Here is a 133,365-nt window from a genome sequence, read left to right on the forward strand (position 1 = left end):
CGCTTTGTGAATCAAGCCCCATGTGGTCAGATGGACCCTTGACCCAACGCTGTGTGCCAGAGATAACACCACTTGCCTTTCAACATCACGGTACAGTTTGGGTATCACCTTTTTTGAGAAATAATTGCGGCCTGGTATCTTACACTGCGGTGTGTGGCTTTGCTTTTGTGTGCTGCTTTTCCTCAGGTGGTCCTCAGGTGGTCATCCCATTGCAGTTTGTGCTTTGTTATCATGTGCCTTCGTAAGGAAGTTGTCCCTATGCGGGTCTTTCCACGGCTCAATATTTGGTGGCAGAGAGTACAGATGGCATTGCTCTCATCTGAGGTAGATGCACAAAAACATTTCCACACCGCTGAGCCCTGGGGTTATGGCACTTTGTTGGTGGTGGCCGACTGAGTGTTAAGTGGGGTGCCAGAATCAGAGCAGGAGGAGGAAGATATGTCACGCTTCCATGCGGAAGCTGAGGAAGATGAGGTGTTCGGTGGTAAATAGTCAACTACGTCCTGACAATCTTGGGGGTTGATGGCACGTGCCTTCTGAACACTGTACTTTGGTCCACAAAATTACGACAGCATGACCTCGAACAGACCTGCCGGGTGGCCTGCCTCTGCCTGTTTTGCCCATATTGGGGTAGATGAAGTGAAAGGTATGCACTGACTTGACTAATACAATGTGCAGTCACACAGGTGCAGTGAACAGGTATGCAGTGACTGGTATCAATACAATGTGCAGCTGTCACACACACAGGTACCATGAACAGGTGCAGTGACTGGTGGTATATAACACTGCGTGCGCTCACCTAGGTAGGTAGGTGCACTAAACAGGTGGGTATGCAGTAATTGGTATTACAAATGTGCAGCTGTCACACACACAGGTAGTCACTGAATATACTGGGCCTGGCAGTGAAACATTAGGATTTACCAAGGGGCCAAGGTCCAGCAGCTGCGACTGACTGACAGGGGTGTATATGCAACACAAGTGTCTGTGGGACACACACACAAAAAAATAGATCACAAGAGCAACATTAGCTCTCAAAAGAGCTGTTGAGGATGAGGAGTGCTTTTTAGCAATAAGTATCAGCAAGAAGGAGCAACCTAACAAGCCTAACACAAGAGCCTAACTAAGCTTTCCCTATGTCAGCAGGTTCTCTCTTTTCTCTAATTACTGCAGGCCACACGAGTGAGAGACGCAGAGACACCACAGACACGCAGAGACGGACTGTAATTACCGGTATGTTGATGCGGACTGTAATTATAATATGTCAGCAGGTAACCTATGTGTAATTTGTCATGTGGGCTGCGGCTAATGCTAGGTCTTATTTTCGGAGGATGCCTCATATTCGCAGCATAAGTGATTTTACAGTTAGGGCTTACTTTCAGGGGATGGCTTAGGGGAAAGACGGTAGCTCATTTTACTCTGGAAGAAAATACTTCTTACTTGTATATGTTTACACGTATTTCAAATTTTACAATTGTTCGCTATAGTGGACCTTTAAGATCCCCGACAACTCTGCACAATGTATGCTTACTTTCTGTTCGTGCCCATCACATGAAGTTAGGAGCAGGAAGAGGTGTCGCTTAACGACCGTCGTCAAGGGGACGTACTGAACCCGTTGGATGGTGAGTACGTGGCTTAACACCACCTATCAGGCGGAATTTAGGTTTAGGCAAACAATAAAGAGACACATGCAGCAGCCACCAATGAAAGCAGCACTGCAGCCATGAAAAATTAAGCCATCCACCACCATGTAGCCAAAATACAGATATAGGTACCAAGTTCACAGGAGGCACAGAATCCAAGCAAGTTTTCACATGACTAATCATGCTGCTGTTTCTCACTGTAATTGACTCGTTCTCAATCAGCACATCAGCACATCAGTTAATACATCTTTCCAGTGGTATACCAAAGGGGAGGGTACAGGGGAGGGCTGCTATGGGTGTCACCATGGTGGGGTGGGGGGGGGGGTGACACCTGGCAAGACATACAGTGCCAGTAGGGTGATGCGGTAAGGAGTTTGAAGACATGGGGCTTGATTCACAAAGCGGTGCTAACTATTAGCACGCCTGTGAAAACCCCCTTAGCACGTCTAAACCAGCTTTTCGCGCGTAAAACTTTATGCGGATAAAACGTTATGCGCATAAAACTTTATGCGCGCACTGCACAGAGCGCAGGGCGCTCGCGCAAAGTGACCTTTAAAGCCTATGGGACTTAGCGCGCATAGGACTTAGCGCGCGCAAAACTTTGCACGCGATCTGATTGAGAAATCCAGTGCTAACCTACTTAGCACCCTGGTTAGCACGTCTAAAGACTTTAGACGTGCTAGGTAGGTTAGCACTGCTTTGTGAATCAAGCTCATGGGGAGGAGGACTACTTCATTCCTCCCTCTCCTATGTCTCTCCCAGTTGCAGAGGGAATAAGTCACAAATATGTAAAATAGCACCATTCTGGAACTCCTAGAGCCTAGAAAACGTGGATGAGGAAGTAAACAGATTTCAAAAAACCAAAATGTGTATTTGTCTCTCCTTTTTTGAAAAAACAAGCAATGAAAAATCTACTAGGGTTAGTATAGCTTTAACCAGCCGGGCGGTATGGACGAGCTCAGCTCGTCCATCACCGCCGGAGGCTGCCGCTCAGGCCCTGCTGGGCCGAATTTCATCAAAAAAAAAGCAGCACACACAGCCGGCACTTTTCCAGCCGCGTGTGCTGCCTGATCGCCGCCGCTGAAAGAGGGTCCCCCCAGCCGCCTGAGCCCAGCGTAGCCGGAACAAAAAGTTCCGGCCAGCGCTAAGGGCTGGATCGGAGGCGGCTGACGTCAGGACGTCGGCTGACGTCCATGACGTCACTCCGCTCGTCGCCATGGCGACGAGGTAAGCGAAACACGGAAGGCCGCTCATTGCGGCCTTCCGTGTTACTTCTGGCCGCCGGAGGCGATCAGAAGAACGCCTCCGGAGCGCCCTCTAGTGGGCTTTCATGCAGCCAACTTTCAGTTGGCTGCATGAAATAGTTTTTTTTTTTTATTAAAAAAAACCCCTCCCGCAGCCGCCCTGGCGATCTTAATAGAACGCCAGGGTGGTTAAAAGTACAGTAAACTTAAATGTCGAATTTTTGAGTAAACAACATCTGGTTGAACCAGTAGGGGACAGTAGAGCATCTTGTAGTGCGTGGAAACCTGGAAATAATAATATTACTCTGTGCCAATAACCGAGTGGGAAATGGTCATGTGACAAAATAAATAAAATACCTACTCTTGTGCTTCAGTGCGAACATAAATTATTACCCAAGACAGGTGAACAAAATAATCATGTTTTTTGGAAACATATCAATGCTCACAGTATTCAGCTGGGGATGACAGGGGATTGTAAAAGCAAACAACTAAATAAGCAGATGAAGCTTGTACAAGAACATTGGACCTGACAGAAATATCAGCACTTACTCTAGTGAAACATCTGCACTTTTTGTCCAATATAGCTGCAAAGCATAAAAGAGGTTATCTTTAAAGGACACCTGAGGTGAGAGCATACTAATGAAATAAGCGATTGTATCTATCTTCCTTTTCCTAAAAATGACTTTTTAAGATATTCCACAGTTTTATTTTTTGTTTAAATCTACTTTTTAAGTTTTAACTGTTTTATTATTTTTGCTCAATGACACATTTATTGAAGTATGCCAGAGTTAAAACCTGTGAACTATTGACCCTTTTATCTCTTTCCTGCTCTCAGAAGCCATTTTCTGCTACGAAAGTGTGTTACAGTTGGAATTTCTTATCAGTGAGGGTCACACTGTAGTCACTTCCTGTCAGGACTGAGTCAGCCACTTACATACCTGATATTTAACTCTTTCAGGCAGAGAAAGAAAAAAAGGAACACAGCATAGTTACTTGTGTGCTAGGCACTGTACATACACATGTCTATCTCATCATGTCACACGTCACTTCAGGTATCCTTTAAGGCTGGTTGCACACTTGGTGTGGGGCCATTTGCATAAGGTATTGCACCATTGCATGCATATTTGTCCCATTGGCAGGTATCATTGTCAGGGAATCTGCACGCCCCTGCCCCCCGAACATGTACGCAAGTGACGTCAGACATCACTTGCGTCTAACCTCCCAGGCCACTGCACACTTCCAGACAGACACTTCCAGACAGGACCGTAACAATCTATAAAAATTGTAGTGATGCCATTGACTCAAATGCAATTGTGCACCAAGCGGTACCGCTCATACCACCCAGCAAAGCACTGCAGAGTCTGCTTCACCCCTGCGTCGATCGACGTACTTCCATTGCAACGCGTCGCATTGTGGGTACTGTGGCCAGTCTCACAGAAACTAATGACCACTGTGACGAGCTGCGGCAGGGAAGAGTACCACAATGACATGCCCCACTGTTCAGTGATTAACCCCTTCACTATCACTACACTACAGTTAAATCGTTAATTACCTTGATTGATGTCATAGTGTGACAGGGCTCGATTCACAAAGAGGTGCTAATCCAGTTAGCACGCCTAAAGGACTTTAGGCGTGATAACCATTGCACCACGCTGGTGGAAAGCCAGTTTAGGCGTGATAAGTTTAGGCGTGATAAGTTTAGATAAGTTTAGATCGCGCGCAAAGTCCCGCGCGCAAAGCAGCGCCATTAAACTCTATGCGACGTGCACCAGACTTTGCTAGCACAAAACTTTTGATCTGCTGTGCACCGCGGTGCTAACCCAGTTGGTGCTTAAACTTATCACACCTAAACTTATCGTGCATAAACTTATCACGCCTAAACTGAGTTTAGGCATGATAAGGGGCTTTTCACCAGGGTGCTAACTGTTAGCACCGCTTTGTGAATCAAGCCTTTAGCGTGTGTGCTGCAGTGCTGCTGCGGCTGCTATGTGTCTGTGTGTGTGCTGTGCACACACCAGGCCAGCTGCTGCCTGCCACGTGCAAACACGTGCAAAAACGTGCAAAGTGCCACATGCAAACATGTACAAAGTGCAAAGTGCCACGTGCAAAGTGCCACTTGCAAACACGTGCAAAGTGCAAAGTGCCACGTGCAAACATGTGCAAAGTGCAAAGTGCCACGTGCAAAGTGCCAAGTGCCACGTGCAAACACGTGCAAAGTGCCAAGTGCAAAGTGCCACGTGCAAACACGTGCAAAGTGCCACGTGCAAAGTGCCACGTGCAATGTGCCACGTGCAAACACGTGCAAAGTGCAAAGTGCCACGTGCAAAGTGCCACGTGCAATTGCGTTCAAAGTGCAAAGTGCCACGTGCAAACACGTGCAAAGTGCAAAGTGCCACGTGCAAACACGTGCAAAGTGCAAAGTGCCACGTACAAACACATGCAAAGGGCCACGTGCAAACACGTGCAAAGTGCAAAGGGCCACGTGCAAACACGAGCAAAAGTGCCACGTGCAAACACGTGCAAACTGCCAAGTGCACAGTGCCACGTGCAAACACGTGCAAAGTGCAAACATGTGCAAAGTGCCACGTGCAAACACGTGCAAAGTTCCACTTTGCACGTGGCACGTGTTTGCACGTGGCACTTGGCACTTTGCACATGGCACTTTGCACGTATTTGCATGTGCCACTTTGCACTCTGCACTTGCCACTTTGCACGTGTTTGCACGCGGCACTTTGCACTTTGCACATGGTACTTTGTATGTGGCACTTTGCAGGTGTTTGCACGTGGCACTTTGCCCGTGTTTGCACGTGGCAATTTGCACTTGGCACTGTGCACGTGGCACTTTGCATGTGTTTACACGTGGCACTTTGCACGTGTTTGCACGCGGCACTTTGCACTTGGCACTTTGCACGTGTTTGCACGTGTTTGCACTTCGCACTTCGCACTTTGCACGTATTTGCACTCGGCACTTTGAACTTTGCACTTTGCACGTTGGACTTTGGACTGCATGACCGCTGTCTGGAACCTAGGCCTGATGTTAATTGACAGCCATTTTTTTGTTTGTTTTTTGGGGATTTTAAGTCCCCACATCATCACTTATTGTTTCCCTTTAAAAAATAATGATGCTACAGGCCTCATTTACCCTAAAAAAAGTTCTTAAAGCAATTTAAAGGGCCACTTCCGGGTTTTCTACCCGGATATCTTAATTTGTACGGATAACCGGATAGTAAGGTCGGATACCCGATTCTGGATCCGTGTCAACTCGGATTTTGAAAAGGGGTATCCGAGCACCCCTGGTCGGCTACCTGCTGGTCCAGGCATTGGTGGAGGGTGGATCCGGAAGGGCTAAGGCGAGGCGTTGGACTAAAGAATGTCCGCATGTCCGACATCACCATGAGATCGCTGGAGCGTCCTGTCCTTGCCTGTGTGGACATGGGAGAAGGATTACTGGCTACTGCATCCTTTCTGCCTTCAGGTGAGTTGGTAACATGTCCGCCACTTTGTGCCTATCCCGAGGGTCTAGTAGCGTTGCCACCCAGTACAAGTCATTTCTCTTGAGTTTTTTTATACGGGGGTCCCTCAACAGGCTGGACAGCATGAAAGACGCCATCTGCACAAAGTTGGATCCAGACGTACTATCCATCTCCTCTTGCTCTTCCTCAGTGACTTCAGGGAAGTCTTCCTCCTCCCCCCAACCACAAACAATACCACGGGATGGTTGAGCAGTACAAGCCCCCTGCGACGCCTGCTGCGGTTGTTCTTCTGCCGCCGCCTCCTCTTCCTCCAAAGAAACACCTTCCTCATCATCCGAGTCTGACTCCTCTTCCCCACACGACTCTTCCTCCTTCCCCCTCTTTGCTGTGACAGGTCTTGAGGAAACATCTGGTTCTGATGAAAATTGCTCCCACAACTGTTCCTGCCATAACTGTTCTTCTTCACACTCCTCCACAGCTTGATCCACCACTCTACGCATGGCACGCTCCAGGAAGTAAGCGTACGGGATCAAGTAGCTGATGGTGCCTTCACGGCGACTCACCAGGTTGGTCACCTCCTCAAACAGCCGCATGAGCCTGCTTGCATTTCGCATCAGTGTCCAGTAGTTGGGCCACAACATCCCCATCTCCCCAGATTGTTTCCTTTTACGGTAATTGCACACGTACTGGGTTATGGCTTTCTCCTATTCTAGCAGGCGAGAGAACATTCAAGTGAGCCGGGCATATCAAGCGCCTCATCAGCAAGTTGTTTCTTCGCTGAATGTCCACAAAGCGTGCCATGGCCGTGTAAGACCGCCTGAAATGCCCACACAATTTCAGGCCTGCTTCAGGATGTCCTCTACTTTGACACAAATCTTTGAATGACTAGATTGAGCGCATGTGCCATGCAGGGTACATGTGTCAGCTTCCCCAAATTCAAAGCAGAAAGGAGATTGCTGCCGTTGTCACACACCACGTTGCCGATCTCCAGCTGGTGCGGGGTCAGCCACTGATCTACTTGTTTGTTAAGAGCAGCCAGGTGAGCTGCTCCAGTGTGACTCTCCGTTTTGAGGCAAGACATCTAAGGTGGCGTGACAACATTGTACCTGGCATGCAGCATAGACCCTGGGGAGCTGGGGCTGTGTAGCTGGAGAGGAGATTGCGGCACCAGCCAAGGAGGAGGAGGAGGATGATGACAGCAAAGAGGATGTAGCAGGCGGAGAGGAGGTGGTAGGAGTCCTGCCTGCAAGCCGTAGAGGTGTGACAAGTCGGTCCACTGCACAGCCACGTACTCCCTGCTTGTCAGCGGTCACCAGGTTGACCCAATGGGCTGTGTACGTAATGTACTTGCCCTGACTGTGCTTGGCAGACCAGGCATCCGTGGTCAGATGGACCCTTGACCCAACGCTGTGTGCCAGAGATGACACCACTTGCCTCTCAACTTCACGGTACTGTTTGGGTATTGCCTTTTTAGAGAAATTATTGCGGCCTGGCATCTTCCACTGTGGTGTCCGAATGGCCACAAATTTACGAAAGGCCTCAGAGTCCACCAGCTTGTATGGTAACAGCTGGCGAGCTAACAGTTCCGCCACGCCAGTTGTCAGACGCTGGGCAAGGGGGTGACTGGCAGAAATTGGCTTCTTCCGCTCAAAGATTTCCTTCACGGACACCTGGCTGCTGTGGGCAGAGGAGCAGGAACCGCTCAAGGTCAGAGGCAGAGTAGGGGAGGGTGGCTGTAAAGGAGCAAGGGAGAAAGCGGCTGAAGATCCTGCACTTGAAGGAGAAGAGGAGAAGGAGGGCGACTTTTCTTTTGTTTGCTGCTTTTGCTCAGGTGCTCTTCCCATTGCAGTTTGTGCCTTTTCTCCATGTGCCTTCGTAAGGCAGTTGTCCCTACGTGAGTGTTGGCCTTTCCACGGCTCAATTTTTGGAGGCAGAGACAACAGATGGCATTGCTCCGATCTGAGGCAGACACATTAAAAAATTTCCAAACCATTGAGCCCCCCTGGGGTGATGGCACTATGGTGGCATCAGCAGCTGATGTTGAAGGTTATTTTGGCTGGCTGTACATAGGTGGCGATACATGGCGCTGGACACTGCCACCAGCTGTTTCTGACGCCGAATCATCGTAATCATCCTGACCAGCTTTGCTTGCCTCAGACACCTCCAAAACTGCACCAACAGCAGGTACTTCATCATCCTACTCCTCACACATTACGTCCATAGTGTCGCCTAACTCACACATATAAGGTGGTGTAACTTGCTTAGCGCTATCATCTTGTTGTATCAGTAGTGGCTGTGAATCAGTGATTTCACCACCAAATAACTCCTGCAAAGTGTCAAATGCAGCGCATGTGGTGCTTGTAGTAGCGCTGGTGGCTGTGGAAGATGAGGTGTTCTGTGTTAAATAGTCAACCACGTCCTGACAACCTTGGGAGCACGTGCCTTCTTCTGAACACTGTACTTCGGGCCCGGGCCGCACGAAATCACATCAACACGACCTCGCACAGACCTGCCGGGTGGCCTTCCTTTGGGTCTGCCTATACCTCTTCCTCTACCTGTTTTGTCTGTTTTGAAAGGAATGCACTGACTTGACTAATACAATGTGCAGTCACACAGGTGCAGTTAACAGGTATGCACGGAATAGTATATCACACTGCGTGCACTCACGTAAGTAGGTGGGTGCACTGAGCACAACAGGTAGGTATATGCAGTGATGAGGTGGATCCAATCAACCCAATAGGTAGGTATATGCATTGATGAGGTGGGTGCACTCAACACAACAGGTAGTTATATGCAGTGATGAGGTGGATGCACTCAACACAACAGGTAGGTATATGCAGTAATGGGTATTACAATGTGCACCTGTCACACACACAGGTAGTCACTGAATGTGCTGGGCCTAGCAGTGGCACACACACAGTATGGATTATCAAGGCTGTCTATGCAACACGAGTGATACATGTTTCTTTTCTGTAAACTCACTTTGTATTTTGTAAATTGGTAAGAAAAACTATTACATTTATATTTGTGAAAACATTTTTAATTTTTGGTATTTTGTTTCACACTTGCCTAAAACTTTTGCACAGTCCCGTATGTTCAACAAGAACATGTCATATTGATTTGCCTGCAGGGCCTCTGTGTTGCTTGATAACATTTGGCCTGTCACAAGAGAGACCGTAACATAATATTGCCTCACGATATGTTGACTTCAAGTTCAAGTACGTTATCGTCATTGTGTAACACAACAAAATTACCTAAATATTCAATTAAAAAATATCTCAGAGAAGTTTCAGTGTTTAGAAAAGTTATAGCAGATGAAAAAAAAAAGCTGTTTTCAGCCTGCATGTATCTTTTTCACCTTGGTGAGATTTAAAAAACTTCAAATTGCCTTCTAAGCCACCAGCGAGCAAAAAAATTGCTCAGAATAATTTTAATAGTACATTTTCACCTACATTTTGGTACTTTTCCCATTGGACAGTGCTGCACAGTTATTTTAAATTGAAGATGAAAAATGATCTCCTAGGAGAAAACTCAGATGAAAAGGTTAATTGCATATGGGCCAAAGGGTTTCCAGAGTGAGGCCCAGCAGTGGTGCTCAAATACCCCATTTTAAAATTCGAGTTTGGTCGAATTCGAATAGTAAATTATTCGAGGTCAGTCGAATATTCGAGTCGAATAATTTTTACTATTCGATTCGACCTCGGACTTCGAGCTCACTATTCGAGTCGGTATTCGAGCTCATTATTCGAGCTGACTATTCGAATTGGCCTTAAATAGCTTCCAACACTTGTTTTGAGGGTGAATGATGCAAGAAACATCTTTTTTTCCATGTAACAACAGCAAGTGATTATGTGGGGATGTTCCTTTAAAAAAAATGGTGGAAAGAGAAGTTGTGTCCAGAATTTTGTTCAGTACTGTATATACTTCTTCTTCTTCTTCTTCTTCTTCTTCTTTATCTTCTATATCTTCTTCTTCTTCTTCTATATCTTCTTCTATATCTTCTTCTTCTATATCTTCTTCTATATCTTCTTCTTCTTCTTCTTCTATATTGTCTTCTTCTTCTTCTTCTTCTTCTTCATCTTCTTCTTCTTCATCTTCTTCATCTTCTTCATCATCATCATCTTCTTCTTCATCTTCTTCTTCTTCATCTTCTTCATCTTCTTCTTCTTCTTCATCTTCTTCTTCTTCTTCTTCATCATCTTCTTCATCTTCTTCATCATCATCTTCTTCTTCTTCTTCTTCTTCTTCTTCTTCTTCATCTTCTTCTTCTTCATCTTCTTCATCTTCATCTTCTTCATCTTCTTCTTCTTCATCTTCTTCTTCATCTTCTTCATCTTCTTCTTCTTCATCTTCTTCTTCTTCTTCTTCTTCTTCTTCTTCTTCTTCTTCTTCTTCTTCTTCTTCTTCATCTTCTTCTTCTTCATCTTCTTCATCTTCATCTTTATCTTCTTCATCTTCTTCATCTTCTTCATCTTCTTCTTCTTCTTCTTCTTCTTCTTCTTCATCTTCTTCTTCTTCTTCTCCTTCTTCTTCATCTTCTTCTTCTTCTTCGTCTTCTCCTTCTTCTTCTTCTCCTTCTTTTTCTATATCGTCTTCTTCTTCTTCACTTATTTCTCTTTTCAAATTTTTTTTTTAAAGAAATGCAGCTATTTTTGAGCGTAACAAATAGCTGGTGGCGCACGCATGTTGGAAGCGCCATTGTATGTGCTCCCTGGCAGTGGAAACACACAGACAGCAGGAGGTAAATTCAGCAGCAGGAGGAGGAGGATGAGTGTGTGGCAGCAGGCAGTCAATGAGGCAGGCAGCGTGACATAATAGCCCTGGTACCTAGCGGTGATACCAGGGCTGTAAATAAACACAGCAGGCAGGAGGTCCCAGACAGCGGTCGTGCAGCCCACATCGTGTCCAATACACAACTGGGACAACACAGTTTTCAACCCGGGCACCTCTGAAAAATTAAACTTTTTTTTTTTAATGGTTTTGTAGTTTTGGTTTTACAACCAATTACACAGATATATAGCTATTGTTTGACGTAATAGCTGGTGGCAGAGTGGCAGCAGAATGTAATTCTGTGTACCCTGGCAGTGGGAAACACAGACCGACAGCAGCAGCAGCAGGAGGAATGGAGGAGTAATGTGAGCAGCTATTGTTTGACGTAATAGCTGGTGGCAGAGTGGCAGCAGAATGTAATTCTGTGTACCCTGGCAGTGGGAAACACAGACAGACAGCAGCAGCAGCAGGAGGAATGGAGGAGTAGTGTGAGTGTGGCAGCAGGCAGGCAGCGTGACATAATAGCCCTGGTACCTAGCGGGTGATACCAGGGCTGTAAATAAACACAACAGGAGGTCCCAGACAGCGGTCGTGCAGCCCACATCGTGTCCAATACACAACTGGGACAACACAGTTTTCAACCCGGGCACCTCAGAAAAATTAAACCTTTTTTTTTTTTTTAATGGTTTTGTAGTTTTGGTTTTACAACCAATTACACAGATATAGCTATTGTTTGACGTAATAGCTGGTGGCAGAGTGGCAGCAGAATGTAATTCTGTGTACCCTGGCAGTGGGAAACACAGACCGACAGCAGCAGCAGCAGCAGGAGGAATGGAGGAGTAATGTGAGCAGCTATTGTTTGACGTAATAGCTGGTGGCAGAGTGGCAGCAGAATGTAATTCTGTGTACCCTGGCAGTGGGAAACACAGACAGACTGCAGCAGCAGCAGGAGGAATGGAGGAGTAGTGTGAGTGTGGCAGCAGGCAGGCAGCGTGACATAATAGCCCTGGTCCAATACACAACTGGGACAACACAGTTTTCAACCCGGGCACCTCAGAAAAATTAAACCTTTTTTTTTTTTTAATGGTTTTGTAGTTTTGGTTTTACAACCAATTACACAGATATAGCTATTTTTTGACGTAATAGCTGGTGGCAGAGTGGCAGCAGAAGGTAAATCTGTGTACCCTGACAGTGGGAAACACAGACCGACAGCAGCAGCAGCAGGAGGAATGGAGGAGTAATGTGAGCAGCTATTGTTTGACGTAATAGCTGGTGGCAGAGTGGCAGCAGAAGGTAATTCTGTGTACCCTGGCAGTGGGAAACACAGACAGACAGTAGAAGGGCAGTACACAGCAGCCCACTGTAGTTGTAAAATGTGTGGCTGCAGGCGACGTAATAGTCAAAGTGAACCAGGCTGGCTTAGTGAGCAGGAGCCAGGAGGTGGTAAAGGGTGGTAAGGCACATTAACAATGGTTCTAAGTTCCGGCAGCCAGTTCATGTCCCCCTCTCGCCGACAACACGGGCCAGGAACTCGCCTTCCACCCACGCCTGGTTCATCTTGAGAAACGTCAGTCTGTCCACAGACTTGTGAGACAGACGTGAGCGTTTCTCGGTGACCACGCCACCAGCTGCACTGAAGCAGCGCTCGGACAGCACGCTGGAAGGGGGGCAGGACAGCACTTCCAGGGCGTACTGCGCCAGCTCCCTCCAGATCTCCAGGCGCTTGACCAAATACTCCATGGGATCAACAGGGGCATCGCTGTCAAGCCCGCTGTAGGACCCCATGTAGTCAGGCGCTGGCTGTGACCGGAGGAGGATGCTGCTGCATGCACCTCCTCTCTAGTCACTGCTGCCGGAGCCTCTACAGTCCTGTAGAGCTCGTGGCTGAGAGACAGCAGGTCTGTGGGGCGCTTGCTGCTGGATGCAGGCACCTGCTGCTGCCTCTGTGCTGGCTGGACAGTGGGGGTGGAAGGCTGGGGGAAGGCTTCCTCCAAGCGCTCAACAAGGGCCTGCTGCAAGCTCCTTATTTGTTGCGCTGGGTCTCCTCCTGCAGGCGGCAGGAACTGGCTCAACTTCCCCTTGAGGCGCGGGTCCAACATCATGCTGATCCAGATGTCCTCCCTCTGCTTCATCTGGATCACCCTGGGGTCCCTGCGCAGGCACGTCAGCATGTGCGCTGCCATTGGGAAGAGGCGGGCCACGTCTGCTGGCACATCGGCGGCAGTGCTGTCCTCATCCTCCTCCTCTGCCGCCTCATCCTCTCTCCACCCCCGCACCAACTCAGCTGCGCTGTGCTGCTCCCCCTCATCAGCAGCAAGGTCAGGGACCTCCACCAAGTCCTCCTCCTCCTCCCCCTCAGAGGTGGACTGTGCAGCTGCTTGCCGCTCCTGCTGGTCCAAGGCTGCCGCTCCCTGTTCCAGCAAAGCATCGAGGGCCCTGTTCAGCAGACAAACCAGGGGCACCCACTCGCAGACCATAGCATGGTCCCTGCTCACCATGTTAGTGGCCTGCAGAAAGGGAGCCAGCACTAAGCACACCTGCTGCATGTGCCTCCAGTCATCATCGGGGACGATGGACGGGATGTTGCTGGTCTTGTCCCTTCTCTGAGCGGCGGAAACAGTGGCCAGGGCAAGGTACTGGTTGAGAGCGTGCTTCTGTTCAACCAGACGCTCCAACATCGCCAGGGTGGAGTTCCAGCGAGTCGGAACGTCAAGGATCAGCTGATGGCGTGGCAGCTCCAGCTCCTTTTGCACATCTTCCAGGCTCGCACAGGCTGCAGCCGAGCGCCGGAAGTGACGCACAACGTTCCTTGCCGTTTCCAGCAGTTCGCCCATCCCCTGGTAGGTGCGCAAGAACTTCTGCACCACCAGGTTCAGCACGTGGGCAAGACAGGGGATGTGGGTCAGGTTTCCCCTGTCTATTGCGGCAACCAGATTGGCCCCATTGTCGGCCACCACCTCTCCGACTCTGAGGCCTCTGGGGGTCAGCCAAATCCTCTCCTGCTCCTGGAATTTGGCCAACACATGGGTTGCCGTCAGCTTGGTCTTCCCAAGGCTGACCAACTGCAGCAGCGCTTGGCAGTGGCGGGCCTTCACGCTGCTGCTGAGGCGGGGGGTTTGGCCAGGTGTGCCGGAGGATGGCAGAGGATCGGAGGAACCTGCTGCAGTTCCCCCGACCCTGCGGGGTGGCACCACCCACTGTGTTGCTGCTGTGCCCGCTGCTGCTCTCCCATCCTCACCCCCTTCCACCAAGCTGACCCAGTGGACAGTGAAGGACAGGTAGCGGCCTGTCCCGAAGCGGCTGCTCCAGGAGTCCATGGTGACGTGGACCCTTTCACCAACCGCGTGCTCCAGCCCTTGGCCATCACAAAGCGGTGCAGTGCAGGAATGGCCTTGCGGGCGAAGAAGTGTCTGCTGGGGAGCTGCCAGTCTGGGGCTGCACAAGCAAGCAGCGCACGCATGTCGCTCCCCTCCTGCACGAGCGTGTACGGCAGGAGTTGGGAGCACATGGCCCGTGCCAGCAAGCCGTTCAGCTGCCGCACGCGACGGCTGCTGGGAGGCAGAGCCCTAACCACCCCCTGGAAGGACTCGCTCAAAAGGCTCTGGCGTGGCCTTTTGCTGGCACGGGAATCAGCAGACACAGCAGAGGAGGCCACTGAGGACTGGCTGCCAGAACAGGCCTCAGTGTCGGCGGCAGGAGTTGCAGAGGGGGGAGGAGCAGTGCGTTTCCGCACTCCTGCTGGTGCTGCTGGAGGAGCAGGAGGGCGGGTGGCTGCTGTTGCTGCTGCTGCTGCTGCTGAAGGCTGTGCAGTGATGGGTGTGGTGCCCCTGCCAGCACCAGATGCCTTCAGCCTCTGGAACTCCTCATGCTGGTGAAAATGTTTCGCAGCAAAGTGGTTGATGAGCGAGCTGGTGCTGAACTTTAAGGGGTCTGCACCTCTGCTCAACTTCCGCTGACAGTGGTTGCAAGTGGCGTACTTGCTGTCCACAGTGGGCATGGTGAAAAAGCGCCAGATTGGTGACAAAAACAACCCCCTACGGCATGGAACCGCTGCTGCCTGTCTCCCTGTGGTGGTTGGGGGGGGGGGCTTGGGTGCGGCTGGTGGTGGTACTGGCAGATGCTGCTGCTGCTGCTGCTGCTGCTGAGCCTGAGACACCAGCAGGCTGGGGGACCTGCCTACTGCTGCCAATGCTTGCAATGATGCGCCTCCTTGCAAGGCCCACAAGCGCATCCTCCTCCACCTCCTCAGAGCTGCTGATGACGACATCCCCTGGAGCTGGTGGCACCCAGTCTCTGTCTGTCACCGTGTCATCATCATCCTCCCCCTCCTGAAACATGTCCTGCTGGGATGATGACCCCCCAAACTCCTCTCCTGATGCATGGATGGGCTGCTTGACTGTCGCCACAGTCTTGCTGTCCAATCCCTCATCCCCCAAAGTGCCCATCAGCATCTCCTCCTCCAAATCGCCAACAACAGCAGACAATACCCTGATGGTGCCTGGGGTAAAAATACTGCTGAGTGACAGGTCGCCAACTTGTGACAGTGAACTGGCCTCCTCCCCAGGCCCTGCTGGGTGGCTGCTGCTAACAGGGGTGGTGGTGGTGGTGGTGAGGGTGGAGGCCTCGGATGCAGAGCTGATGGCGGGCTGCTCATCCTCCGTCATCAGTTGCACCACAGTGTCTGCATCCGTTTCCTCAATGGGACGTTTCCGACCCGGCTGGAGGAAAATCGGAGCAGGTGCTACACGCTGCTGCTGCTGTGTCTCTGCAGCGTGAGTTGCAGATGCTCCTGCTGGGCGGCGCCCAAGGCGTCCACGGCCAGTGGCTATAGGAGGAATGTTAGCCACTGACGCTGCTGCTGCGGAACTGTGCATGGTGGCGCGGCCGCGCCCGCGGCTTGCCACAATGCTGCTCCCTCTCCTCCTGATTCCGTTGCTGCCCTTCCCCTTGCCCAAACCGCGCTGGCTGCCACTTCCAGACATCTTCGATGTTTTGGGCGTAAACACAAAAGTTTTTTAAAAGGGCGGGTGAAAAGTGGGGTACTTTAATGGAGTGGGTTGGTGGGCGAGGTGACTGAGTGAGTGTCTAGTACAGTAAGTAAGTAGTAACAGTCAGGAAGTACAACTAGAAGTTACAATAATCAGTAGTAATAATCACAAGGAAATAGAGTGTGTGTACACTACAGACAGTGCATGCACGCACGCGCAAACACGCGCAGGAGCTAGCCTATGAACAGTGACTGAGTGAGTGTCCCTACTATAGTAAGTAAGTAGTAACAGTCAGGAAGTACAACTAGCAGTTACAATAATCAGTAGTAATCACAAGGAAATAGAGTGTGTGTACACTACAGACAGTGAGTGCACGCACGCGCAAACATGCGCAGGAGCAAGCCTATGAACAGTGACTGAGTGAGTGTCTAGTACAGTAAGTAAGTAGTAACAGTCAGGAAGTACAATTAGAAGCTACAATAATCAGTAGTAATAATCACAAGGAAATAGAGTGTGTGTACACAGACAGTGAGTGAGTGCACGCACACGCAGGAGCTAGCCTATGAACAGTGACTGAGTGTCCCTACTAGTACAGTAAGTAGTAACAGTAAGTACAACTAGAAATTACAATAATCAATCAGTAATCAGAAGGAAATAGAGTGTGTGTACAGTACACAGACAGTGAGTGCACGCACACGCAGGAGCTAGCCTATGAACAGTGACAGTGAGTGTCCTAGTACAGTTACAGTATATAACTATTCAGAAGGAAATAGAGTGTGTGTACAGTACACAGACAGTGAGTGCACGCACACGCAGGAGCTAGCCTATGAACAGTGACAGTGAGTGTCCTAGTACAGTTACAGTATATAACTATTCAGAAGGAAATAGAGTGTGTGTACAGTACACAGACAGTGAGTGCACGCACACGCAGGAGCTAGTAGCCTATGAACAGTGACAGTGAGTGTCCTAGTACAGTTACAGTATATAACTATTCAGAAGGAAATAGAGTGTGTGTACAGTACACAGACAGTGAGTGCACGCACACGCAGGAGCTAGCCTATGAACAGTGACAGTGAGTGTCCTAGTACAGTTACAGTATATAACTATTCAGAAGGAAATAGAGTGTGTGTACAGTACACAGACAGTGAGTGCACGCACACGCAGGAGCTAGTAGCCTATGAACAGTGACAGTGAGTGTCCTAGTACAGTTACAGTATATAACTATTCAGAAGGAAATAGAGTGTGTGTACACTACAGTACACAGACAGTGAGTGCACGCACACGCAGGAGCTAGTAGCCTATGAACAGTGACAGTGAGTGTCCTAGTACAGTTACAGTATATAACTATTCAGAAGGAAATAGAGTGTGTGTACAGTACACAGACAGTGAGTGCACGCACACGCAGGCAGTACACAGACAGTGAGTGCACGCACACGCAGGAGCTAGCCTATGAACAGTGACAGTGAGTGTCCTAGTACAGTTACAGTATATAACTACAATACAAAATACAATTAATCAGTAGTAAAGGACAGCAGAAATAATGGTATAGATGAGAAATAAACAGAGGACAGGAGAGAACAGCTGCCCACACAGGCAGGCCCTGAGGCCTAAAGCTGTAAGCCTGCAGCAGCTGTCTCTCTCTATGTAACACAAAAGCTACTAACTAAAATACAATGTCTATCTAACTAACAACAATATAGGTGTATATAGGAGGTGTATGTGAGCAAAAACGCTAGGTAAATGACCACAATAAAGCTCTTGCTAAGCCAACGCACAAAGGAGTAGATCTCTCTCTGTGCAAAGTCAGGCAAGGATGGAGAAACGGAACATGGCGGCCGCTATTTATAGGGTAGGGGCTGGCCAGGGTCCCCCTCTGTGATTGGCTGCTGTCAGAGGGCCTGGGAGCCCTCTGATTGGCTCTAAGGACATCAATCTGGGCTATGACGCTATTCGAGCTCGGTATTCGAGCTCGAATAGCGCTGTTAGCTCGAATAGCGCGAATAGTGAATGGGCTATTCGAGTTCACTCGAATAGCCCATTCGAATAGCTCCAGCTATTCGGAGCTCGAATACCGAGCTCGAATAGCTGAAAAAGAGCTCGAATATTCGAGCTACTCGAATATTCGAGCTCTGCTGAGCACCACTGAGGCCCAGTGCATACCGAGCGGTTTTAGCAGCGATCCGCCAGCTGCATCTGCATCTGCCTGTGAAACTGCTTGGCTAATGTATTTCAATGGGTTGGTGCAAACCAGCGGTTTGAGGTTTTTAGCAAACTGCAAACGTGCCTCCTGCTGCACATTTGCAGTTTGCAGAAGCATTTCTGCCTCAATGTAAAGTGTAGGAAAAAGGCTACCTGCTCTGGAAAACGCTAGATCAGAGAGATCAGAGCGGTTTTCCAGGCGTTTTTGTTACAGAAGCTGTTCAGTAACAGCTTTTACTGTAACAATATTTGTAATCTGCTACACAAAAACGCTCCCAAAAATGCTAGGCATGTTTAGAAAACGTCTCTAAACATGCCTAGAATCGCTCTGAAATCAGCTCCAAAAACCGCTAGCGTTTTGGCGATCTGCTAGCGGTTTTGGTGTGCACTGAGCCTTTGAGCTATCCTTGATAATGTTTTGGCCTTTCTCATACGTTGAGTCTCATACAAGAGTTTGAGCAATGGTAGTTCAGTGCGGATAATGACCTGCCCTGTTCTTGACCTGCAGCAGTGAACATTAAAAAAGCGTACATTTAAAAAAAATATAGCTATTCGAGAACTGACAAAGGCTTTTCCCACATACCTGCAGTGACAAAGACCAGCATAGGCAGTTTCACATTTTCAGACCTTGCCCCAGTTCTGTTCAGGGTTGCTCAGCATGACCTCGAATGCGAAGTTTACCCGAAAATTCGGGTGATTTTTCAGGTTTGTCGAATGCAAACCCGAACCTGAATTTTTCAAATCATGCCGAATGCAAAGTTTCCCAAATGTGCGCACTCGAATTCGGACGGATGGCGCGGTGGGTTCGGGTTCAGCTTCGTGATTCGGGGATGACGTCATTGGGCCAATCAGAAGTCCTCCAGCCGAGGACCTGGCAACCCTAGCAACCAATCAGAGGAGGGGAGATGGCCCTCCCCTCCTTTATATAAGTCAGCGGCCATCTTGTGGAGCCACGTACTTGTGTGACTGTGCTGGTACTGAGAGATTCTCCAGTGCTGTGCTGCGTCTGAGCAAGTGCATACCACTGCTAAACCTAGCGTTTGGCTTCCTAAACATCTCCTAAAATTGATTGTAGTCTTAAAAAGTTAGCTAGTAATTTGATTGTTTGTGGTCAGGCTAGTGTTGGTCTGTGTGCAGGCTAGGCCTGCTAGCCTAGGGCAGCCTTAGCCTACTACTAGCTTAGGTAGGTTAGGGATTCTAGTTAGTTGTGTACTTAGTTAGTGTACAAGTGTAGTTAATTATTTAGTACTGCTGTAGTCTGTTAGTTTATTAGCTTCAGTACTGTGTTAGCTAGTTACTGACTGTGTACACTGTACAGGCCAACAAACCTGTTGTGATCTGTGTGACAGTCATCAGCCCGACCCTATTGATTGATTGCGTCTGACCGTGTGTGACCGACTGTATTTGTCACCAACTGTCTGCACCGCACAACTTAGTTATTTGAAGTACGCAAGGGATTTATTAGTTACCTGCGTGCGACTACTAGTACACGTTCAGTTAATTTTTTGTACTGTTAGTGTGCGTTTTTATTAGCTTCTTCACTGTATGTAATAAATAATAGTTAGTCACATCACAGACCGGCATCCGTTGAATGACCTGTGACTGTCACCTGCCTAACCGAATTGATTAATCGCGTGCGTCTGACCATGTGTGACCGACTTTAATTGTATTTGTCACCAACTGTCTGCGCTGCATACAAGGATATCACCCAGTGATACCCTTGACTTACGTTGTACTGTGCTCACTGCTCACTGGTATTAATCATCTCATTACCCAGTGATATCCTTCACTTACGTTGTACTGTGCTCACTGCTCACTGGTATTATTCAGCTCGTTAGCCAGTGATTCGCTTCAGTTACTATTTTCAGACAGTCAGACTGCCACTGCAGTTCGTTCACCACGTTTCGTGAGCCCATCATGAGTTTCTCACAGACCTCCGCTGTGAGCAGCACTCCCAACAGCAGCAACAGCCAATTCCCCACGCAAGTTATGACATCCACCCCAGCAGCCAGTGGTCAGCAGACCTCCCTGGACTAGAGCGTTGTGTCTCTCGGTCCGGCATATGGGCAATTGAGGGCTGCCGTTGAGGAGATGATGGGGCCTGATTTGGAGGAGGAGGAGGTTGGGCTCGGGCCAGCATCCCAAGTTTATGTAGAGGATGATGAGGGGCCTGTGTCTGGGAATGTTAGGGTGGCAGAGGTGGTGGGGGGGTCAGGATAAGAGTTCTATGATGATCATGATGATGATCGGGACCATCTGTATGTGCCTCAGACCCCGGAAAACCAGTTGTATCTTGTGTTTAGGTACTAAAGTCTGCCTTCACATTGCCTTGGTCCACGGATGCATATAATTTTTTGGGTCCACACAATACATTGCCTGCTGCCAGTGCCACTCCTCCTCCTCCTCCTCCTGCTGCTGTATTTATCCTCCTGCTGTCAGTGGTCCCACCGCCAAGGTCCACACAATACATTGCCTGCTGTCAATGCCACACGTCACTCCTTCTCCTCCTCCTACTGCTGCTGTATTTATCCTCCTGCTGTCAGTGGTCCCACTGCCAGGGTCCACACAATACATTGCCTGCTGCCAGTGCCACTCGTCACTCCTCCTCCTGCTGCTGCTGTATTTATCCCTGCTGCTGTCAGTGGTCCCACCGCCAGAACCATACAATACATTGCCTGCTGCCAGTGCCACACGTCCCTCCTCCTTCTGCTGCTGCTGTATTTATCCTCCTGCTGTCAGTGGTCCCACCGCCAGGGTTTACACAATACATTGCTTGCTGCCAGTGCCACACGTCACTCCTCCTCCTACTGCTGCTGTATTTATCCTCCTGCTGTCAGTGGCCCCACCGCCAGGGTCCACACAATACATTGCCTGATGCCAATGCCATACGTCACTTTTTTGTTTTGTTTTTTTAATTACACCTATTTCAATGTGATTTCCCTTTAAAAAAAAACAAAAACGCATCCGAATTCCCGAACACTAATTTTTTACCGAATTTTGTTACCGACACCCGAACCAAATCCGAATGCGAACCGAATTTCGTGGTCGAAGGCGAATTCGAATCCGAATGTCATGCGGACCCGAATTCGAATGTACCCGAACCGAATTTTGGTACATCTGAGCAAGCCTGGTTCTGTTAACAATAAAACTACACCATAAGAATATTCAGAATTAGGATCGATCATGCCGAGTAGTTACAAGTAAAAATCGAAATGAGGTTGGGCTACCCACAGCCAATGGGGTGTTAACTTAGCCATTGTGTCCACCTTACACAATGTGCTTCATTCAAATCCTAGGTCGCGTTCCGCGTCAACCCAAAAGAAGTAAGCATGGGAGTGACATGGAACTCAACGTGGGATTAAAATGGAGCACACCGTCTAAGGCGGATGCATTGGGTAAGTTAACCCCCTCGGCCGCGTGCAGCCTGACCTTAAAATTTGATTCCAAGTAGCTACCTACTTGTAACTACTCAGCATGATCAACCCTATTCAAGGCAAATGATGGAGACTTGATACAAGATTACTAGAAGATGAGGAAGTCAGAAAACAGGTTAGAGAAATTAAAAGAGAATACATAGAGATACATACTATCTCAGAGCACTCCGTGGTAACTTTCTGGGACACAATGAAATGTGTAATCAGAGGAGTACTAATTGATGTTAAAAAGGAAAAATAAGAAAACAATAAAATAATGACAAACTTATAGAAAGAATTGCAGAAAACCGAGAAGGTTAATAAAAAAAAAAAAGAGCTGACAGGTTGCATAAACCAAAAAAAGAACGGAATTAAACCAGCTATTAGACGATTGTGGAAAGGAACACGTTAGAAAACAATTTTACAAAGAGAAAAACAAACCAGGGAAAGTATTAGCAGATCTATAAAAAAAGGCTCCATCAAGATTCATAGCAAAAAAAAAATAATAATAATAATAAGGGTAATATTATATGTGATCAGGAAGGAATCGGAACGACTTTTACAGAATTGTATACAAATTTATCTAAACTGAATACTCCAGATCTAAGAGCACCTAAGGTTTTCTTGGATGAGGTTAAACTTCCTAGAATAAATTAAGACAACAGGAACTGGACACAAATCAAATCAAAAAAAGCTTTATTGGCATGACCAAGAGTCATGCAAGGATTGCCAAAGCAGGGGGGGAATGGGTTAGCGGTTCATGGAAATATTTAGGTTTACAGTTTATTTATGCTCCTCTCACTCTGTGGCATGCTGTGACTATGGATTCCTCTTCTCCTAGCAGAATGTAGAGTTTTCTCTCATCCTCTGATGTGTGAAAGTCTGGAAATAGTTCATAGACACCCTCATCTCAGAAGCAGAGTTCATGGTAGCAGTAGAAAAAAAGCCCTAAAGAAAACAGTCCAGGTCCAGAGAGCTTCAGTGCAGAATTTTGTAGAAATTTTTTTCTATGAGCTGGCACCTCTTTTCTGTAAGATTGTCAAAGACATAGGGAAAGACAGCTTTTTCAGAAAACTCAAATAATGCCTTTATTACACTAATCCCAAAAGAGAGCGAATGAGCCCACAGCTGTGCGAATTTTAGATCCATATTACTGATATAATTTGTTATATTAAATTCCCAATGTACTTTCGCATTCTGGCAAATAGACTAGTGAAACTCACAGATCAAAAACAGCAAACAGGTTTTAGAAAAAAGCAGGCATTTAGAAGAAAACATCCACTCAGCAATTAATAATATTAATAAATGCAAACATTGAAAAAAGGAGGCAGTCAAAATAGAAATATAAATAGCATTACAGTATTGATTAGAAAGTAGAATTGTCCATTAAAGCAGTAGGTTAAATATGTCATTGTGGTTATTCCGTTATTCTGAATAGGCCCCTAACTACAAATAACAGCAAACTTTGGAAGATTATCCCATACAAGGGTTGAGTCCAATTTGGATTTGCCTATCATTGTATGATAGGAGGCTTGATGGAACTCTAGTCATTGTTTGGACTCCCTGTGATATACAGATTTACCTGAAGCCAATGGGCAACCTTCTTGCAAAGATATTTGATCTGGTGCTAAATTAATATCATGCACATAGACCATGCGCAATTAAGATCAGGGATGGTCGTAGTCACCCAACTTCGCTACGCTGGAACTACGCAAAGTTTTACGCAATTACGCTTTGCCAAACTATGGCTTCGAAATCAAATATTCGCATCGTATGCATTTCGTACACTACGCTTTCAAATACGCAATTACGCGTAGTGTGAAGCGTAGTATATGTGGATGCTTATACCCGTAGGCAGAAAATTTTACGCATAAATTGCTCTTTAAATGCTTACAACGGGAACTCTGCGTACATTCCCCTTTCCAATACGTAAATTTGTAAGCATACAATTGCACACGGAAAATTAGACGCGAGTAACGCATTCGTAGTTCACTACGCAATACACATGTTAACTACAATAGTGGGCGTAAGCTACGCGTAGCGGTACTTTGCTATGCGTAAATTCGTAAGTGTAGTTTTGAAACTTCACCTACGAACTACATTGCGTAGATGCAAACTACGATGCGTAAATTCGCACTGGCGTAGTTTCTGCTCATCCCTGATTAAGATACTATATCAGTGACCAAAACCAACATTCCATGTATTATCGTAGATAAGCCGACCTTTTTATACCAACATTTTAGGCTACTTATTGGAAGCATAGCCATAACCATTAGCTACCTCTCCTTACTCCGAGTTGAGTCCTCTTATCTCTCTGGCAGCTTTGCAACCTACAGCTAGTGTTTCAGGTTCACAGTGGTCACATGACAACCTACATGGATATCTTTTATGGACACCATGTGTGTTTTTACTAGCAATTAACTAGCTGCTAAAACAAACATGTAGCTGGTCTTGGTAGTAAAAATGCCCATGATCTGTATCGCACAAAAAAGATTGTGTTTTTTCGCACATCTCAAGTGTGCTCATAGCCTAAGCACAAAATATAATGCAAATTCTGTGTATTGTCACAAATTATAAATACACCTTACTAGGGATAATTTGCACTCACAATCTGCATAATATTGCTTCTATTTGGAATCATCTGCATCTAATCAACCATCCCTACCCTCTCCAGCGAAAAAAGAAAGTAGTTAAAATCTGACAGAACATTTTTTCAAAAGCATTTCCTGAACGGCAGTTTAACTGCCAAAATACGGTAGTAAGATACCAGCCAGCCTCCCTACTACTTGCACACTGTTTTGGCAGTTAGGGTGGTGGCCACAAACCATGCAATTAAAAGATCCAATTTTATGCCAATTCAATAGAGATGTTGCAAACATCAGATTTTGGGTTTCTTAAACGAGACAAACATCTTGGAAAAGTTCAGATTTGCGCGAACCGGGTCAACCTCCATAGACTTGAATGAACAGGCGAATTTTACAAACTACAAAGACTGTTTCTGGTCACAAAAGTTATGGAAAACTAATTTCAAAGGCTCTAATACCTGGACAGGGGCATGGCGGAGGGGGATCCATGCCAAAAGTCCCACCAAAAATTACGAAGTTGACGCAGAGTCAGGTTTTAATCCCTAAAGGGCAGAAATCACAGTACATTCCCACATTTGAGGAAAAGGGCTGCTTTAAAATGTCCAGAGTGGTAATGTAAGGGTTATGCCTGCTTCACACTGGCAGACGAAATGCCCCGTTTACCAAGATTGAGCACTAACAGGTCTGTAAGGCCCTTAGGTGTGTGGGCGCTGTATGCGCGCTCAACTGAGGTAGACTGGCTCTGTGTGCAGGTGGAATTTTATTTTTTTCTTGGGCCTATTTGTGAAAATTATTGAGAAAAAATTATTTTGTATAGTTATTTATGTATAGCTTTGTTATTTATAACAAATTAAAAAAATACAATTTTATTTGTAAAAAATACAAAATGTCAAGGTAATATTTATATACTGTAATTTGAGTCAGCAGGTGTCAGGCTGGCAGCATCAGGCCCCCTTCCATTCGTGGTGGGGGTGATGTGGTGGTGTCACCCAACTCCAATGCAGAGTCACACAGTGGAGGCTTGCCGCCAGTTGCCACTGGTGTTCAGTGGGTGGCAGACTGGCAGCAGGCCTGCCTAACATTCGTGATGGTGGTGGTGCCACCAATTCGACTGCAGTGCAGAGCCATGCAGTGGAGGCTTGGAAGCAATGAAATGCAGGCTACCTGAAAGTCCATCATGGTGTCTGAAGAACCAAGAATGAGAAGGGAGGGTGGAAGGTGGTGTGTGGGAACTGGCAGCATCTTTTTTTAGTTTACCTTGTTTGACAAAGTTATTTTTGAAAAATACATACATATTATCACGCTGATACGTGAAGAGACCTAGCGTAACTAGTGTAAATCTCATTTCTAGTGAGAAAGGCATAGTCAGGGTCAAGCCGAAGTCGTTAACAAGTGCAGATGAGTGGAGTACAATGGAGTTAGGCAAAATTGTAGTCAATTAACAGGTAGAGTTATACACATAAGTCAGATGTCAGTTGTATTGGAAGGATTAAACAGTAGCAAAGTCAGGGACAGGCCGAGTCATACACATATATCAGATGGCAGTGGTACAGAGGGGCTAGGCAAGAGCGAGGTCAAGAGGCAGGCAAAAGGTCGGTACACAGATAATATACAATATTACGATATGATAATATTACAAATATATAATACTATAAATTAATAAGACTGACTGACTAGAGTACATATATATCACACTGATGCGCAATATATGAAATGTCAATTTCCCACTAACTAGGGCCAAGAACAAGCAAACTGATTAATATCAAGGCCAACGAGCAAGTGAATACTCAGGCCTTAAGTACCCAGGAGGCAGAGCAAAAGCCCAGCCCCCAGAATTGACAGCACCTCCTGCAAAAAGGTGTCAGCTGATGACAGCACAGCCGATACCGCTTCAGACATGCCTCCTCAGCCTATAAAGGCAGCTCTGAGCTGCGCGCGTCCTGCCAGAAACAACACGCCGACCCACATCTACAGGGGAGCCAGGGATGCCATCATGCTGATTCAACGTCTACAGGGGAGCCGGGATGCGTTTGACCAAAGACAAAGAGGAAGCTTCCTCCAGCTGCTCCACACTAACAGCCTCCAGAGACCATACCAGATTTGTTTGTTACACATATATAACATATTTGTGTTTTTGACATAATCCATTTTAATCCATTTTGAAAATTGAAAAAAAAACTTCTAATAAAATAAAATTCTACAATGTTTTTTTCTGAAATGTTAAGAGAGCAGGTGTCAGCTAGGCTGGCAGCAGGCCTGCCTAACATTCCTGGTGGTGATGCCACCAATTCCACTGCAGACTAAGCCACGCAGTGGGGAGACTTGCAAGCAATGGAATCCCTTCTCGGCCTTTTGGTTAAGACCAAGTGTAGTATCTCTTTCTAGCAGTTTCAGGGGACGTTAGCTCTGACACCCCGGAGTGATGAACCGGGGGGGGGGGGGGGGGGGCAGCACCTTGAACGAGTGCAACGAGTGCAAATATGCCCACAAGCTGGCTTTCCTGTCCGGGCAATTCCTTCACCATGAGCCTTCCAGTCTGCCGTGGGATAAGCTTATCTTTCTTTAGGAACAAGGGGCATTGTTTTTTGCCCATCGCCCACAAAATTACCTTGCTTTAAATAGCCTTCCCTTTTGCTTTTATTGTTCTGCCGGGGATCATGCTCTACATCTCTTCCAAAACTGATTTAAATAATCTGTTATTTTAGGATTTTTTTTGGGGGGGGGATAACAAAACAAAATAAACCAAACAATGATTAATGTGTTAAACAGGGGTTAGGCATCCCCGTATGCTTACTAAGAGTTGCATAGAAACATCAAGAGGAGCTAAGGGTTTAAAAGTGGTGAGAGCTCCGCTAACAGTTCTGCCACTTTGTGCTTACAGCAAGGGTCCAGTAGCATTGCCACCCAGTACAGGTCATTCTCCTTTAACCATTTTTATACGGGGTCCCTCCTTCAACAGGCAGGACGGCATAAAAAGACCCCATTTGAACAAGGATGGATGCCGAGATAGCCAGCTCCTCTTCCTCATTGAGATCACAAAAGGTCTCCTCCTCCCCCCAACCCCTCACTGACAGTGTTCTGTCTGTGGAGTATCACAGAAACACAGAGCTATGCTAACACAATACCATGATAACAGAGGCCTTTGAGCTCCACCATGCTAACAAGTTATGCAGCCATGCCAGCCACGCGAGATTGGGCGGTAACAGGTCTGTAAGGCCCTTAGCTGTGCAGGTGCTGCATGCGCGCTCAACTGAATGGACCAGCTTGGGTGTTGTTATTTATATATATTTATATTTATATATATATTTATATATATTTAAAACAATGTCAATGTCATTTACAAAAAAAAAAGAATTAAGTTAGTGCGTTATGCTCAAGTAAACAAACCAGCGTGGTGCCGCGTCATGATGTCACATGTACCAGAGGCCTGGATGGGATGGGAAGTTAATTATAACACTTTATGATGGTAGCAGACTGGCTCACTGTACAACCTATTTTCTTTTGTTTTTCTTAAATTATGTTTGCCAAATTTATCAAAAATTGTTTCTAACGTTATTATATTTGTGTGCTGCTTTTATTAATGTGTGCATACCATTGGTGTTTGTGTTTTGTGATCAGGTGCCTTCACAAAACAGTTGACCCTAGTTGGGTGTTGGGCTTCCCATGACTCACGGCATTGCTGGTATCAGAGGCACACAAAAAAAATACCACACTGGTGAGCTTTGGAATGTCGGCATTTGGGTGGTGGCAACAGCAGGCGTTGAGGGGAGTGTTGGCTGGATGACCCCCTGAGGGGTAGGTGATCAAGACTAAGCTATAGCTAGAGTTGGGCCGAACGGTTCGCCTTTCGAACGGTTCCAGGCGAACTTTGGGGGTTCGCGTTCGCCTGCATCAGGCGAACTTTTGCGGAAGTTCGATTCGCCCCATAATGCTGTATTGAGCAAAATTTTTAGCCTCCATTTCACTGTCAGCAGACATGTTATTGTCAAACACACTGCTTTCAGTGTTAGAGAACCTGCCCACCCTCCCTTCAAGCTAGGTCCTTTATACCATTTGACTCAGTTGTCTGCCTACACTAATTAATTATGGGACAGCTGCTACACACTCTGCTAGGGAGATTTTAATTCCTCCCACCTCCCTTTCCACCCTTCTACCTATTCCCTCCTCCCTCCTACCGGAGGGAGGAGGTTCTCTTCTGCCAGGGAATCATACTATTTTAAAAACCAGTATACATCATACCATAGCTGGTACATCATACCATAGCTGGGAATACATACATAAGTATACATCATACCATAGCTGGGAATCAAACCCAGATCTCACTGTGTGGTGGACACGTCACCCTAAGCACTGTACCACTACAGAAGTAAGCGAAGCTAGCCTAAAATTTAACATTTATGCTCAATGCAATAGAACCATTAGGTTGCTTAAAGGAGAACTGTAGTGAGAGGTATATGGAGGCTGCCATATTGATTTCCTTTTAAGCTATACCAGTTGCCTGGCAGCCCTGCTGATCTATTTGGCTGCCGTAGTGTGAATCACACCAGAAACAAGCATACAGCTAATCTTGTCAGATCTTACAAAAATGTCAAACACCAGATCTGCTGCATGCTTGTTCAGGGTCTAGGGCTAAAAGTATTGGAGGCAGAGGATCTGCAGGATAGCCAGGTAACTGTTATTGCTTAAAAGGAAATCAATATGGTAGCCTCCATATACCTTTCACTACAGTTCTCCTTTAAAGGGAACCTTAACTGAGAGTGATATGGCTGTTTCCTGTAAACAATACCAGTTGCCTGGCAGTCCAGCTGATCTTTGTGACTGCAATAGTGGCTGAATCACACCCTGAAACAAGCATGCAGCTAATCCAGTCTGACTTCAGTCAGAGCACCTGATCTGCATGCTTGTTCAGGGGCTGTGGCTAAAAGTATTAGAGACACAGGATCATCAGGCAATTCAGGCAACTGGTATTATTTTAAAAGGAAAAATTAGCTGCATGCTTGTTTCTGGTGTGATTCACACTACTGCAGCCAAATAGATCAGCAGGGCTGCCAGGCAACTGGTATAGCTTAAAAGGAAATCAATATGGCAGCCTCCATATACCTCTCACTACAGTTCTCCTTTAAGCAACCTAATGGTTCTATTGCATTGAGCATAAATGTTAAATTTTAGGCTAGCTTCACTTACTTCTGTAGTGGTACAGTGCTTAGGGTGATGTGCCCACCACACAGTGAGATCTGGGTTCGATTCCCAGCTATGGTATGATCTGGTGTTTGACATTTTTGTAAGATCTGACAAGATTAGCTGCATGCTTGTTTCTGGTGTGATTCACACTACTGCAGCCAAATAGATCAGCAGGGCTGCCAGGCAACTGGTATAGCTTAAAAGGAAATCAATATGGCAGCCTCCATATACCTCTCACTACAGTTCTCCTTTAAGCAACCTAATGGTTCTATTGCATTGAGCATAAATGTTAAATTTTAGGCTAGCTTCACTTACTTCTGTAGTGGTACAGTGCTTAGGGTGACATGCCCACCACACAGTGAGATCTGGGTTTGATTCCCAGCTATGGTATGATCTGGTGTTTGACATTTTTGTAAGATCTGACAAGATTAGCTGCATGCTTGTTTCTGGTGTGATTCACACTACTGCAGCCAAATAGATCAGCAGGGCTGCCAGGCAACTGGTATAGCTTAAAAGGAAATCAATATGGCAGCCTCCATATACCTCTCACTACAGTTCTCCTTTAAGCAACCTAATGGTTCTATTGCATTGAGCATAAATGTTAAATTTTAGGCTAGTTTCACTTACTTCTGTAGTGGTACAGTGCTTAGGGTGACGTGTCCACCACACAGTGAGATCTGGGTTCGATTCCCAGCTATGGTATGATGTATACTCATGTATGTATTCCCAGTTATGGTATGATGTACCAGCTATGGTATGATGTATACTGGTTTTTAAAATAGTATAATTTCCTGGCAGAAGAGACCCTCCTCCCTCCGGTAGGAGGTGGGAGGTATTAAAATCTCCCTAGCAGAGAGTGTAGCAGCTGTCCCATAACTAATTAGTGTAGGTAGGCAAATGGTATAAAGGACCTTGCTTGGAGGAGGGAGGGTGGGCGAGTCCTCCAGCAGTGATGTGTATTTCACTCAATTAGGTGTGGCTCCAGGTATTAGAGCTTTTGAAACATGTTTTCTATCATTTTTCCAGTTGATAGAATTTTTTAAAACTTTGAAAGTTCGCCTCCCCATTGAAGTCTATGGCGGTTCGCGAACTTTTTCGCGAACCGAACCTTTCGCGGAAGTTCGCGAACGGGGTTCGCGAACCTAAAATCGGAGGTTCGGCCCAACTCTATAGCCTGGGATCCCCTGAGGAGCAGGGAATACAGATTGTACTGCAGCCAAGAATTCCCTGAGGGGCAGGGAATTCAGATAATACTGCAGCCAGTGGACACCTGGGGAGCAGGGACCACTGACTGTGCTGCAAGGGTGGTCACAGGTGGAATGAGTGATTATGACTGTACTACAGCCAAGGATTCCTTGAGGAGCAGGAAATCAGACTGTACTGCAGCCAGTGGACCCCTGAGGAGCAGGGACCACTGACTGTGCTGCAAGATGATCTCCTGAGGAGCAGGTGATCAACAGAAACTGCTTGCAGCTAATTGACACCTGAGGAAAAAGTGTCACAGACAGTACAGCAAGGCTGATTACCTAAGGGTTAGGTGACAGCTCTAAAGATTTCCCTCACTAGTGGCAAGACCCACTACTGAGGACAGAAAGGTCAGACAAGCAAGGTCAGCAACGAACGGACAGATACAGTACAGAGGCAGAAGACTGATTCGGTATCAAGGTACAGTTAGTGTCGACAACAGTTATCAGATAGGCAGAAGTACCGAATCAGTAAGGAAGAGAGTAGTCAGGAAAGCGAGAGATCATAACAGATAAACAATAGTAATATAGCAATGTCCTAGTCTGGGTGTGAAGTCCTTGGTTTCAACACCTGGGAACTAGACTAAACAATGATACACAAGTCTTGCAATACAATAGTACTTAGAGCTATCAACGGACTTTGACTGGTTCTCCGGCTGGTTCTAACACACAGTAAGATCTGACTAGGGTCTGAGTGCTCACACGTAAGCATTCGCAACAGCAGACAACTTGCAACTGACAGGCAAGTCCTATAAATACCCAGAGCGCTCCACAGCGCCGCCCCAGTCACTCAGCCAATCCGGAGCATAGCTGGAGTCAGCTGACCGGCTTGATCAGCGGACTCCCCCTTTTACTTGCGTAAAGGTCCTGTCGCCTGGTGCGCGCGCGTGTAGCTCTTAATCTGTGTGCACTAGAAGGACCAGGCGAACCAGCAGCATGTAGCTGCGCGGCAGAAGCCGCCGGATGGAACGCGGAGATTGCCGCCGTGACGCTTGCCCATGCGGCGGCATCTCCGCTGTTCTTTACAGTAATGCAGTGGAGGCAGGGCCGGGCCGAGGCATAGGCTGGAGAGGCTCCAGCCTCAGGGCGCAGTGTAGGAGGGGGAGCACAATTCATTCAGCTGTCATTCCTAATTGTGTTTGGAACAGAAAGAAATAAGAAAAGGGGATACATAGCAGTGACTGCAAGCCAGATAACTAGATGTTAAGGTGTTGGAGAGGTTGTGGGCCCTGTGGCGCCTCTTAGTCTAATAGCAATCAGTGTGTGACAGCTGGGGTGGCAGGGATGGAGGGGCGCATTTTGGTGTCTCAGCCTTGGGTGCTGGAGGGCCTTGTCCCACCTCTGAGTGGAGGTGCCTGCAACTGAATATGGCAGCAACAATAGCACTAGTGTACACGGCTCTGGTTGTCACACTGAGGTACGCAACTGTTCAAACACAATACAGTGATAATAACAGAGGCCCTTGAGCACTAGTGGTAAAACTGTGCTTGTGTTTTTTTTATGTGGCACACAGTTTGATATTACTGTAAGTGGGCACGTGTGCGGCTCTGTGCCAGTGTGCTGTCTGTGCACTAACACACAGACACTGAGAATATGCACCAACACTTCAAACGCGTGCATCAAAAAAGGGCGCCTGGAAAAAAGGGCGCAGGATATAGCCGAAATTAAAGTTCTAATGTAAAACAATATTTTTCGTTTATAGCATATAAACTAAAATCTAGTGCTAAATAGGTTGAATAAACGGAAATGAAATGGCAAAATACATTGTATAACAAAAAACAAAATTGGAAATGAAATGTCAAATAGTGTCTATAACAAAAAACGATATTTACACTTGTATTAAGCATAGTAGATGGTAGATTTTACAGGTATTTTACTGCAATTATACCTAACTATAGGCTCACACAGATCTCTCCCTATCCCTAACCTATCCCTAACACCCCTGGTGGTGCCTTGCCCTAAAGCCCCCCTGGTGGTGCCTAACCCTAACCACCCCCTAGTGGTGCCTAACCCTAACCACTCCCCTGGAGGTACCTAACCCTAACCACCCCCTTGTGGTGCCTATCCCTAAGATCTCCCTTGGGGTGCCTAATTCTAAAGGTAGCCATACACTGGTCGATTTGCCATCAGATTCGACCAACAGATGGATCCCTCGTATGGCTGCCTTTACTGCAAACAGATTGTGAATCGATTTCAGCCTGAAACCGATCACAATCTGCTGAGCTGCCGCTGTCGCCCCCCGGGCCCCCGCATACATTACCTGAAGCTGGCTCCCGGCATCTTCTCCACATCGGCTCCCGGCTGGAATCTTCTCCGCATCGACTTCCGCATCCCGGCATCCGCGTATAACTTTCTGTCACTCCAGTGACAGCAGAAGTTCAAATAGAGCGCCCTCTATTTGTACTTCCGCTGTCACTGCAGTGACACAGGAAGTTATGCTGGATGCCGGATGCGGAAGCTGATGCGGAGAAGATGCCAGCCGGGAGGTGATGCGGAGAAGATGCCGGGAGCCAGCTTCAGGTAATGTATACCTGCATCGGTCGTACGCCGCTAGTGATGTGCTCCTTACCCACGGCGATCAACGGTAATTTCCCGCACGGTGCGATGGACGGGACCGATCTATTTCGGCCGAAATAGACTGAAAATTAGCGTGTTGCGTGAACGATTTGACAGCAGATTTGATCCCAATGATCGAATCTGCTGTCGATCGGCGAGTAATCAGCCTAGTGTATGGCCAGCTTAAATCTCCCCTGGTTGTGCCTAACCCTAAGACCCCCCTGGTGGTGCCTAACCCTAAGACCTTCCTGGTGGTGCCTAACCCTAAATCTCCCCTGGTGGTGCCTAACCCTAACCATCCCCCTGGTGTTGCCTAACCCTAACCATCCCCACTGCACAAATACCCTTAGACACATATAAAGAATAATATATTTAATCCTTAAAATACTTCACTATAAATAACATGATTAGAATAATTTATATATTTGTAATAGAATAAATAGCCTTAAAATCACGTACACATTAATAATATTATAAATAGAACAAGATATGATATTTAAGCATTATACGTATGAAAACAAATTTTAAAGTGATAAAATAAGTGTAAATGAAAATTTACTTATTACACTCCTGAAAGCGAAATTTAAAAACGAAAAAATACGTAAAACCTCCTGTAAGCGAAATATAAAAATGAAAAAATAAGTAAAACACAAAGTCAAAACGAATTTGTAAACAATCTTTATAATAAACTTTATTCTGTAAACGAAAACTTTTGTTAACATGATACCTGCAACCGCTATTTCTCGGGTGCCCAAATTTCCTGTCGGGGCGGCAATAGCCGAAATTCTGCATTATAGTCTATGGTGGCGCCCTTTTTGTCCATTAGCCATATGCGCCCTTTTTTACCGCTTACCTTCAAACACAATTTAGTGATAATAATAACACAGGCCCTGCTGCAGTTGTGGAACAAATAGGTGCTTTTATATGGCACGCAATTTGATATCAGAGTAAGAGGGCACGTGTGTGGCTCTGTGCTGTCTGTGCACTAACACACACAGACACTGAAAATGCTGCAACAGTAGTTCAAACACAATACAGTGATAATAATACAGGCCTTGGATCACTATTGTGCTTGTAGTGGGCTCTGGGTGGGCACAATGGTGGGTGTCTGTGGGCTGTAGAGTGTCACACACAAAAAAAAAAAAAAAAACAGCAGAAGGATGAATTAGCCCTCAGAAGAACTGTTTGGTATGATTAAACTGCTATCAGCCAGCAAGGATCAAAATAAACAAGCCTAACTAATGCTTTCCTTATTTCCAGCAATGTTTCTCCCTTCCTCTAGCTATTCCAGCCGGAGACAGACTGGAACATGGCGGGCACTGTAGTGTTTTTATAGGGGGCGGGGGTCCGTGAGGGAGTGCAGGCTGATTGGCTGATATGTGCCTGCTGACTGTGATGTAAGGGGTCAACGTTTAGCCCAATGATGTTTTATGGGGGCGAGTCGAATAGCGCCACAAATACCTGATCTTCGCAGAATACTGCTTGCTGGTGAACTATTCGGGCCATCTCTACAATTCAATAAATACAATCCGTTGTCCCGAAATATATAAAGCTTTTATTTGTTTTTGATTGAGAAATCCATCAATTATTTTTTTTTTTGATTGTTTAAGATTGGAGTGGGCATGTTGGAAAATTCAGACCAATTTTATCAAGAATTGTATGGTGTGTGATGGATTGTAAAATTGTATTCAACCAGAAAAAAAGTATGTAACTATTCAGTACATCCCAAACTTTATTTATTTACTTTACTCTTGGTTTTTCTAACCAACACATTTTTTCGGAGTTTACAATCTTTTATCCTGAAATTGCGGCAATCTCAAAAATATGTATGTAGTACATCAAAGATTCTGATCAATTGGAAAACTGGATTGGAATGCTTGAACAAAAAAAAATGTAAAAAAATTGTATGGTGTGTGGCCACCTTTAGACTTAGCCGTACAGGAAATGCTTTTGAGGACAAAGAAAACCTTAATGCTGGGAACACACTTAGGCCCCGTTCACATCACAAACCCGGATGGCCATGCGTGCGGAACGCAATGCACGCGAACGCACGCCATCCGCGTTTGTGTGCGTTGCGTGGCTGATCCCATCACTGAAAAGTGAATGTGACAGCCACGCGTTTTTACAAAAAATGCGTGCAGCATGCGTTCCCGGACCGCATGCAGTGTGAACATCAGACAGTGCACTCTATGCACTGTCTGATGTCGTGCGTGTCTGCCTCCTGCACGCGTTTCCAAAACGCGTCTGGAAACGCGTGCAGTGTGAACGGGGCCTAAGCAGAAACACTAGTGTTGCGGAAAACGCAGCGAAAATGCACATAATGCAAGTCAATGGGCCGGATGTAAAAATGCATATACTTGCGTTTTGCAATGGGCATTTTTAAAAACGCTGGTTTTGTTGCATATTTTTCAGAAACGCACCAAAAAAGCACATAATTCATAAGTCGATGGTGACGCAGAAGTATTGCACATAAGTGTGTTTTGTGTACGTCTTTATATGCATTTTTCTAAAAAAAAAACCGACCCGTGTTTAAGCCGCTGTACCCACTTCTTCCTCAGAAACCAGGAAAAAGGGATTTACTTGCTTATAAGCCCCTCCCCATAGCCAGATGTGCCCCAGGATCATACAGCTGTGTCTCAAGAAGCCACTAGATGGCGTCATAGATATAAGACACAGAGATTGCCACACAGGAAGAATCCCATATCATTGCACCGCTGACATGCTGCATGCATGCTCCGCTCCACAAGCCAGGGGACACAGGTAGTCTTGAGCAGCGCACTCTGCACACCATGTTGAAGGAGATGGAGGACCATGGACACAGCAGGGTGCAAGCTGGTAAGACCAGGATCACTAGTGCACAATCTTTACGCTCCTCTGCCATTAAAAAAACCTGCTTCACCATCCGTTCTGCTCCACTGACTCCCATATAGGCCGAGGGGGTAACTATTCAGCACATTTTTTATGCTGAAAAATTTGGCTTATACGCCAGTATATACGGTATGCATTTCCGCTTCCTAAATACCAACCCTACCTTATGTGTCCCTACCCCAACCTTTAGATTGTAAGCCTTTGGCAGGGCCCCCCCTCCCTTAGTGTGTCCTTCTTAATTTTGCTACCCCAGCAATGACACCCTTCTCATGGACTAACTCAGACTTGATTTGCTGGGTCTCTGTAAAACTCTCTGTATGTATTACTATTTATTGTCCAGCGCTGCGTAATATGTTGGCGCTTTATAAATACAATAAATAATAATAACGCACTGCTTGCAGTGCATTGCTTCTAAACACACACGTTACCAGGTACAGAAAAGCATACTTTTCATTGCCTATATGCTTTATTGTACTTACTGTATGCGATAGTAACGTATCGTTAATGTGCATTACCACCTTTTTGTGCATTGAGTTGAAATGCTGCATTGTGACTTTAACGTCGCATTACAATGCAACGTATCACTGTGAATGCAGCCTGAGTGTGTGTCTTTGTGTCTCTGCCCCCACAGTACATCCCTTTTGTCATGCATGCCTTTCCTCATTTCCTCCTTCCTTCTATGACAGGTGTATTTTGGATGTCACACCTGCTGCTGCAGAAGTGTAAGTTTCCACTCAGTAGAGGCAGCCACCGTCTTTGAAGCTGTGCACTTAGAGCTCTGTAAATAATTCTACACAGATTACAGCTTCCTCCTCCCATTCACTTTACATACATTGTTTTTTTGGTTCTTTTCACATATTTCACATATTTCAAGGAGGTGAGGTGGTTGGCGGACTACAGAGCTTCTGGAGGAAACATTTTCTGCAGCCCAGGTAAGTACTTCAAATCATTTTTATCTCCTGCTGTGCATTTTTATCTTTAATTGTATCTTTTTCAAGTTCCAGTTCACTATGCTCTTTTAAATGTTCCTCACCTCCAGTTTGGGGATAGTCGGAAGTGCCGATTACCGATTCAGCTAATTTCCGATTTCCAAGGAGTCCTTTTTTGGTCATTTTTTTGCATACTTTGATTGTCCGAATACTTCCAAGTTGACTTTGATTTCTCTGATTGGTCCAATGCTTCTGAGTCCTGTGACTGGGCTGAAATCACAGACTTGTTGTAATAAGGTATTTCCGCAGAAATACGATTTCTGATTTCCGTTTTCTGATTTCCGAGTTCTTTAATCCCGTGTATTTATGTTACTGTTATTTTTTTATTTTTTTTTACATCTCTGCTTCTAATCTGGGCACTTATTTTCTTCTTTTTTTTCATAAAAAATGTGAATTATCACATGGTTTGTGTCAATATTATCCAATAAATTGTTCAAATGACAGCTCCTCTTCAACATCTCTATTTTATCACCTGTAGAATTTAAATGAGACTCAACATAGTGCATTACTGTTGGACTGAAACTAAGGCTGCTTTCACAGTGAGACGTTACAGGCGCACGCTAGTGCAGCCTGTAACGCAGCCCACCGCACAGCAATGAAAAGTCAATGGGCTGTTCACAGTGCCCATGTTGCGTTACATAGTAACGCAGCACGTTCTAAAAAAGTGCTGCATTCTGTGCGTTATACGCGGCTAAGCCGCGTTAGACTGTTTGCACATGCTCAGTGATGTTGGAGGAGGAGGTCTCACCTCCTCCTCCGCGGCCAGCCACATGGCTAATTAATATTCACTGCACTCAGTGACGTGCATTGTTAACTTCCTGGAGCGGCCGCTCTGTGTGGCGATTGGCTGGCGGGACCACGTGATGTGGATCGCATGGTCTCCGCATCACATTGCACAAAAAAGGCGCACCAAGAGCTGCATAACGCAGCTCTAGGAAGCGTCCTCGTCCAGCACCACCAGGCGTTGCGTTAGGGGCACGTTATGCGACCTATAACGTCCCCTAAAACGCAACGTCCTGGTGGGAAAGAATCCTTGATATGCAAGCAGCCCAAGTGATTAGTGATGCAACGTGCTCCACTCAGTGCAAATATCCATACACAGCCCCTTTAAAATAGCAGCTCACCAGACAACCACCTCAGATCCAGGTGGGTCTAGCGTTCAATTGAGCCAAAATTCCACGATCCAATTCTAAAATCCAAAAGTTTAATCCAGCAGTCCCACGTAAAATACAATAAAAAAATAAAATCCAATAAAACCAATCATAGCGTAACAAGTTTTCATAAACTGGCACTTTGCCCTGCGCAATACAGCGCACTCACGTGGTATATGATGTTTTCAAGCCTATCAGGCTGCATATTGTGTCAGCATTATGCCAGCAAAGATTATATTACCTAATAAAATCACAGGTGTCTGCGCCGCCTGGGTTAGCGAAACTGTGGTTGCGAATGGGGGTGGTGGAGCTCCGTTCCTGTGCAAGCGGTTGCGCATGCACAGTATTGTGGGAGGCCTCCTATCAACCTTCAGGCTAGGTGCACACTTAGCAGAAACACTAGCGTTGTGAAAAATGCTGCGTTTTTGCTGCTAATGGAAGATTATGGGCCGAAGGAAAAAATGCATATCAAAAACAGATATGCGTTTTCAATGCGTGTTTTTTCAAAAATGCTGGTTTTGTTGCTTAATATACAAAAAATGCATAAAAAACGCACATAATGAAAGTCAATGGAAACGCAATGGTATGCGTTTTTTCATGCGTTTTCCATGTGTTTTTCTATGAGTTTTTGTTTAAAAGAGTTGTTTTGTGATGTATTTCCGCTTCCAATTGTGTTCCTATTAATTTGCAAAAAAAGCAACTGTAAAATGTATTAAAAAAAACATATGTGTTTTTGTATATGCGAACCGCAAACACATTAAACCGCACACAAAACGCTTGAAAAAGCATCTGCGTTAAAAAAAAAAAAACACTAACGCAAATACACCAAAAATGCACAAAAAATGCACACACAAAAAAATATGCACATGACATAAAACGCAGCCTTTCATGTTATGTTATGTGTGCACCTACCCTTAATGGAAAGGGCTAAAATACTAGTCCTCACACAAAGAGCCAGCAGTAGTGCACACTAGTGTTGGGCGAACATCTAGATGTTCGGGTTCGGGCCGAACAGGCCGAACATGGCCGCGATGTTCGGGTGTTCGACCCGAACTCCGAACATAATGGAAGTCAATGGGGACCCGAACTTTTGTGGTTTGTAAAGCCTCCTTACATGCTACATACCCCAAATTTACAGGGTATGTGCACCTTGGGAGTGGGTACAAGAGGAAAAAAAATTTAGCAAAAAGAGCTTATAGTTTTTGAGAAAATCGATTTTAAAGTTTCAAAGGGAAAACTGTCTTTTAAATGCGGGAAATGTCTGTTTTCTTTGCACAGGTAACATGCTTTTTGTCGGCATGCAGTCATAAATGTAATACATATAAGAGGTTCCAGGAAAAGGGACCGGTAATGCTAACCCAGCAGCAGCACACGTGATGGAACAGGAGGAGGGTGGCGCAGGAGGAGAAGGCCACGCTTTGAGACACAACAACCCAGGCCTTGCATGAGGACAAGAAGCGTGCGGATAGCATGCTTTGTACCACCATGCAGTCATAAATGTAATAAAGATAAGTGGTTCAATAAACAGGGACCACGCGGCAACGCTAACCCAGCAGCAGCACACGTGATGGAACAGGAGGAGGCGCAGGAGGAGAAGGCCACGCTTTGTGAGACACAACAACCCAGGCCTTGCATGAGGACAAAAAGCGTGCGGATAGCATGCTTTGTACCGCCATGTAGTCATAAATGTAATAAAGATAAGAGGTTCAATAAACAGGGACCACGCGGCAACGCTAACCCAGCAGCAGCAGCAGCAGCAGCACACGTGATGGAACAGGAGGAGGCGCAGGAGGAGAAGGCCACGCTTTGTGAGACACAACAACCCAGGCCTTGCATGAGGACAAAAAGCGTGCGGATAGCATGCTTTGTACCGCCATGTAGTCATAAATGTAATAAAGATAAGAGGTTCCATAAACAGGGACCGGCAACGGTAACCCAGCAGCAGCAGCAGCAGCAGCAGCAGCACACGTGATGGAACAGGAGGAGGCGCAGGAGGAGAAGGCCACGCTTTGTGAGACACAACAACCCAGGCCTTGCATGAGGACAAAAAGCGTGCGGATAGCATGCTTTGTACCGCCATGTAGTCATAAATGTAATAAAGATAAGAGGTTCCATAAACAGGGACCGGCAACGGTAACCCAGCAGCAGCAGCAGCAGCAGCAGCACACGTGATGGAACAGGAGGAGGCGCAGGAGGAGAAGGCCACGCTTTGTGAGACACAACAACCCAGGCCTTGCATGAGGACAAAAAGCGTGCGGATATAGCAGCAATGCTTTTTGCCGCCATGCAGTCATAAATGTAATACAGATGAGAGGTTCAATAAACAGGGACCGGAAACGCTAAACCATCCCAGATGTTCATCGGTCATGTTACTTGGTTGGGGTCCAGGAGTGTTGCGTAGTCGTTTCCAATCCAGGATTGATTCATTTTAATTTGAGTCAGACGGTCTGCATTTTCTGTGGAGAGGCGGATACGCCGATCTGTGATGATGCCTCCGGCAGCACTGAAACAGCGTTCCGACATAACGCTGGCTGCCGGGCAAGCCAGCACCTCTATTGCGTACATTGCCAGTTCGTGCCAGGTGTCTAGCTTCATGCCCGGTTTCAGGTCCAGCGGTGCCAGCCACAAATCCGTCTGTTCCTTTATTCCCCTCCAAATTCCCTCCCCTGTGTGCTGCTTATCCCCAAGGCAGATCAGCTTCAGCAACGCTTGCTGACGCATGCCAACAGCTGTGCTGCACTGCTTCCACGATCCTACTGCTGCTGGTGCTGGGTTAGCATTTCCGGATGAGGTACAGCTTTGAGATGCGTTGGAGGAGAAGGAGTCAGAGAGGTAGGTGCTGCTGTTGTTATCCAGCTGTTTGCGGCGTGGGCAACACCCGCGCCGTAGCAGGTGAGGAATCGCTGCCAGGCTCCACAAGGTTCACCCAGTGCGCGGTAAGGGAGATGTATCGACCCTGGCCGAACGCACTCGTCCAGGTGTCAGTGGTGAGGTGAACCTTGCAGGCAACGGCATTCTTCAAGCTTCGGGTTATTTAGCTGACCACGTGCTCATGCAACTCAGGCACTGCAGAGCGCGCAAAGTGGTAGCGGCTGGGAACCACGTAACGTGGGATGGCCACTGACATCATGCCCTTGAAGCTGTTTGTCTCCACCACTCGATATGGCAGCATTTCGCAGGCCAGAAGCTTGGCTATGCTGGCTGGCTGTTACTGCCACGGCCCGGGGGTCATTTGCTGGCAATTTCCTCTTGTGCTCAAACATCTCAGAGACAGACAACTCAACCGTAGCGCTGCACACCGAAGGGCTGTTGGTTGTTGTGTTTGATGAACACTGGGAGACCTCAAGAGCACTAGTCCGGAAAGTGACAGTGTCAGCATCGTCTGATGTTTGTGAATGTTGTGAACCACGCAATGGCTGGGCTACTGCTGCTGCTGAGGCGGGTCTGGTGGTGAGTCTGGTGAACCCAAGGGAGGCAGTGTTGCTGGTGGTACCCTGTCCTGCCGCGTTTGCCCACAGAGTGGGATGTTTGGATAGAATGTGGCGGCTCATGCTGGTGGTGGAGAGGTTGTTAATACTTTTCCCCCTGCTCAGGCGGGTCTTGCACACCTTGCAAATCGCCATGGTAACATCCTCAGTGCAGTCTTCAAAGAAAGCCCAGACTTTAACTGGCTGAGGACTCGGACCTCGTGCGTGATGTGCTGGTGCTGCTTAACCCACTGCTGGACGCTTGAGAGGTCATCCAAGTAATTATCTGGTCCTGTTCTTTTGGATCTGTGAGGGTTGTTGTCCTGGACAACATGGGCAGTATTGAGTGGGTTTTCTTGGGTGCTCCCCTGTGGCCTGTACGTGAACCGTCAGGGGAAACACCTCTTCCCTTGCCCCTCCCTCTTTCACCGGATTTCTTCCTCATTTCACTTATCCTTAAAGTACACGCTGACTGGCAGCAGTACAGTGGCAGTACAGAAATGCTATACAGTGGTGGGTGAGCGGTGTACCACTATTGTCAGCAGTGACACAGAGCACAATGCTATACAGTGGCGGGTGAGCGGTGTACTACTGTTCCCAGCAGACACAGAGTGGAAGTAAACACAATGCTATATAGTGTGGCTGAGCCGTGTACACAGAGTGGCATTAAACACAATGCTATATAGTCTGCTATATAGTCACCCCGAACAGGGTGATGTTCTGCAGAACCCAAACAGTGGCAAACACTGTTCGCCCAACACTACTGGGAGGGAACGCAGATTTTAGTACCTAAACACACGATACAACATGTTTTCCGGGGTCGGACTCTGAGGCACATACAGATGGTCCCGATCATCATCCTCATCATACAACTCTTCTCCTGAGTCTGACCCACCCACCACCTCTGCCACCCCAACATCCCCAGACACAGACCCCTCATCGTCCTCAACATTAACTTGGGATGCTGGCCTGAGCCAGACCTCCTCCTCCACATCAGGCCCCATCATCTCCTCAATGGCAGCCCTCATTAATCGCTCTGGCGACGGACTGATGGACACAACGTTCTCCTCCGGGGAGGGCTGCTGCTGACCACTGGCTGCTGGGGTGGATGTTATAGCTTGCGTGGGGCGTTGGCTGTTGCTGTTGTTGGGAGTGCTGCTCACAGCGGAGGTCTCTGGGGAACTCATGTTGAGCTCATATAGTGGTTGACGGTGAGTGGAGTATTACTGATCCCAGCAATATACACACTGACTGGCAGAGTACGCAATGCTATATAGTGTGGCTGAGCGGTGTACACAGAGTGGCAGTAAACACAATGCTATATAGTCTGGCTGAGCGAGCGGTGTACTACTGTTCCCAGCAGAATCAGAGTGGCAGTAAACAATGGTATATAGTCTGGCTGAGCGGTGTACACAGAGTGTCAGTAAACAATGGTATATAGTCTGGCTGAGCGAGCGGTGTACTACTGTTCCCAGCAGAATCAGAGTGGCAGTAAACAATGGTATATAGTCTGGCTGAGCGAGCGGTGTACTACTGTTCCCAGCAGAATCAGAGTGGCAGTAAACAATGGTATATAGTCTGGCTGAGCGGTGTACACAGAGTGTCAGTAAACAATGGTATATAGTCTGGCTGAGCGAGCGGTGTACTACTGTTCCCAGCAGAATCAGAGTGGCAGTAAACAATGGTATATAGTCTGGCTGAGCGGTGTACACAGAGTGTCAGTAAACAATGGTATATAGTCTGGCTGAGCGGTGTACACACAATGCTATATAGTCTGCTATATAGTGTCAGTAAACAATGGTATATAGTCTGGCTGAGCGAGCGGTGTACTACTGTTCCCAGCAGAATCAGAGTGGCAGTAAACAATGGTATATAGTCTGGCTGAGCGGTGTACACAGAGTTTCAGTAAACAATGGTATATAGTCTGGCTGAGCGGTGTACACAGAGTGTCAGTAAACAATGGTATATAGTCTGGCTGAGCGGTGTACACAGAGTGGCAGTAAACACAATGCTATATAGTCTGGCTGAGCGAGCGGTGTACTACTGTTCCCAGCAGAATCAGAGTGGCAGTAAACAATGGTATATAGTCTGGCTGAGCGGTGTACACAGAGTGTCAGTAAACAATGGTATATAGTCTGGCTGAGCGGTGTACACAGAGTGTCAGTAAACAATGGTATATAGTCTGGCTGAGCGGTGTACACAGAGTGGCAGTAAACACAATGCTATATACTCTGGCTGAGCGAGCGGTGTACTACTGTTCCCAGCAGACACAGAACAGTAAACAGAATGCTATATAGTGTGGCTGAGCGAGCGGTGTACCACTATTCCCAGCAGACACAGAACAGTAAACAGAATGCTATATAGTGTGGCTGAGCGAGCGGTGTACCACTATTCCCAGCAGACACAGAACAGTAAACAGAATGCTATATAGTGTGGCTGAGCGAGCGGTGTACCACTATTCCAAACAGACACAGAACAGTGAACAGAATGCTATATAGTGTGGCTGAGCGAGCGGTGTACCACTATTCCCAGCAGACACAGAGTGGCAGTAAACAGAATGCTATATAGTGTGGCTGAGCGAGGTACACAGAGTGGCAGTAAACAGAATGCTATATAGTGTGGCTGAGCAAGCGGTGTACTACTATTCCCAGCAGACACAGAGTGGCAGTAAACAGAATGCTATATAGTGTGGCTGAGCGAGGTACACAGAGTGGCAGTAAACAGAATGCTATATAGTGTGGCTGAGCAAGCGGTGTACTACTGTTCCCAGCAGTGACACAATGACAGGGGGGACCCTGGCTAGCGTGGCTGGAGCGCGAACTACCCTGCCTGCCTACCCAAAGCTAAACCCACAGACAAATGGCGGAGATATGACGTGGTTCGGGTATTTATTTACCCGAACCACGTGACCGTTCGGCCAATCAGAGCGCGTTCGGGTCCGAACCACGTGACCCGTTCGGCCAATCACAGCGCTAGCCGAACGTTCGGGGAACGTTCGGCCATGCGCTCTTAGTTCGGCCATGTGGCCGAACGGTTTGGCCGAGCACCGTCAGGTGTTCGGCCGAACTCGAACATCACCCGAACAGGGTGATGTTCTGCAGAACCCGAACAGTGGCGAACACTGTTCGCCCAACACTAGTGCACACCTGTAAGAACCCTGTAACACTTAAAGGGAACCTTAACTGAGAGGGAAATTGATGTTTCCTTTTAAACAATACCAGTTACCTGGCAGCCCTGCTGATCTATTTGGCTGCAGTAGTGGCTGAATCACACACCTGAAACAAGCATGCAGCTAATCCAATCTGACTTCAGTCAGAGCACCTGATCCGCATGCTTGTTGAGGGGCTGTGGCTAAAAGTATTATAAACATAGGATAAGCAACAGAGTCAGGCAACAGGTATTATTTTAAAAGGGAAAATACATATCCTTCTAAGGTTCCCTTTAAGCCTAGTACACACTTTCACTTATGGTTGGCCAATCATTATCCAATGTTACCACCTCATGTAGTATCAGGATCAACAGATATTGAATACTTTGAGCAGAGTGTGTAGGTGATCTCTCATATTAGATCGAGGCAGTAAAATTGGCTAGTGTGTACCTATTTACTACAGTAAATTGGCGTTTTTCTCTGGGGAGAGAGGGGAGGCGGGGCCAGGCGCCAGAAGTCAGGTGATGCAGGGCCTTCGGGGCGGCATTGCAGGACAAGACTTCTCGGGTAAATATAACTTTCTTGCAGGCTGATGGATTTTCATTTCTACTCTGGAGTCCCTCTTTAAGGACCACAGGCTTACACCCCCCTAGTGACCAGGCTATTTTTTACAATTCAGTGCTCAGCCGCTTTAAAAGTTGCTGGGAAAAAAAGAGGAAATATGGCCTGTGCACCTGGAGAAATTGTAAGGATAGGATATAGGTGTATTAATAAAACCTGGAATTAGGAGTGGTGTGCATGGTAAAGGAGGAAAGGTATATAGCCCATAGGCATGTGATAACCCATGAGGGCATAATTTTCTATGATCTGTGCTGGGTGGGCTCTTCAGGCCCCCAGCACAGATCGTGTTGCAGGCAGGGCGATCAGACTTCCCCCGCCCTTTTTTTCTCCACTAGGCGGATGTCCTACTGGGGGGATCTAATCGCTGCCGGCTTGCTGTGCCTAGCGGGGGGGGGGGGGGGCTCCTCAAAGCCCCCCTCTGCAGCACTATTCCCCCCTCCCTCTCCTTCCCTTCCTCTCCTCCTCGCTACGTGCGGCACAGGACGGCGATCCCTCCTGTACCGCCTCTGATAGGATTCAGCCTATCAGACGGCGGCGTTCCCTGGCCAATCAGAGGCCGGGGATCGCCCATCTCCTTTACGGCGCTGCTGTCACAGCAGCGCCGTGCAACGTAAATACCGGGGATTTCTTCCCCGGGTGTTTACATTTCGCCTGCGAGCCGCGATGGGAGGCTCGCAGGCTGTTCACGGAGACTCCCTCCGTGAACTGACAGCCGTTTCCATGGAAATACCACTGCGACCAGCCTGGTCGGTTGAAGGTACAAGAGGGAAATAAGCGAAAAAACATATATGAAGAACCCACGGGGGAGTAACATATATAAACAGCTGTAGAGGAAAAGAGTAATTGAAGAAAGTTTACCAGCAATGGGTAGGAATAATGCCTAGCGCCTCTGTAAAGTGTCTTTGCCGCTCGGCGCTTTAAATATATTGTGAGATGGCCAATTATCCAATCAGGGTGGCCCCAGAGCTGTGGCATCATTAAAGAGTGTGGTGCGACTTAAACTTTGCACCTTTTAAGAGGCAGCGCATGCATGGTAGTGCACAAATGGCAGCGAAGGTCATGCGCATGCGTGGTTAGATTATAGCGGTCCCCTATGCCATGTTAATTATGGGCAGACACTGGCGTGGATTACGGCGCCATGGGCACCTTGTGTCTCATCAGGTGCAATAGTCTGCTATATGCGTGTTTATGTTGAGGAAGAGCAGGCAAATTAAAAACAGTGCCCCCATAAATAAAACAACATATTCAAATCACGTAGGTTCCAATTTGTGTATGGGTACATTTTAGTAATGTCAGATATGTGTGATGAAGTCTTTTTTGTTTCGCAAAACGTCAGGTTATAGTATTAAGAGTATACAGATGTATATAATGACATCTAGTGGACAAAGAGAAAATTGCGATCAAGTGAAAATTATTCAATATTGCCTTGATTATTATTATTATTTAGTATTTATATAGCGCCGACATCTTATGCAGCGCTGTACAGAGTATATTGTCTTGTCATTCAAGTTCAACTGTCCCTCAGAGGGGCTCACAATCTAAACCCTGTTATAGTCTTATCATGTCTATGTATGTATTGTGTAGTGTATGTATGGTAGTCTAGGGAAGCCAATTAACTTATCTGTATGTTTTTGGGAGGAAACTGGAGTGCCAGGAGGAAACCCACGCAGACACGGGGATAACATACAAACTCCTTGCAGATGTTGCCCTGGCTGGGATCTGAACCGGGGACCCTGCCTTACAAGGCGAGAGCGTTTACCACTACGCCACCTTGCTGCCCACACTATTTTATAGTGTGATAAACACTATAAAATAACAGTGGCTGGATGGAGGAAACAAGAAGTACAAAGCCGGCACTGCTGTAGGCTATATTTTATTCCACAGGTGGAGACAATTCCCATTGCGTGCAAAATAGAAGAGGTACACATACCATAAGGTGGAGGCTGTGAGCTGGTGGGGGTGTACCTCTTCTATTTTGTACCTCTTCTATTTTGCACGCAATGTGAATTGTCTCCACCTGTGGATTAAAATACAGCCTACAGCAGTGCCGTGTTTGTACTTCTTGTTTCCTCCTTCCAGCCACTGTTGTTTTCCAGTCTGAGCACGCTGACTGTGCCACAGGTTAGATCCACCGTAGCTCTGCTGGTCCCTCGCAATCATATGTAGATCCAGCTGCAGTGCCGACCTTTGCTTCCCTTTCTTGTGCCTCTTCAACACTATAAAATAAGCAAGGTACAAACAACAAGGTAATTGCATGTCCCGGGTGTTTGCATGTCCCAGGTGATTTTTAGATTATGTATTATATCCTAGATATGAAATAAAACTGAACAATATAAATTCTGATATTAACCACTTGACGACCAGCCCATTTTTCTATGATCTGTGCTGGGTGGGCTCTTCAGCCCCCAGCACAGATCAGGTGGCAGGCAGGGCGATCAGACTTCCCTCTTTTTTTTCCCACTAGAGGATGTCTTGTTGGGGGGGGGGTCTGATTGGCGCCGGCTATTTGTGCCTAGCGGGAGGGGGGCGTCTCAAAGCCCCCCTCCGCAGCGATATTCCTCCCTCCGTCCTGTACCATCTCAGATAGGCTTTAGCCTATCAGATGGCGGCGATCCCCGGCCAATCAGAGGATCTTCTTTACGGTGCTGCTGTGACAGCAGCGCCGTAAAATGTAAACACCGGGGATTACGTCCCCGGGTGTTTACATTTAGCCTGGGAGCCGCAATTGGAGGCTCGCAGGCTGTTCACGGAGCCCCCCTCTGTAAACTGACAGGAAACAGCCGCTCTAACGAGCGGCCATTTCCATAGTAACAAAGGTGCGACCAGCCGCTGCCGATAGGTGTTGGCTGGTCATTAAGTGGTTAAAGCTCATATGTAAAGAAAAATATAGATTAAAAGATTAAAATATGGAGACATAAATTAAATAAATGAATAAGAAGCATGCATGGATTAAATGCATATATACATGCATATACCTGGTGTGGTCTCTGCAAGCTGCACTGATAGTTTGGAGCAGCTGGAGGAAGGTTCCTCTTCTTCTTTGATCAAAGGCATCCCCGGCTTCCCTGTAGATGTGAATCAGAATGATGGCATCCCCGGCTCCCCTACAGATTTGGGTCGACGTGTTGTTTCTGGCAGGACGCGCACAGCTCAGAGCTGTCTTTATAAGCTGAGGAGGCGTGTCTGATGAGGTGTCAGCGGTGATGTCATCAGCTGACACCTTTTTGCAGGAGGTGCTGTCATTTCTGGGGGCTGGGTATTTAAGGCCAGAGTATTCACTTGCTCGCTGGCCTTGATATTAATCAGTATGCTGGTTCTAGGCCTAGATAGCTATCATTTGAGCTACATTTATATATTGTGTAGACGCACAATATATATGTACTCTAGTTAGTCAGTCTTTTATTTTGTAGTTTTATTATATTATCGTAATTTACTGAAGTTACATCTTATTGTATATTTATCTGTGTACCGACTTTTTGCCTGCCTCTTGACCTCGCTCTTGTCTTGTCCTTCTGTACCACTGCCATCTGATACACGTGTTCGACTTGGCATGTCCCTGACTTGCACAGTGGGAGAGATGGCAGCGCTTTCAAACTAACCTCATACCTGAATTGTTTAAATGCAATGGTGAGCAGAGCTCCAGAAACTGGACTAAATTACACACCCAGCATACACTGCAGGCAAAGAGAGGGAGGGGGAATTAGTGATTAATCTGCACCGGTGTGCAGAGCTCCAGAACCTGGACTATATTACACACCCTGCATCACTATAGACCAAGGGGGGGTGTTAGCTTCAGTGATAATTAGTGCACAAATTATGACCTAATAGACTTCCCCACGGCGGTGACGTACCCCCTTGGGGAAGACCTACCTCTAACCTAGCAATAAAAACATAATTCCTCGTGCTGCTATTCATAAATGGTATACACATTTCATAAGACAAGCAAAACAGACAAATGATAAGCGCTCAAGGATGCACCTGAATTGTAAGCCATCAGCGGCAATGCAGAGCCCCCTAGGGCTGAATACATGCCTCTAATGCAAAACAGATGCAACATTATGTGCTAAATACTAATCTAAAAATTTGAGAGTGAATTTAAAACAGTGAAGGCAGCTAGCCACTAGTATACTTACATTCAATTTTGCACAGTGGGAGACATGGCAGCGCTTTCAAACTAACCTCATACCTGGCAGATTAATCACTAATTCCCCCTCCCTCTCTTTGCCTGCAGTGTATGCTGGGTGTGTAATTTAGTCCAGTTTCTGGAGCTCTGCTCACCATTGCAGTTAAACCATTCAGGTATGAGGTTAGTTTGAAAGCGCTGCCATGTCTCCCACTGTGCAAAATTGAATGTAAGTATACTAGTGGCTAGCTGCCTTCACTGTTTTAAATTCACTCTCAAATTTTTAGATTAGTATTTAGCACATAATTTTGCATCTGTTTTGCATTAGAGGCATGTATTCAGCCCTAGGGGGCTCTGCATTGCCGCTGATGGCTTACAATTCAGGTGCATCCTTGAGCGCTTATCATTTGTCTGTTTTGCTTGTCTTATGAAATGTGTATACCATTTATGAATAGCAGCACGAGGAATTATGTTTTTATTGCTAGGTTAGAGGTAGGTCTTCCCCAAGGGGGTACGTCACCGCCGTGGGGAAGTCTATTAGGTCATAATTTGTGCACTAATTATCACTGAAGCTAACACCCCCCCTTGGTCTATAGTGATGCAGGGTGTGTAATATAGTCCAGGTTCTGGAGCTCTGCACACCGGTGCAGATTAATCACTAATTCCCCCTCCCTCTCTTTGCCTGCAGTGTATGCTGGGTGTGTAATTTAGTCCAGTTTCTGGAGCTCTGCTCACCATTGCAGTTAAACCATTCAGGTATGAGGTTAGTTTGAAAGCGCTGCCATGTCTCCCACTGTGCAAAATTGAATGTAAGTATACTGGTGGCTAGCTGCCTTCACTGTTTTAAATTCACTCTCAAATTTTTAGATTAGTATTTAGCACATAATTTTGCATCTGTTTTGCATTAGAGGCATGTATTCAGCCCTAGGGGGCTCTGCATTGCCGCTGATGGCTTACAATTCAGGTGCATCCTTGAGCGCTTATCATTTGTCTGTTTTGCATGTCCCTGACTTCATTATTGCCTGATCCTTACAATACGACTGACATCTGACTTATGTGTATGACCCTGCCTGCTTATTGACTACGATATTGCTTAGCTACTCTGTACCTTGAAATCTATGACTCTGTGTACGACTACGGGCTGATCCTCACCACGCTTTGCGCATTACTGTTTGTGTATACACTTATACGTTACCTAATCACGTATCAGCGTGATATTAACAAGGCCCGCAAAAAATATAATGGAGGAGTTGCGAGATCAGATTTTGACACTCGCAGGTGCTAATAACCACCTCACTGAGCAAGTTGCTACTTAGCAAACACAGTTGACCCAGCTGTCTAACACACTCGCTTAAATAAATTTGTCCGTTAATGTCAATAATCAGCAAACTCCTCCACTGACTCCTACTCCACCAATTATGGAGCCTAAAATGCCGTTACCAGAAAAGTTTACGGGTTCACATTCTGATTTCAGTAATTTCCGTAACAGATGTATGTCCTACTTTGAGGTCAGGTCTAGATCTTCGGGAACAGAGTCCCAGAAGATTACGCTGATTAAGACCTTACTGCAGGGTGACTCACAAAACTGGGCCTGTGGATTAAATCCAGATCATGTAGCTCTCACCTCGGTTGGAAGTTTGATGCCATGGCAACCATATATGCTGATCCTGATATCTCAGCCACAGCTGCTCGTAAATTACGAGACTTACGTCAGGGTAGGCATACTATTGAGGAGTATGCGGCTGAGTTTAGGAAATGGGCTGTATCTGTTAAATGGGATGGGGCAGCACTCTTAGACCAATTTCTTTTCCGCCTAGCCGATTCTGTAAACGATGTATTAGTGAGCCATCCTGAGCCTAGGAATCTAGAGGATGCTATTTCTCTGGCCATCAAGGTTGACAGACGGATTAGACACCAACATCAGGGAAAAGTCTATTCCGTCTCGGGGAACCTCAGGTCAGGTGAAGAACCCATGCAACTGGGCTTCTCCAGATTGTCACCTGCAAAGAAGCTTAGGAGAAGGCAGGACGGACTCTGTATGTGTACGACTATGGCCTGATCCTGACCACGCCTTGCGCATTACTGTTTGTGTATACACTTGTACATTACCTCATCACGTATCAGCGTGATAGTTATAGTGTGCAAATGTATAACAGTTTTTAGGGTTGTGAGTATATAGCTGGTCACAATACAATAGGTACTAGATATTATAGACTGACAACCTCAACTGGTGAGGTCATACATAGATTGGTGTGAAATTGAATCTTAAAATTAAAGTCCCATTGCGATATATGAAAATTCATAAGCGTACGGTATAAACAAACACATGAAAACAAACATAAAAAAATATATAAGACCAAATATGATAAGAGAGAGGACTGTGTAAAACCATGACTGTATAATTGGGATTAGTAGATTTTTTTCCAGTTGTTCATTTAGGCCATCTAGAATGAGGGTTTTCAGAATTTGTATCCAATACATTTCAAGCTTTTTTTAAATGTTCAAAAGCATCCGGTCAGGAATGGTGGATGGTTTCTATGAGTGATGTGAAAAAGTGTTGGGTCGCTGTTGTGATATGTGCAGAAGTGAGGTTAAACACTGTGTAGGTGGTAATTTTTGAGAATGTTTCTTTTATGCTGTCCAATTCTGCTACGGGCTGGTTGCATTGTTCTCCCCAAGTCCTGGAGCTGGCAGGGGCAGGAGGTTAGATAAATCACATAACAGGAATCACATGTAATTTGTTCTTTGATACAGTACTCTGTACGTGTAGTACTGGAAACAAAGGAATTGGTGAAATTGATAAATTTGCATGCTGTGCATCTGGAATGATGGCAGGGACTTGAGCCAGCTGTATGAACGGGTGGAGGTGTAATAGTGGGGGTTGGACATAGACAGCTAGGAGCTAAGATGTGGTGCAGGTTTGGAACTCTTCTGTATATTACGGCCGGTGTTGGGGGCAATAGTGGACGTAAAAAGGGGTCTTGGAGAAGAATTTCCCATCTGTTTTTCCAAATAGTACGAATTTGTTGGTGTTGTGCATTATATCTAGTAATGAACCAGGGGTAGTACTGTATTAGCGGAAGTGTCTGTGGGTGGGGGTCCTGAGGGGATGTGGGTGGTTCTAACCTTGTGGTTGGTGTCTCTGAGCAATTTTAGGGGGTAATTACAGGCCCGAAATTTATGAGTAAGGATATTGGATTGGATATGGAAGTCTTGTATGTCAGAACAATTTCTGAAAATTGTTTTGTATTCACTATATGGTGTGTTTTTTAATCCAAGGGTGGTGGTGTAAGCTATATAAGTGAATATAGTTGTTAGCATCTACAGGCTTGAAGTAGGTTTTGGTTTTTGTTTGATCTGTATCAATATAGAGTGTTAAGTCCAGAAATTCAATGGTGGTGGTAGGTGAATTGTAAGCCTGCAATGTTGGAATTTAAAAATTAAATGAATTGTGGAATAAGTGTAGCATCAGCTTTCCAGATAAAAATAAGATAATCAATATAACATTTATAAAAGACAATATTTTGGAGGAACGGGCTGTTGTGTGACATATTAAGATGTTCTATGTAGCCCACGAATAGATTTGCATAATATACCATCAAACAAGTGGGACCGCAATGGGCAGCTCTTTCGCGCGCCCATTGCGGTCCCACTTGTTTGATGGTATATTTTGTCCATACAGGTGAAGATATTGTTATTCAAAATAAATTCTGTGCATTGAGTCAGGAAAGTTTGCTGGGTGTTTGGCATGGAAGGGTTGTGGACAGGAAATGTTGAATAGCCTAAGACCAAAGGAGTGAGGGATGTTGGTGTATAGTGATGTAACATCGCATGTGAGCCATACATAATCAGATTGCCAGACAATGGTTTTTAAAAGTTGTGTTAAATGTTGTGAATCCTTCAAGAATGAATGTAAGGTCTGTACATGTGTTTGTAAGTGGTGGTCAACGAAACAGGATAATTTGCTGGTTAATGAGTCAATCCTTGAAATGATTGGTCTCCCTGGTGGTTTTTCAATATTTTTGTGTATTTGGGGTTGGTAGTAAAAGAATGGAGTTTTTGGATGAAGATTGACGATGAAGTTTTTTTTAATTTTTTGTTATGATGTTGTTTAGGAACGCATTGTTTATAAACGTTTTTAGGGTTTTATTTAATCCGCTAGTGGGATTTTCTTTATTCAGTAGTTTTTCTTATACTAATTGTAGTATTATCTACAACAGTTAACAATATATACAACCTACAACAAGTTAAAACGCATCATGTATTTCCTAAAGATACATCTGTTAAATAATAATCAAAATCTAACAACGTAACTACAGTAATTCAAGTCAATGCTTCTAGAGTCAAAACTATGTAAAACGTCATAACAGTATCTCCTTAAACCCATTATTATGCATATATTTATCTGTACATGTGCAAATAATATCCCAAAGATTTAATGTAGTTTTAGTAGGAGTTCATCCAACATGCAGAGCAGGATTATTTACCAGGCAAGCTAGGCAGGTGCTTGGGGCCTAATGGGTGTCAAGGGGTTAAATTGCCACCTTTTTGACTTCTCTTCACTTCAGTTTACTAAAAGTACCACATGGGCTGCCCAAATCTACTACCTTGCCTAGAGTTCAAGTACATCTTAATCCATCTCTGCCAACATGCATGCATCTGAAATGCTGCCTGGGGTAGTGCGCACATGCAGGACCGTGGCTGCATGTGGGGTGGGGGCGCCCCATGCCCATGCCATGGCCGTGCCTGCACAATATGGCGGGTGGCTGCTTGTGCCCATTAATGGGATGGGCTAAATTACTAGTCCTCACATAAACAACTTCACAAATCTCATTTTTGCCCCCTTGAGACACAGAGCACATATGAGTAAGGGCTCGTTCAGACTATACATGCTGCCGTGCGCATTTTTGCAGCGTGTATAGAGTGCAACACGCAAGAACGGTAGAAGGGCATAGACAGCCCTTCTACCATTCCTGTCGCGTGCTGCACGCATTTTTGGGAATCGCAACGAATGAATGAATGAATGGGATCTGCAGCGCAGCGCATAGTAGTGCAGATGGCGTACGATCGGACGCGTTGCGTTCCGATCGCACAACCATCTGCGCTGAATGATGTGAACGAGGCCTAATTCAGGAAGGTGGGCAGACCCATATAAATCATTCCTTTATTCCAGGGCTCCCAATTTGTACCGCAAAAGGGAATATGTGACATTATCTTTTGTTTGTAGAAGACAAAATTGAATTGTGGAGGGTTTTTAGAACAGGGCTTTAACCACTTCCCCTCCCCTAGGACGAGTAACTATGTCCCTGCAAAATCCCATATCTCCTTGCAGGGACGTAGCTACTACATCCCTTCCCACTCGCTTCCGCGCTCGTTACCCACACAGTACCCATTCATTGATCTAAGTCCCCGGGTGAAAGACCACGGCCGTCTATGAGACGGCATCTTCATTCACAAAAGCCGATACTTACACGTCCACGCATAACTTCTTATTTAAACTATGCATAGGGAAGTTATGCGCAAGGACATCTAGTAAAATTAGATCTAAAAACGTTTGTTTTTTAATTAAAAGATATATTTTTGCATTTAAAATTAACCCCTTACCTCCCACATTCCCCAATAGGTCCCCCCCCAAAAAAAAATAAAATTGTAAAACAATCAATAAAAAAAGAAATAAAAATATACACTTAAAAAATACATAAATAGTTACCTTAGGGACTGAACTTTTTTAATATGTATGTCAAGAGGGTTACTGTTACTTTTTGTGGGCTTGTAATAAGTGTTGGACACAAAACTGAAAAAAAATGCATCTTTATTTCCAAATAAAATATTGTCACCATACTTTGTACTAGGGAAACATTTTTAAAGGTTGCAATGACCGGGACAAATGAGCAAATAAAATGTGTGGGTTTTAATTACAGTAGCATGTAGTATTTTAAAACTATAATGTCTGAAAACTGAGAAATAATGAATTTTTCCAGTGTCTTCCTTATTTTTCCTGCTAAAACACATTTAGAATAAAATCACTCTTAGCAAACAGTACCCCCCCCCCCAAAAAAAAAAAAGCCTAAATGGTGGCAAAAAAAACAAGATATAGATTGTTTCGTTGTGATAAGTAGTAATAAAGTTAAAGGCAAATGAATGGAAGGAGTGCTGACAGGCGAAAATTGCTCTGGATTTTTTAAGGGGAAAACCACTTAGAGGTGAAGTGGTTAAAGTAACCCTGAAGAGAGATTTAAACAAAAAGTTGGATACCCACCTGTTTAGAAGAAAGGGTCTGGATCCGATAGAGTCTTCTTAATCCCACATGTACTTCTAGTCATAGCTGCAGTGGGGGGGGGGGCAGTTATTGGACCTCAATCACACACGTGAACAAGCATGCAGCTAATCTAGTCAGACTTCAGTCAGAGCACCTGATCTGCATAGTTCAGGGTCTATCGTTAAAAGCCAGGGACGTACCTAGAAATCCCCGGGCCTCCCTGCAAAAAAATAATCCCCCCAGGGCCCGCTCAGGGAGTTTTGGGGGGCAGGAGGGGTCGTAGCATAAGAGGAGAGTGTGGCAGATCGGTGGGGAGGAGTAAATTCCTCCCCCTCCCTCACCTCGGGCTCTCCTCTCAGCGCTCCCCCTCCTGCATTCATTGGTGGCAGCGGGCAGCAGCAGCGGTGGCGGCAGGATGACTCATTATCTCCTTCTCGCTGGAGGACTTCTCTAAGTGCTTCATGCAACTTCCTGTGTAAACAGGAAGTTTCACCTAGAGAACGGAAGACCTCCAGCGAGAAGGAGGTAATGAGTCATCCTGCCGCCAGGTTAGGGTTAGCCAACAGAAGAGGGTGGGCTTGTGTGGCAATAGGGCTAGGTTTAGTGTCATAGGTTGTAAAATATTGGTACAATTTAGATATTTTGCTTTCAGAATTGCCACCCAATAGTAGAATATCAGTAATGTTATCAATAATCTACTAGCGGCTATTTCCCATGCCCATATTTCCCCATAGCCCTTTTTGCATGTCTGCAAGCCAAGTAATCTGTATGCTTTTTCGGAGGCAAGGCAGAATACCAAACAGAAAAAAACAATACAAACATCATGTAGAAATTGGCGTGGATGAGATCTGGGTGGTGGGCGGCCGCTAGTCTACTCTTTAGGAGTCCAAGCAGAAAATCTCATAGGGAAATTCTGATAATTTTGACGTTTTAGGTTTCAGATCGGTTGTAGTATGCTAGTCTGAGAAGAGGCAGTTATCATCCAAACAAACCTGCTGATTTTACAGTCTTCCATTCTACCAGCCAGAAAGTTCAAATATAACTTTGCAGTGTATTTGTAAACATCAGTATTTTGAGTACCATTATCTGTCAAGCCTCTAAGCTAATGAAGTGTCGCTTTGTGCTCTTGGCAAAAATGTGGACTTCGTCTCCGATGCTCGCACTGTAATTGGATAAATAATTTGTCACTCTCTGGGATGTCAGCGAAATAAACAGTGCTGGTGCACTCAATAGCAACATTAGTGTTGAGGTGATGATCAGAAAGTCATTCTAGCACTACAGCAGCAGTATTGTAAGGCATAATTAAAAATCTGTCATTGTCCACCAGTGGAGGTCGACTTTGCTTAACCACTTAAGACCACAGGCTTCACCCAGCTCGGGTAACTGGCTTAGTCGCGTCAGTCCAGGTCTACTGCACATGTGCAGAAGACCCCCAACTGACAAAACTGAGCCAGATACTGGGGCTGATCGTAGCTGAACAGCAGATCGCAGGAGGACGGTGAGGGACTCATGTGCTTAAGGGGCTGGAGGAAGCCCCTGGTAAGTATTCAGTCTTTAGATGTGTTGATCTTTGGTACACTTTAAATAATTGTGCAATAAAGGTGTCAGTCTCATCCACTGTAGAACGTTGGTAGGAATGGTAACTGTATTAGAGCAATATATGTATTTTCTATCTGCAGCATACATGAAGCAGTGCTGTATGTGTGTGTTTGAACTCCTTTTACCTGTCATGCTGGACAGTGCCTGCAACACTAAATACATAAAACGCCTCCAGGATGAGCTGGGATCACGGCCAGCTATGGGACCTCCTGGATCACGGTCAGCTGAGTGACCTCTCGACCAGCTATGTGATCCCTCTCTTAAAGCGGACCTGAACTCGGAATGTCCTCTTTGCTCTAAAATACACACAACAGCTGTTAGGCTCTGTTCACATCTAAAATCGAAATGCAAAATCACTGACAGCAGCGATTTTCCATATTTTTCCCCCCTCCCAGCGCTCCACTGCGTGCTACGATTTTGGGCAAAGTACTTTTGTAAGCACTTTTGCAGAGCGATTCCATTTTGTCACTTCCTGACATCAGTCAGGAAGTGAACTCAATGTATTTATTCTTAAAAACGTGACGCAATCGCTGCGTAAAGTGATTTTGTGAGCATTTAGCGTTCTTCCTATACGTTACATTACATCAAAATTGCCCCAAAAATGGTACATGCAGAGCGCAAAGTGGACAAAATGCACTATATGAACCTTCCCATAGAATCATTGCACAAGCGTTTTGTGGGTGATTTTGAAAATCGGCTGCGCTTGAAAAAAGGCCGAAAATGCCCTTAGTGTGAACGAGGCCTTACAACTGATACAAATCTTTAACCTCCTTGGCGGCAACACCGAGCTAGGGTCGGGACGGAAAAGTGCAGCTCAGAGCGGTAATCCCGACCTCTGCTCGTGGTAGCCGCTGGAGGCTCTATGCAGAGCAATGCGTGCAGCGGGAGCTTTTCTACATACCTCCCAGGGATCCCGACGTTGGACGCCATTCTTCTTCCTCTCCTCCGGGGCTCTGCTTCCTCCTGGTGAGATCACCAGCTGTCGTCATGACGACAGCCGGCAATGTCACTTTAGAGTTGCAGCGCCACCTGGAGGATGGAGGCATAACTGCAGCGCTGGAGCCAGCGAGGTGAGTGATTGCTGGGGCTGTGCATATCTCCCTGGCAGCATGAGTTTTTCCAGGTTTTAGGGTCTGAAAGGGTGCTAAACATTGTACCGCTTTTAGACCCTAAAATCCGGAAAGAATCATACCGCCAAGAGGGTTAAATAAATAAGCACCGTTTCTACTTCCTGATTCATGGAAGTAGACATATTGATAGCATCCAGTGCTTTCAAATGCACTTTTAATGACTTCCAAACAGTAGGGTAGCTAAAGAGCCATGGGTCCCGATGCAAGTTTTACATTGGTGCCCCCCAAGCACTCTATACATAACAATTGACACAGCGCACCAAAACCTGCCAAGGACAACCACAGTGTCAGAGGTGCAAGCAGGAGATGGGGAACAGTTTGTTAATGATTACTAGCATTTAAAGCATCTATAGAAGTGATTATTACCAACACACGACCAATAGAGAGCTAATACTGCAGTTAGGGGAGGGTCCCTTGGGGCCCCTCTAGCCCAAGGGCCCCATGCGGTTGCAACCTCTGCAACCCCTATTGCTATGCCACTGCTTCCACAGAAGAAATCCAAGCTCGCTGATATACAAACACTGTTTACTAACCATGATAATTTAGATTCAGGAGAAGTTTGGCTGAACTCTAATGCACTGCACAGTGCTGTCAGCCTATGTTAGCTACCAGGTTATTAACTTATATATTTGGTTTTTTTATAGAAAATACTGAAAAAAAAACTCTGGAAATACAGTTTTTTACCAACTCCCTGTGGCAGCATTATTATAACTTGCAGTTGTGACCACAAAGTGGTAATGGTTACATGGCTATACTTTTTTTTTCATATATATATATATATATATATATATATATATATATATATATATATATATATATATATATATATATATATATATATATATATATATATACAGTGCTGGCCATAATTATTCATGCCACTGGAAAATTTTGACTTATGGTGGCCATACATGGTACAATAAAATCAGTCGATTATCCCGTTTATTCGATCTAAATGATCAAATCGAATGAAAGTTGAAAATATTTTTTTTTTTAATCAAAAAATTCGAACGATTATCCTGTTTTTTCGAGAAAAGTATGATCAGACATGCTGGAAAAATCTAATAATCGAACTAAATTATCTAATAAGAAAAAATAAAAAATTGTACCATGTATGGCCACCCTTAAAGTTACTTTTATTCAACTTGCAAGTCATTTTTTTTTTTTACAGGAAATGACATAGGTGTCCCAAAAGATAAGACAATGTACAAGAGGCATTATTGTGGAAAAGAAACATTTCTCAGCTTTTATTTACATTTGAACAAAAAGTGTCCAGTCCAAAACTATTCATACCCTTTTCAATAATCAATAGAACAGCCTTTATTGGCTATTACAGCAATCAAACACTTCCTATAATTGCAGACCAGCTTTTTGCATGTCTCCACAGGTATTTTTGCACATTCATCTTTAGCAATGAGCTTCAAATCTTTCAGGATGCAGGGTCTTCTTGCCATCACCCTGATCTTTAGCTCCCTCCACAGATTCTCAATTGGAATCAAGTCAAGACTCTGACTGGGACACTCCAAAACATTAATGTTGTCTGCTCTGCTAGCCATTTCTTCACTATTTTTGCTGTGCGTTTTGGGTCAATGTCATGCTGATATGTTCACTGGTGCCCAATGCCAACTTTCTTTGCAGACTGCCTGATGTTGTCGTTGAGAATGCTCATGTATTGCTCTTTTTTCATGGTGCCATTTACTGTGATTAGGTTCCCTGGTCTATTGACTGAAAAACACCCCCAAAGCATTAGGTTCCCACCACCATGTTTGACAATGGGGATGGTGTTCTTTGGGTTGAAGGCTTCTCTTTTTTAACGCCAAATGAAGGAAACATCATTGTGTGACCAAAAAATTCAATTTTTTGTTTCATCTGACCATAACACAGAAGACCAGAAGTCTTCTTCTTTGTCCAGATGAGCATTTGTAAAGCCCAAGCAAGCGTTTGTATGCCTTATCTGGAGAAGTGGCGTCCTCCCTGGTCTGCACCAGCAGTGTGCAGTGTCCGCTGGATTGTATGCCTTAAGATATTGCCACCAGTAGAGCCCAGATTCACCAGGATGGCCTTGGTGGTGATCCTTGGATCCTTTATCACCTCTCTCACTATCCTCCTGGCCAGCAAAGGTTTCACTTTTAGCTTCCGACCACATCTTCTGAGGTTTTCCACAGTGTGGAACAGCTTGTATTTTTTAATAATACTTTGCACTGTAGCCACTGGCAATTGAAAACATTTAGAAATGGCCTTGTAGCCCTTTCCTGACTTGTGAGCAGCTACAATGCACAACTGCAGGTCCTCACTGAGCTCCTTTGACTTAGCCAGGACTGTCCACAAACCAACTGTAGAGAGCTGCTGTTTTTCACCTGTTGAGTTGATTAAAACAGCTGTTCCCAATTAATTAGGGTAATTAGGATGCTTTAGAACAGCTTGGACTATTTGGAATGGTATAGAAATTTGGATTTTCCCACAGACTGTGACAGTTTGTGAAGGGTATGAATATTCTTGGACTGGACACTTTTTGCTCAAATGTAAATAAAATGCTTTTTTTCCACAATAATGCCTCTTGTACACTGTCTTATTTTCTTTTAAGAGACACCTATGCCATTTCAATAAAAAAAATGACTTGCTGGTTGAATAAAAGTAACTTTAAGTCAAAATTTGCCAGAGGTATGAATAATTATGGACAGCACTATATATATATATATATATATATATATATATATATATATATATATATATATATATATATATATATATATATATATATATATATATATATATATATATATATATATATATATATATATATATAAATATATATATATATATATATATATATATATATATATATATATAAAAAACGGGCAGCACGGTGGCGTAGTGGTTAGCTATCTCGCCTTGCAGCGCTGGGTCCCTGTTTCAAATCCCAGCCAGGGCACTATCTGCAAAGAGTTTGTATGTTCTCTCCGTGTCTGCGTGGGTTTCCTCCGGGCACTCCGGTTTCCTCCCACATTCCAAAAACATACAGATAAGTTAATTGGCTCCCCCTAAAAAAAAAAAATTGGCCCTAGACTACAGTACTTACACTACATAATATAGACATATGGCAATGGTAGGGATTAGATTGTGAGCTCCTTGAGGGACAGTTAGTGACAACTGACAAGATATATATATATATATATATATATATATACACTGTACAGCGCTGCGTAATATGTCGGCGCTATATAAATACTAAATATTAATAATAATAATAATAATATATATATATATATATATATATAAAATCTTATTTTATTTTTTTAAGGAAAAATAACCATGTAAGCATGAGATCTTAAGGTAGTGATTTTACATCAGGGAACTAAGCAATCGACTTTATTTAGCGTTTAACCTCCTGCCGCCCGCGTCACGCCAGTAGGCGTGGCCGCGGCGGCAGCCCCAGGACCGCCTAACGCCAATTGGCGTAAAGTCCTGGGGCTCTGTTTTGCATGAGATCGCGCGCATGGTGCGCGCGCATCTCATGCACGGAGGGCGGAGCTCCGCCCCGCCTTCAGTCTCCGCTCGGGAGACTGTTAGACGGCGATCACGCCGTCTATTTACCAGGTGCAGCGCTGCGATGAGCAGCAGCGCTGCACTGGGGACAGCCGTGTGACACGGCTGTCCCCATGGGGGACAAGAGAGCGATCGGCTCTCATAGGCAGAAGCCTATGACAGCCGATCGCCGTAATTGGCCGGCTGTGGGGTGGGAGGGAGGGAGGGAGGGAAGGGGTTTAAATCAACAGTTTGTTTTTTTTAAAAAAGCAGCAACACAAATGTTGATTAAAAAAAAAATAAACATGGGGGGAGCGATCAGACCCCACCAACAGAGAGCTCTGTTGGTGGGGAGAAAAGGGGGGGGATCACTTGTGTGCTGAGTTGTGCGGCCCTGCAGCTTGGCCTTAAAGCTGCAGTGGCCAATTTAGCTAAAAATTGCCTGGTCACTAGGGGGGTTTAGCCCTGCAGTCCTCAAGTGGTTAACAGTGTGGTTGGTCAAAAGTCATTCAACTAGTGGCCCACATTCTACAAGCGAGATCCTGTACGATTCTCCTTTACTAATACATTTAAATGATGTTGTGCCTCCATTCTCTGAAACCAAAAATTGAGTCTGTGTCAATCGAAATCATGTGAACAGTAACCTATTCCTGATATCTTCCATTCCGCTCGATCGATGCAAAAGGTAAAGATTTATTGTGGGGAAAGGGGGTAGCAGCTACTGATGGGAATGAAGTTCAATCCTTAGTTAAAGTTCCCTTTTAACCATTTCACCCTGCGGGTATTTTTCACCTTATGTACGAGATGAATTTTCACATTTTAGCACTCCTCCCTTTCATTCCCCAATAACTTTATCACTACTTATCACAACAAAATGATCTATACCTTGTTTATTCCGCCACCAATTAGGCTTTCTTTCGGTGGTAAATTATGCTAAGAATTATTTTATTCTAAATGCATTATAAGGAGAATAATAAGAAAAAAATGGAAAAAAAATCACTATTTCTCAGTTTTCAGCCATTATAGTTTTAATACATAATAATACATGCTACCATAATTAACCATTTCAGCCCAAGGGGATTTTTCATCTTATGCATCAGAGCAATTTTCACCTCCCATTCATTTGCTAATAACTTTATCACTACTTAACACAATTTATTGATCTATATCTTGTTTTTTCCGCCACTAATTAGGCTTTCTTTGGGTGGTACATTTTGCTAAGAATTATTTTTTTATAAATGCATTTTAACAGGATTAACAAGAAAAAAATTGAAAAACTTCATTATTTCTCAGTTTTTGTCCATTATACCTTTAAAATAATCCACGCTACCATAATTAAAACCTATGTATTTTATTTGTCCGTTTGTCTCAGTTATGACACCATTTAAATGTTGTCCCTATAACAATGTATGGCGCCAATATTTTATTTGGAAATAAAGGTGCATTTTTTCCGTTTTGCGTCCATCACTATTTACAAGCTTATAATTTAAAAAATGTTCGTAGTATACCCCCTTCAAATGCATATTTCAAAAGTTCAGACCCTTAGGTAACTATTTATGTGTTTTGTTTTTTTTATTGTAATTTTTTTTTTCATTAAAAATTGTATTTGGGTAATATTTTGGTGTGGGAAATAAACAGTTAATTTTTAATGTTATTATATGTGTAAATTGTATTGTAAAAAATATGTAGATGTAGTTTTACTATTTGGCCACAAGATGGCTACCTTGAGTTTATTTTTTTCTACTTGTGCTTCTTGATCACCGGAAGCACAAGGGGGACGGGGAATTTTTTTTTTTGCAGAAAGACTGAAGCCTCTAGTAAAAGCGCTTTGGCTTTTCTGCTGGGGACACGGATCGGTGATCGGGAACCATGTTCCCGTTCACTGATCCCAGGGCTACCGGGGGACTGCACTGGGGCGCGCCCTCAATCGCGTGCCGGAGCACGCCGAAGTGCGGCACCGCAGCAGAGCAGCCGCCCGGACATGAGGATCATGTGCGGGCGGCAGAAATGGTTAAAATCCACACATTTTATTTGGCTATTTGTCCCGGTTATTGCAACGTAAAAATTATATCCCTAGTATAATGCATGGTGACAATATTTTATTTGGAAATAAAGGTGCATTTTTTTCAGTTTTACATCCATCACTAATATTTAGTCCATTATTTAATAATAATATGCCATCTTGACATAGATATTATTTTTTTTTTTTTTTATTCCCTAAAGGTGTAGGTGTAATTTTACTATTTGGCCACAAGATGTCCCGGCTGAGCAAAATCTTATTAGCGTACAAAATATGCTACTTAGGAAACATTGTATTGCTACATTGTAACTAGGGAAATGATGCAGGCCTCCATTGGAAGCCTGCGATCACAGTGCCAGCGGGGACATTAATGAATGGGAACCTTTTTTTCATACGATTGGGCAGCGGAAATAAAACAGTGTTTATTCTCGGCGGACATGTATTTTACTTTTGTCCCCTGAAGCCCATCCCCCCCCCCCCTGCTCCTGGCAACAGCATGATCGCGGGCATCTGCCCACAGGATCGCCTTCACAGCACAGCAAACTGCAGGGACGTGACTAGCGCATCCCTGCAGCTGTAGCAGCTGCCACTGCAGACGTGAAGCTCACGTCTGTGCTGCATAAATAGTTAAAGTCCATTTGTCCATTAGTGTATGGAGACTTATTAATGTTTTTCATCAGACTTCAAGAACACTTATTGAACCTAATGTATTGAACATATTATTGAACATACTGCAGCATTTGTAAACACTCAAACAGAAATGAAAGAGAGGGAGAGAGAGATGTATATCTAAAACCAAAGGCAATAGACTTTGCTTTTTTTTTGTACTTACTTTTTTGCATTGTACATTATACAGGTGGCAGTATGGATTGGTCCAGCACAATTCTCCTTCTCTTCATCTTCATTGTGTCTTATATCATCCTGACGTTCCTAATGGTTTTAAAAGAGAGAGTCACACTTCCTCCTGGCCCAATGCCATTACCTTTCATTGGAAATCTCTTGCAGATAGACACAAAAGACATTGGTTGTGCACTGATGAAGGTAAGCATTGCTATAGGACTCATCATTATATGTTATGTGTCCTCTTAGATTGTAAGTTGGATTAGACAGGTTCCTCTTCTACTCACATCATAGTTTGTAATCATAATGTATAATTTCCCATGGGAATCTTGTATTTAACTGCATAATTTCCCTGCAGTTGGAAGAAAAATGTTAAATGAACTATCATAATTTATTTATAAACTCTTATCTACCCAGGTAATGGTATGTTTAATAAGAAACAGAAAGAGCAATGTGGATATTGCTTGGTATCTTGGGTACCAGCTCTACTACATTTAACCATACCCTATTGTATCCAAGTAAAAGGTGATACAAAGTTGGAGAAAAATATCTCACAAAACTGTATTAAGTTACAAAGCATTAACGATTTTTAAAAACAATCAGGAATAATGTACACAGTATTTTCATCATCAGATATATCTTTTGTTTGTACTTTATGTAGTTTTAGCAGACTGTTGAGGTCATGGCATCATTATTAATTGCCTGACGTATATTTTGTGGCCTACCAGTGCCTCTCTCAGGGGCCCAAGATGGACAGTTTTCAATAACTTCTTTCCTCCCCCAAAACAACTGTGGGTGATAAGGGAGATATAACTTCCCCTTCCAGCCCTCACTTAAAACATGTAAGGCCAATGTGTATATACAGTATATATATATATATATATGGAGGATGGATGGATGGATTTTGTGTGTATGTCAGGGCTGGATTTTGAGCTCAGGAGACTACAGGCACATAAGCTTTGGCACCCTAATCTTTGCCTCTTAACACAGACTACAGCCCTCAAGTCAGACTTCTTTTTCTTATTTTCATTTTCTTAATTAATAAAACCACACAAGGTAATGGAAATATTACCAAAGACAAGGTAGTCAGATGTGCCCCTCTTCCCTCCCCCATATAGGTAGCTGGATGTGCCGCCCTCCACCCATAGTCAGATGTGCCCCACTTCCCCATATAGCCATATGTGCCCCCCTTCTTCCCCATATAGATAGTCAGATGTGCCCCTTTCGCCCCACTATTGGTAGTCAGATGTGCCCTCTTTCTCCCCCTATAGACAGACAAATGTGCCCCCATCTCCCCCAGTAAATAGTCACATGTGCCTCCCTCTAGGTAATCAGATGTGCCCTCTTCTTCCCTATAGATAGTCACATGTGCCCCTTCCCTCTTCCCCGAATAGATAGCCAAATGTGCCCAACCCCACCCCCCATTCATATAGATAGCCAGATGTGCCCAACCCCACCCCCCATTCATATAGATAGCCAGATGTGCCCAGCCCAGTAAAGTAAGTTTTTCTTCTTGTTCCCTCTGCAGAGTGGCGAGTGGAGAATTAATGAGAGGAAACTCACTGCCTCCCGACATTCCAGTATGACATCTCTCCACAGCATCACTGCCCGCCAAGCTTCCTTTCCTTGGTAACAGCGGTGTCTCTTCATGCAATGCATGTAGGTGCTGGCATGTCACATGACGCTGCTGTTACCAAGGAGAAAATACTGGGGATGCTGTTGTGGTGACATATTATGCTGGAACATTGGGAGGTGGCGAGTTTCCTCTCATAACACTCTGCTCACCACTCTGCAGAATGATGGAGAGAAGCGGGGGCACATTGGGTGGCCATTGAGCCGCCTTTTACCCAGGGGCTGCCTATAGGCCCAAGCCTACAGTGCCTACTGGTATATCCAGCCCTGGTGTATGTGTCATGATTCCATTCACTTCTACTTCACAGTTGAAAGACCAGTATGGACCAATCTACTCTTTATACCTCGGGCCTAAACCTGGGATTGTCATATGTGGATACCGAGCTGTGAAAGAGGCCTTGATTGATCAACATGAACAATTTGGAGATAGAGGAGACTACCCTGTGTTCATGAACTTTATAGGTGGACATGGTGAGACAACCATAATTAATAGTATTAATAATTATTTGTATAGCACATTAGTCTACTAAGTAACTGTTCAATGTAACATGGTATGTAATGCAGTTAATACAAAGCCCATAATGTATGTGATGATTAGGGAATGTACAGGCAGGCATCACATTTGCTGGCCTAAATGATTGTGATTGTACACAGTAAAGGCTCATACACATGCTCAACAAAAGTCTTTTAAATGCACAATTATCAAACAACTTTTGATGTTAAAACAAACCCAAAAAGTTGTTTGCTATTGTTCACACAACTGATATGACGCAGCTCAAGTCAATCCAACACGCTTGGCTGATATTCAGCGGAGAAACAACTTGCCGGTTAGACGCTTGATTTGCGATAGCCGACTCGCTGGAATTCAACCCTCCTTATCAGTGGTGCTCAGCAAGATTTCGAATATCTGAACTACCCAGATAATCCGAACTTTTTCCACTATCCGTACTTTGAATAGCAATTCAGATATTTTTTGAGAGAGAGAGAGAGAGCACTGCTCTTTGTGCTTAACCACCTGCTACAACAGGAGAAAGCCGTCACCCAGTATCTCTACAACTACAGTAGAAGGACACATTCTGTGAAGATGGGGAAGTTCTGGCTGAAGTACTGGACACTAATGCGAAATGCCTGCAGGCTCATGCGGCCGTTTGAGGAGGTGACAAACCTGGTGAGTCACAGTGCAGGCACCATTAGTGACTTGATCCCATATGCTTTCTTCCTTGATGGATTCCATGAGGATTTGCATGTGTGTGCGGAAGTTCATTTTGAATTTGCTGTTTTGCTTGCCACACCCCTTGCAGCACCTCCCTATTACGTCTGCAGCAGTCGTTCAGCGGGTGGCAGGCTGGCAGCAGGCCTGCCTGCTATTCATGGTAGTGGTTTCACTAACTCCAATGCAGAGCCACCCAGTAGAGGCTTGCCAGCTGCTTTATAGTATGAGACACAGAGATATGCAATAGTTCAAACACAATCACCATAATTATGCATAATCTAGCTGAGTTCGACTAGTTAACGGACTTGAATCGGAAAGCCACTTCCATTGGAAATTCAACAATGTTCGAATCGGAATTGCAAAACTCATAATCGAAATAACCCATAATCCGAAACCAGCATCACTATTTGCCACCTAAAAACTGATCAATTTTAGGGAAAACAATGTTCGCCCTTGCTTTCCCTCATGAAATTGCTCCAAAAATGCTGCATGCAGAGCGATCAGAAATTTCGGCAAATCATTCAAATGGGATCGTGGCCATTCAGTTTCAGAAGTGAAGCACTTTTAGAATCGCCAGCGATTCCTAGAAAGCAAAAACAAAAAATGCTGTAGTGGGTCATAATGTTAATCTAAGTCTAGATTTGTATTTTAAGATAAAGGTGTTTCCATAAAGTACTAACACAGGAGTGGGTGACCCTTTTCAGTTTTCTTTATTTACCTTAAAGGAGTTATCAGGGAAATTACCTAAAATGAGGTTTACTCACCTGGGGCTCTCTCCAGCCCCTTGCAGCAGACTGTCCCACGCAGACCGCTCTCCCCCCCCCCCCCCCCCCGCTGCCGCGGCCCGCATGGCAATGATTGGCAGTGGCACTTCACGCAGCCGCAGTAAGGCTGAGCGGCGAGACCGGGGCAGCGGCGGGGAGCAGAGCGGTCAGCGTGGGACAGTTTGCTGCAAGGGGCTGGAGAAAGCCCCAGGTGAGTAAACCTCATTTTAGGTAATTTTCCTGATAACCCCTTTAGATGTTGCTATTATAGCTTGAAAAAATGATTTATTTATTTTTGTATATTTTTTTCAGGCTGCAAAATGTTGAAGGAGATTATTATTTTCTAATAATAATTCTACATAAAAAAATGCTATACAAAACAATTATAAAGTTATATAATAATTAGGTAATGTACAGATTAGAACTTTTTTCCTTTTTTTTAAACGAGGTTACAAGCAAAGTGAAACAAGGTATTTCAGAATTAACAGTATGAACTGATTTAACTTGGTGACTTCTTTTATGTACTGTATCCGTGTCTTTTTCTGTAAAACCATATATTGGACAGATTAGGTAATTTGAGCTTGAGCGGTGCCATCAGCAACACCACAAACTGCAATGTTAATTTGTGGCAATGGTGCGCTGAGGGTTTCCAAAAAGGTTATTTTGGGCGTGGCCCGATGGGCTGTTACATAGCGTGCATGGAACAGTAACATAGTGCATGGAATAGTAACGAGTTTGGCTACATAGCCGAACACACATCGTGGCAAGGACAGTATAATGAGTGGCAATGAGTTTGGTTACGCCATTGGTTTTATTGAGGGAATGGACAGTGGTGAGATGTTACTCATTTTATTTTATCTGCAGTGTTGCTCGCAAATTTTCACCAAAGTCATTTTCGCATCGAAAATTGTAATTTTCTTCACAAAAAACATGAAATCAATATTTATTGTGAAAACACGAAAAAGTTGGTATTTTAATGCAAAAACTTGAAAATTCATTTTATTTTTCATTTGTTTAATATTTTAATTTGCCAAAAATGTGAAAAATCACTTATTACAAAATTATTTTCAATAGCGATTTTGCACGAAAGTCGAATTTAACATTTTTTGCAAACATTTATACAAAAAGAATATTGCATTTTCGCTCATCACGGTTTATCAGTAATAGCTCATGCCCAAATTAAGACGCAACGGTACTAAACATACTCTATAGAGGATGATGGTATACGCCTGCTGTATACAGTACATATTTATGTTATGATCATCATAAGAAAACCTCACTGTAACAAAAGTTTGTGATTTTAGATATTTTTTACTTTTTAAGATCTCTGTTTTAACAATGGGGAGAAGCAAAAAGACCTGCGACGCTTTGCTCTCCTTACACTGAAGAACTTTGGGATGGGAAAGAGAAGTGTGGAAGAACGAATACTGGAGGAGTCTCGTTTCCTCGTCAAGGAGTTGAAGAACACAAAGGGTTTGACTTTTATGCAATCTAGGGGCAGTTTATAAAGACGGGTGATCACAAGGTCACTATCAGTGATGGGCTCAAATTCGGATTCGGGTGATCTGGATAGTTGCTATCCGGGTTTCACCCAGTAATGCTGGGCGGGCTGGGCGGGGAGGTCAAGCTTACCTGTCTGACGTCTTCTTTGGTTCGTCCCTCGGCGTCTCCCACGATGCGGTCCACACGCGTCACGTGATTACAAACACTTTCTCCTTCAACCCGGAAGGAGGAAGCATTTGTAATCACGTGACCTCCTGGTGGAGCGCATCGTGGGAGGCGCCGAGGGACCAACCGAAGAAGACAGGTAGCCTTGACCCCCAACCCCCCCCCTCCCCCCCCCCCCCCCCCCGAATTTGAGCACATGGCTGGTCACTATAACTTTTTTCTTTTTACAGTACTTTTGAAATCTTATTTGCCAGATTTTGTAATGCCACATTTATATAAGAGAGAATAGACACTTTTCTGGTGAATAAGGCTTAAAAACTGGAGAGAAACACCTAACTTGGAGAAAAGAATAGCAATGGGTGAACTTGTTGTGTTGCAGTTTCCCAGCTGAATAGACAACCCGTGAGCTAGCATTTGTGGACATGCAGGTTTGCAAACCCACAAATCCTGGTGTGAGACATGAGCACAATCTGTGTGGCAAGACACCCTCCTTAGAAAAGAAGCCTCATTGAACAAAAAATTGAAAAAAATGGTCAACAAGTAGTATACTGTAAATGTGTTGAACAGGCTTCCCACAGACTTGCACTGAAGTGATCAAACAGTGTCAAAAGTAGTACCAAAAAGGCATGCATGAAAGAAGGGAGCCAGGAAAACGGCCCGGCTGGATAACGAAATGGCACTGGTGGATAACGAAATCTTAATAACAATAGACATCGTTGTCAAATTGGTTAACTATAACTACCATTTTAAAAACAGACAGGAGATAACGAAAAGATATTAACATTAAAAATCATTACATAATTGAACAATACAGCTTAACCCAACCCTACGCTCAAACAGAACCCTCCCCTGGGGGTGCCTAAAACTAACCACTCTCCTGGTAGAGCCTAACCCTAACCACCCCTCCCCCCCTTCGGTGGTGCCTAACCCTAACCACCCCCCTGGTGATGCATAACCCTCACCCCCGTTGTTGCCTAAAACTAATTGGCCCATATGCAATTCAATTTTTCACCTGACTTTTCTCCTGGGTGATATTTTGAAACTTGTCAATAAAATGAATTTTAAACCATCTGCAAGCAAAAAATGTTCAAAATAATTTATTTTGATAGTACTTTTTTGCCTACTTTTTGATACTTTTTCCATTGCAAAGTGCTAAAATGTTATTTAAAATCGAAGATTAACATTTTTCTCGTAGGAGAAAACTCAGGTGAAAAAGTGAATTGCATATGGCCCCCTGCCACTAAAGCAAAAAGAGGAGGGAAGAGGAAAAAAAAAACACAATGACTATAAATTATAATACTGGAGAAAAAATTGGACCAAAAAGTGCATGTGAAGTAAATACATATATCTGTATTAAAGCCAACTACAAAGATTAAAAACAGTTAAAACAAAGGCAAGCCGTATCCAAGCCTAGACAGGCCTAGACAGGCCCCCAAATGATAATCAATAAAAATGGATGAGTCCCGCAATCAGTTTATATGCAACACTTATAAGGTTATACATACAGTGGCTTGCAAAAGTATTCGGCCCCCTTGAAGTATTCCACATTTTGTCACATTACTGCCACAAACATGAATCAATTTTATTGGAATTCCGCGTGAAAGACCAATACAAAGTGGTGTACATGTGAGAAGTGGATCGAAAATCATACATCATTCCAAACATTTTTTACAAATCAATAACTGCAAAGTGGGGCGTGCGTAATTATTCAGCCCCCTGAGTCAATACTTTGTAGAACCACCTTTTGCTGCAATTACAGCTGCCAGTCTTTTAGGGTATGTCTCTACCAGCTTTGCACATCTAGAGACTAAAACCCTTGCCCATTCTTCTATGCAAAACAGCTCCAGCTCCAGATTAGATGGACAGCGTTTGTGAACAGCAGTTTTCGGATCTTGCCACAGATTCTCAATTGGATTTAGATCTGAACTTGACTGAGCCATTCTAACACATGGATATGTTTTGTTTTAAACCATTCCATTGTTGCCCTGGCTTTATGCTTAGGGTCGTAGTCCTGCTGGAAGGTGAACCTCCGCCCCAGTCTCAAGTCTTTTGCCGACTCTAAGAAGTTTTCTTCCAAGATTGCCCTGTAGTTTGCTCTATCCATCTTCCCATCAACTCTGACCAGCTTCCCTGTCCCTGCTGAAGAGAAGCACCCCCAGAGCATGATGCTGCCACCACCATATTTGACAGTGGGGATGGTGTGTTCAGAATGATGTGCAGTGTTAGTTTTCCGCCACACATAGCGCTTTGCATTTTGGCCAAAAAGTTAAATTTTTTTGCTGTGTCCCCCACATGGCTTATGGCAAACTGCAAACGGGACTTCTTATGCATTTCTGTTAACAATGGCTTTCTTCTTGCCACTCTTCCATAAAGGCCAACTTTGGGCAGTGCACAACTAATAGTTGTCCTATCGACAGATTCCCCCACCTGAGCTGTAGATCTCTGCAGCTCGTCCAGAGTCATTATGGGCCTCTTGACTGCATTTCTGATCAGCGCTCTCCTCGTTCGGCCTGTGAGTTTAGGTGGATGGCCTTGTCTTGGTAGGTTTACAGTTGTGCCATACTCCCTCCATTTCTGAATGATCTCTTGAACAGTGCTTCGTGGGATGTTCAAGGCTTTGGAAAGCTTTTTGCAGCCTAAGCCTGTTTTAAATTTCTCAATAACTTTATCCCTGACCTGTCTGGTGTGTTCTTTGGACTTCATGGTGTTGTTGCTCCCAATATTCTCTTAGACAACCTCTGAGGCCGTCACAGAGCAGCTGTATTTGTACTGACATTATATTACACACAGGTGCACTCTATTTAGTCATTAGCACTCATCAGGCAATGTCTATGGGCAACTGACTGCACTCAGACCAAAGGGGTCTGAATAATTATGCACACTCCACTTTGCAGTTATTGATTTGTAAAAAATGTTTGGAATCATGTATGATTTTCGTTCCACTTCTCACGTGTACACCACTTTGTATTGGTCTTTCACGTGGAATTCCAATAAAATTGATTCACTTTTGTGGCAGTAATGAGACAAAATGTGGAAAACTTCAAGGGGGCCGAATACTTTTGCAAGCCATTGTAATTTCTCAAAGAGCCGCGGTCTGGGGTCAACAGTGTCACACATATATCAAATATTGTCTCTAATAGATTGACACTGGACCACAAGCAATTTAAGAAAATATATATATATATATGCAAATGCAAATAATGCTGTCCATCTCCTACAATATGCAACTAAATATAAAGTGCTAGTGCCATAAATGCGACTTCAATATAAAGAAATAAATCATGTGCAAAAATGCAAGTGAAAAAGGTACGTGTATCAGTATTGAACAAGACCAAACTCGTGCTGCAACAAAAACAATCAAAAAACAACCCTGAGAATCAAAGTTTATGAAGGCAGAGTGAATAGTGAAATGAGATAGAGGCAGGATATAGGAGATAGGTTGCGGGGCTCACCTAGATCAAGCAGTGGAAAGGCATGGGGACGGCTGCATGGGCGCTCCCGCGACAATCCGACTAGTTCCGCCAAAGCTGCAAAGGGACGATCTCTATATTTTTTCTTAAATTGCTTGTGGTCCAGTGGCAATCTATTAGAGACAATATTTGATATACGTGTGACACTGTTGACCCCAGACCGCGGCTCTTTGAGAAATGATGTATAACCTTATAATTGATAATGTGTTGCATATAAATTGATTGCGGGACTCATTCATTTTTATTGATTATCATTTTGGGGCCTGCCTAGGCTTGGATACGGCTCGCCTTTCTTTTAACTGTTTTTAATCTTTGTAGTTGGCTTTTTATAAAGATATATGTATTTACTTTATATGCGCTTTTTGGTCCAATTTTTGCTCCAGTATTATAATTTATAGTCATTGTAGGGGTTTTTTTTCCTCTTTCCTCCTCTTTTTGCTTTAGTGATTGTTTCAGATCTGTGACCTAACCCTCCTTATTTAAAATTTTTGTTTTTATTAGCAATATTATTTGCATATTTATGCATGCTCGCCTTTCTTTTGCTTAAAACTAACTGCCACTCGAGTGGTGCCTAACCCTATCCACTCCCCCTGGTGGTGCCTAACCCTAACCACTCGCTCTGCAGAAACACCCTTTTACACATAGAAACAATAATATATTTGATAGCATAAAATCTGTACATACAAACAAAATAATGACAAAAACTATAAAGTTGCAAGCTTCTAAAACGATAACATACTGGCATTTCAAATACTGTAATGTTCTAATGTTGTTAACAATATTTATCAGGGCCCCTTTTTGAGCTTTTTTTCGCCGTATTAATGATAAGTGCATTAGAGTCTTTGACGGCGCCCTTTTCATCCACTAGCCGCCAGCAGCCTTTTTTCCTGCTACCCAAAAAGGGTTGATTCACAAAGCTTTTTCACCTGTTTTCATCTGTTTTCACCTTATCCATGTTACACTCCCAAGGAGCAAAAAATATATATATATAATATAATTAAGTTAAGAAAAGTAATATTGAAATGAAGTGAATCGGGGCAACTTACTATGAGTGATTAGTTTGCTTGTAAATGTGCTGAAAGGTTATTTTTTACTAAAGGGTGATGAATAAGACTTAAGGAAAAGTTTTGTGAATTGACTCCAAAGTGTTTTAGACGTTTTTCTTCTATGGAAGTAGAAAAAATAGTTCCCTGTTTTTTGGAACAAACAGGTGGGTTTGCCTTTATATAAATACTGTATGTCTTTAAAGGGACACTTAAGCCTGGAAAAAATATATATTTTACTCATCTGTAACCTCTACCAGCCCCCTGCGGCCGTCCCGTGCCCTCGCAGTCACCCACGGATTCTCCAGTCTCCCGCCGCCAGCTAGTTTCGTTTCACCGACAGGCCTGGCCATGCGTCTCCTTCGCAATCCCGTCCTCAATATCATCCTGCACCTGTGCAGTTCACTATTGTGGATGGGAACGCGAAGAAGGAGACGCGTGGGCAGGCTTGCACAGGCGCAGTAAGCCTGTTGGCCGAAAATGGCGGCGGGGAACAGGAGGATCTGTAAGAGACTGCGAGGGTACAAGATGGCTGCCGGGGGCTGGTAGAAGCCCCAGGTGAGTAAAACTGTTTTTTTTATTCCAGGCTTAAGTATCCCTTTAATGCATCTGTGCAGTGGCATAGCTAAGGAGCTATGGGCCCCGTTGCAAGTTTTACATGCCCCCCCCCCCCCCAAGCACTCTATACATAAACAATTGATACGGCGCACCAAAACCTGCCAAGGACAACCACAGTGTCAGAGTTGCAATAAAAGTATGGGGAACAGTGTGTTAAGTTACTACGATTCAAAGCATCTATAGAAGTGATTACTACAAGCACGGCACAAATAAAGAGCTAATACTGTGATAGAGGGTGGATCCTTCAGGGCCCTCCCTGGCCCAAGGGCCCGATGCGGTCGCTACATCTGCACCCCCTATTGCTACGCCACTGCATCTGTGGCATGATGGTGTACGGCACTGGGAAGTACTATCCAATTTCATGGGAAGGGGATGTGTCTAGCACCAGATTTTTCAGCTGGGGAGGCAGAGCATTGATGTCAGGAGCTGAGCCAAGTGCAAAGAAAAGGTGAGCCTGCCACAGAAGGGGGCGTGACACAAAATATAGTCTAGGCAAGTAAGTGTGGCATTAGGGCTTCATCAGATGAACAGCCCTGGTATAGGGGATAGCACTCTCATCTTGAAGCACAAGGGTCCCCAGGTCAAATCTGGGCAACTTTTTATAAATGTGTTGATCTGCACAATACTTGCCATATATATTGGGTAATGTGCTCCATGAAGCTGGCCCTACTACGATCAGCCCATACTGTATAAAAAATTCCATCATGTGTGGTTAGTGCTACATTTGTACCCATTTGTTCTGCAAAAATTAGGATTTGTGCTGCTTTCCTTTTGAAGATAATAGCAATTTTTTTTAGAGTAAATAACATTTCCCAGGCCCCCTACAAATGTTTACAGATATGGAAGCAGGTTGATTCATGGCATGTATGTACAGCAAAAATCACTGTTCTATCTTTTAGTTTTGAAGCTATTAAAGATTACTAGTTCACCCCAACCCTGGGCAGATGTTTGATCTTTATAGAAATCTTTAATAGCGCAAAAATAGAAAGAGATAGAACAGTGATTTCTGCAGCACAAACTGGCACAAACGTGGCACTAACTAACCATACTCGTTGGTTGACAATAGTTTTCTTTTTGAATTTTGGGAAAATCTGATCACAAATTTTAAGTGGAAAACCATTTGGACTTTTCCCCAGTCATCCTATATAATAATATCCCTGAGTCGCTGCGTCCTCCGCCACCTGTGTCAGTTTCATTTGCTCTACGCATGCACAGCATGACATGACATGAAAATGGAGAAAGTGCACACCAGCTGACATAACCAACAGTGGCCGCTAGATAACACGGGAGCTGAGCTGAGAACGGAGCGCATGCGCACCAGCTGACATAACCAACAGTGTCTTCTAGAGGACCCGGGAGAGCTGAGCTGAGAGTAGAGAGTGTGCCCCAGCTGACATAACCAACAGTGGCCTCTAGATGACCCGCGAGATCTGAGCTGAGAGTAGAGAGCTGACATAACCAACAGTGGCCGCTAGATGACACTGAAGAGCTGAGCTGGGAATGGAGAGCATGCAGATCGGCTGACTTTACATAAAGTGAGCACTAGATGGTGCCAAAGCTTAGCTGGGAATGGAGACCGGAATGAACGCAAGGATTACGGGTGCCAAGAAACATGGATGCCACCACTCTGCCCCTCTTGTGTGAAGGAAAGGAGTTGATAGTCCATGTATTTATTGTATTCTGGGCATCCCAAGGTCTGGGTGCAGTGGCAGGTGAGGCAATGCATCACTGGAATCGCGTTTTCCCAGCCCTGCTAGGTTCTAGCGCTTGGTACTGTTACGGGCCTAATATCTAGTATAAAATAATGGGTATATACTTTGTAAGGTGTAACAATGATGAAGAAAAAAATTTACTGTAATGTGTGATTTCTTTCCTAGGGGCTCCAGTAGATCCCAGCCAATATCTTGCCCGCTCAGTCTCCAATGTCATCTGCTCTATTGTTTTTGGCAGCCGGTTCGACTATACAGACAAAAGACTGCTAGCAATAACTGCAAGCATCAATAATAACTTTATGGTCATGAGCAGCACCTGGGGGACGGTGAGTCTGAAGAGGAAGCGTCTAAAGGGGTTATAAAAAGAGAATATTCTTTACAGATATCTGATCAAACTGTGGAATGAAATTTCTCTTCCATGTATTGGGGCACAATTACTCCTTATTTATACTCAGCTATAGGTATTTATCCTGTCCTTGCCGCCGGTCTCCTCCTCCTCTTGCATAGACGTTTATACACACGCTGCTTCCTGTTTAGCAGGAAGCAGCATGTGTATCAGCGTCTATGCAAGAAGAGGAGACCGGCGGTGAGTGAGCGGTGATTGGAACGCAGGGAGGTGAGTTCTGACTATTTACATCGCTTCCCTGCACTAACTCTGCAGTCAGAGGGGGGAGCAAGGAGGGCGGCCAGGGGAGAGGAAGGGAGGGGGAGGTTGGGCTGCTCTCCTCATGGCTGACTCCCCCCTCCATTATGGGGGGGCACCTACCTACCTACCCTAACCTATACTGGGGGGCAGTTACCCATCTAACCTATACTAGGGGGCAGCTACCTAATCTAACCTATACTGGGGGCACCTACCTAATCTAACCTATACTGGGGGGCAGCTACCTATCTAACCTATACTGGGGGGCACCTACTTAATCTAACCTATACTGGGAGGCAGCTACCTATCTAACCTATACTGGGGGAGGGGCACCTACCTAATCTAACCTATACTGGGGGGCAGCTACCTATCTAACCTATACTGAGGGGCAGCTACCAATCTAACCTATGCTGGTGGACAGCTACCTATCAAACCTATATGGGGCACCTACCTAATCTGACCTATACTGGGGGGCAGCTACCTATCTAACCTATACTGTGGGGCACCTACCTAATCTAACCTATACTGGGGGGCAGCTGCCTATCTAACCTATACTGAAGGCACCTACCAATCTAACCTATACTGCGGGGCAGCTACCTATGTAATCTATACTGAGAGCACCTACCTATCTAACCTATACTGGGGGCACCTACTTATCTAACTTGTATTGGGGGCACCTACCTACTTAGCTAGCCTATACTGGTGGCAACTATACTGGCTACCTACTGTATATTGGAGGCACCTACCTAACTAACCTATACTGGGGGCACATATCTATCTAACCTATGCTGGGGCAACTATTTTGGCTACCTATATTAGCCCACTGCCTTACTGTTACACAGTTACATTACAGTTAGCCCCGCCCATGTGATGGGCGGGGGTTGTTGGTAAATTATCCGCACCTGGTGTCAAATACCCTAGCTACGCCACTGCAGCAGGGTGTACGTCACTGGGCGAGGGGCAGTGAGGGGTGTGCATAGGCAAATGCAGAGGGGGATAAAAGCTGCCCAGAATCCCCCCTCAGACCAGGGCCGGTGCAGTGTCTGGGGACAGGCACAAATTGGGGCACCAGAATATCTGCAGGTATCCTGCAGCTCACAGCACTGCCCTCTTTCTTTCCCTGCTACAGTTGACTTTGGATGTAGCATCAGCATGTGTACAAAGCATGGAGCAGCGCTGGGGAACTCAAAAGAGTCAGGTATGAGCACAGCCCTGTGCCCTGCTGTGTGAATGCTTCACTTTCCCCTTCATTAGCAATGTTGGCTGTCCTCATTATTATCTGTATCCAAACTGCCCCTGATCGATCCTGTTGTAGATCGGGAGCTGATTGGACATTTAGGAAATGATTGTCAGATCCAGTGAGTCAGACGGGAAATTGCATTTTGTGTCCTACTATATTATTATGCTGTATTGTGCGTGGCTCAGGGAGACCTTTCAGGAATTCCCCCCTTGAAAATCATGAGTTTGCACCTGGTGTGTGGGAAAAGGGGGGCAGCGGTATTATGCATATGACCCTGTCGGTGCACTCTCAGGATCACTGCGATGAGGGCATGGCATCACACCGCAAACGCTCAGGCCAGGTGTAAAACCACCCTAAAAAAGCCTTTTCTAATATTTGTTGATGCATGGTGGTATATGCGTTACTTCTGCATCTTGTTGTTTTTTATTTATTTTTTATTTTGTGTGTTTATTTTCTTTTCTTTTTTTTTTTTTTTTTTACACTATCCAGCTGTATAATATGTATCCCAATATTATGGAGTATTTACCAGGTCCACATAACAAGATGAAGACATACTTTAATATGATCTTTGATATCCTAACTGAAAGTATTCAGTACCATGAGGATACTCTGGATCTTGCTAATCCGCGTGACTACATTGACTGCTTCCTTATGAAGATGAGAGAGGTAAACATAACTTTGACCTACACTTAGGTCTGCTAGTAACTTATCTTTATGTTTTTGGAAGGCACGAGGAAATTTGAGTACTTGGGGGAAACCCATGTAAGCAGGAGGAGAACATACAAACTCCATCCAGATAGCATCCTGGTTTACTAGAAATTATCTTTCTTTTACTTCTTCTTTATTTTTTTTTGTTAATTGTTGATCATCATGAGTGTCTTTATAAAGACTAAAGGCCATGCTGAGAATCCCCCTTGTAGAGATGGACTGGTCCAAAACCTGCCCGTTATGTCAGATTTCTACTACCTATTGTAAGAGACAGCAACATAGGAAAAAAGTAATTTGTGCCTCATTTTACTCGGAAAGAAATGTAATTTGTATTTGTATGTAACATGTATTGAAATTTGACAAATTTTTCCCGATAGTGGTCCTTTAACCTTTTGGGGACTGGCACCTCCACCCCCCTTAAAGGAAAATAGAGACCAAATAAAAAAAAAAGTTTTTAGACATATCTGGGGCTTCCTCCAGCCCCATGCGCACGGATCGCTCCCACGCCGCCGTCCTCCGCTGCCCGCAGCTTCGGGAACTGGGTCCTGTTAGTTCTGCCAGTTGCTGCCAGTCTGCGCAAGAGAAATGCGCCCTCTACATATCTCTCCAGCTGCTAGGTATGGGTGTCCCCCGTATAGATAGGTGTCCCCTGTATAGCCAGCAGCCATTACCCACCTCCCAAGTTCCAGCGATGAGCAGCTCTACCCCCCTCCGCTCTGGCCGACATCCCTGCTCACATTGCCGCTAAGTTACGGGTCCCGGTTTAAAGATTTCAAGAGAGGAGGGGAGTGACGATCGCCAGGGGAAACATTAGGAAGGTGAGGTCCCGTCTTCTTCTTCCCCTCCTACCACCGCTGCCTTCCGTGATCACTATAATTGACCGGTGATAACTGACAGTTTATGATGTTAGAGGCTGCATGTATGGCGGACAATCAATAAGTAACATACAGAATGTAATTCTACTTTGGGTAAAGCACACAGTCACGCATGTGCAAGGAAAAAGAAATCATCTTAAACAAAGGGGTCGATGAATGCATACATATTAGTATGTCCCCGGTGAGCTGGGCACAGGGTAAGCCAAATGATGTTCCTCAAACCAATTTCAGATCGATCGAGCATGGTGGCAAAGGCTTACAACAGGTGCCTTTTCCCATTTTTCTATGATTCAGAGATGCTAGAACCAGCTCTTCTTGTACTGACAATCATCCTTTATTCAAAGCCACTTTAATCTTTTGTTGTACCCATTTTGACATTGACCTCCGTGATAATTACGTTGTCTGAAGTTGAGCATTCCTTATGTAAGCAACTCTGCATTGTTACATCACTCTACATCACTGTTGGACTAGTTTACTTTCAAAGAACATTTATGATACAGCATACAGAATACAAAATACAGAAGTGGTAATGATAGTGATAAAAGTAACATGATGAATAAAATGTATAATGATTTCCAAGACACAAAAGGGGGAGAGAGCCCTGCCCTTGCAAGCTTACAATCTAAAGGGAATGTGTGTGTGTGTATATACAGTATATATCACAGTAGATATCACTAATAATGTAAATGCAAAAGTTTGGATATTTGTTACTCAATCACGCAACAATGGCTGAACGGGTTTGAATGAAATTTGGCACACACATAGTACATTACCTGGAATAACATATAGGATACTTTTTATCCCTGTAACCAAAAAGTGGGCGGAGACAAATACAAATTTCACTGGGAAAATGTAAACAGTCAATCAGATTTGTTTAATTTCAATGCAAATTATTGATGCCAAAAATCACAAAGCTCACAAACTTAGTCATTGAGTAACAATAAGATAACAGAGGCGCCAAAAGGATAAAAGGGACTAAATGAGATTAAAAACCAATTTGGTAATAGAGGAGGCAGTGGTGGACTTACCCCCTTCAAGCAGAACACATGACTGTACATTTTCAGTCAAAAAACGTATATTGGGTACTCCAAAATAAAGTGCAATGCGTTTCGCAGGTTAAACCCGCTTCCTCAGGCAATACAGATAGGAGTAAAAAAGCTGTGAATCATAGAGACCATGGAATCAATGTAACTAGAATGCTTGCATAGGAATCAATATTGTTATGGCTAGTTCATAAAAATATCACAGAACAATGGTGACCTATAGAGATATACATATTGAAGATGTGACCATTTCACTACCTGTTCCTCTCCACCCAAATACACTATACTTGCTGTTTGCTTTTGTTTTTTTAAATATCCTGGATAAATATCCCTGCCATCCTTGTCTCCTCTTCTCACCTACTACTGATAGCCATTTTTTTTACACATTAATACTATTGTTACTTGTAATAATTTCACATGGGCTAATAATAATAGATAATCACTGCTGTGCAATTTACCATTATACATCACGCTCCTTATTTGGGATTATATTGTGTAATCATCTATGTGTGTGTTTAATACACAATATATATGTATATCTCTATATGTCACCATTGAATATATGACAGATATATGTAGATCTCTATAGGTCACCATTGTTCTCTGATATTTTTATGAACTAGCTATAACAATATTGAGTCCTATGCAAGCATTCTAGCTACATTGATTTCATGGTCTCTATGATTCACAGCTTTTTTACTCCTATCTGAATCGCCTGAGGAAGCGGGTTTAACCTGTGAAACGCGTTGCACTTTACTTTGGAGTACCCAATAAACATTTTTTGACTGAAAATCTACAGTCGTGTGTTCTGCTTGGATGGGGTAAGTCCACCACTGCCTCCTCTATTACCAAATTGTTTTTTAAGCTCATTTAGTCCCTTTTATCCTTTTGGCGCCTCTGTTATCTTATTGCTACATTGAGTCCAACCTAGGTGGAGTGTTGTACCCACTTCCTTCTTCTTCTACAGAGAGTGACTCCTTAATCCTAAATGGGGTCAGGACAATCTCCCCACCTGCCTCGACAGTGGTTGCCTAATAGTAACCCTGGTTTGTGAGTATTACATTTTGAATTACCCTATAAATCTTCCATTGCCAGTACAAACTACACTATCAGCTAGTATATATATGAATATATATATATATATGTGTGTATGTGTGTATATATATATCTATCTATATATCTATCTATCTATATATATATATATTAACAGTTACATTTTTATATATCAAGGAAAAGGATAATCCGGACACCGCCTTTTACAAGAAGTCTTTGTCCAACACATGTCAAAACTTGCTGTTTGGAGGAACAGAGACGGTGAGCACCAACCTCAGATTTGGGTTGCTGGTGCTCATGAAGCACCCAGATGTAGCAGGTAATTTCATCACTGCTTCCTCTTTAATGGATGAGTGTACTTAGAAATATTAAAATGTTGAAACATTTCTAAATTGTCCTTTGATCAGTTTTGAAGTTATATCAATTTTCTGATCTTGCTCCCTTGAAGATGTCTCAGTTCCTTTGGACCGCCCTATAGAACGTAACTAATAGCAACTGCAGCCTATAATTACGTTCCCAAAAACTAGAGTAGCAGGAATACTACCAATCACCAACGTGGTGATGGCAGAATCCAAGCTATCTGGATAATGGACTTAACTGATCCACCGCGGATGCAGCGAACGTCCATCAAGCATGGAACTAGGCAATACCCAATGATAAGAAAAATAATGCAGGAAATCCAGGGCTATCCGGCCGCAGCTCAGCTGCACAAACAGTTGGTGGAATGATGACAGCATCCTGAGCTGCCCAGAACTGCAGAGCGATTGCAAATGACAATGAGACCCATTGCAAATGCACAACCGAATGCAAGCAGATAAGCCAGAACTGTCTGTTTGCAGCTCTACTGCACTGCAACGGACAGAATACACTACAGGAGGTATCCTTACAGACCTCTTGCACTGCTCTGAGATTCCACCTGCTGTCTCTTTCCTCTATTCAGGGCCTAAGAACACTAACGCTGGTGTGTCCGTTTCTGTCCGCTTTTCAGCATTTGTAACATTGATGTGTAACTGAAAAGCGGACACAACTGCGTCAGTGGGCTCAGGCTCTAGTCTTACTGACCTCATGGAAAAGCAACTGCTGCATCGTACATGGAGAGACAAGGTGGTGATTGGTGGAAAGCAGTCTTGGAGTGGCCTAAGCAGCCTAAAATGCATGCACATAGGACATTCATTGTTAAAAAAAGAGCCCACAAGGGCTAACACATTTAAAGCCAAAGTAGCTTAGGAAAAAAACAGGTATGAGACATATGGAGGCTGCCATATTTATTTCCTTTTAAACAATACCAGTTGCCTAGCTGTCCTGCTGATCTTTATGTACCGACTATGCAATTTTTCAGATGATTTTTTAGAGAACTGGCAATTTTTTTGAGTGTCAAACGATCATTTCTGAGCTCTGGTGATGTGGGTATGCGCGCACAATTACGCAAACAATGTCTGGCGATGCGCGGCTATCACGATCGCCATGGCAGATTGGATCTTAAAGATCCACGCTGACTCCGCACAGAGTACAGTGATTGATTGACTTCCCGTACACGCCCATCGTGTGACAGCACGTGATGTTGTGTGTACCCGCCCGGGAAGATGGATCGGGGAGTGCTCATTGTCGAGTTGCGTAACTGGGATCCATCTTCCTGGTTGTCAGGTAAGTATTCAGCTTAAATCACACAACAAGTCCTGAAAGGTCACACGTTACTGCTCCTTCTATTAATACGACCATACAGTGGGGCATACTTTACAATGAAAGTTTGCCTCACTTTTGGGCTAAACATGGATGATGCACAACTACTCTTGCACCATCACTGCTTCTGTGATAGGAGGTGGCTTTTTTCTGTGATGCAACAGAAAGCATGAAAGAGCCCTTAGAGGCAGTGCATCAGCAGGACAGTCAGACAATGTACAGTGTTTAGAAGGAACAGGCGTGGAGCTAGGGGGGGGTTGGGGTAGGACAAGTGACCCGGGGCGCCGGGTCCCCAAGGGCGCCCAGCTGAGCTGCAGGGGTTTTTTTTGGGGGGGAGGGGAGCAGTGCAGAGAAGAGGGAGAGCTGTGCGGACGGCAGGCAAAGGGGGCCATCTTCCCACTCCTTCCCTCACCTTAGGTGCTCTCCCTCCCTTGCTGTCCCCTCCATTACTGTCTGGGTGGCTGGCGCAGCGGGCGGAACTCACCTCCATCTCGCTCCAGCGCCGGAAGTTCGGGTGCGCAGCTGCTGCTCTGGTCTGGAGCAGACCGGAGTAACGGCAAATCCACCCGGCGCTGCGACGAGACGGAGGTAAGTTCCGCCTGCCGCTGCCAGCCACCCGGACAGTAATGGAGGGGACAGCGAGGGAGGGAGAGCACCTAAGGTGAGGGAAGGAGGGGGGTGATGGCCCCCCTTACCTACAGTTGCTCACAGCTCTCCCTCTTCTCTGCGCTGTTCCCCTCCTGCTGGGGGGGGGGACACCTGGCTACCTACTCTGGGGACATATAGCCCTGCCTACATATACTGGGGACACATATACACCTGGCTACCTATTCTAGGGACATATACCCCTGCCTACATATACTGGGACATTTACCCCTGCCTACATATACTGGGCATATATACCCCTGACTATATATACTGGGCACATATACCCCTGACTATATATACTGGGCACATATACCCCTGACTATATATACTGCCCACATATTATACCCCTGGCTACATATACTGGGCACATATATCCCTGGCTACATATACTGGGCACATATACCCCTGACTATATATACTGGGCACATATACCCCTGACTATATATACTGGGCACATATTATACCCCTGGCTACATATACTGGGCATATATACCCCTGGCTACATATACTGGGCACATATACCCCTGGCTACATATACTGGGCATATATACCCCTGGCTACATATACTGGGCACATACTGTATACCCCTGGCTACATATACTGGGCACATATACCCCTGGCTACATATACTGGGCACATATACCCCTGGCTACATATACTGGGCACATATACCCCTGACTATATATACTGGGCACATATTATACCCCTGGCTACATATACTGGGCATATATACCCCAGGCTACATATACCCCTGGCTACATATACTGGGCAAATATAACCCCCTGACTACATATAGTGGGCACATATACACCTGGCAACATATACTGGGCACATATACACCTGGCAACATATACTGGGCACATATACCCCTGGCTACATATACTGGGCACATATACCCCTGGCTACATATACTGGGCACATATACCCCCGACTACATATACTGGGGACATATACCCCCCACTACATATACTGGGCACATATACCCCTGAATACATATACTGGGAACATATACCCCTGACTACATATACTGGGGACATATACCCCTGGCTATATATACTGAGAACATATACACCTGCCTACATATACTGGGCATATATACCCTTGCCTACATATACTGGGCACATATACCCCTGGCTACATATACTGGGCACATATACCTCTGGCTACATATACTGTGATTGCAGGTTTAAGATTGGCACACCTTACCGTGTGTAGTCTGGGTGCTCAGTCTCGATGTGAAGGCAACATCAATCCAATGTCAATGATACGAGGTCGACTGGCACACCATGTCAATTCTCCAAGCAAATTTATTGTTTGCACAGCATGACAATTGTTTCGGGGCCACGGAGGGTCCCCTTCATCAGGTAAAGTGCAGACATACAATCAGTGCAGAGTTCAAACAGCTATATATATCAACTAAGAACCATCCCCAGGCATCCAACAAAGACTTCCCCCTTAATTAGCATACTAATTCCACTCAATGCAATAACATTCCATAATGGTCACAATGGGATAATCACCCATTGTTACATACCTGATCTCCATAAGTGGTCCTAACTGATGTCCCTGTGCCTGCCCATCGATGCATCCCACGAGTTCAGCAGCCGCCTGCGCGATTGCAAACTGCCTAGCCGCGGTCTGCGGCTCGAAACTCGCGCCATCCGCCGCCTGTATGAATATTCAGCCGTTAGGCTGATCGTGCGGTGTCCCGGGCCGTTGTCATGGCAACCTGACAAGCAGGCCGCCATGACCAATCAGAAGCGTGAATGGGCGTGTCCTGTGACGCCGTCACCTTCCCCGATCGGCCAGAGCTCCCTCAATGATGCGGACTCCGAGCGGGGGGGGCGTGTCATCAATGATGACAACGCCCACTGGCTAAAACTAGCTCTCCCATTGGCAGGGGGCACGACTAAGCGCGCTCACACTCCGCCTACCCGACTCGGTGCAAGGTAACCTTGGTTACCAGTACGCATAGACGGCTCTGCCTAATCCGTGGATGCATCCATGTGCATGCACACAATATGAAAATCAAAGAGTTCACTAGGGCACATTATGCTGTAAAGAAAGGGAAGATAAAAAGGAGTGAAAACGAAGGTTATAGAAAGAGGGGGAAAGGGGGAGAGATGAAAAAGAGGGAAACATTCAGATATAGAGATGCCTATCACCCATATGAATAAAACCACAGTGCAGCATATGACATTACAGTTACAGTACTCAGCTAAGGAACATTATATGTTATACCCCCACATGCTCCTGTTTTCCACATATAACAATGCTCAAAACAGACATAGAAAGAAGTCCCTGATAAGAGCCACTTAAAACAAGCGAACAATATAATCTAGACAAGTCATCTTTCATCAAGAAAACATGAAAGCGGATTCATTTGATTCAAACCTTTCGGTTGCAATGTTCCTAGTGTGTAGATCCAGTATGCCTCTCTCTGTAGAAGCAGTTTGTCTCTATCCCCACCTCTCCTTGGCTTTTTCACCTGGTCAATCACCAGTCCCCTCAGTTCACTGACACGGTGACCTTTCTCAACAAAATGTATGGCGACAGGTTTTGTAACGTCCAATATTTTGCCCTTCAATTTTGCTTCTATTGCTATTTTAATGTCACTTCTATGATGCTGAAATCTGACCTTGAAGCTCCCTGTTGTCTTGCCAACATATCCCATTCCGCATGGGCACTTAAGCAAGTATGTACAGTACTCAGTATTGCTGATAAAGAAACTGAGAATTACAAAATACAAGTTCAACAAAGGAAACGGGAAAAATATCGACAGATCTGTCAAGATCATCAGGACGGCATATACCCATGGGTAGTGGGAGCAAATCAAAGGAGGGGACAACCACCGAGAGGGAGACCGAGACCACGTGGTGGACCTCGCCCTAAACCCAAACCCAAACCAAATCCAGACTCTGACGTCCCTACTGAAAATCCATCATCAGAAAGTGATACCCCCGGTCAATCGGGGTTTCAGGGGGACGCAAAAGGAGACACCCCAGGAGGGGTAAACCCAAAGGGAAAAGGGGCTCAATCGTTACCACAACGCCCGAATACCCGGAGTGTAAGCCAGAATCACCAGTGATTAATCTGAGCAATAGTACTCTCGGTAAACACGAAATGGCAGTTCTGTCGAAGGGACTATCGTTTTGCCCAACCGCAAGATTTGAACCATTTAAATTTGAGGTGGATCTGTTTAAATATGAACGTATGCTGAAACTTAAACAATTCTTTTATGAAAAACCGAACACTACTATGGCAACGCAATCTTCTAAATTTAAACTAAAAAGTTCATTCATACCACCGGGATCCTTCTCTAGTATTGAAACGTTCACTAATACAATAAGACATGATGTCCTACAACACAACAATAAAGGAAAAGTGAACAAATCTAACCTAACATGGAACGAAAGACAAGCCATCAAATCGTTAAAAAACAACAGAGACATAATAATTAAACCTGCTGATAAAGGGGGAGCCATTGTTGTTATGGATTACAAACAATACAGCACGGGCATTAAAGAAATGCTGGCGGATAATACTAGTTATCAAGAGATTCCGCATGATCCAACTTTGAAGATTCTAAAACAATTAGATGAACTTCTCGCACTTGGCATCAATAACAACTGGATTACAGAAAGTGAAAGTAAGTTTTTATCACCAGATTTTCCACAACGACCGGTTATATATGGATTACCTAAAATTCATAAGGGATTGGCGCCCTTGAAGTTTCGTCCAATCATTTCAGGTACAGATTCAGTTACTCAACCTATTGCACAGTTTATTGATTTTCAGCTGCAACCTGTTGTACAGTCTTTGCCTGCATATTTAAAGGATACCAATCACTTCCTGAGCAAGCTGGAGCAGATCTCAGTGGATACCCGAGACATGATCTTGTGTACAATGGACATCGGGTCTCTTTATACCTCAATTCCGAACACAGCTGGACTGGGAGCGGTAAGACATTTTTTGTTGGAATTGGATGATGCTTTGTTGCCCACAGAATTCATTTTGGCAGGCTTGGAATTGATACTAACCACAAATTGTTTCAGATTTGAAAAGACATGGTATAGACAGTGCCGGGGTACTGCCATGGGCAGCTCGGCAGCTCCGGCCTATGCTAATTTGTTCGTGGGGTACCTGGAGGAAAATAGGGTGTACACCTCGCCACTGTATCGTGAGCACGTCGTCTTTTGGACTAGATTCATAGACGACGTGTTCATGATATGGAATGGCAGACAGGAATCATTGGGGCAGTTTATCGCATACTTGAACACCTTGATGGAAGGCATTGTGTTTAATCCAGAGATATCTAATCAGGAGGTCCCATTTCTGGATGTTATGGTGAGGAAAACGGAGGGTGGTCTTATGACTACCCTGTATAGAAAGCCAACAGATCGTAACACATTACTCCAGTACAATAGTGCACACCCAACCCACCTTATGAAGGGCTTACCTGTCTCACAATTTTTAAGGGTCCTAAGAATCTGCACTTTTGGGAAAGATGCTGAACTTGAACTTAGCAGTATGAAAATGAGATTTATGGAGAGAGGATACCCAGAAACAGTGCTTACCAGTGCCATTGTGAAGGCAAAAGAGATTCACTCAGGGGGTACAGCACGGGTGAGCAAGAATGGTATCCCCTTTGTACAGGATTACAACCCCATGTCTGGGCGTATCAAGAGCTGTGTTGCAAAGAATTTGTCCATATTACAGGCTGACGTGAACTTGAACCCGCTATTGAAAGAGAAACCTTTATTCTCCTATAGATCAAATAGAAGTCTGAAGGACATGCTTGTGCAAGCAGACCCCTATGATAAATATTGTGGGTCACCCTTTAAATTTTCAGACAAGAGAGGATGTTATCGATGCCATAATTGTAATGTGTGCAACTCTTTGATTACTGGCGAATATTTTGTGCACCCTAGTAGTGGGAGAAAGTATTTCATACACGATTATTATAATTGCAATACTGAGTACTGTACATACTTGCTTAAGTGCCCATGCGGAATGGGATATGTTGGCAAGACAACAGGGAGCTTCAAGGTCAGATTTCAGCATCATAGAAGTGACATTAAAATAGCAATAGAAGCAAAATTGAAGGGCAAAATATTGGACGTTACAAAACCTGTCGCCATACATTTTGTTGAGAAAGGTCACCGTGTCAGTGAACTGAGGGGACTGGTGATTGACCAGGTGAAAAAGCCAAGGAGAGGTGGGGATAGAGACAAACTGCTTCTACAGAGAGAGGCATACTGGATCTACACACTAGGAACATTGCAACCGAAAGGTTTGAATCAAATGAATCCGCTTTCATGTTTTCTTGATGAAAGATGACTTGTCTAGATTATATTGTTCGCTTGTTTTAAGTGGCTCTTATCAGGGACTTCTTTCTATGTCTGTTTTGAGCATTGTTATATGTGGAAAACAGGAGCATGTGGGGGTATAACATATAATGTTCCTTAGCTGAGTACTGTAACTGTAATGTCATATGCTGCACTGTGGTTTTATTCATATGGGTGATAGGCATCTCTATATCTGAATGTTTCCCTCTTTTTCATCTCTCCCCCTTTCCCCCTCTTTCTATAACCTTCGTTTTCACTCCTTTTTATCTTCCCTTTCTTTACAGCATAATGTGCCCTAGTGAACTCTTTGATTTTCATATTGTGTGCATGCACATGGATGCATCCACGGATTAGGCAGAGCCGTCTATGCGTACTGGTAACCAAGGTTACCTTGCACCGAGTCGGGTAGGCGGAGTGTGAGCGCGCTTAGTCGTGCCCCCTGCCAATGGGAGAGCTAGTTTTAGCCAGTGGGCGTTGTCATCATTGATGACACGCCCCCCCCGCTCGGAGTCCGCATCATTGAGGGAGCTCTGGCCGATCGGGGAAGGTGACGGCGTCACAGGACACGCCCATTCACGCTTCTGATTGGTCATGGCGGCCTGCTTGTCAGGTTGCCATGACAACGGCCCGGGACACCGCACGATCAGCCTAACGGCTGAATATTCATACAGGCGGCGGATGGCGCGAGTTTCGAGCCGCAGACCGCGGCTAGGCAGTTTGCAATCGCGCAGGCGGCTGCTGAACTCGTGGGATGCATCGATGGGCAGGCACAGGGACATCAGTTAGGACCACTTATGGAGATCAGGTATGTAACAATGGGTGATTATCCCATTGTGACCATTATGGAATGTTATTGCATTGAGTGGAATTAGTATGCTAATTAAGGGGGAAGTCTTTGTTGGATGCCTGGGGATGGTTCTTAGTTGATATATATAGCTGTTTGAACTCTGCACTGATTGTATGTCTGCACTTTATCTGATGAAGGGGACCCTCCGTGGCCCCGAAACAATTGTCATGCTGTGCAAACAATAAATTTGCTTGGAGAATTGACATGGTGTGCCAGTCGACCTCGTATCATTGGCTACATATACTGGGGACACATACCCCTGCCTACATATACTGGGCACATATACCCCTGGCTACCTGTTCTGTGGACATCTCTACCCCTGGCTACCTGTTCTGGGGACATCTATACTGCTGGCCACCTATTCTGGGGACACCTCTAGACCTGGGGCTACCTATTTTTGGGGAACTACTGCTGTCAGATTGAGTGTATTTTGGGGAACTGTTGCCAGGTGAGAGGTGTCTACCATATTAAGGGGGGATTCTGCCTATTTATGTGAAATGCTGTCTATTTATGTGCCTCATGACTGCTGAATTTGTCTTGTTGGGGGCCTCATGGTTACTGAATTTGTCTTGTTGGGGGCCTCATGATTTGTTGGAGGCCTCAAGATTGCTGAATTTGTCTTGTTAGGGGCCTCATGATTGCTGAATTTGTCTTGTTGGGGGCCTCATGATTGCTAAATTTGTCTCGTTGGCGGCCTTATGATTGTTGAGTTGGTCATGTTGGGGGCCTCATGTTTGCTCATGATTGCGGAATTTGTCTTGATGGGGGGGCTCATGATTGCTGAATTTGTCTTGGAAAATGCTGGAAGGTACATACTGAGGGAGGGTGGGTGAGCATGAGCCTGCTAACCTCCATGTACGTTTGGCTCCACCCATAACCATGCCCACATTTGGCCATGCCCCTTCACCTTAGGGGGCGCATTAATAGTCTTTGTCCCCGGGCGCTGAAAACCCTAGCTACGCCTCTGAGAAGGAACTATATTAGCCTCCATATACTGTATCTATTACCTTGGGTTCTCTTTAAAGGTGGTCCCCTCCCCCCCCCCCCCAGACTCCATCCATTTATACTTAATGGAACCCCTGAAAGTTCCAGTGGTGATGTCACACTGGGGCTGCGATTCAGTTCTTTGTCAACTCCTTGAGGTGAGCATCATCGCAGTGGCATGGCCTCTCATGGTGACATCTGGCAGTAGTGTCTAACTTTTTTTACATCAGGGAGATCATTTTCAGTTAAAATACAAATGTGGAAACAATTATGGATTGCAAACAACCAGCACAAGATAGATACACCAACAGCCAGGGATCAGGTCCATCCCTCAGACACACAAGAAAAAAGCATAGACAATGGTAGTGGTCCCAGTGCTAGTAGGTGGACCCACAGTCCAGTGTCTTACCTCCTCCTGATGGCAGACCAAATATGTAGGTCCAATTCACAGATGGCAAGACAGCCGCCATGATCTGACGTGCCTACTCTTGATTGCCGCACTCTCCACAGTGATGTCCACCACAATCTCCACAGAGCCACAGTTCTCCACCACCGCACTCGGCTCTCTCCACATGTGTAAGCGTACTTACATCTACCTTCTGCATTTGTCACTTTCCCATCACAGTAGCCATGCTTAATGTGGAACCACGCTAGAGCTGCTAGGACTGGAAAGCATTACAGCATAGAACTGAAAAAACACTTCTTACCCTGTTTACTACCACTTTAACTTATATACTGTCCTTGACTTGTAATGTCTACACTGTGTGTCCTTGTATTGTTTTGTCTGTGTCCGTTAAGCAACTGCCAAGTCCAATTCCTTGTAAGTGTGAACTTATTTGTTTAAATATATTTGATTCTGATTCCAATGACTCTCCGGGTCTTTTTGTTTTAACTCAACCTCCAAACCCAATGTGCACTGGCTTCTGCCGTAACGCTCTTTGCAGACGAGTGCCATAGCACTCTCAGTATCCAAGATACAGAGCGCCACGGGAGCCCAACAGCACTAGTCTGCAAGGGGGCGGGGCCAAGCACCAGAAGAAGCCGGCACATGTAGGGTTGGGGTGGCGAGTTCAAAGAAAAAGACCTGGAGAGTTATTACAACTTTTTATAACAAGTGGATCCAGAACATGTCTCATTTTCACTTTATGGTCTCTTCAAAGGACACTTTTTTTTAGATCATAACATTTTTTTATTCAATTTAAATGCAAAACAGAATAACGTGTACATAAATTGTTTCATAGAGTACAACTTTAGAATTGAGGAAAATAAAAAAATAAAACATAAATAATATAGAAATAAAAATAAGGATTCTCTGTAAACTTAAACAACAAAGAAGGGAATTTGTAGTAGTCCAGTATTGGATATAGATAACAAATCGGCAGTGTATAGTAGTTAGTAAATGGAGTATATTAAGTAGATAATCTGAAGTACAATATGGTAAATGTAAGAGGTCCAGCCATAAGGTGCATGTGATGGGGGGACACCATGGTAATTTGAGGTATCAGGGCTTGTTATTACTAAATTCGGGAGTGAACATAACCTTAACAATTGGCCAGTCTACGTCCAGTTTATAAAATATTCTCTGATTCTCCTTTTGAAATCTAAAGGATTTTTCCATTTTGTAGGTTAAGGTCGACCTGACATTTTAATTGATGAAGAGTGGGGATTGTGTCAGTTCCCCAGTTAGCAGTGATTAAACATCTAGCTGCGCATAAGATATGTGAGATTATTAGATGCAAGTGTGGGGGGATGGACATTATACCAATATGTAGAAGTGCTAATTGTGGAGTCCACGGCATTTGAGATCTTTAAAGGACACTTAAAGTGAGAGGGATATGGGCTGCCATGTTTATTTCCTTTTAAACAATACTAGTTGCCTGGTAGTCTTGCTGATCTTTGGCTGCAATAGTATCTGTATCACCCACCTGAAACAAGCATGCAGCTAATTTTGTCAGATTTTTGTCAGAAACATCTGATCTGCATGGTCAGGGTAACTACCGTATATACCGGCGTATAAGACAACTTTTTAACCCCTAAAAATGTTCTGTAAAGTCGGGGGTCGTCTTATACGCCGGGTGTCAGTTTTTCAGCGTGAGGCGCTGCTGGGTGCCGGGTGCCATGCAGAGTTATAAATTACCTAATGCTGCACTGTGCCCTGAAAAGAAACATAGATTGCGGTGTTTTTGAAAAAAAAACCTGCATTACCTTATTCCGATCAGCCGCTCATGCGGCTAGCAGCGCAGCTTCCGGGGTCACCTGACTGGTGACGTGTGCGCTCTACGATACATCTCGGCAATCTCTTCATGCGTGAGCGCATACGTCACCAGTCAGGCGACGCTGGAAGCCGCTCTGCTAACCGCGCGAGCGGCTGCTCACAAGAAGATTTTACAAGGGTTTTGTTTTTTTAAACAGAGAGCGTGATCTATGTCACTTTTCAGCATGACACATTGCAGTATCAGGTAATTTAAAGCTCCGCATGACACCCGGCATCCGCACAGTGAACTAGGTAGTCTTATACGGCAAGTATATGCCAAACTTTTTATTTTAACTAGAAAAGTTGGGGGGTCGTCTTGTACGCCGGGTCGCCTTGTACGCCGGTATATACGGTAGCTAAAATAGCTAAAAGTATTAGAAGCAGTGGATCCGCAGGCCAGCCAGGTAACCTGTATTGTTTAAACGGAAATAAATATGGCAGCTTCCATATCCCTCTCACTTCAGTTGTCCTTTAAAGTGTACCTGAGGTGATATTTGATATGATGACGAGATAAACATATGTATGTACAGTACAAAACATATTAATAACCAGGCTGTTTTATTTGCTGCCAGAAAGAGTTAATTTCTAGGCATGGAATTGACAGCTTCTGTCTTGTCGGTACCTTGTCAGTAATATAGTAACCATCACTAATAATCGAATTACAGCCATAAAAGTTTTCCTGGCAAAATACAACTTCTGAGGGCAGGGAGAGATAAAATACATGAACTATTTACCTTTTTCTAACTCTGGGACACTTAATAGGCTTCCGCTGATTAGAGACAGTAAAACATTCAACCTACTTTGTAAATGTTTAACTATAAAAGAAACCCCTGGGAGACTTAAAAAAATCAAGTCAAAGTTTTTAGTAGTAGGAGCATAAATATACTTGTTTATCTCATGAGTTTATTTTCACCTCTGGTTCACTTTAACCTATTGCGGCCCGCCGCAGTATAAATCTACGGCAGGCAGGGGGCGCTGCGGTTCTGACCGGACGTGAACTCTACGTCCCATTGACCGCGCGCCCCCGCCCGTCTCCGCTGATGTCCCCGCGGAAATCTGCTGCCCTGCCGCCTCTATGACGGCAGAGCACTGTGCCCCGGGCAGGAGCCGTTTTCATTGGCTCCTGGCCCTGTCATTCATGTAAGCCGTTCCCATTGGCTTACATCGAGTGACAGGGTCAGGAGCATAGCCGGCCTTTGATATGAGCGACCGGAGCGGTCACTCAGGGCGCCGGCTTCCAAGGGGGCGCCTATAGCTGGTTGCCTATACTGAGGGCACCTACACCTGATTTCCTATACTGGGGGCACCTATAGCTGGCTACCTTTACTGAAGGCTCCAACACCTGGCTACCTATACTGGAAGCACCTATGCCTGGCTACCTATGGGGGGATGGAGACCTTCAACTGACTTCCTATACTGGGGGCACCTATGCTTGGTAACCTATATTGAGGGCACCTACACATGAGATCCTATACTGTGGGCACCTATACCTGGCTACCTACCTATACTGAGTCTGGGGGCGTTGGGGGGCGCACTGCGGCCATAAGGCGTGGTGCAAATTGTCAGTGCTGTGCTATCATTCTAAATGGGGGGGGAGGCGGCTAACTGTCCCACTGAAAAGGGGAATTGCATATGGGCCTGTGTGTATACGTACGTGCGTGTGTGTATATGCACATGGGAAGAGGAGGAGGGGGGGCACAAAAATCAGTTTTCGCTCAGGGCGCTGTGAAACCTAAGGCCGGCCCTGGTCAGGAGCCAATGAAAGCGGCTCCTGACCGGCGCACAGCGCTCTGCCGTCATAGCGACGGGAGAGAAAGCAGCCTGCGGCGCGGACAGAGTGACGTGACCGGCGGGAGCTGCAGAGGTTAGTGGCGATTCGTCAGGAAGCGGCAGTTTACGGGACCAGCACCCATCCAGCCCCCTCTGGTCCTTAAGGGGCAGAGGGTGCTGGTCCAGAAGTGGTTAAAGAGACACTGAAGCGAAAAAAAATATATGATATAATGAATTGGTTGTGTACTATGAATAATTACTAGAAGATTAGCAGCAAAGAAAATATTCTCATATTTTTATTTTCAGGTATATAGTGTTTTTTCTAACATTGCATTATTCTATAATATGTGCAGATTACACAACACTCAGCATTCAAAATGAGTCTTTCAGAGCAGTCTGTGAAGTAATGAACTCTCCTCTAGCAGAGGAAAAGTAAACAGTTCAATTACAGTTGAGATAATAAAAGTCAGATAACAGCCCTCTCCACGACTAAGTTAGTCGGAGAGCTTAATAGCTTTTTTGCATAGAGATAACAACTAGAGTTTCTCAACTCTTCCTGTACTGGAAACAATTACACTGATGTATCTGATCTTAATGTTTTTTTTTCTTAGCTGTACTACACATACAAATCATAATATCATCATTTTTTTTTTCGCTTCAGTGTCTCTTTAAGCATCTACAATAAAGAGCAGAGCTTTGTTATTTTGGGTAAAGGAATAGGCATGTTTACATTTGAACATTTGAAATTTACAGCCAGTTATGGCTTTTAAATAGTACTGGAGGTTCAAATCTACCTACCTAGAAATCATGGAACAGTACACTAGTATATAATTATTCCCGCTTAATTGCACATGTTGAATGTTGCATAGACTAGAAAGTAAAGTTTTTTGTATTTCTTTACAGACTTAGAACTAATCAAGTGAATATAGCGAATGTACATTATTTTTAATATGCCGTGCTGGGAATCCTTCATATTGGTTTTAATTAGCATATTCACATTAGAACATGGTAATAGGAAATAATCTGATAAAGTACTTGTCATTTATATATTACATTCCCCATTCTATCTTGGTGCAGAGAAAATGCAAAAAGAAATTGATCAAGTTATTGGGAGAGACCGATTGCCATCCATTGCAGACAGATCCAAACTACCGTATACTGAGGCTGCTATCTATGAAATTATGAGGTTCTGTGATGTTTTGCCAGTCAGTCTTCCTCGCTGCACAGCCAAAGACACAACGTTCAGAGGATACTTCATTCCAAAGGTAAGAAGATAACAGCAATCATTGAAACAGTTAAGCCTTGTACCACCTCCATGTAGTATAATGGTCAACAGATATTGAATATTATGAGCAGATTGTCTAGCAGGGGCGTTGCTAGGATCCTTGGAGATCTGGGGCACCTATGGGCACCAGGTGTAAATAGTATGCGCAGTGCGCCGCGGTGAAAAAATGGGCATGGCCATGCGGGGAGTGGGTGGAGACAAATGTACATGAACTGAGCTGCGGTGTAAGCTAAAGATAATGGGCCTGCCCATCAAGATATTGGATGGAGACCCCTGTCCTTAATTTAGTTTACAATCAGTATAGGCATAGATTAAAGATACATACGCACATACAATTTTGATTGGTCAATCGCTAACCAACTTTACCACCCCCATGTAGTAAGAGGACCAACAGACATTGAATATGATGAACAGAGCTAAAATTGGCTAATCAAATTTCTATGTGTGTACCAGGCTTCACAGCTAATACTGTACATACTGAAATTAGCAGGGATCAGCACACAATACAGCTGGTTTACAATCAGTAAAGGCACAGAGTAACAGCTTAAACTGTACACACTGGAGGTAGATCAGCACACAGTGCAGGCACCAGCGAAAAGCTTATACTGTACATACTGGAGGCAGCAGAGGTCAGCACACACTGCAGTTAGTTTACTATCAGTACATGCACAGAGTAACAGCTTATACGGTACATACTGGAGGCAGCAGAGATCAGCACACACTGCATCTAGTTTACTATCAATACAGGCACGGAGTAACATTATACTGTACATACTGGAGGTAGCAGAGATCAGCACACATGGTAGCTAGTTTCAGGGGCGTAACTAGGCCCCACCGGGCCCCCCTGCAGATTTTCAGAGCGGGCCCCCTCCCCCCCTGGGGCCCGCTCGTGGCCGGTTTTTGGGTGCTGGAGGGGTGGCAGCATGAGGGGAAAGCCTTGCCCACAGTCGGCGGGGAGAGGGGAAGTTCCCCCCTCTCACTCACCTCGGGGCTCTCCCCTCTGCGCTCCCCTCCAGCTAGTTAGTGTGTGGGCAAAGGCCAGTGGGCAGCGAGCGGCGGGCAGATACATACCTTCTTCCTTGCGTTCCATCGCCGCCTTCTCGCTCTAGCGGCTGACGTCACTTCCGGAAGCGGAAGTGACGTCAGCCGCTAGAGCGAGAAGTCTCTGATGGAACGCACGGAAGAAGGTATGTATCTGCCCGCCGCTCGCTGCCCACTGGCCTTTGCCCACACACTAACTAGCTGGAGGGGAGCGCAGAGGGGAGAGCCCCGAGGTGAGGGAGAGGGGGGAACTTCCCCTCTCCCCGCCGACTGTGGGCAAGGCTTTCCCCTCATGCTGCCACCCCTCCAGCCCCCAAAAAACGGCCCCGAGCGGGCCCCAGGGGGGGGCCGGGCCCCCCCCCCCCCCCGCGGGCGCAGGCGCTGCAGGGCCTATTGCTACGCCCCTGGCTAGTTTACTATCAGTGCAGGTACAGAGTAACAGATTATACTGTACATAATGGTGGTACTGGGATGGCTGTGGCCCAGCCAGACCAGTTCCAGGTGCTGTTTGTGCTGGCTAGTGGCTACTACTGGGCTGTCTTGTGTGGCTAGCTGCACTCCTGTTCTGGGCCTGCTGCTCCAGCTCCACTACTGTCTGTGTTTGTCTCTCTGACACCCACCACCCACCCCTTGCAGATGCTGCTGCGCTTCCCAGGCACAGGCAATTACTCACTTTTCACAGGCTGTCTGTGTCTGGTGGTCTCTCTCCTGAGGTGCTGGTGAGGCGGTCTGTGGCTGGCTGCCTGTGCCTTGGGACCAAATCTGGCAGCGGCAGGCCAGGGCGGGAGCCATGGCAGGGCAGCTGAGGGTGGTGGGCCATGGTGGGTACTGATGGTGAGGCGGTCTGTGTGGCGGGCCTGGTGGCTATGACTGCTGCTGGCAGGACTGGAGGGTGGCAGGAAGCCGGCAGCCAGGCAAAGGAAGGAGGACCAGTCCAGGACACCGGCCTGGATAGCACCATGCGGGGCCACCAGCCGGCTAAATGGCGCCTACGCTACACATTCAGGGGGCGGAGCTACTCGCGCTCTCCAGCCCCCTTCCTTTTCAGTGAAATTTCATGCCCCCTGCTAGCTGCGATTGGGCAAGGGGCAGATGCTGCAGTGCTCACTCACTGAAGGAAGCGCTGGTGACGTGCGGCGGGTGCCACCCCACAACATAGCGGCTGCCGTGCAGAGCAAACGACGCCCGTGCTTACCGGGGATTCAGGCACTACAATTGGGCAACCCAGCGTGGGATATCAGGGGCACCCCAGAGTCATATCCGGAGCACGAGCCACGAATAAATAGCGCTAGCGACGCGCCTGTTGTCTAAGTACGCTCTCATGCTACTACATGGCGGTGGTAAAATTGGTAAGTGTTTGGCCAATAATAATTGAAAGTGTGTAAGTGTGTACCAGGTTTTTCGAACGGGTCCTGGCGAATGGTCGCTGTTCGCCCATTCAGGAGTAACGCGAGTAATGGCTGTTATGGGACCATTTTTTGACCCTTTACTCTGAAGTCACATGTGATAGGACAGCCAATCAGACCACCACCACCCAGGCACCCTCCACCATATAGAAGACTTGATCGCAGTGGCCATTTTCACTCTGTAAATCAGGGAAAGGAAAGATTTTACAATGGGTAAACACTAATAATAGAGTAAATAATCTATAAGGGGTGGTTCACACTACAAGAGCTTTTTCTAAGCGCTAGTGATTTGAGAAGCTCTTGCTAATGCAATGCTATGGGGGATTTTTATAAAATGACATCGTTTCAGTGAGAACACACACATAGCATTACATTAGCAAGAGCTTTTAAAATCACAGAGCACTTAGAAAAAACTCTTGCAGTGTGAACCAGCCCTATATGAATATTGGAAAAAATAAGTAATTGTATTCTTAATTTACTTTTCGCTGCAGTTCCTCATTAACTTTTTCCAAATAACTTGTGTGATTCATATTCTGTTTGTGATTTTCATTTTTAGGGTACCTATGTCACCCCACTCCTGGCCTCTGTCCATGCTGACCCAGATTTCTATGCAGAAATAGGCAAGTTTGACCCAGGAAAATTTCTAACTGAGAAAGGTACTTTTAAGAAGAATGATGCCCACCTCCCTTTTGGTGCAGGTAATTCAATGCTGTAAATCAGTGCTGTTATGATTTATATATTTTTAGGTGACCAATTTATCAAAAGTGTGTGTTCATAAGATTTATAGAAATAACTACATTAGTATAGAGCAGGGCTGTGCAACTGGCGGCCCGCCAGGCCTCCTGCTGCGGCCCCCCTGCCGCCTGCTCCATGCAGTGGCAGAGCTACAAAGCCCCACAAGTCCCCAGAGCTGAGAGGACTTTAAAAAAAAAAAACCCTTTCCCTCATGCTGCGGCTACTGTAATGTACATATTCACAGCCCCCCTCATTCTCCCTCGTGCTGCTGCTGCTGCCACTGCCTCTAACACACCTTAGATCGACGGCGAACAGGAGATAGGAGCCAGCCAGACCGGCACATAGCAGCCGTGCAGTGGATTTTAAATGCTGGCCGTGACCGATGATGTAACTTCCTGTATTTGAATTCACCGCGCGGCTGCTATGCGCCGGTCTGGCTGGCTCCTATCTCCTGTTCACCGCCAATCTGAGGTGTGTTAGAGGCGGCAGCAGCAGCAGCATGAGTGAGAACGAGGGGGGGCTGTAAATATGTACATTAAAGCAGCCACAGCATGAGGGAAAGGGGGTTTATGGTGGAGTCAGCTTACGGTAGTTAGGTAATTATGGCTGTATTCCGGCTGCCAGTCAAAATGCATTTTGGGGAGAAATATGCTGTCAATCTGATTGCATTTTGTGGGGAAATATGCTGCCAATCTGATTGCATTGTGTGGAGAATCTGCTGCCAATCTGGTTGCACTTTGTGGGGAAATCTGCTCTCACTCTAATTGCAGAAACTGCTGCTAGATTTTTTTTCCTTTGAGGTGGTGGGAGGGGGGGATGTCTGTCGGCCCTCCACCATGTGGTTTGGAAAAGAAACGGCCCTCCATGCCCGCGAAGTTGGACAGCACTGGTATAGAGTACTCAGATTGGTCATGGTGACCCAGAACCACTAGTAACGATTAGAATAAGAGGCTGAAAGAGACCTAAAAGCCCACTTAATAAAAAGTGATGTTAAATATAAAGAAGCCAGCGGTACGCAGCATAGCGTGTGTGGCTGTCAGGAAAATCATAGGAGACCAGAAGCAGCAGGGTCTGGAGTAGGTAAATATTAAAGTGGACCTGAACTCAGAACTCCTCTCTACTCTAAAAGATACACAACAGCATAATAACCTTTAAACAAAAACATGTATTTGTTACAGCTGATACAAATCCTAAAATAAATTTGCACAGTTTCTACTTCCTGATTCATGGAAGCAGGCATATTGTTTAAAGGCTGTGCTTTCAAATGGGCTTATCTGCTTATCTGCCATAGGCAGTCATATGACACAGGGATGATCACATTACAACTTGTTGTGATTAGACACAAATAAGGGGGAGATTACAGGTTAAACTCTCTAAATACATTCAGGGTGCATTTCTCTACATTTTTCTTCTGTCCTGTGCAAGAGTTCAGGTCCACTTTAACCATTTCAGCCTGCGGGTATTTTTCACTTTATGCATCAGAGCAATTTTCACCTCCCATTCATTCGTCAATAACTTTATCACTAATTATCACAATTAATTGATCTATAGTATATCTTATTATTTCCACCACCAATTAACCTTTCTTTGGGTGGTACATTTTGCTAAGACTTATTTTTTCTAAATGCATTTTAACAGGAATATTAAGAAAAAAATGGAAAAAAATCATTATTTCTCAGTTTTCGGCCTTTGTAGCTTTAAAATAATACATGCTACCATAATTAAAACCTATGTATTTTATTTGTCCATTTGTCCCGGTTATTACATCATTTAAATTATGTCACTATCACAATGTATGGCGCCAATATTTTATTTCGAAATAAAGGTGCATTTTTTCAGTTTTGCGGTCATCACTATTTACAAGCTTATAATTTAAAATATGTTTGCAATATACCCTCTTCACATGCATATTAAAAAAAGTTCTTACCTTTAGGTAACTATTTATGTTTGTTTGTTTTTTCCATTGTAATTTTTTTTTTCATTAAAGGGACACTTAAGTCAAACAAAAAAATGAGTTTTACTCATCTGGGGCTTCCAATAGCCCCCTGCAGCTGTCCGGTGCCCTCGCCGTCTCCCTCCGATCCTCCTGGCCCCGCCGGCAGCCACTTCCTGTTTCGGTGACAGGAGCTGACAGGCTGGGGACGCGAGTGATTCTTCGCGTTCCTGGCCACAATAGCGCCATCTATGCTGCTATAGCATATATCATATACCACATAGCAGCATAGAGGGTGCTAATGTGTCTGGGAACGCGAAGAATCACTCGTGTCCCCAGCCTGTCAGCTCCTGTCACCGAAACAGGAAGTGGCTGCCGGCGGGGCCAGGAGGATCGGAGGGAGACGGCGAGGGCACCGGACAGCTGCAGGGGGCTATTGGAAGCCCTAGGTGAGAAAAACTCATTTTTTTTGTTTGACTTAAGTGTCCCTTTAAGCATTTAATTTGGGTAATTTTTGGTGTGGGGGTAAACAGTTCATTTTAAATGTAATAATTAGAGATGGCTCGAATGTCCAATTTTCGGTTCGCAAACCTCGAACACGAACTTCCGCAAAAGTTCAGTTCGCGTGAACTTTCGCGAACCGCAATAGACTTCAATGGGGAGGCGAACTTTGAAAACTAGAAACATTAATTTGGGCCAGAAGAGTGATGGAAAAGATGTTTCAAGGGGTCTAACATCTGAGTTTTTGCATGGATGAGTGGGATACACGCCAAAAGTCCCGGGGAAAAATCTATTTGATGCACAGCAGCGTTTTAAGGGCAGAAATCACATTGCAATGCTAAATTGCAGGCATAAAGTGCTTTAAAACATCTTGCAGGTGTATACATCAATCAGGTAGTGTAATTAGTGTACTGTTTCACACTGACACACCAAACTCACTGTGTAGTGATGGCCGTGCTGGACTAGTGCGCACCATGACGAGAGTGCAGGTGATAGCAGCTTACCAACCAATATAGTCGCTGGGCTGAGGTAGCTGAATGACAAGACAGTGACTGTCCAGCTGATCGAATTTGGTCTGTCCACATGAAGCAATGACCTTATTATCGTGGGTGTGCCCCTGCGAGACACTCATATAGCCGGCGGTCATTGCTTCATTGTGATACGCAAGCCCCTTCACCGCGGCAAGGTAATGATCACGAAGGGGAATTGGCACATGTACATGCCTTTTTTTGTTGTTGTTGCAGCCAGAAAAATTAGGCAGGCATGTACACACACCAGAAAAATTATTATAGTGGCCGCAAAATTCAGGAATCCACCTGGAGTCCTGGACCTTGTTGGTGGTGGCGGAGAGGGCAGTTAACCCTCCTGGCAGTATGAAAAATTTCGCCAGGAGGGAGTGCAGCAGTTTTTTTTTTTTTTTTAAATCATGTAGCGAGCCCAGGGCTCGCTACATGATAACGGCATCCCCCTGCCCGCTTCGATCGTCGCCTTCGGCGATCTCCGATCAGGAAATCCCGTTCAAAGAACGGGATTTCCTGGAGGGCTTCCCCCGTCGCCATGGCAACGGGGCGGGATGCCGTCCCCGACGTCAGCGGCGTCGTGACGTCATTGGGAGTCCCGATCCACCCCTCGACGCTGCCTGGCACTGATTGGCCAGGCAGCGCACGGGGTCTGAGGGGGGGGGCGTGCCGCAACGAATAGCGGCGATCGGCGGCAATCAGTGTGCTGGCGTCCAGCACAAAAAAAATTATGTAAATCGGCCCAGCAGGGCCTGAGCGGCACCCTCCGGCGGCTTACCCCGTGTCACACACGGGGTTACCGCCAAGGAGGTTAAGCAGCCTGCAGGCAGAGATGCTGTGTGGGGAGCGACTTAGTCTTGGGGCAGGCAGTCACACGGCATGCAGGCAGAGATGCTGTGTGTAAGGACTGACTTAATCTTTGGGCGGGCAGTAGCCCTCCGGGATCCATGCCTCATTCATTTTGATAAAGGTGAGTTACTGAACACTTTTGTGACTTAGGCGACTTCACTTCTCAGTGACAATGCCTCCAGCTGCGCTGAAGGTCCTTTCTGACAGAACGCTTGAGGCAGGGCAAGGCAGAAGTTCTATGGCAAATTGGTACAGTTCTGGCCACAGATCAAGCCTGTGCACCCAGTAGTCCAAGGGTTCATCGCTGCTCACAATGCCTACACCCACACTTAAGGCCAGGTAGTCGGCTACCTGCCGGTCCAGGCGTTGGTGGAGGGTGGATCCGGAAGGGCTAAGGCGAGGCGTTGGACTAAAGAATATCCGCATGTCCGACATCACCATGAGATCGCTGCCCTTGCCTGCGTGGACATGGGAGAAGGATTAGTGGCAGTGGTACCTTTATTCTGTTGTGCTGTGACATCACCCTTAAACGCACCGTAAAGCATAGTTGCCAGCTTGTTCTGCAAGTGCTGCATCCTTTCTGCCTTCTGGTGATTTGAAAACATCTCTGCCACTTTGTGCCTATACCGAGGGTCTAGTAGCGTGGCCACCCAGTAATTGTCATTCCCCTTGAGTTTTTCTTTATACGGGGGTCCCTCAACAGGCTGGACAGCATGAAAGACGCCATCTGCACAAAGTTGGATCCAGACGTACTATCCATCTCCTCTTGCTCTTCCTCAGTGACGACAGGTAAGTTCTCTTCCTCCCCCCAGCCACGAACAATACCTTGGGAACGTAAGCAGCACAAGCCCCCTGCGACGCCTGCTGCGTTTTTTTTTCTTCTGCCGCCTCCTCCTCCAAAAAAAAAAAAAAACACCTTCCTCATCATCTGAGTCTGACTCCTCTTCCCCACATGACTCTTCCGCCTCCTCCTCCTCCCCCCTCTGTGCTGCCGCAGATGTTGAGGAAACCTCTTGTTCTGATGAGAATTGATCCCACAACACTTCCTCCTGTTCCTGTTCATGCTCTTCCACAGCTTGATCCACCACTCTACGCACGGCATGCTCCACGAAGAAAGCATACGGGATCAAGTCGCTCATGGCGCCTTCACTGTGACTCACCATGTTTGTCACCTCCTCAAATGGCTGCATGAGCCTGCAGGCATTTCACATGAGTGCCCAGTTCTTCGGCCAGAACATCCCAATCTCCCTTCTACTGTAGTTGTAGAGATACTGGGTGACGGCTTTCTCCTGTTGTAGCATGCGGTCAAACATCATCAGGGTCGAATTCCAGCGAGTCGGGCTATCGCAAATCAAGCATCTCACCGGCAAGTTGTTTCTACGCTGAATATCGGCAAAGCGTGCCATGGCCGTGTAAGACCGCTTGAAATGCCCACACAACTTCCTGGCTTGCTGCAGGATATCCTGTAAGCCTGGGAACTTAGATACAAATCTCTGAATTATGAGATTCAGCACATGTGCCATGCAGGGAACATGTGTCAACTTTCCCAAATTCAAAGCCTAATTGAGATTGCTGCCATTGTCACACACCATGTTGCCGATCTCCGTTTGGTGCGGGGTCATCCACTGATCCACCTGTTTGTTAAGAGCAGCCAGGAGAGCTGCTCCAGTGTGGCTCTCCGTTTTGAGGCAAGACATGTCTAAGATGGTGTGACACCATCGTACCTGGCATGCAGCATAGGCCCTGGGGAGCTGAGGCTGTGTAGCTGGAGAGGAGATCGCAGCACCAGTAGAGTTGAACTGCCACTCAGCCAAGGAGGAGGGGGATGACGAAAATGAAGAGGATGTAGCAGGAGGAAAGGAGGTGGCAGGAGGCCTGCCAGCAAGCCATGGAGGTGTCTCAAGTTGGCCCGCTGCACAGCCACGTACTCCCTGCTTGCCAGCGGTCACCAGGTGGACCCAATGGGCTGTGTAAGTAATGTACCTGCCCTGACCGTGCTTGGCAGACCAGGCATCTGTGGTCAGATGGACCCTTGACCCAAGGCTGTGTGCTAAAGATGACACCACTTGCCTCTGAACTTCATGGTACAGTTTGGGTATCGCCTTTTTAGAGAAATAATTGCTGCCTGGTATCTTCCACTGTGGTGTCCCAATGGCCACAAATTTATGGAAGGCCTCAGAGACCACCAGCTGGTATGGTAACAGCTGGTGAGCAAACAGTTCCGCCAAGCCAGCTGTCAGATGCTGGGCAAGGGGGTGACTAGCAGAAATTGGCTTCTTCTGCTCAAAGATTTCCCTCACGGACACCTGACTGCTGCTATGGGCAGAGAAGCATGAACCGCTCAAGGTGAGAGGCGGAGTGGAGGAGGGTGGCTGTGATTGTGAAGGTTGCAGGGAGAAAGAGGCTGAAGATAATGCACCTGAAGGAGGAAGAGGAGAAGGAGGGTGGCTTTTCTTTTGTGTGCTCTTCCCATTGCAGTTTGTGCCTTTTCTCCATGTGCCTTCGTAAGGCAGTTGTCCCTATGCGGCTGTTGGCCTTTCCACGGCTCAATTTTTGGAGGCAGAGAGAACAGATGGCATTGCTCTGATCTAAGGCAGACACATTAAAAAATGTCCAAACCGCTAAGCCCCCTTAGGGTTATGGCACTATGGTGGCATCAGCAGCTGACGTTAAAGGGCATGTTGGCTGGCTTTACATAGGTGGCGATACATGGCACCAGACACTGCCACCAGCTCTTTCTGATGACGAGCTCCCCCTGTTTCTTTCAGGAACTTGTCTCCTCCTACTTCTCTCTGACTCCCCCTCTGACCTGTCCCCTTGGTCATCTTGTCTCTTAGGAACCCATGTGGCATCCGTATCATCATAATCATCATAATCATCCTGCCCAGCTTCGCTTGCCTTAGACACCTCATAAACTGCACCAACAGCAGGTACTTCATCATCCTCCTCCTCACACGTTACGTCCATAGTGTCGCCTAACTCAGACATATGAGGTGCTGTAACTTGCTTAGCGCCTTCATCTTGTTGTAACAGTAGTGGCTTTGAAACAGTTAATTCCCCACCAAATAACTCCTGTGAAGTGTCAAATGCAGCGGATGTGGTGCTTGTAGTAGCGCTGGTGGCTGCGGAAGAGGAGGTGTTCTGTGTTAAATAGTCAACCACGTCCTGACAATCTTGGGAGTTGATTCATCATGGGATGTGCCTTCTTCTGAGCAATGTACTTTGGTCCAGGGCCACACAAAATCACATCAGCACGACCTCGAACAGACATGCCAGGTGGCCTTCCTCTGGGTCTGCCTCTGCCTCTACCTGTTTTGTCCATATGGAGGGGATGAAGTGAAAGGTATGCACTGACTTGACAAATACAATGTGCAGTCACATAGGTGCAGTGAAAGGTATGCAGTGACTGGTATTACAATACAATGTGCAGCTGTCACACATGTGCAGTTAACAGGTATGCACAGAGTGGTATATTACACAGCGTGCGGTCACACAGGTACTGTGAACAATTATGCAATGACTGGTATTAGAAATTTGCAGCTGTCTCACACACACAGGTACCATGAACAGGTGCAGTGACACTGCGTTAGGTCACGTAGGAAGGTAGGTGCACTGAACAACAACAGCTGGGTATGCAGTGATTGGTATTACAAATGTGCACCTGTCACACACACACGCAGGTACTGTGAAAAGGTACTCTGACACTGCATGCACTCACGTAGGTAGGTGGGTGCACTAAACAACAGGTAGGTATATGCAGTGATGGGTATTACAAATGTGCAGCTGTCACACACACACACAGATACCATGAACAGGTACAGTGACTGGTGGTATTAAATATCACACTGCATGTGCTCACGTAGGTAGGTGGGTGCACTGAACAACAGGTATGCATATGCAGTGATGGGTATTACAAATGTGCAGCTGTCCCCCCCCACACACACACACAGGTACCGTGAACAGGTACAGTGACTGGTGGTATTAAATATCACACTGCGTGTGCTCACGTAGGTAGGTGGGTGCACTGAAAAACAGGTAGGTATATGCAGTGATGGGTATTACAAATGTGCAACTGTCACACACACACACAGGTACCGTGAACAGGTGCAGTGACACTGCGTGCACTCATGTAGGTAGGTGGGTGCGCTGAACAATAGGTAGGTATATGCAGTGATGGGTATTACAAATGTGCAGCTGTCACACACACACACAGGTACCGTGAACAGGTACAGTGACTGGTGGTATTAAATATCACACTGCGTACGCTCACGTAGGTAGGTGGGTGCACTAAACAACAAGTAGGTATATGCAGTGATAGGTATTACAAATGTGCAGCTGTCACACACACACACAGGTACCGTGAACAGGTGCAGTGACACTGCGTGCACTCACGTAGGTAGGTGGGTGCACTGAACAATAGGTAGGTATATGCAGTGATGGGTATTACAAATGTGCAACTGTCACACACACAGATACCATGAACAGGTACAGTGACTGGTGGTATTAAATATCACACTGCATGCGCTCACGTAGGTAGGTGGGTGCACTGAACAACAGGTAGGTATATGCAGTGATGGGTATTACAAATGTGCAGCTGTCACACACACAGGTAGTCACTGAATGTGCTGGGCCTGGCAGTGGCACAGTAGGAATTACCAAGGGGACAAGGTCCAGCAGCTGCGACTGACTGACAGGGCTGTATATGCAACACAAGTGTCTGTGGGACACACACAAAAAAAATAGATCTGAAGAACAATATTAGCTCTCAAAAGAGCTGTTGAGGATGAGGAGTGCTTTTTAGCAATAAATATCAGCAAGAAAGAGCAACCTAACAAGCCTAACTGTAGCCTAACTGAGCTTTCCCTAATGTCTCTGCAGCACCTCTCCCTTCTCTAATTACTGCAGCCACATGAGTGAGTGAAATGGCTGACGCTGCCTGCTTTTTATAAGGGGGGGGGGCTCAAGGAGGGAGTGTAGCCTGAATGGCTACCCTGTGCCTGCTGACTGTGATGTATAAGGTCAAAGTTGACCCTAATGATGAACCGTCATAAGGTTCCTGTTCGTTCGCGAACGCGAACCACCGAAGCTTGCGCGAATAAGTTCGCGTGCGAACCGTTCGGGACATCTCTAGTAATAATGTGGGTTTATTTTATTAAAAAATGTATGTAGATATAGTTTTAATATTTGGCTACAAGATGGCCACAGTGAGATTTCTTTTTTTTTTTAGCCCTGGAAGCATACCGATCGCTTCCAGGAAGCATATAGAGGATGGGAAACTTTTTTTTATGTCAGAAAGACTGCGGCCTCTGATGAGAAGCCGTCTGTTTTTCTGTCAGGGACTTAGATCAATAAAGGGCAACAATGTTTCCATTCATTGATCTCCGGACTACCAGGGGGCGGCACGGGCGCACGTGATCATGCACGGGAGCGCTCAGAAGCACGCACCAGCTCTAGAGCAGCCGCCTAGACGTGCCAATGATGTCCAGGTGGCATGAATGGTTAAACTGCTCCCTTGAGCTACTCTACAGAAGGGGGAGGAGTCGCTATAGTTATATAACTTAGTTTGAGACTGTTCAGTAAATGTTAAATCTTAATATACAATTTGGCAGGTGACTTAAATTATGTTTTTGATTTTGGCCCCTTATGTGATTGAGTTTGACACCCCTGACCTAGGCAAAGCGAATGGATGGGTGGAAGGGGTGAATGGAATTTTACGTTCAAAGTTCACTGGGTGCCATTGGCTAGACTAGTTTATTTTCAAAAAATGTAGTATACATTAACAGTATAAGGTTTATTAACGTGTGATGAATTTCTAAGCTTAATAGTGAACAAACACAAAATGATCTTTAAAACAATAAATTTAAAGAACAAAAAAAAAATTAGATTGCTATAAACCCCACATGATCACAAATGAATTACTTTACTGAACAATAGTAATTTCACCACAGTGCTAATCAGTTTTATGGAGAGAAATATTAAAGAACATATATCATGAAAACTGTAAAATACGCACATATACTGTAAAATGTACATTTCTTCCAAAGTAAATGCACTATAAATTACCTTTTACTTACCTGGGGCTTTCTCCAGCCCCTTGCAGCCAACTGTCCCACACTGACAGCTCCGCTCTCCGCCGCCAGCCTGGGGTCCCCGCATGGTGCAGAAAATGACCTCAAGGTCATCCTTACTGTGCCTGCATGAAGCGCTGCTGTCAATCATGGCCACGTTGTCTGCGGCGTACTGCGCAGGCACAGTAGTTCTGCTCCTTTGCAGTAAGCCGCGGGCAACATGGCCACGATTGACAGTGGTGCTTCATGCAGGCTCAGTAAGGACGACCTCAAGGTCATTCTCTGCACCGTGCAGGGACCGTGCGGTGGAGAGTGGAGCTGTCAGCGTGGGACAGTCGGCTGCAACGGACTGGAGAAAGCCCCAGATAAGTAAAGCGGATTTTGTTTAATTTGACTGATGATTCCTTTAAAAAATCCTTTCTTGACACCTAACCCTAAAACCCTCTTTCCTGACTCCTAACCTTAAAACCCACCTTCCCAACCTTATCATTTTCAAAACGATACATTTCAAAATGCTAATTTTCAAAAACAAAAAATTCTTAAAGACTAAACATTTTAAAAACCATAACATTCTTATTTTTAAAACGATAAAAATTTCAAAAACAGTAATGATCTAATGTTATCGAAACAATAATCATTTTAAAAACATTAACATTGTAATTTTCTAAACGAGATTTATCTGGCACCGAATTTTCTGGTTTCAGCGCCCAATAGCTGATATTTGCATTAGCGCCTATGGCAGCACCCAAATCTGCTTTGATAGAATTAGGGATTTAGCAATCAGGCTAACAGTCAAGCAAAGTTACAAAGTACAGCCATATCGTCAACAACTTCAATAATAGTTTAAACTTAATGTAAGTTACCCTTGTTCCTATTACCATGTTTTGTCTTTTTTAGGAAAGCGCATATGTCTTGGAGAAAGCTTGGGTCGGATGGAATTATTCCTCTATTTCACGGTTCTTCTCCAGAACTTTACCTTCAAGCCACTTGTTCCAATAGGAGAGATAGACATCAGCCCTAGAGGAAGTGGACTTGGCAATGTACCCCCAACTTACAAGTGCCGCATTATACCTCGCTAGCCTGACAGCTGACAATTAGATCATATTGAAACAAGCTCAGTTTTGTTCTGCTATTTTGTACATTTGGCTCAGCTTGGTTGTACTCCACACACTGGGCAACTATTCAAAAACTTTGTCACAGCGGGAGTGACAGAGAGGGCAAGAGAGAACGTCTTTGTGAATAGTTTTATTTTCCTTAACCTTTACAAGTTGATAAGACAAAGTAGGAAAGTAGGTTTGCTTACATAATAAGACAAAATAAATCACTTATTGTTTTCCAATAAAGGCTTTTCTAAAGCAAACAAGAAAAACTAAAGAAAGATTTCATGTTTTAGAAATTTGAATGTACTTCATTAGGCTTATATGTCAACTAATGGACAATTGGTGATGAGGATTGTGTGATGTTCTCTGTAAATCGTTATATAAAAGTGTCAGCATGATATGCATATGTAATAAATAAAAATGTTTGAAAATGTGAACCAGTTACTGTAATAAGTGATCAGATGGATCAGATTCTTGCAATATAGAATCCCCTATTTACTTGAGAAAAACATGGTTTATTTAGTTGGAGACTATATACAGAGTTCCCCTTTAAGGCAAATTCTAGAGAGAAATTGAGTTCTGAGCTTTTTAGTGGTACATTTTTGTAGGAGATGTCAAACTCAGCTTTATCTGTTCAAATGTACAGACATCCAGGTGCTCTCCGGTAGGAGCTGGGTAAACATGGTTGTTTTCATAGTTCAGAAAATAAAAACATATACTTCTGGGAATTCTGGAAGCATTCCTATTATGGTTCTGGGTTACGGTAGAAGTACAATGGGCCCTCTGAACATCACATGCTTCCCAGAGCCAATAGACAGCTCGGATGGGATGTGCAGCTTGCTCACGCCCACAGGGTGATGTCAAGGTGTAACCCCTGGCAAGCTGGAGTGTTTTCTGTTTATAAAAAATGCTCTCAGTTTCCATGTACTTTCACTTCATCTTTTCTTCACTTTATCTTTCCTTCATTTCATCTTTACTTCTATTTTACTTACGTAGCATAGATTGCTAATGATTTATGATTTCGCCTGTATTCCTCCATTTGCCAAATAAAGTTTCCTAACTGCTTGAGATGTCGGTGGTCTACTTTGAGAGGTATCTGCCAGAGGTGTCGAATGTCGAATAGTTAAAGTACCCCTGAACTGCGAGCAGGGTTTTAATGTCATTGTTTGTTGTTGTTGCTGGTGCAGTGACTTGTATCACAGCACAAACCTCGCTTTTCAATGCCCCCTGAGGTCCCCGCTCTGCCGCTCGGTAATCTTCAACCTGTTTAGAAAATCGAAAGAGGAGAGGAAGCGGCAGTTTCTCCGCAGCCCCGTCTCTATGATCCTCTCTCTATACCGTACTAGTGGTGTAGTTACCGCCCCCTAATGCGCGTCATAGCTCTCAGTGCGCAGGAGAGCCATGAGCTGAAAAGCGCAGCGGCTTGTAATGGAACGCGCACACTGTTGCTAACTGTTGGCACAGCATTACTTAGGGCCTGAGTCCACTAACGCAGTTGTGTCTGCTTTTCAGCAACACATCAATGTTACAGATGCTGAAAAGTGGACACAACTGCATACAACTATGTTAGTGGGCTCAGGCCCTTACGGGCCATTGCTGTGCACATGACCATGTTAGAAAATTAAATTACAGCGGAATGGGAAAACTGGAGTGCCCGATATGACAGCGAGGGAAATCATGAGTAGGTGAGTAATACAGTTATGTCCTTTTTCTGATAGGTCATTTATCTGACTTTAGGAGTACTTTAAGTGCAGCCAGTTTGGCTGCTGGTGCCAAAGGTGGTTACCCCATAGCAACCAACAAATGACATTTTAACAGTTACTTTTTTTTAAAAAAGTCTGCCTTTAGATGGCAAGGGCTTTTAGCCTTCTGCTGATTCATACAATGGTTTCTTAAAGAGACTCTAACCAAAAAAAGTTCCTCTGGGGCAGGGGTCTGCAACCTTTAAGACATAAAGAGCCACTTGGACCCGTTTCCGAAAAGAGAAAAAACCTGGGAGCCGCAAAACCATTATAAAACAAATCTAACACTGCATATATTGTTTCTTACCTTAATGTTATATACAGGATCAGATATGACCCCAATATGCACAAATCGTAAGCAGATATGACCCCAATATGCACAAATTGTTAGCAGATATAACCCCAATATGCACAAATCATTAGCAGATATGACCCCAATATGCACAAATCGTTAGCAGATATGACCCCAATATGCACAAATCGTTAGCAGATATGACCCCAATATGCACAAATCGTTAGCAGATATGACCCCAATATGCACAAATCGTTAGCAGATATGACCCCAATATGCACAATCCTTCAGCAGATATGAAAAGAAAAACCCATTTACTCACCTAGTCAGAAGACCTCCTGTCACGATCTCCTCCTGTCCCGACCTCCGCTCCCGACCTCCTTGTGTCGCGCAACTCCCACGATCCTCTTCCTTTCAGATGTCATGTCCTGCCTGCATTACACTGCAGGGCTACGGGAAAATGGCCGCCCGAAGCCCTGCACTGCATCGGTCCGGCGGCCTCTCTGATAGGCTGCCGGCCAGCGGCCACACACGTCACACACGCGCCGCAGCCACTGACACACACTACCGGAGAATTCAGGGAGCTTTTTCGCCGCCGCCGTGGGACACAGGAGGACGGGGGAAGCCTTGATAGGCGTGTTAGTATGGATAGAGGCGCTCCACAACCTGCTGTTACAAGCCTGTGCTGCTGCGACCAGGATAGATCCAATTTCCTTCAGATAGCCAGTCATTCAATTACACAGCGCCAGGACCTCAGATGGTTATAAGCAGTCCAATCCACCTCCAGGGATAACTGTCGCAATCTGCACTCCTCCTATGTGTCTCAATGCACGGGAACAGAGAAGCAGAAGAGATGTCCCTCAGTGGATAAATCAACTTTTTATTACACCATGCAAGGCACACAAATAGCGGTAACATATAACTTACTTCAGGAGGGTCCCATGCCAGTATAGGACCCTCTCTGGATAATTCACTTCCCACCCTTGTGGTACTCAGAATAGTTGTGAATACGATCAGCAGTGTCCAGCCCGCTCTCGTCCCGACTAGTTTCGGCCTTCCGCCGTCATCAGGGGATACGAGAGCGAGCAGGCTAGGGCACATATATATAGAGATAGTAGCATAGTTACCTTTCCTAGGTGCAGCTGCTGTCACCTGTCGGAGTGCCGAACGCTCTAGAGAGTACTTCCAGTCAGCGGCCATACTGGATCCGGTTCGCGTCATTGGAACGCGTATGCGTTCCACCATTGGTTCTATGCGAAAATGTCGCATGGCAAATGCGTTCCACATCAGTATTTCAATGCGGAAAAGTCGCATGGCCATGAATTTATGTGCAGATTGGCAATATTTTTATGCAAAAAAACTGTGCACAGCTAAAACTCGTCGCATAAGCATAAGGGTATGCACGTCTTTTACATATATGCGTGCATCCTTACTTTTGACAGCAGCGGCATCCCAATCATTACTCCATATTTAAAATACATTATAAAATACATAGAACATCAGCAATTACAATCACTGTATCCTATTAGTAAAACATGACATAAAAAATATACTAAAACGAAGCAGCATTAAAATCAAAGAACAAGTGTCCATCTTCCATTTCTATTATAGCACCATCTAATGTCCATTCAAAGTATTGCACCCAATCCCAAAAAAAAGGTTCATAGTCACAGATTGTGAGTTCTATTTCTCTCTCCATATATATTACTACTATTATTGCACCTAGATGAAAAGATAGGGATAGAACCTCCATACACATACACAGAATATAATAATTAACCCCAATGTACACTGATACTGGGATATACATTAAAATTGTAAATAACAAAGACGTCCTACCTTCCAGAATGCACACGTATTTTCAATAAAATTCATGAGTTAGCTAAAAAACAGTTAAGATTAAAATCTATATTAAGACCAGTCGGAGACATGCAGTTCAATTTTATAATCCATTTCATCTCTGCTCTCGCTAAATCCCTGTCCTGATTATTACCCCTCCAGTTTCTGGTGATCTGATCTATGGCCGAATACTTCAGACCTCTAGGGTTGCAATTATGGTGTTCCTTAAAGTGCAATGAAACTGAGTGGTCCATATAGCCATTCCTGATATTGTTGACGTGTTCATACAATCTCTCCCTGAGTGCCCTCGTGGTCAAGCCAACGTACTGTAAGCCACAAGGGCACTCAAGGAGATACACCACCATCTTGGATTCACAGTTCAGAAAAGATCTTATCTCAAACCTTTCCCCACTCATATTATTGTAAAAAAAGGTGGTTTTTCTTGCAACCGTAGTACAATGTCTGCATGCATAGCAACTGCCACATTTATAAAATCCAGTAAAATCCACAAGACGTCCTGAGGCCCGTGTAGGTATATCTATTGCACTTTTAGTAACAATATCTTTCAGATTCGGAGCTCTTCTATACGTGACACTAGGGTTTTCTGGTAAAATGTCAGCCATTTCAGGATCTGCCATCAGCACATGCCAGTGCCTCTTTAGAATCCTTTTTATTTCCCGATGTTGTATACTATAATCTGTTATCATGGAGACCTTTCTCTCCTCATCTCTCTCCATTGGCTGTTTATGAATGATCTCCTTTCTATCTTTCTTCTCAACTTCTAGTTTAATTAGATCAATCTCCTCCTTGGTATATCCCTTTTCTACAAATCTATCTGTTAATATATCCGCTTCTTTCCGGAAGTCCTCAGCATTAGTGCAATTCCTGTATACTCTAAGGAATTCGCTTTTGGGTACTGACTTTAGCCATGACTCATGATGACAACTGTCTTTGGGGATATAACTATTACGATCAGTGGGCTTAAAAAATGTGTGGGTCCTCACATTACCATTATCGTTCGAGATAATTAAATCTAAGTACTCTATTTGATTTGTACTATAGTTACACGTAAATTTTAAATTCTCATTATTATTGTTAATATAATCAATAAACAGCAGCAAGGATGCTTCATCACCCTCCCACAAAAAGACCACGTCATCGATATACCTTTTCCAAAATCGTAGTGCAGTGTGTCTGCTCATGTCTATATAATTCTCTTCCCACTTCGCCACATATAAGTTTGCTAGACTGGGGGCATACTTTGCCCCCATTGCTACACCAATCTTCTGCACAAAGAATTGATTTTGATACCAGAAGTAATTTTTACTCATGGCAAATTTTAGACTTTCCATCAGGAACTCTACTTGGGCCCCATTAAAATCCCCAGAGTCCTCCAAAAAATATCTCACAGACTCACAGCCTTTCTCTTGATCTATAACAGTATATAGTGATGTCACATCCGCCGTCACTAAAAAGGTTCCTTGTTCGAGTTTGACATTCTCAAAAAGCTTAATTAGTTCTTTCGAAGAGGAGGCGTATGGGAGAAATGAACAGAAAAATTGATGAGACTAAACTGAAATTAGATCCATATAAAACACTGGAAGATTATCAGAAACTCTCAGCTGATTTGCAGTACCATCTTAAGGAAGTTGACAAAGAGATAAAAATTAAAAAACAAAAGAAATATATTAGAGACCATACGGACTATAAAAAGAAAACAGCTTACAAGTGGCAATCTGGAAAGAATGCCATCCCCCAGGACACACAAAACATACCTGCCGAACCTCCCAAAACCCCTGCCCAACCACCAAAAAATGAAAAACCACCTAATAGGCCCAACCCAAAAAATCCCAGATGGATCCCTAAGAATCACTATTCACCGAAACCACCAAGATATCAAAGGCCATTCAAATCCTTCCAGAGACCACCCAATTCCCCTAGATACCCATACTATCAGAGACAACCACCACGAGTTCCCAATTATCCCCACAATAGACCCTCCAGACCACAGGGCCCTCAACCCAGACAAGGACCACCACCACCTGGGTATACATATCCACGGAAGTTTCACAAAAGGGGATGGCAACCGTACTCAAATTATCATGTGCCCACTTACAATCGATACCATCCACTGGATTCTATTCCTGATAACATCCCTGTTGAACCAGAAACCCCTAATTCTGCCCCTGACTCCCATTTTTTAGAGGTAGGAAAAGGTCCACGAGAGAAACAAAAGAGGAGAGATTCGGGAGAAGAAGAGGTTGCAGAGCTGGAAGGAGGAAACAACTTAAACAAGCGAGAAAGGAGAGAATATTGGGAGGAGGTGGAATCTTTAACATTAGTAAAATAGAACTGACTCCAGAAGAGATGCAGTTGCTAGATAAGGGTATGAAAAACGCCCCTGGAAAAGCACTAAACAAAACCGGAACGTACGTAGATGCACAGAAGTTTGTTAGGAAGCTACATTTAAAGAAATATTTCTCTAGTCATAATACCTACTCTACCACAGGAACAGTTGATACCAGCTTAAATAGACCCTACCTGGTCAGTGGCCTTAAAAACAATTCCACTTACAATCCGCCACACACGAATCATCATGAAATTGAGACCTTTAATAAATTGATTAATAAGGACATACTTAACATGAGGTCCAAGAGGGTTAAAAACCAAACCAACATCCAAGAAGCCATTAAGAAATTAACAGAGAGAAAGGAAATAGTAATCAAACCGGCAGACAAAGGGGGTGGGGTAGTCATTTTATCCAAACCTCAATATCAAGAGATGCTTGAGGATATTTTAAAGGATGAGGCTACCTATTATAGGCTGAGACGAGATCCCGGCCCAGAATATATGAAGGAGTTAACAGAGCTTATCCAAAAAGGTAAAAACAATGGGATATTACTGGAAAAGGAAGCCACTTATCTGATTCCCTCTCACTATAGAACCCCAGTAATATATGCTCTCCCCAAGATACATAAGAATATCACCCACCCCCCGGGTAGACCCATAGTTAGTGGGATTGGTTCTATAACGGCTAGATTGGGAGAATTCTTGGATTGTTTTCTCCAACCATTTGTCACAAGGGTCCCCTCATATCTGAAGGATTCGAAAGAACTAATTAAGCTTTTTGAGAATGTCAAACTCGAACAAGGAACCTTTTTAGTGACGGCGGATGTGACATCACTATATACTGTTATAGATCAAGAGAAAGGCTGTGAGTCTGTGAGATATTTTTTGGAGGACTCTGGGGATTTTAATGGGGCCCAAGTAGAGTTCCTGATGGAAAGTCTAAAATTTGCCATGAGTAAAAATTACTTCTGGTATCAAAATCAATTCTTTGTGCAGAAGATTGGTGTAGCAATGGGGGCAAAGTATGCCCCCAGTCTAGCAAACTTATATGTGGCGAAGTGGGAAGAGAATTATATAGACATGAGCAGACACACTGCACTACGATTTTGGAAAAGGTATATCGATGACGTGGTCTTTTTGTGGGAGGGTGATGAAGCATCCTTGCTGCTGTTTATTGATTATATTAACAATAATAATGAGAATTTAAAATTTACGTGTAACTATAGTACAAATCAAATAGAGTACTTAGATTTAATTATCTCGAACGATAATGGTAATGTGAGGACCCACACATTTTTTAAGCCCACTGATCGTAATAGTTATATCCCCAAAGACAGTTGTCATCATGAGTCATGGCTAAAGTCAGTACCCAAAAGCGAATTCCTTAGAGTATACAGGAATTGCACTAATGCTGAGGACTTCCGGAAAGAAGCGGATATATTAACAGATAGATTTGTAGAAAAGGGATATACCAAGGAGGAGATTGATCTAATTAAACTAGAAGTTGAGAAGAAAGATAGAAAGGAGATCATTCATAAACAGCCAATGGAGAGCGATGAGGAGAGAAAGGTCTCCATGATAACAGATTATAGTATACAACATCGGGAAATAAAAAGGATTCTAAAGAGGCACTGGCATGTGCTGATGGCAGATCCTGAAATGGCTGACATTTTACCAGAAAACCCTAGTGTCACGTATAGAAGAGCTCCGAATCTGAAAGATATTGTTACTAAAAGTGCAATAGATATACCTACACGGGCTTAGGACGTCTTGTGGATTTTACTGGATTTTATAAATGTGGCAGTTGCTATGCATGCAGACATTGTACTACGGTTGCAAGAAAAACCACCTTTTTTTACAATAATATGAGTGGGGAAAGGTTTGAGATAAAATCTTTTCTGAACTGTGAATCCAAGATGGTGGTGTATCTCCTTGAGTGCCCTTGTGGCTTACAGTACGTTGGCTTGACCACGAGGGCACTCAGGGAGAGATTGTATGAACACGTCAACAATATCAGGAATGGCTATATGGACCACTCAGTTTCATTGCACTTCAAGGAACACCATAATTGCAACCCTAGAGGTCTGAAGTATTCGGCCATAGATCAGATCACCAGAAACTGGAGGGGTAATAATCAGGACAGGGATTTAGCGAGAGCAGAGATGAAATGGATTATAAAATTGAACTGCATGTCTCCGACTGGTCTTAATATAGATTTTAATCTTAACTGTTTTTTAGCTAACTCATGAATTTTATTGAAAATACGTGTGCATTCTGGAAGGTAGGACGTCTTTGTTATTTACAATTTTAATGTATATCCCAGTATCAGTGTACATTGGGGTTAATTATTATATTCTGTGTATGTGTATGGAGGTTCTATCCCTATCTTTTCATCTAGGTGCAATAATAGTAGTAATATATATGGAGAGAGAAATAGAACTCACAATCTGTGACTATGAACCTTTTTTTTGGGATTGGGTGCAATACTTTGAATGGACATTAGATGGTGCTATAATAGAAATGGAAGATGGACACTTGTTCTTTGATTTTAATGCTGCTTCGTTTTAGTATATTTTTTATGTCATGTTTTACTAATAGGATACAGTGATTGTAATTGCTGATGTTCTATGTATTTTATAATGTATTTTAAATATGGAGTAATGATTGGGATGCCGCTGCTGTCAAAAGTAAGGATGCACGCATATATGTAAAAGACGTGCATACCCTTATGCTTATGCGACGAGTTTTAGCTGTGCACAGTTTTTTTGCATAAAAATATTGCCAATCTGCACATAAATTCATGGCCATGCGACTTTTCCGCATTGAAATACTGATGTGGAACGCATTTGCCATGCGACATTTTCGCATAGAACCAATAATGGAACGCATACGCGTTCCAATGACGCGAACCGGATCCAGTATGGCCGCTGACCGGAAGTACTCTCTAGAGCGTTCGGCACTCCGACAGGTGACAGCAGCTGCACCTAGGAAAGGTAACTATGCTACTATCTCTATATATATGTGCCCTAGCCTGCTCGCTCTCGTATCCCCTGATGACGGCGGAAGGCCGAAACTAGTCGGGACGAGAGCGGGCTGGACACTGCTGATCGTATTCACAACTATTCTGAGTACCACAAGGGTGGGAAGTGAATTATCCAGAGAGGGTCCTATACTGGCATGGGACCCTCCTGAAGTAAGTTATATGTTACCGCTATTTGTGTGCCTTGCATGGTGTAATAAAAAGTTGATTTATCCACTGAGGGACATCTCTTCTGCTTCTCTGTTCCCGTGCATTGAGACACATAGGAGGAGTGCAGATTGCGACAGTTATCCCTGGAGGTGGATTGGACTGCTTATAACCATCTGAGGTCCTGGCGCTGTGTAATTGAATGAGAAGCCTTGATAGGATCCGGAGGCTTCCCCCACCCGAGGTGAGTACTCCCCAGGGGAGATTTTTTTTTTTGGTTACAGGTGTTCATTAAAGAATTCTCTAGGATTATTTTTTTTTATTCCCTGCATGCTTTAACCTTCATATAGTACAGAAAAAAATGACTTAAAATAAAAGTTAACTCCTAAATATCAGACATATGGATAAGACCAATATGGTATATAGAAGCACTAGTATCAGCAAATTTCTGAATTTTAATATTTACTCATATCCCTCATTGTATATAATAAAAGTCAGCCCCCCCCCCCCCCTCGCAGCCACTGTGTGTGCCTGCTGAGCCCCCCTCCTAACCCGAAATACTACCCTGTGTGGGCCCCAGAGCTGAGGGTCCCCCCAGGCTTCTCCCCCACGGGTCCCCCTGTGGCTGCATTCATTGCAGGGGCGATTGTTACAACCCTGCGCCCCCCCCCCCCCCCCCCAGCAGACATGAGGGAGTGAGATCAAGTAACTATAGTCACAAAGCTCCCTGGTGCTAATGCTCTGCAAGGTGGGTGGGTGGGAGAAGGTGCGGGCCATAATATCCGTTGTTGTGGTGGCTATTGTTACGCCCCTCCTATATCCGGCAAGAATGGAGCTTTTCACTTTCAAACTGAAGAAATAATCTCCTCAGTTCCCAAAAGTCTACAGAGTGTTGTTGTTAAAAGACTAACTATATACTGTATGTTAAAGCCCAGGTATAAACTTCCCATGTAGTCTACTCATCAATCTCTTTCTCCTCTCCTGCATCCTGTTTGTCTAATGTGATCAATAAAATTCTCCCTCCTCCATTTTAAAAATGACCATTATCCCATGATTCCTGGTCTTCACACTGTTAAACTGTAATATCGCCCACTTGAGCCATTGAGAAACATGGACATTACCTTACACATCGGTTTCCTTTCAATCCTTTCAATTATAACTGACAGCAACTGATATACAAATGACATCAACTGATATATTTCAGTTCTGACAAACTCTTGTCAGAAATGGAAGGAATCATTGTAAGAAGAAAATGGTGAGCTTCTGAGAGGAACTGATGGTGAGGTTAGTATGTAATATTCATTTGCAGGTACATCATGTGTTTATTTTAAATCATTTTACTTGATTCAGGTTCACTTTAAGCATGAAACATAATACAATGCAATCAGCACGGTGGCATAGTGGTTAGCTCTCTCGCCTTGCAGCGCTGGGTCCCTGGTTCGAATCCCAGCCAGGGCACTATCTGCAAAGAGTTTGTATGTTCTCTCCATGTCTGCGTGGGTTTCCTCTGGGCACTCCGGTTTCCTCCCCTTTTTTTAAGGGGTTAATTGGCTCCCCTTAAAAAAAATTGGCCCTAGACTACATTACTTACACTACATAATATAGACATATGGCAATGGTAGGGATTAGATTGTGAGCTCCTTTGAGGGACAGTTAGTGACAAGACAATATATATATATATATATATATATATATATATATATATATATATACACTGTACAGCTCTGCGTAATATGTTGGCGCTATATAAATACTAAATAATAATAATAATAATGCACTAATCCATAGTAATCACATTTCATTATAAAAGTATTTACTATGGCCTAGTGCACACCAAAAACCGCTAGCAGATCCGCAAAATGCTAGCAGATTTTGAAACGCTTTTTCTTCTTTTTCTGTAGCGTTTCACCTAGTATTTTGCGGTTTTGGGAAGCGTTTTTGGTGTAGTAGATTTTATGTATTGTTACAGTAAAGCTGTTACTGAACAGCTACTGTAACAAAAACACCTGGCAAACCGCTCTGAAGTGCCGTTTTTCAGAGCGGTTTGCGGTTTTCCTATACTTAACATTGAGGCAGAAACGCATCCGCAATCCAAAATCTGCAGCAGCCCGGGAGTATGTGTTTCTGCAAAACGCCTCCCGCTCTGGTGTGCACCAGCCCATTGAAATACATTACCCAAGCGTATCCGCAGCCGCAAGCGGATCGCAAACCGCAGCAGAACCGCTCTGGTGTGCACTAGGCCAAAGCACGCAGTCCATAACACTTTAAAATATGAAAAAGTTTATATAAAATCAAATTAACATCAAAGTAATGTAAGAAAAGGGCTATCAATTCAGTGCCAGCTAGTGGCTATAATTACACACCGCGCACATAAATATGGAGCTTTGAGAACGGGCAATAATTCAAACTGTGTGATAAATTCAAGTTTCTCATTTGGAGATTTCATTGAGGCTAGGGGCTCACTCGCCAAAAATGTGGAAAAAGCACGTAATGCTCCCCAATGCACAATCGTAGTGTATGGGGAGCAATGTGTGGCTTTCCCCAGCAGGGAAAAAAAGCAAAAAGCCGACACTGTTGATTTTTAAAGGGGCACTATGGCGAAAAATTTTAACATTTAAAATATGTGCAAACAAACAAATAAGAAGTACATTTTTTTCCAGAGTAAAATGAGCCATAAATGACTTTTCTCCTATGTTGCTGTCACTTGCAGTAGGTAGTAGAAATCTGACAGAAGTGACAGGTTTTGGACTAGTCCATCTCTTCATAGGGGATTCTCAGCAAGGCTTTTATTCTTTATAAAGATAATCCCTAAAAAGGATTTAAACAATGATGCTGGCCAGCTTCCTTGCTCGCTACATAGTTTTTTGGCAGTTGGACAGAGCAGCTGCTAAGTACTTTTGAAAATAAATAAATCCCTAAGAATCCCCTATGAAGAGATGAACTAGTCCAAAACCTGTCGCTTCTGTCAGAATTCTACTACCTATTGTAAGTGACAGCAACATAGGAGAAATTTAATTTATGGCTTACTTTACTCTGGAAAAAACGTACTTCTTATTTGTTTATGTTTGCACAAATTTAAAATTTTACAATTTTTCTCCCTAGTGCCCCTTTAAGTGTTTTATTCAAGTTTTCAGATTTTACAATCTTACATAGGACACTACAAAATCAAGTAAGAGTAGCGCAAACCAAGCTGGATGAGTGAAGCTACAAGGTGGGGCTGACTCCAAGCCCAAAGGGAAGAAAAAGTAGACAAAATTACCTCAGCGCAAAAAAAAAAAGAAAAACAATCAGTTATCTCCCAGGCAGAGCCTGCCCGTGGACAGTGTTGATAGATTCAGCAACACAGTACCTTATCCTGCAGCTTTATTTGGATAATCAGTGCTAAAAAATGCACTTCTGTGGTGTCGCAAACTTTCTTTAAGCTTCCTGTAATCCCGATATCCCAGGGTAAAAACAGCGGCAGATCTCCACTTAGCGGTGAGACAGCCCGGCTCAGCTCCCCACGTGCTCCGATCACGTGACTTCCTGACTTCTGGTCTTGTCTGCTATGCGTTCCAGCGTGGTTGCATGCTCAACGCTAGGAACGAGCGGCTACAGCCTCCTGATAAGAAAAATAGTACAATAGCGCAGACTGCTGGAAAGAAGGGGCCACACACCGGGGTTCACACTTACAAGGAAGCTTCATTGTTTATTTCACGTCTAAGAAAATAGCCTCCACTTCCTGACTCGAGTTTCGGGCAATGCCTTCATCAGGGACCCCTAGCGTTGAGCATGCAACCACGCTAAAACGCATAGCAGGCAAGACCGGAAGTTACGTGATTGGAGCACTTGGGGAGCTGAGCCAGGCTGTCTCACCGCTAAGCGGAGATCTGCCGCTGTTTTTACCCTGGAATGTCGGGATTACAGGAAGTTTTTAAAAAGTGTGCGGCACCACAGAAGTGTGGTTTGAGCACTGGTCATCCAAATAATGCTGCAGGATAAGGTACTGTATTGCTGGATCTATCAACACTGTCCACGGGCAGGCTCTGCCCGGGAGATAACTGATTTTTTTTTTGCGCTGAGGTAATTTTGTGTACTTACATAGGACACTGTTGATTTTTATTGCACAACGCATGAGATTCCCCTTTGCTGACAGTCAGCTGTTCTCAGGTGGCTGCCGGCCAAAAATGCTGAGTTGGCTTCGGGAAAACACTGCTGTTTTCCCACAGCCTCAAATGTAACCAAACCCTAAATCTAATTTGAGCACCATAAGTCAGGTTTGATCCTGTCAATAACACAATATTTCCAACATTTGGTATTCTTCTGATGTTCCATGAATCCTTTTCTGATTTTACTAATTAGACAAATGCAGAAGTTTGGATGTTTGTTACTGAATCACGCAACAATGGCTGAATGGATTTGAATGAAATTTGGCACAAACATTGTTACAAACCTGAACGGAGAAACTGGGATTGATCGCAGTTTGCAGCAACACAGACACTGAGACAAAGAAATACTGTGCAAAAATGTTTATTTACAATCGTGCATACAATATTATGCAAATTCAATGCGACTACATGCATAACAAACTGTGTACAACAGACAGGAAATGCGGTGGCAACTATATACAAGGAGGCAACCACCACATGCATACACCATACAAACAAGGCAAGGTGCAAACCCCCCAAACCCTATCAATCTATCTATCTAAATATATACAGGATCTACACACATATACACAAGGACGAATGTATACAATATATACACCAATAGCAGTACAAGAAGGCAGGCAGAAGTCACGGTCAGAACAAAGCATAAATTCAGCAACAATCGAGCAATCACGGTTTAAAAGGAGCAGGCAGTAATTGAGGTCAGACAGAATCTAGATTCAGTAACAGGGTAACAGATATAGGATTACAGAATAACAGAGAACCAGGGTTGTCCAGATAATAAAGCTAGGAGGACAAAGTTCTGGCACAGGTTGCTCCCTGCAGGGCTCATATATCAGGAGGACACACCTGCTGCATGATTGAAGCAAAGTTCATAGAGAGCAACCATTGCATTGGCAGAGCTGTCTCCAGACAGCATAGAGCCACCTAGTGGTTGAACAATGAAAGTTCAGGTCATGCAAAGTCCACAGAGCCACCTGCTGGTGGAATAACGGAAGTTCATGAGAGTTCAACACAATGCTGCCACCAGCAGGAAGGAAGTGGCATAACCAGATTCCTAATACACATAGTACATTACCTGGAATAACATATAGTATACTTTTTATCCTCATAACCAAAAAGTGGGAGTAGACAAATACAAATTTCACTGGGAAAAAGTAAATGGCAGCCATTTGTGAGGCCTGGCTGATTCTCTTTCTTTCTTCAGTCACTATACCCCAATCTACTGCACGGTCTTCACATATAGCCAAGCACCCGTGTGAACAGGAGACTAGTTGCGTCTACCTGACTACGGTTACCCTCAGACTTAAGCATGCAAGGTATAGCAACTGAGGCCAGAAAGACAAAAGTACAACCAGAACCTCAACAAATAACAGATAACAGGAAACTTCAACAGCAGAGAAACTCACAGCCGGTAACAGTCCAAGGTCATACACAGGAGATCCAATAAGTGCAGTACAGAGGGATAGGCAGTAGCAAGGTCTAATACAACCTGAGGTCAGTTCCAGGCAGAAATCAATAGAGAGAGGTCAGTTCAATCCAGGCAGCGGTCAAGGAAAAATCCAGGTCACGAGCAGAGGTCAGAATCCAAGTAATCAATCACAGTAGAAAGCAGGTTCCAGCAAATAGCCAACAGCAAACGCTATCACAGGCAATGCAACAACTGGCAGCATTGGTTTAAATATCCCAACCATCCAATCAGTGGCCGGCAACAACAGACAGAACCAATCACACATACTTCCTACTTCCTACCTAGGTGTCAGCTGACATAGAGTGGTCAGCTGACACTAAGATCTCCGCTGCCTGAACCTATAGGACGGCCGCACATGCGTACACGACCGCCCTCTGGAGAGGCCAGCCTGTCTCTGCAGAGAGGAGACGTCGGCTGGCTGCATGACGTCAGATGGACGGCCACCCGCTTTGTCCGCAACCCAAAAGCGCCAGCGCTGAAGACCACGGAAGGTGAGTTTCCTACACCATTCTTACACTGTTAATGGCAGGGTTCTCAAACTTTGCACAGTTGGTCACAGGGTGACTGGGATTAATATTCAGAAAAGTGGGTGGAGCCTACAAAAGCCAATCAAAAGTCACCTACTGATTTTCAAGGGGAATATGCAATTGCTACCATTCTTGTATTGTTAATGGTACAAGCCTCAAACTTGGTATAGTTGGTCATTGGGTGACTGAGGTTCAAATTCAGAAAAGGGGGTGGAGCCACAAATAGCCAATCAGATTTGTTTCATTTCAGTGCAAATCATTGATGCCAAAGACAGCAATGCTCACAAACTTGGTCATTGAGTAATTGAGAAATTGCGTGTCAGAGTTAGAAAAAGTGGGTACAGCCAACACCAGCCGAATTCATACACGGGCAATGCTGTGTCATCAGTGGGTGGAGACAAATACAAATTTCACTGGTAAAATGTAAACTGCAGACATTCTTACATGGTTAATGGCAGGGTTCTCAAACTTTGCACAGTTGGTCACTGGGTGACTGGGATTAATATTCAGAAAAGAGGGTGGAGCCTAGTGATGATCGTAATCAGCTAATTACGATTACACAAATTTTTGCGTACGTTTTCGCAATTTTGACTATATGTAGTTACGATTTGTACATTTCATGTATTTCGTATAGTCATTAGTAATTTCGCATAAAATTTCACATAACTTTTGCATAATTTCATGCCGATTTTGGCAGTGAATATCAAAGCCCCCATACATGCTATTGACACCAAAATTGCTACATATGTTAAGGAGAATAGTGGGTGCAAGTCAAAAAAATAATTTTCCAAAAAGACCTTGTAGTTTTTGAGAAAATCAGTTTTAAAAATGCAAAGAAAAAATGGTTTTTAAACTCAGAAAAAATTTAAAATACATTTTCTTTGCATTTTTAAAATCGATTTTCTCAAAAACTATTTTTGAAAAATTCTTTTTTTGAGTTGTACCCACTATTCTCCTTAACATATGTAGCAATTTTGGTGTTAATAGCATGTATGGGGGCTTTGCTGTTAACCACTAAATTTGGCACAAAATTTGGCGAAATTTGGCAAAAATTACTCCAAAAATTATGCAAAATTATGAAATATTACTATTACAAACGAAATTAATTACGATTTTCCCTGAAATTTCGCATTACGATTATGATGCGTAATTGCTAATTTCGATGCGAAATTTTGCAGATGCGAAATTTTGGCCCACCACTGGACTGGAGCCCACAAAAGCCAATCAAAATTCACCTATTGATTTTTAAGGGGAATATTTAATTGCTGCTATTCTTGCACTGTTAATGGCTCAAGCCTCAAACCTGGTACAGTTGGTCATTGGGTGACTGGGGTTCAAATTCAGAAAAGGGGTGGAGCCACAGCCAAATTTGTTTCATTTCAATGCAAATTATTGATGCCAAAGACCCCAAAGTTCACAAACTAGGTCATTAAGTAATTGAGTAATTGTGTGTTAGGGTTAGAAAAAGTGGGCGGAGCCAACACCAGCCAAATACATACCCGGGCAACGCTGGGCCATCAGCTAATATTATATAAATGCTCAAAGTGGCTCTCTTTAAAAATTTTGTTCTGCAGCCCACATACTGGCAGTATTGTGGTCTTGTAAAGAGGCCCTTATGCTGATAAAACATGGGACTATTTAGAAGGGTCTAATAAATAGGCATGATCGACATTTCCCACACCAGTTTTGTGAACTTTTTTGTGAAGTTACAATAATTTTTGAGATTTTTTATTCAAATTTATGTGGCCACTGGCCAAATTTAAGAGTTGATTGTAAAGCCTGCATGCATGATATCAATACCAAATGGTACGTATATAAAGGCCAACCCAGGGAACATGCCAAAAATAATTTTTCAAAAATGTGTAATAGTTTTTGGAATTAATAACTTTAAACGTGAGAGGGAAACCTTGTGTCATACTGAAGTGGATTTTGGCTCATTGTTTGGCTCTTTGCTACTAATGTTCTATTTATTATCAGTTCTACACATGCAATTCATTATCTCATAAGTATATTTTCACTTCAGATTTTATACAATTAAGTTTTAGGGTTTTTGTTGTAAACATGTATACAATTTACAATCAAAGCCCAACATCCCTCCCCTTTCCCACCCATACCACCCATCCCACACTTCTCTTCACAGTCCGTCTCTTAATAATATGAGCATAATAGTCAGGGCATGAGCAACTCAATTGTTTGAACCATTTGTAGCATAGTCAATACCTTAATCTTTAAGGTCTTCTATCCATATTCTATCAAACTCAGGGATGGTCGTAGTCAGCCAACTTCGCTACACTGGAACTACGCGTAGTTTTACGCAATTACGCTTCGCCAAACTACGGCTTTGAAATCAAATATTCGCTTTGTATGCATTTCGTAGACTACGCATTAAAATACGCAATTACGCGTAGTGGGAAGCATAGCGTATGCGGATGCTTATGCCCGTATGCAGAAAATGTTATTTTTTAATTAAATGCTTATACTGAGAACTCTTCTATGCGTACATTCCCCTTTCCAATGCGTAAATTTGTGAGCATGCAACCGCACGCGGAAAATTAGCCTCGAGAAACGCATTCGTAGTTCCCTACGCAATACACATGTTAAATACACATAGTGGGCGTAAGCTACGCGTAGCGGTACTTTGCTACGCGTAAATTCGTAAGCGTAGCTTTGAAACTTCACCTACAAACTATGATGCGTAGATGTGAACTACGATGCGTAAATTCACACTGGCGTAGTTTCTGCTCATCCCTGATCAAACTTGAGAGGACAGATCCACTGGATATATCATAGTTTATACATAGGAAGAGCTATATTTGGCATTTTAATTCAGTTGCCCACACTTGGGGCATAGGGCTGGATCCAATGGAGGATAATAGTTTTTCTTGCAAAAAATAGAGCATATCCCAGAGACGTACGGCTCATCTGGAGGTAAGTATAATTGGAACGATTCCTAGCAGGTGCATTTCAGGGTCCAAGGTAATGGGTTACTCAAAAACTTTTTGAAGTAGTTTATTAATTTGCTGATTTTGCTCCTAGTATCTCTGTATAGGTAGTCAAGCCATATCATATGATTACAATTCCCGGAGGTCTGGTTGCATCTAGGACAGCTATCTGATTTATCTGGATACATTAGTGCTAGTCTAGCGGGGGTGTAATAAATTCTATACAGGAATTTCAGTTGTATAAGCCTGTCTTTAATAGATATGAGGTAATCTCCTATGCATTCTAATAAGTCCGTCCACTCAGATTCTTCCAAATCCAGTATATCAGTATGCATTGCCAGCTGGCAAATGCTCTGTCAACTCTATCCGAGTTAGTATCAATTAATGTTGCGTAGATAACAGAAAGAGGTGAATCTAGGTGTCTCAACAGTCACTTCAGATTTTTAAGTGCACATCTGTTAAAAAAGAAGTAAAACACCATGTTTAATTTCCTTAATATTCTAAATACTGTAGATCCAGTTATGCAACCTCGTTTCACTGATGGAAGGAGGGGGAATACCTGGTCGTAGGGAAGAGCCTTTGAATGCAGCAACATTACGAGTTTATGATCCGAAATCGGCTTTCTGTAGCGGGAATTGGTATTTGGATTCGAATCAATAAAAGGGGCTTCCAGATTCCACAGTACGTTCCCTCTTTTATTACCCCATGCTCTTTGAGACACACACAGGAAGGGAAGGAACCGCTTGCATGGTATCCTTTATCTGCAATGCTGAAAGGCATATAGATCCATTAGAATGAACAAACGGGGAAATAGTCAACACTGCTGGAAAATGCTTTAATCACATCTAGGTTCAAGTGGTGACAAACTGTATAATTGACAAATGGAAGTCACATGCCTTGCAAGTGCAGAGCAAGCAGGTGGGTGCAGGGGGATGAATGAAAGTGCACATAATTTTAAGTTAAATAAATCCAGGGGTCATTGCTGCAATAACATAACAATGAAGCTGTATACACAGCTGCCGTCACCCAAAGGGATTGGAACTCAATTCCTCAGGGCCACAGTTAAAGTGGATCCGAGATGAAAAACTAACTATAACAATTAACTTGTTTATATATCTTATCTAAAGTTTAGATAGTTTACACAGCAAATCTAGCTGCAAATAGCTTTAATAGAAAATTATTTTTTCTTCCTGTGATACAATGACAGCAGCCATGTTGTTTGTAAACATTACACAGAGGCAAGCTTATCTGCATCTTCAGCACTCAGCCTGTGAAAAAAACCTAATCCCCCTCCTCCCACCTCCCCTCTGCCTCAATGGCTAGTAACACCTCCTCCTCCTCCTGCCCAGACTGAGCTCCCATGAGCCCTTGCTACTGCCAAGGCTCTCTGAAAACCTGTGGGCGTGATGAATTTAGTTTATAGGGAATTAGAGTATTAAAACAAAAACAAAAAAGTATTTGGCTTGAGGAATGCCCTATAAACAATAGGAAAGGAACACAATTATGCAATGAGTAAAAGTTCACCTCGGATCCACTTTAAGTGGCTATGATGCTATGCTCTGCTACAGCAGAGTGATATGTCTGTTGCTGAGTAGGGGGGATGTACAGAGCATGGTGGAGTCAAGGCGGATTTGTACTTTCCAGTCCCCATGACCCATTCTGCCCTACACCCTGACTAGCAATCACTGGTTTGAATGGGCTCCCCTCCATATCGCTGTTCTGCCCCCCATTTGACACAGAAGCAGTGTATACTTTGTCCACTCGCTGTAATTTTGCACCCTACCTTATAGCGTTCTGCGTATGCACAGGGCCGGATTTGTACTCTTTACTGCCCAAGGCCACTGTCACCTGCCACCCCCTTCAGTATAGGTAGCGGGATGATTTCCTTAATCTCTCCCTTTCCCACTCCCCCCTATCAGTATAGGTTGCCAGCTCACCTCCACCCTGCAGCAGCCATCAGTGTCACTCACATCTCCTTTCACCTCCAGCACAGAAGCATCTACTTCCCCTCTGTTTTCATCAGCCGCCGCTGTGCTTCTGTCCCTCCAACTGCCGTCTCTCACATGTAACTCATCGGGATGTTACCAGCGAGTCGGAGGAGAAGAGGAAGCTTCTACGTTGGAGATGAGTGGAGAAGTGAGTGACTGGCAGCTGCTGCTCCACTTCCTCCTCTTGCTACTCTGCAATGCTGCCCAAGCCTGTAGCTGCCCGCCACAATGCCAACATGCAAAGAGAGCAGGGCGGCTGATGCAATGGGGGCTGGCAGCAGAGTTATGCGGTCAGGTGCTCGCCTGATCTCTCTGCACTGCAGCATTCTCAAACTTGCAAAGGCTGCACCAGTTTAGCCTGCTGCTTTGGTGCCCTTGCTCCTGTGGTGCCCTAGGCCATGGGTATGCAGCCAGCCCTGGGTATGCATACTTCAGACACTTAAACATATACACAAGACACTTATGTACTGTATGAGCAGCACTTGTCAAGTACACATACCCACAACACTCCCACCCTTGGCTGCTGTGCAAATCCATACAGGAGTGGGAAATTACAAGGAGGGTCAGTGGGCAGAGCATGTGCTGCTTCTTTGTCCTCTGTGCGACTGGCACAGAAAGGTGACAATGCAGCCCAATGGAGAAAACCCTATCCAAAGCAAAGAACATGTATGTAGAAGGATCCCAAACTACACACGCTGGCATAGTTGTAGTGTCAGCTCAGGTGTCTTTAAACAGTGAAAATTTAGAACTTAGGGCAAGGCAAAGAAGGATAGATCTTAAAATTAGTCAGCAGGACGTTTTGAAACAGAAAGATACCATTTATTGGCTAACTTAAAAAAAAAACAGTGAGCTTTTAGCTAATGAGTAGAGATGGCCCGAACCTCAGATTTTCCGAACCGCAATAGACTTCAATGGGGAAGCGAACTTTGAAAACTAAAAACACTTATGCTGGCCAGAAAAGTGATGGAAAAGATGTTTCAAGAGGTCTAATATCTGAGTTTTTGCATGGATGAGTGGGATAGACACCAAAAGTCCTGGGGAAAAATCTGGATTTGACGCAAAGCAGCGTTTTAAGGGCAGAAATCACATTGAATGCTAAATTGGAGGCCTAAAGTGCTTTAAAACATCTTGCATGTGTATACATCAATCAGGGAGTGTAATTAGAGTACTGCTTCACACTGACACATCAAACTCACTG

The 133,365-nt window shown here is 44.7% G+C and overlaps 1 protein-coding gene across 4 annotated transcripts; it reads left to right on the top strand.

Annotated features, from left to right (window-relative positions):
* The first annotated feature begins 3,386 nt into the window (after nucleotides 1-3,386).
* LOC137528949 (cytochrome P450 2F3-like) lies at nucleotides 3,387-112,750 on the top strand. 4 transcript variants are annotated; one of them, XM_068250758.1, is made up of 10 exons: nucleotides 3,387-3,509; nucleotides 65,050-65,234; nucleotides 66,974-67,136; nucleotides 69,966-70,115; nucleotides 77,319-77,479; nucleotides 79,526-79,702; nucleotides 82,893-83,034; nucleotides 97,324-97,511; nucleotides 100,535-100,676; nucleotides 111,480-112,750. In XM_068250758.1, the coding sequence occupies exons 2-10, from the start codon at nucleotides 65,058-65,060 to the stop codon at nucleotides 111,659-111,661; spliced, it is 1,482 nt and encodes a 493-aa protein (XP_068106859.1). In that variant the 5' UTR covers nucleotides 3,387-3,509; nucleotides 65,050-65,057; the 3' UTR covers nucleotides 111,662-112,750. The 4 variants fall into 4 exon arrangements, with proteins under 4 accessions (XP_068106859.1, XP_068106856.1, XP_068106858.1 ...); XM_068250755.1 differs by lacking the exon at nucleotides 3,387-3,509 and adding an exon at nucleotides 36,869-37,093; XM_068250757.1 differs by lacking the exon at nucleotides 3,387-3,509 and adding an exon at nucleotides 47,684-47,783.
* Nucleotides 112,751-133,365: the final 20,615 nt, after the last annotated feature.

Source organism: Hyperolius riggenbachi, chromosome 8 (genome assembly GCF_040937935.1).
Source record: "Hyperolius riggenbachi isolate aHypRig1 chromosome 8, aHypRig1.pri, whole genome shotgun sequence".
Taxonomy (NCBI): domain Eukaryota; kingdom Metazoa; phylum Chordata; class Amphibia; order Anura; family Hyperoliidae; genus Hyperolius; species Hyperolius riggenbachi.

Coding starts and splice junctions, on each gene's coding strand:
- LOC137528949 (XM_068250758.1), top strand. CDS start 65,058: ATGGATTGGTCCAGCACAATTCTCCTTCTCTTCATCTTCATTGTGTCT. Junction 65,235..66,973: donor TTGGTTGTGCACTGATGAAG/GTAAGCATTGCT, acceptor TCTACTTCACAG/TTGAAAGACCAGTATGGACC. Junction 77,480..79,525: donor TGAGCAGCACCTGGGGGACG/GTGAGTCTGAAG, acceptor TACACTATCCAG/CTGTATAATATGTATCCCAA.